The sequence below is a fragment of the Magnolia sinica genome, chromosome 18 (assembly GCF_029962835.1).
Source record: "Magnolia sinica isolate HGM2019 chromosome 18, MsV1, whole genome shotgun sequence".
Taxonomy (NCBI): Eukaryota; Viridiplantae; Streptophyta; class Magnoliopsida; order Magnoliales; family Magnoliaceae; genus Magnolia; species Magnolia sinica.
The window spans coordinates 31,894,753-32,038,931 of NC_080590.1; the positions used below are offsets into that span (position 1 = coordinate 31,894,753).

The following is a 144,179-nucleotide window of genomic DNA, read 5'->3' on the forward strand; positions in this document are numbered from 1 at the left end:
ATTCATGCTCTATCTTATCCTCTTCAGATGTGGCTACGGTGGATTCTTGATTGTGGGGTCCACTTTGACGTATGTACATTATATCCACATCATCCATTCATTTTGACAACAAATTTTAGCCCATAATCCAAAAATTAAAGCATATCTGAATCTCAGGTGGACCACACTACAAGAAATAGTGGTGATTGAATAGCCACTATTAAAAAACTTCTTGCAGGCCACAGGAATGTTTATTTTACATCTAACTTGTTTATAAAGTCATAAAGACCTAGATGAAGGGAGCACACAATTATATCAGCCTGATCCAAAACTTTTATGGCTCACAAGAAGTTTTGAATGGTCAATCACCATTGTTTCCTAAAGTGTAGTCTACTGAGATTTTCATATGCATTATGTTTAGGATCATGCATGTTAAAACAGATGGACGGCATGAATTTGGAACCCCTGGATTTGAAATCCTCTTATTGCGGTTGGCACCCTGAATTCAAAATCCCTTGAATCCGAAAGAAGCTATGCATAGTATATTTACATGTGTTTGAATTTAATTACTAAATCAACTTTAATACCTCTAACCAGTGCACGTATGTAATATTTGACACAGTGGTTGTAAAAAATGCACTAAAATATATACTTTGGCCGAAAATGATGAAATTCTAAGTCTCGGATGGGCAACAAGCACAAAATCATATCTAAGTGACTTACATGGACAATGTTAGGAGGACGCAGTTCATCATATTCAAGTAATTATAGTGATGTAATTGTTAATCTAATTGTTTTGGGATATCATCAATAGATCACATGTCAAATAGATTAATAATCTAGTGATACACCTTACACATATAACTCTTGGAAGGATTTTAAATGTTATTTAATTTTTCACTTTAAATTTTAAACCTCGTTTTGAAGGGATTTGAAACCATATATTTAAAACCTCTCGTTACTATATGGTACCGAATATGCAAACGACCCCCCCGTTACTCGAGCTCACTTCACCACGTGCAGGAGAATAAGAGGTGGAACGAGGCATATTTGTCATTTTCTGAAAGTGATGTCCAGTTTTGTAATTTCATTAGAAAAGACGGGTCGTTAATTTTCTGATTTTTCCGCTTACAAAATGGGAAAGGCTCGACCGTACTCCGCCTCCGACGGCGTCCGTTGAGGTCGCGACAACATCACTTTCAGCGGCCGATGCCAGTCTTTTCTGCTAGCCCTAGGGCTTACGTCATCACCCATGAAAGAGATTTAAAATAGGGAGGCAGCATCTACGGGCTCGGATTGCGTAGCGTTGCGTTCGTACTATGTATACGTAGCAAAACTATGCCGGCCCACTATGATCTGTTTTCTATCCAGGCCGTCCATTTAATTATCCAGATCATTTTAATGAATGTACCCAAAAATAAAGCAGATACAGAGCTCAAGTTGATTACACTTCAGAACCGGCGAGGATAATGACATCCACCATTGAAACTTTACTGGACCCACCATGATGCTTATTTTCTAATCCATCCTGTTCATAAGGTAACATAGACCTGGAATATATATATATATATATAAATTTCATGTTGATCTAGAACTTTTGTGGCCCCCAAGGGGAGCTTTTTGGTGGGCCTTCAAACTCCACTGGTTCTTTGATCTGATCTACTTGAACTTTAAATGTGCCTCATTTTTCGATCATGTTTTAAGATGACCTGAAAAAATGAATGGACGGCGTGTGGATAAAAGATATATGTCATGATGGGCCCACAGAGTTTTGCCACGTATACGACCTGGCTGCTGTGTTCTAAACTAGGCAATCCGAGTACAGCATCTAGGGGATTTATTTGATACTCTGAAGAGTTTTAAGATTGATACGCAGGCACTTCTAAGTTATACACGTGGTGCACATTAACCTAAATAAATCGATTATTTCATGTAACCCTTTACTAAGTTACTGTCCAAACGTGAGATTGATTGAACAATTATACACCGGGCTTCCTAAGCGTTTATTGAAATATGACCATCAGATTTTTATTTTTTTTTCTTTTTTTTTTTCAAAAAAGGTGGAACTGGGCCACCGAACTTGTATTAATCAAGAAAGGATGTACACTCATTCGGGTGGGCCCCAACAAAAAAGACTGGGCCTTGCATATCATATACCCAAACAAGCACAGATGAAAGAATAAGATCGCTACGGACACGAGCTAGGGATAGCCCCCAGAACTCAGCCGACGCCCCCACCCGCCGACCAAAAAACCCAAGGAAAATCAAGCCCGCAAATTACCTAACCCTGCCTGGTCAAGAACCATGGCACGCCTAATCCTTCTCGGCAACTCCGATTGGGATCTATAGAACCTGTTGGCACACCCTTCATTGGCCATCCTTGCTAGAGCATCAGCTACTGCATTGCCCTGACGGAATATATGACAAAAGAGATGTTGAGGGATCCGCTGAAAAGGTTGATGGCCCCCATCCTATATCAAATACTCCAGGGAAATATGCCCATTAGATATTTGTGTAGATGAACACCAATCCTACAGTCAAATAGTTTCTTGCATGTTGCATCCAAACTGGACCCATAATTTGGACGGTTTAATTTAAATTATTTATATGCTAGATATGCAATTTCCAGGTAATTTCAAAGTGCATGTGTATTATCTATCAACGTCTGCCAGAGTATCAAAAGTTTTTCTCAACGCTCCTTTTTATTTGACCGGACCTCATTTTCAATTTTGGGAATGGTACAGTGCGGTAGAGAAACACTTTGAACTGTACAATGAAAAGTAGGGTGTTGAGAAAGAAAGCTGGATGGGTTTAAAAATCAATTCCCTGGATAAGAAGTATGAGATACACCCTATTAACGTGTGGTGTAACGACTCTGTGGGGCCCACCGTGATGTATGTGTTTTATCCACGCCTTTCATCAGTTTTGCCAGCTCATTTTAGAGCATGATCCCAAAACCGAACAAGTCCAAAGCTCGAGTGGACCACACCACATGCAGGAAATAGTAGGGATAATGACGTCCACCGTTGAAACCTTCCTAGGGCCCACAGTGATGTTTATTTGTCACACAAGTTGTTCATAAGGTCACGCAGACATGGGATGAAAGGAAAACGCATACATAAGCTCGATCCAAAACTTCTATGGCACCCAAGAAGTTTTCAACGGTAGGAGTTCAATCCCCACTGTTTCCTGCCGTGTGGTCCACTTGAGCTTTGGATTTGCTTCGATTTTGACGTAATGCGCTAAAATGAGCCGGCAAAATGGATGGACAACGTGGATAAAAGCTAGGTCGTTTAAGGACTATGCGGGGCCCACAGGAAACAATTGACCTCAGTCCAGGTTTAGGAAACAAATGGACGGTTTAGGTAAATGGACCAATGGTCCAAATCTTATTTATGAAGGAGACATGCGTCTGCCCAGCAGGAATTGCCCAATGACAGGCCCCACTTCGCCATACGTGTGCCTCATTTCCACGTGCCATGGGAGTATCGAGTACGGCTTAATATTCCTCTTGCACCCATGGTATTAGAACTTGATTATTCGGCTCCGAGTTGAATCCAGTGACAACTCAGTTGAGTTTTACAACTCTTAAACACGGTTACTAATGGCAACATTGTGCTTAGAACCTATAAATGCAGACAGTCTGGTCGAGTTTATTGAGTTGAATAGACTGTCTCAACTGAGTACTGACCGAGTCTTGATCTAACCAGTTTTTTCATCATGAATGAGTCGACTCAGTCAAATCAAGTTGATTTTTTTCAAGTTTTCAAATGAATGGACCCAGGCAAATACGGACCAATTGAGTGGATTTGTTTTTTCAAGCTTTCAAATTAGTCATCTCAGCCAAATACGATCCCTTATATAGAATTTACATTCCCTGTATGTCCATAAATGGTCGGGTTAAAATCGCATAAGGTGGTTGGCGATGGGCCACGTGCGAAAGCTTAGCAGAATGATGGATATGCCTTCGACTGGATTATTAGGACCAACTAATTTTTCGTTAATAAATCTAATTATTTACTTTAACTAATATGTCATTCAAGCTGATTAAGGCAATTTAACACTAAGGCTTGCAAGTCATTAGTGGGTTCTATCACATAGACTACAAAAGATATTCTAATTGAAGTAAATGGTCCATAAGCATTGTTGATGCGGAAATCTGGTCGATCCTGCCTCACCTCTTACAAGCCGTTGAGTACCTGCAATTTATTGGATGTACAAGAGAATACATTAGGGGCGCTGATTAAGGCCGGGGACCCTCCGATGCTTAAGTCGGGCGTATGGACTCACAATAGGTATAGTAGAATTGGTGTATTTATGTGTATCTTGTTCCATGGCTGAGGGTGTATTTATAGTTTTTTTAAGCGGTCTCGTATCCAAGTCGATTTGTTAGATATGTCGAAGATGTCAGTATTGAACTCGGACTTTAATTTTAAGAATATCTTTGACTTTACTTCAATCAGCATGATTTTTTGCAGAGATCTCAGGAGGTAATCTCACCCGTATACGGAGAGGATTCTTCTTTATATTCTGAGGTCGATGTCGGTACCTGAGGCCGAGATCGGTATCGGGGCCAACCTCCGATGTCGAGGTCTATGGTCGAGTCTGGTCCTCGAAGCTGATGGTCGAGGTTGTCCCTCGAGGCCAAGTTTAGTACCTGTAAGCACCGTATCCTAAACCGTACCGTTCCATAGATTTCCGCGGTCTTTCCGGTCGAATTCCGGCAACCTTCGACCCTTAACCGGTATTTGCGCGAGACCCTAATTCACACGCCATCAACCCGAGTCGACTCAACCCAAGACTTGTACCATAGCGACCGCGCCGTCGCCGCGGTTCCGATGCCGTGACTAGCGTGCTAAAGCGATACCTTGGTTAGGAGATGTGGGCTAACGTTCGGTGCGATGAAAACGACACGCGTGCGAATTTTGAGAGAATCTCTACGATTTGTCACATCAATCCATTAATCCATCAATCTCAACATGTCAAGTACACATCACCTTTCACCCATTCCCAAGCAACCACAAAAGTCAAAAAGTTCTTACAAAGCCCATACTTTTCTTACACCATTTGCGACAAAAGTCAAAAAGTCCCTTACACCCATCACTCACCACATCCATCACTCCATCACCCATCACTCTCTCTCTCCCTTTACAATTCGCTCTCCCCTTCATTTTTCAATTCACCTCCCAAGCAACCCAAGAGCACCATCGGTCCAAGCCACTCCCATTCCTCCCAAGCTTCAAGTGTGGCCCATTTCCTACCCCTTCATCTCCCATCTCAACCATCCAAACTCCATCTCCTCCATTAAGATCAAAGCTAAGGAGCTAAGGAAGCCAAGGGAGTAAGAAGATCAAGCGGTGGGTGCTTTGATAGAGTAGTTTTAATGTTTTTAAGATGTGCCAAGTGAGGCCAACCAACCAATGGTTTGGATCTCACTTGGGATCCTAAGATGTGGCCGATGGCCCACTTTGATCATCATGATCATTCCATGATAGGGCCATTCTCCATGGACCCCATTATAATGTTTATTTTTCTTGTATACCTAGGGTCATCTAGACCATCTATTTTAGTGGAGAAGGGATCTCCACCGTTGGATTTTGATTTAATGGGTCCATGTGTAATGGGACCCACTTGATGTATGATTTAGTGCAAGGAAGGGCCCATAGTGTCGGGGTCCCTCCATCACGTGTGTCCCACTCTCTATCCCTCTCTCTCCCTCTCTAATTCTTTTTCTTTTATGAGATCATGATATGGTTGTGTGGCCCACTTGAATGGACCCCACCATGAGGCATGTATTCTATCCAAACCATCTACAAGTGGGGCCCACTTTGTGTGTGTTGTATCCACACCATCCTCCATGAGGTGGCCCACCTAAGCAGGGCCCACCTCTAATGTATTTGTTACGTGCAACGTCCAGCGTCCAGGGACACTGGACGTGATTTGGAAAACACAAATATCAGCTTGTTTCCAAGCTTATGGGTGGCCCACTCATATAGGCCCCACCTTGATGTATGTATTCAATCCACGTTGTCCATTCCCTTCTCAACCTCATTTCAGGCGTTGAACCGAAAAACAGAGTCAATCCAAGGTTCTGGCGGGCCATACCATAGCAAATGGTGGTTTTCACCGTTGAAATCTTCCCTGATATTTTTATACGCCGAAATATGCTCAATATTGGGCTTGTTTTGCTTGTCTTGAGCCATAGAGGGCCATTGGACGGAGTGGATTCTCAAGATGTAGACCCCACCTATGAAAAACCATAGGAAACTAGAAATTTAAAAAAAAAAAAGAACACAACAACCGACGCTGCTGTGTTAAAGGCGCAGGCAACGCCTGCTGCAGGCGGACGGGCGGATGGCAGCAACCCACGACTCCAGCCATGGTCCCCACCATGATGTATATTTTGCATCCACACCATTCATGAGGTGGGCCACTCCCAGCAGTGGGGCCCCTCCAAATTTCAACTCCATCCACAAATCAGGTGGCCCACACTACAGGAAACAGTGGGATTGAACCTCTGCAATTGAAACCCCCCTTTTATGGGCCACAGGAGTTTGGATCAAGATGAAATTTGTGTTTTTCCTTTCACTCAAGTTCACGTGACCTCATGAACAGTTTGGATGGGAAATAAACATTACAGTGGGCCACAGGCCCACCTCTAGGTCCACATGACCTTATAAACAAGTTGAATGGTAAACAAATATTACAGTGGGCCCCCAAGGTCCACGTGACCTTATAAATAGATTGGATTGCAAATAAATATTATAGTGGGCCCTAGGCCCATGTGACTTTATGAACAGTTTGGATGGAAAATAAGCATTATGTTAGGCCTAAGTCGGGTGGAAAACAAACATTTTGGTGGGTCCTACTTAGGACCCACTTATGTATGTATTGTATCCACACCTTTCATCAGTATGGACCTTCACCATGAAGTATGTGATTAATCTATGCCTTCCATCCCTATGGGACCTACCATGATGCATGAGTTTCATCTAAACCGTCCAACCATTTTGGAGATTTGTATAAGGCCATTAGTTGAGGCCATCTTAATGTATTTGTGGCCCGTGGTTGAGGCCCACTTTGATATATATATAAGGCCCATGGGTTATGGCCCATTGCAATGTACATAAGGCCCATTGGTGCGGCCCATTGATGTGGCCCACTTGATGAATATAAGGCCCATATGATATGGCCCATTTGATGCATTTAAGGCCCAATGGGATGTACCTAAGGTCCATTGCAATGTGTGATCCCAACATAATTTATGTGATGATGTTTACGACGGACTATGCATGGAAGCAATGATGGTTTGACGTCCACATTGCAAGTATAGTGTTGGTTAAATGTCCACATTACAACTCTCCCTAGGGCCCATTGATTGGCTCGTACTTGTTGTGTGTAGGCCGTCTAGTCCATCCGCGTTGTAAGGATAGTGCATTACTTTAAGCATGTTTAGTATAGTTCCATAATTCATGATCATACACATCATATGTATGCTTGATATGAGAAGTGACTGATCATAGCATATGCCTTTGGGCAGATTATTTAGGGGCTCCCGAATGAGTGGTGTTTCCCTACATGAGCGCACGATACGTGCAGATTTGCTACATGACTGGATAGTGTGATTCATGCATTCGCATTGTGTGATATGGTACTGTACGCCCTAGCGACATCAGGGTCGTAGCCTCTACAGGCATATCGTGGTTGGCAGGATTGGATATCAAAAATCTTGTTCTACATGGGGTGTTATAGATATCCCTAGGTGAAAGTACCCAAACCCTTATGGTACCAAGAGGTTGCTCCAACATCTAGACCGAGTGGGTGCATGAGCGCTGAGTGCCGATTACCAGACAGTTGCGCTTTCCACTATGTCGAGGTCGATTGGAAGGGGGTGCGGCCTTACCCGCCTGAGAGGAGGGGGCAAAGTTAGGCTGAGTTTGACCAGCTCGAGGAATGGGTCCACTATCGATGAGCTAAGCCCGATATTAGCAGGCGGATAGTGAGGTCTTTTCCACTCACCTTATTGTGCGCGATGGGGCGGCAATCTGGCTTGGAGTGTACTAGACCCCGGTGATATTCCAGAGTTGAGCTGTATTAATATGTGGACTTATATGAAGATTTACATGCTTGAGTTGCATTTCGCACCGCATGGCCTTGGTATGGCCGATATCATCCATGCCTCGCATCGCATAGCCTTGGTACGGCTAATAGCATTTATGGATTCATCAGCATATTCTGCATTACTCTGATACTGCATAACTACTACCTTGTGCACACACTTTTGCCGCCCTCTAAGCTTTCCATAAGCTTATGCACGACCGTTGCGTGCAGGTGACGTTGGAGCACAGCAGCGCTGAGGCAGGAGCGCTTTGCAAATCATCTCGAAACTTTTTGTTTATTATCATTGTATTTCCCTTTATGCTCATTGTACTTGTAAAGTTTTTGATCATAGTAGAAATGTGATGGAGTTTTTGGTTGTTGTTTGTGGGTTATGCCTTTGGTTATGCTTATTACGAATTAAACTGATGTTGAAAAAAATCCTCCTCGTAGCATCCCAGGATCGGAACCTGGCAAATGGGCGCTGGGAGCCGAGAATGGGATTCTACGGAGGCTGTAGGCGCCGGATTCGGCGATCAAAAATTTGTGAGCCCGATTTTCGAGTTTGGGGCGTGACAGTACCTGAGGTCGGTACCCGAGGTACCTAAGATCGAGGTCATCTTTTGAGGTCGACGAACAAGGCTGACCTCCAAAGTCATTGGTCGACACTTAAGGTCGGGTCGATATTCCGCGCTTCTCTAAGGTTTCCTATAATCCCTTTGTTTTATTCTTGGTCATCGACTCAATCCGATTTTACCTATAACAAATATAGTAGTGTACATATGTATATGGGATGTACTAACTATCAAATCCTAACATTCATCTAATCATGCATATATATAATTCATCAATTAATCACATAAGATTAATTAAACAAATGCTTAAAGACAATCTCAAACACAAGCATATATAGTGGTTCGATTTTTTCCTACTCTACTCCCGACAAATGCACTCAACTCATGAGTATACCGAATTTCACTATCGAATGTTTTAAATTAGGCTCACATCTAACCTTTACAATCATACACATGGATCGGCTCCCTCGGAGACTTGTGTGATTTTCTATAGGCTTGCCACGAACCTTGGTCCTACACAAGAACCTCCAATAGTAAACCACTATACATGGTTAGGTCCCAAAGATCTGAATGCAATATTTATAACAAAAAGGTTACAACGGATCTCCTATGGCTAGGCTCGAGCAATTGAGCCTAGCCTTCAATCGATCAAGCTTGGCCAAAAATGGTCAAGTGAGCTCGCCATGTTCGATCGATCAAGCTCGATCACTCAAGAGGAATCGAAGATTCTTCGATCAATCAAGCTCATGCCTTGAGTGCCTAAACTAAATCATATTTAAGTCAATTACTTGTTGAACATTTTTTGCCATGTTTTGTCAATCAACTTGATCAATTGAGCTTTGCTCGAGCACACCACTAAGAAAGTTAGTTTTGGCTAGTTTGATTTTAAGCAACTTAGGACCTCTATAACCTCTATTATCATGTTTCAATAAGGCTCCATGGCTAAGGGATGATCATACAAGGTTTTCTTAGTAAGGAAATGATCATATATGTTTAAGAGTTGTTTTTGGTCAAGACTAGGGTCACCAAGGTACCTCATTTACATGTTCTTCACTTCCTTGATGCTCTAGTCTTCATGTGTCTTCAGTCTTCAACTTCCAAAGACTCAACCAACTTATTGACACATAAACGAATGTGATCAACAAACAAGGTACATAAATAAGTGCATCAACACGGGTTTGGGACGAGTTTAGCCAAAACCTGACCCACCCATTCACTAAATGGGTTTAGGCCAAAAAATTTTATCCATACCCTTTTATTAAATAGGCAATTCTGGTTTGGGTCTGAGTCAACCCCATTAGATCCATTTATAAGTAGATTTGGGTTTGACAGATGGAGATCCACCCAAACCCCCTTATAAATGGGTATAATAGGTCTAGTTGGGTTTAACGAGTCTAGGTCACATTGATTTTATATTAAAATTAATTAATACAAATTACTAATAAAAATATTAATTAATAATAAAATTTTACCTCAATCATGTTGTAAACTGGGCTAACAAAATTGACGAATAGAGTAAATTTCTCACAAATATCAAGGTGGGCCCCACTTAGCATCCTAGCACAGGAACTTCCAATAAAATCTTTTCGCATGCAATCCATGCACATCCTAATTCACTAATCCCACCATCTTCGATAATTGAGTCACTCATGTGTAACATGGAGATTAGCTTCTCCCACAGTCCTATAGAGGCTAACTTCATGGCAGACGAACTAGCGCGCTAGGGGAGTACTGACAGCTAGACGCATAGGTATTTCCGATCATCAGCAGAGCTCCTCCCAGTTATCAGAGGTCTTTTATTCCTGGATATAGGGAGTTTGGGAAGTTCGAGGGAGTGCTAGATTTGTTGTCTTGGTTTTCATGATAGGTGGACATGTTCCCCTTTTTGTTGATGGGTCCACCCGAAATTTAGCATGTATAGATGTCTCCTATTAATGAAAAAAATCCTATAGGTAAAAAAAAAAATTTAAAAAAAGATAGGATTTAAGAGTCGTTAATCGGCTACCAGAGTAGAAAAAAGAAAAATCCAACACTGGAGCTTAGACTCAAATTATAACTAGAAATTACTTCCCCTCATCCGTAATAAGGGTGAATGTAATATTCAAGTCACCTCTGTATCTAACTAGCAATTTGTGATCTCTTGGTAGATTTTTTCTAAGAGGTGGTTATTCAATTACCTACTCATGTACCTCTGACTACGGCTCAGGTTCTGCCTTTGTATCTTTTTTTCGATCTCAACATCAATGACCATTAATTTCTCCAATTCCTTATGTTTGTCCTTGAGGAATAAGAAATCTTTATCAAACCTGACATCTTAGATAATTATGTTCTTCCATGTGACTTGGTCATACAGCATGTACCCTTTCACACCACCACCATAGCATACGAAAATACACTTCTTAGCCCTTTGGTCTAGCTTATCTCTCTCAATTGACGGTACATGAGAGTAAGTGTCACACCCAAATACACGCAACTATGAGTAGTCTACCTCATGATCATCTCACACTTCTTCAGGAATCTTATAGACTATCGGCGTAAACCGGGACCGATTCATCGGATAACAAGTCGTATTAATGGCTTCGTTTATAATTCTTTACACAATCCAACATTACTCAACATGCTTCATTCTCCCTCTAAGAGAGTCTGATTCATCCGTTCTACCACTCCATTACTCAAGAGTGTGAATCACTGTATTGTGCCTCATAATCCTATCATATTTGCAAAATTGGTTGAATTCCTTTAAAATGAATTTACCTTCGTTAATTGTCTTTAATACCTTCAACTTCTACCATGTTTATCTTTCAACCATCGCCTTCCATACTTTAAATATGGTAAAAATATTAGATTTATTTTTGAGAAAATAAACCCACATTTTCCTAAAGTAATTATCAATGAATGAAAAAAAATACAATGACCCCCAGTAAAAACAACAGGCGAAGGGGCCCATACATCTAAATGCACATACTAAAGTAAACCTTTACAAACATGCTTTCCAGTTTTAAAAGTTATCATTGGTTGTTTACCATAGATATAATGCTCGTATATACTAAGTTCAATACTTTTAAAAAAAGGAATCAACCAATGATGAGAAAGTACCTTTATGCCATGATCGCTCATGTGGCCCTAGGTGCATATGCCACAATCATATTGATGCAGATTCCATTACAGACGCTACAGCTCCACCCATTTCAGTGTTTCTGATAAACTTGTATAGATTACTACTCTATTGCAGTTTCATCACAATAAGTACCCCTTTTAAAACTTTAAGGACATGTCATAACCAGTGAACTTACAACCAACTGCCTCAAGAGCCCCTTGAGATGTTACATTCTTTCTGAGATCCGGAATGTGTCGAATGTCTATCAGAATACACTCCACCCCATTGAACATTTTAATGCATACTGAACAGATTTCAACAACTTTACAAGCAATGTCATTACCCATCAAAACTTATCCATCGTTGTACTCATTATATGTGCTGAACCAATTCATGTGCGAAGTCATGTGGTATGAGGCCCCCGAATTCAAAATTCAATCATTTTTTAGGTAACTAGATTTCATCACCCCCATCCACATCACATGATTACACTGTGTTGGCCTTTTTTAGTGCATTCTTTGATTTTTCTCCCTTTTGAGCCTTAGAATTCCTACAGTCCTTCATATGCCATGTCATCCCACAATACCAACACTTCAACTTGCTCTTTATTTTTTATTTGGATCACAATAAAAAAAAATTAATTCCTTCTCTCTTTCGATATTCTTTCCCTTAACAACCAACACATCCGTAGAGGTATTTCCATTACTATCTTTTCTTCCTCAATTGCCTCTCATAAAGGGCTAAGATGATAGTCTCCACATCGATGGTATGCCTACCATAGATAAGCATATTTACCAAATTCTCAAAAGATAGTGGAAGTGAATTTAAGAGAATTATTTTCGATCTTAACATCCTCATTCGTCAATTTATATAGCAACTCGCTAAAAGTGCTCATGTGTTTATTAATGTCAGACTCCTCTGTTATTTTAAAATTATAAAAATGCTTCTTAAGATACAGATGACTACTCAAGATTTTATTTTTTTTTTCATGTACAAACCATCCAATTTTGTCCATATCCCTTTGGAGGTCTTTCAATCCAGGACATTATATAGGACATTATCCACTAGATACAATTGTATCGAGATTACAACCCTCTCGTCTAGTTCATTCCAATCTTCATCAATCATAGATGCAGGATGCATTGCCTTGCCGAGAAGAGCATATTGCAATCCTTGCTAAACTAAGAAGCCTTTCATCTTAACTTTCCATAGTTCAAAGTTATTTCTCCTAGTGAACTTATCTGTTTAAAAGACATGTTTTCATATTCAAAAAACTCAAAACCCCAACATTATCTTTGATACCACTGGGCACGTAGAAGCAACCTCGAGTTAGAATCAAACAAAAGGAGATCAAACAAAACAAACACACAGAGGACACACAATTTTACTTGAAAAATCTACATGAGAAAAAATCATTGCACAAAGCGACAACGAATCCACTATATATGATAATCAACATTACAATAGATGGAAGAGCTTACCAATCCGATAATACACTCCGAAAACTACAAAAACCCTAACTTTGAACTCCATTTTCTCACTAAAAGCCCTAAGTGTACATTTCCTATACCTTAATCCCCTATTACAAACCCTTAAAAATGAATTAGGAAACAAAACTCATAATTTCACAAACTGTGCAAATTAGTGGATGGGAGCTTCGATCATATCGAGTGCCATCGACGACCCATTGATGGGATTGAAGCCACATTTGATCAGTTTGATTTTGACCCAAAAATTGTCCAGCAAACAAAGGCCAAAATACAAAATTTTCTCGATGGGATCGATAGTTCCTCGATGGAATCAAGTGGTTCGTTAATGTCAATGACAAACCCAATTACATATAAATTTAAGACATCTGGTAACAAGGCCCAGGGCCAAAAACTCAACCCAATATGTGATTTAGGGATGGACCACATGATTCAAGCCAAAAACTTACCCTTCAAACTCTTAACCTTGGTGTGGCCCACTTGAATCATAGATGGCTCTGATTTTTAGGCCCCAAGCATAAATTTTGGTGTTTCATCTAATGGTTGGAGAGGATTTTATATAATCATTAAGGTGGGCCATATAAAAATAAGGGTGGAAGTCTCGGTCCCAAGTATTTTCTTTGGTGTGGCCCACCTAAATCATAGGTCAGCCTAATTGTTTGACCGTGAGCCAAATGTGAAATTAGAGATCTAATAGTCAAAGTGAATTTCTCATACACGTGCAAGGTGGGCCATGTAAAAACCAAAGATAGAGCCTCCCTCTCCCAACAGTTAAAAACATAGATTCTCATATAATATATTAAGAAAAAAAATTAGAATTGACCCCTTAATTTTTATGGGGTCCATTGTGAAGTGTGTACGTATGAGATCTACTAGACCATTAGATGTATAACCCCACATATATATCTATATATATATATATATATATATATATATATATATAAACACCTTAACACCTTCCTGATATAGAATTTACAGGGTCTTTTTCAAGAAGGTTTTCAACAAGCTACCTCCCAATTCAAGCAATTCCCATTGTACTTCCTCTTATATTTTTTTAAACAGAAGTTTCTTGTGCCAGCAAAGATCAGCTCAGGTGGGCTCCATCATAATGTTCATATGAAATCCACCCTAACCACCAAATATGTCACCCCATGTTAGGCTCAAGGCCAAAAACTCAGCCCATCCCTGATCAGGGGTGGAGCACACAATTGGAAAAAAAAAAAAAAAAGTACACGGGGCAATGCTCACCCTTTCAACCTTTCCTTTGGTGTGACCCACCTAAATCACATATTAGTTCTTATTTTTAGGCCCCAAGCATAAATTTCGGTGTTCATCTAATGGTTGTAGTGGGTTTTATATAATCATCATGGTGGGCCTTGTAAAAATCAAGGGTGGACATCTATATCTCAATTGTTTCCTTTGATATGGCCCACCTAAATCATAGGTTAGCCCAATTACTTGTCCTTGAGCTTAATGTGAAATTAGGCATCTAATAGTCGAAGTGGATTTCACATACATCTTGGTGGGCCCCATAAAAAACCAAGGGTGGGCCTTCTTGTCCCAACTATTAAAAAACATAGTCTCCCATTGTGAGAGCCCCTTAATAGCACCCCTTTCAAAAACTTATGCTTTGCACCTAAAAGTGCCTCTTTGGTGCTATTTGTTTTTTCAAGATGAAAATGCCCCTTTATCTTCTTTTGGATATTCTTTTTCTTTTTTCTATTTTTAAAAATATCAACTTCTTCTTCTTCATCATCATCTTCTTCTTCTTCTTAACTATTATGTTGAAATGAGCTTGTTTTATAAGAATTGAGAAGAAATGAGATGAAAAAATATTATAAATTTCTTTATTATAGAAATTGGGTTCTTTGTATTTCTTCAAAATATTCTTCTTGGTTGGGTCTTTTATCAAGAAAGGATAGAAGTAAAGAAAAAAGAGCAAAAAGTCTACATTTAGAAGTTGGGTTCTTCTTTTTTCTGTAAACATTCTAATTAGATGAGTTTGCTTAAGAAGAAATTGAGAAAGGAGTAGAGAGATATCAAAAACCCTGCTTTTGGAAAATTAGTTTTGTTTTTTTTCTTTTTAGAATTTTTTTTTTTTACTTAAATAACTCAACTATTCCCAAGTTGGACTTTAGGGCTACTTTTAAAAGCTCAAATAGTCTCCAAATGAGATGATTCTCTTTTTTTTTTTTGAAAGGGCTCAAATATGATGGTTCCAGCCCTATTTGAAAGCTCGTCGATATATCTTTTCACCGAGTCTAAGATCACCCATAATTCGACATGTAACGAAGGAGTTAAGGAGTTATGAGTATTTTTGTAAGATCGTGCAGTGCTAGAACTACTATGATCGCTACTTTGTAAGAACTATGATGGTGCTTTGTAAGAACTGGCCGGGGTCGCTACTTTATGCAAACTGCAATATTACTTTATGGAGATCATGATTGCTAATTTATGTATACTGCGATCGCAGCTTTATGCAGACTATGATCACTGCTTTGTACAAACTGTGATTGTGGCTTTATGCGGATGATGACCGTGGCTTTGTGCGGACTAGGATCACACTTTGCGCAGATGATGACCACAAAAACATTCATAACTCCCTTGTTATATGTTGGATTTAGGTGATCTTAGGCTCGTTGAAATGGTTATTACATAAGCTTTCAACTAGGATTAGAATAATGTCATTTAGAGACCTTTTGACATTTTAAAAGTGGACTCAAATTCTAGCTTGGTGTAACCCACGTTGCTTACACGGACAGCACTGTGCAACTTGGGTAAAAGGACCAAATCTCCCTCATTACACCTCAGATCCTAGTGATCTAAGTGATCTTAGGGTTGTTGGAAAGGTAATTCAATAAGAATTTTAATGAACTATAAAACGTTTTGATCAAGAACCATTTGTCTGTCATCACCTAACTCAAATGTTATAGAGAAGTGGGTTACACCACCTGAGTGTTTAGACCACTTTTGAAGGTCAGATCATCTCTAAATGAGAAAATTCTAGTCCTAGTTGAAAGATCATGGTATTATCTTTCCAACGGGTCTAAAATCACCCCGATCTAACCTGTAAAAAGAGAGTTATGGGCATTTTATTGGGACCGCGCAATGTTAGAAAAACCACAGTCATGGCTTGGTTCAGATCATTGCTTTGTTGAGAACGTGAGCACGGATTTATGCAGACCGCGATTGCTCTTTTGTCTAGAGTGCGATGACACTTTTGTCGAGACCTTTTGACCTTTCATCTAAATATCAAGGTCAGGTTGATTATTTGGCCCTAAGCTTAATGTGAAATTATACATTTAGTAGTGAATTTCGTATACACATCAATGTAGGCCCGTAAAAATCAAGGTGGGCTTCCATCTCCCAACCGTTAAAAGATAGATTCCTAATTCATGCATTATAAAAATTAATTAAGATGGAGATCTTAATTTTTATTGGGCCCACCATGATGTGCATATGAGATCCACCCAACCTTTAGATGTGTAATCCCACGTTAGACTGAGGTCAAAAGTTCAGGCCAACCTGCGAATGTGATTTGTGTGGGTGACACCAAAGGAAAATTTTGAGCCTACCGTGATGATTAAATAAAATCCACTCCAACCATTGGATGCCACACCAAAAAATTTACGGCTAGGGTCCAAAAACAGGTCTACCCCTGATTCAGGTAGGCGACATACAGTATGGAGGATGAACATTGCCCTGGGCCAACCCGAGCCATAGGCCCCTTTGCTCTAATGGGGTCCCATCTTCCCTTAAGACATCTATTTGAATGTATAATTAATTAAATTACTGGGGTAGTTGATGAAAAGACTTTTGAAAAAGGTATGGAAATGTAAATTATATACTAAGTAGGTAGTTCTTTGTAAAATCACGAGGAAAAACTACTAACATTATGCAACCCAAGCTACAGTGCAACTGGTCGCATTGAGCCGCTTGAATGGCCCAACTATCACAACACATTTCATGGGGTAGACGTAAAAATATCACCATTTAGAAAATCTTAACCGTCCGATGCATAGCCTGTAAAATGGACGGTCAAGGTCAGTTATTGCCAACAGGCATAATGAACGTACGAGACATCTATCCGTTGGGGCCAATCGTGAATTGATTATGATACTAAGAATCACTTTTATTATAAAATCCTAATCATCCCATCCACAGCTTGGAAAACAGATGGAGATAGATAGAACTTCAACTTATCGATGTATCTGATCATCTGATCAGTAAGATTTTCACAATATAACCCACAAAGTAAATCTTAAACTTAGTAAATGGTCCAGATCATCCGATTGGACAGTCCAAGTGTCAAGAAGCAACTAGGAGCACTATAACTTATAAATGCTTTGAGAGCACTGGATCATTTCTCTATATGAGATGGTCCTATCGAATGGACGGTCAATAGAGAAGCAACATGGTTGATGGTTCAAATTTAGAATGCAAACATGTATGGAGGCCAGCTGTCGGGTGGGCAGGATTGGGCCAGAGATAAATGGCCCGGCCCACCTTTTCCATTGGCCCCTTCCAATCATCAAGTGGGCTACTGCTCTACAAATGTATGGACGGTTTAAAAACACCTGTGAGAGCGGTTTCTCTTCAATGTACAAGGGTATTTTAAAGGCACTCATCTAGGGTCATGTTTCAGAGATCAAAACCATTTAATCAATTGGGTTTGTTGTCGATGGAGGAGAGATCAAAACCATCTCGGGTCATGTTTCACCCTGCTCTGTGGGCCCCACCATCATGTATGTGTTCCAACCATGCCGTCCACCCATTCTTCCAGATCATTTTATGGTGTGAGCTCAAAAATGAGATTGATCCAAATCTCAAGTGGACCGCACGGTGTTGATTGAATGCCCACCATTAAAAACGTCTTGGGGGCCATAAAAGTTTTGGATCAAGCTGATATATATTTTTTCCCTTCATCCAAGTCTTTATGACCTAATCAACAGGTTAGATGTCAAATAACCATTACAGTGGGCCCTAGGAGGTTTTTAATGGTGGACGTTCAATCACAACTGTTTTCCCATGGTGTGGTCCACCTGAGATTTAGATCTACCTCATTTTTTGTGTCAAGATGTAAAATTATCTTTAAAAATGGATGAACGGCGTGGATAAAACATATACATCATAGTCCGGTCCACATAGCACCGACCACTAGCCACCTGGCTGGTGGCAGGGTCACTAGCCAAACCGCGTCCTGTTGTGGCCCACCTATATTTGGAGATGATTTGGGTACGTCAGTTCACCTGATGATTGTGTTGGATGGCATATATATAACACGGTGGACACCTCTCTCCCAAATGACCCTGATTGTTTCCTTCGGTATGGCCCACCTGAGTTATGGATCAAATAACTCGCCGTTACCTTATATTGTACGAGTGCTGGATACACCTGTGTTAGCTTTGCACAGCTTAATAGCACCGACTCGTCCTCCTCACATGTGCCATCAATGGAGAGCTCTCCTGACCATATATCTAAATTGTCACATCCATTGTAGATGGAGAATGTATTTAAAAAAGGACACAGATCAAGCAATCCTAGCCATTCAATCATGTCTAATAAATTGATGTTTAAAAGTAAAATAGTTAGTGGTCAAAAATAAAAATAATAATAATTCAAAAGGAAAATAAGATGCTTGCTATTATCTTCTCAACTCTGGACTAACACGGCGGCCGAGCTACGAGCAGTGCATGATGGTCTGCTTAGCGGTATTCGGAGGGGCTACCATCGTATCGTCATTGAGTCAGATTCGAGACTGGTTGTTGATCTGATTAATCGGCTGGCACTTCCAAGCTGGAAATGGAGGGCATGGCTATTTAGAATTAGTCAATTGAAGCGGCAAGGTACTGTAAATATGGTGCACGTCCAAAGGGAAGGGAACTTGCCGGCTGATTGTTTGGCTCATTTGGGTAGTGCTTCTCAGTCCCAGGTTTCTTTCAAGAATCTCTCAGATCTTTCTCATCAGGTGCGAGGTAACATTTTTCTCGACAAAGTGGGTTTGGGGGCGATTAAGATGGGCTGATTCCCACTGGGTGTTTTTTTTTTTTTTGTAATTATCTCCTCTGTTTATAGGTTGGGTCTCCTGTTTTATGAACAGGAGCTCCCTGGTGTATAGGTTTTTTTGGGTTGATCAATGATATACAATCTTACGTTGGCTAAAAAAAAAAGTGGAAAATAGATGGATAAAGTGGATTTGTTCCCAAAAAAATAATAATAATGATAATAATAAATAAATAAAATAAAATAAAACTTAAATATTAGGTTAGCTTCTTCTAAAGATGAATCCATGATTTAGAAAGTATGGAAAAGAGAGATAAGTGTTAAAATTGTGACACCAAAATCACTATAGGTTTATTCACTTTTATGAGCCCATGTTACCCATGTTTCACATGCTAACAAAACTCGAGTGTTAGTGGACCCTTAGAGGGGAGGGGGTATTTTTGGCATTTCCCTTTGGAAATGATATCTTCTAGGGTTAGTTATGTTAAGGTTAAGAGAGAGTTACGGTTTTGGAGGTTTTGTATTTTAAGAGCCTCCAAGGACAAAAATGTAGGGTTTTTTAGTTGTAAGTTCTCTTCATCCCTGTAATCTTCTCTGAATATTAAATAGATTGATTCTCGCTTTGTGCTCTAGTTTTTCCTGCAAGGGTTTTACACGTAAAAATCGTGTGTTCTCTGTGTGTGGTTGATTAGATTTTTCATTTTCTCTTATTTATTTCAATTCGGATTAAGGTGCTTCTATAGGGCTGGTTCTCCAACAATAAACCTTATATTTCAATTTTTCTCCTACTTTAATGAAGAAGAAAGTTTCTTATTGTTGTCTAAAGTACATAGGCATCTTGTTAAAGTGCCTATTGTGCATTTTTTTCTCATTCGCCTTTGAGTTTTTAGTTTGACTCTTTTCTTTTCTAGTTTTACATTGCTTGCATTGATGTATATGAGTGGATATCTACAACATAGGTATTGATCCTATCATTTCACCACTAGTATGGCCTCATGTTACCTTATATCAAGCTATTTTGAGCTAGTAGAGGTAGCATTTATGGGCAATATAAGTACATGTTAGGCAATATGCACAGGTTTCGGGATACATTAAACCTTGTCTGTTATTTAAAGCATGGTTTGAAATTGGTTTTAATGTATCCTGTGAGTAAATGGGTTACAAATTAATCTTCAGCCAATTCATTTCACAACTATACATTTGTTCAATTAATTATAGCCCACCTGACTAATGGACTATCATGGTTCTTATTTTAAGGAATCTACGTATTGGCATCCTTCCGAGGGATGGCTTGGATATTGCACTTGTATGCCACACTGGTAACTATTGCCAACATCTTTTAAATGATTAATTTTATTTGCATCCAACAAATCTTCTCCAATTAGGCATTAAATCATAAGGTTAGAGTCGACATTAATGACCCATTAACTACTTAATCTCTCACTATGTGAAAAAGCACTGAAAATAATAGAAAAATTCAACAACATTTGTTGTCAAATGAGGTTTTAGTTATTTGACAGAAAATGTCGTCAAATTTTTAAATTTGGGTATAAAAAGAAAAATTCATACATCATATAGAGGGTATTGAATGTATGCAAGTTTTACCTAATCTATATGTCAGTATGTGCATGTTTGGTTTTTTTACTTTTGATTTTGGACATGATGTTGGACATAGTTTATTTACTTTTGAAGTGAAGAATGTTCTTTCGTTTGGATGATACTCTTCCTTTCTCTGCTTTTCTGGCCTAATCTTTTTCTTTTTCTTTCTTTCTTTCTTTCTTTCTTTATTATTTTTTAAAATTTAGCTTAAAGTGTGTTTGGTACCAAATTTCATGAAAATCTGCACCAAATTAGACTGATTAGTCATGAAATTTCTTGGTATTTGCCACAACCATAACTATTTTTTTTCTATACAACTTCTTAACATCTTGGTTGCACTAAATATCATGTCTAATGTGGCACAAAATATCATGTCTAATGTGGCACTAAAAATCAGCACGTTGAATTGTAGGGTTCTGATGTATGGATGAAGTCCTGATCTATTGGGACTATGGTTTGTTATTTCTTTCAAATATACATTTGTATAGAAGTGCTAATATGTTTGTAAGTTACAGCAGTTTAACTGCTGTAAGTTAAATGGAAGGTTACAATCAACAACTCACGCTAAAAGAGAAAAACATGGGTCCAATTGATCTATTAGGAGTTAGAAACTTAGAATCATCCAACGTTGGAGATTTTCCAGCCCGTAATGACTAATGATTATTCTATGAATATGTTTACTGGATGTATGCTCATTAATATTGAAGAGCTCTTGCATGCATGCATATATACTATATTAGCTGCACACTCCGAAATAGGTCTAGCTCCCATATTTGAAACTTCAATTCTATGCATGAACGTTGTGCTTGATGCTATAACCTCGTGAAGAGGAAAACCTATTGGACAGGTTGGACAGGTTGGACAAGTTAGTGCATCGTCCATTTAAAAGCTCATATGAGAAAGTGAGGATGAGAGCACTAAGGTCTCTCACCTGACCTCATGGACCTTTTAGAGAGAGAGATGTGGAGAATGATGTATGAGGCCTCCAATTTTACCCTCTTTAATATGAATTGTCTTAATTTAAAAATGAAAAATGAAAACTAACAAAAACAAACGTTAGGCATTGGAAATACTAGAGCCACTTAAATTTGGTAGGAAAATTGCAGCTGATGTCAAGCTTTTGGAGTCCATAGTTCAAGAATCTGAACCACTCAAAACTTTAGTCTCCAACCATTTAAAGCGCTCATCCAAGTCATCCATCATATGGATCATCAAGCCGTCCATCTATTGTCATTTTAAGCGTACAAATCGCAATGCATCAAACATGTACTATGGCTTCAAGCAACAACGTGTAATGACATAAATAATAATGTACCAATGCCTGAGTTAAAGTACAACATTTAACTAATATTTTTTTTTTCCTTTCTTTCTTCCTTTCTTTCTTCTTTTCAAAAAGAATGGTGAATTTTAAATCATCCATTTCAAAACAATCCTCTTGACCAAGCCACAAATTAATTTAATCCATGTATTACCTAAATTGTCTAATCATAAACTAAATGGGCTTAGGTGGGATGGAATTGCATTTGATCACATTCAAATTCCATCTAGTGTTTGGGGAGGATAAGAAGGGTCGAGATTAGGTGGGATGGAATTGCATTTGGTCCCATACAGGATTTCTGATGAATTTTGAAATTCATTACACATGTAAACCCCACATTGACGCATGTATTTTATCCATGTTGTCCATCCATATCTCATTTACACGTGATATTCGGTCTAACACATGATGAATTTTGTAATTGATGAATTTGATGAATGTTGGAATATATAAATGTTTTTATGGATGGTTGTTATAATGGATGAATTTTTGTTATGGAAGAATGTTGAGATGGAATTATTTTGTAATAAATGAATGTTGTATGTTGGATCATTGATATTTACTATGGACGGCTCATATTCACTATGGATCATCAATATTTATATTGTGGATCATCGATATTCAATGTAGATCATTGATATTCATAGTGAATCACTGATATTTACTGTTGATCGTGGATATTCACTGTGGATCATCGTTCTCACTGTAAATCACAGACATTCTCACTATAGATCACATATATTCACTCTGGGGTACCAATCCTATGTAAATGGCCATAACTCTCTCTTTACATGTTCGATTTAGGTAATCTTATACTCGTTGGAAAGATAATATGATGAAATTTCGAATGAATTTTGAAATATCTCATTTGGACACTATTTGATTGCCCAAAAATGGGCCTGAAGTTCATCATTTACTATGAGCCACTAATCCGAGAAAAATAATCATAACTCTCTCATTATATGTTCGATTTGGATGATCTTATGCTCGTTGGAGAGATAATTTGATAAACTTTCAAATTGATTTAAAATTATCTCATTTCGACATCATTTAATTGGAAAAAATTTGTCCAAAATTCACCATTCACTATAGATTATTAATATTCACTGTAGTCCACTTTTAGTCAATCAAATGATATCCAAATGAGTTTATTCAAAAGAAATTTGAAACTTCATCAAATTATTTTTCCAACAAGTATAAGATTACCTAAACTAGACATGTAACAAAAGATTTATGGTTGTTTTCATTGGATCAGTGGCCCATAGTGAATGATGAACTTTGGGCTTACTTTTTGGCAATCAAATAATTTTTAAGGGATATAATTATAAATTCACTGGATCCTTACTCTTGCTCGGGTGGCAGACTCTCAGGAGTTTCAACACCCGGTCAAGGGTTCGAGTATCCATAGGTGGTGAAATTTCACTAGCATGAGTGTGTGAGTTGTGTGTGCATGTGTAAAATTTTTTTTTAAAAAAAAATAAATCTAAATTCATTTGAAAATTCATCAAATTATCTTTCCAATGAATATAAGATTAGTAAAACCAAACATGTAACAAGGGAGTTATGGCCATTTTCGTGAGATTGGTGCCTTATAGTAAATATTTGCGATTCACACTGAGAATGTGTGTGTGTGTGTGTGTGTGTGTGTGTGTGTGATCCACGATGAGAATATTAGTGATCCACAGTGAATATCAGTGATCCACACCAAATATCGATGATCCACAATAAATATCGATGATCTATACTGAATATCAACAATACATAAGTGTAAATATGGGCGATCTACAGTGAATACGGACAATCTACAATAAATATCAATGATCCACCCTACAATATTCATCCATTACAACATAATTCTATCTTTACATTCTTTTATTACAAAAATTCATCCATTACAACAGTCATCCATTATGATATTCATCCATTGCAACATTCATCATATTCATCCATTACAACATTCGTTCATTACAGCATTTTTCCATTGCGAAATTCATCAATTACAACATCATTTCATTATAAAAATTCATCTATTACAACATTCTTCCACACTCACCTCCATTTCACAAATTCTCACCATTTATGCCTAATAAAAAAATTCAAAAAATAACTATAAAGGAAACTATGGAAGAAATGAAGAAGAAGGAAGAAGGGAACCAAAAAACATCATTCTCCCCCCTGTAAATAAAATAAAATAAAATAAAATAAAATAAAAAGGAAACAATCAATCCACATCTTATAATGGGCCCATTAGGTTACTGTGAAACAAATCTAACGTGTTCACATGTAAGGTATTTTAATTTCATGTCATCGATCCAAGTTTAGGGACAAAACTCATCATAAATGAACCACACCAAAGGAAACAATTTAGAATTAACGTACAACAATAGTTTATCCATAGCCTTTGACCCTTTTTTTGGTAGTGACTCATGGGCTACAAACATTTTCAAACAAAAAATTAAAAATTTCTTTTGTAGGTTCATAACTGTTCGATTAAAATGAACGGATCAAATTGGCCAATGGGTGAGCCGAATTTCAATTTTTGGTGGGGGCCACATCTCTTTTTAAAAGAATATTTCTCTTTTCAACAAAAGAACCCCGTCGGAGTGGCAGCTAATGCATGGACATTTTCATCATCCGAAAAATGAAAAGATGATTTCAGAGCTATTAATTTAATCCATGCATTACCTAAATTGTCTAATCATAAACTAAAGATACAGAGTCAAATCTGACCAACTCGAGTACTGAATTTTAGGCATGACAATATGCTTATATATGTAACCAAGACGTGTGCCATTTAAAATGTCAAAATTGAGATAAAATATAATAAGGAAAATAATGTCACAGTTATGTTTTGGGCTGAAATAAAGAAAGCTACGTGGAAATAAGAAAAGTTGTATGTGATAATGCCAGCACATCCAACCTGTCCAATAGGTTTTCGTCTTCACGAGGATCTTTGGAAAACTTAACAACATCAACTGAGTGAGTGGACCACACTTGTGTTTTTCTATTAATCAGTGTCTGGACATTGTTTTATATGGTATGGCCCACTTGATGAAAATGTGATGGCCCAACTGATGTATCGGATGGATCTGATGCATATTTGTCCACACATGGTGACTATTTAGCTAGTGCAATCCATCCTTTCCATATACCTTGCAATTCAGGTCATTGTAGTCCTGATTTCTCTCTTCCTTCTTCTCTCCAAGTTATTACACGCACATCTCTTAGTTTACTTAAATAGTTTCAGGATAAAAATGATTTATTCAAACTCTTTGGGCTGGTAAGTTGTACAGCTGGTGCATCTTTTAATGTAGATTTAGTGGCTAAGGACCTGTTTCTTTCACCAGTTTCTGGTGTAATATAAAGGAAATGTTCAATGCTATAAATTACTTTATATATCTCCTAACAACAAATGCATGTTGCAGCTCTTCCTTTTGGCTATAAATAAGCTACCACCAAAAGCCTTACATGTTGCAGAAACGACCAATAGCACTCCCTGTTGTAGAAAAGGAGCCAGACAATGAGCGGAAGCAAATTTCTCTTGTCCACTGGAAGAAGGTAAGCATCCTGAACTCATGTCCATCAAGGTCTCTAGGATAACTTTTGGACATGAGCCTAGCCATAAGAAAGATCCAAAATTCAAGTGGGCCACACAATAGGAAAAGTCATGAGCTAGCAAAACTAATGAACAGTGTGAATGTCACAAGTACATCATGGCAGGCCCATATAGCTACCATCTTTTGGAACATCCAGCAGGCAGAGTGTGCTGGTAATTCACATTTATTCTTGTCCAAAATTTAGAGCAGCTTAAAAAGAAAGAAAATAAAAAAAAAAAAGTTGAATAGCGTGGTTGAAACTTTCTCGAGAGCACAGAAGTTTTGCAACAGGACCCTATTTGTTAAATTTCCTTGGAACATGTTAGATGGAATATAAGTATTAAGGTATGCTACAGGATGGTATTAACGATTTGTGTTTCCATCTCTACCATTTCATGTGATGTGGCCCACTTGAGTTTTGCATATCCCTTATGGATGTTTGGGTGACCCCATTCAATCCATGCCATCCTCTTTCCATTTGGGTCAACACGTGTAAAGACGTAGAAGTCATTGTCACTAACTAATACTTTTCGTTCTAAAAGTTACAGGATCCAAAAGAAAAGAGTTAATGGCAGCAAAATCAGTAGATAAACAAAGGTGCATTTGTTGTATAGAAACCGGTGTTACCCACTTACCCAGTTACCCTAACTGCGTGGGGCTCAAATTGATGTATTTGCTGCATATCAACACCGTCCATCTTTTTTTCCATATCATTTTAGGACAAGATACCAAAATTCAAGAAGATCCAAATATCAGGTGAACATTCTACTAAAAACAGTGATGAATGACCATTAAAAACCATTTGTATGCCACAGGAAAACTACCGATCCGAACCTTGCAAAATCCGATCCGACTCGATTTTCCTGACCAAGTCGGACTCGGATCGGTTCAGACCAGCACATGTTCGGGTCTTATCGAGTCAGCTGACTCAGACTCGGTCCCGGTTTTGTCCGAGTTCGGGTTGGGACATGTAAAATCCGGATCTGGTCGGGTTGGGCCAAATCCGAGTCGACTCGTTCCAATGCGTGACTCTACCCCCCCCCCCCCCCCCCCCCCCCCCCCCCCCCCCCCCCCCCCCCCCTTTTTTTTTTTTTTTTTTTTTTTTTTTTTTTTTTTTTTTTTTTTTTTTTTTTTTTTTTTTTTTTTTTGAAATTTAATTTTTTAGAAAATTGTTAAAATTTTTTTTTAAAAAAAAAATCTAAATTCATTTGAAAATTCATCAAATTATCTTTCCAATGAATATAAGATTAGTAAAATCAAACATGTAACAAGGGAGTTATGGCCATTTTCGTGAGATTGTTGCCTTATAGTGAATATTTGCGATTCACACTGAGAATGTGTGTGTGTGTGTGTGTGTGATCCACGATGAGAATATTAGTGATCCACAGTGAATATCAGTGATCCACACCAAATATCGATGATCCACAATAAATATCGATGATCCACAATAAATATCAACAATACATAAGTGTAAATATGGGCGATCTACAGTGAATACGGACAATCTACAGTAAATATCAATGATCTACCCTACAATATTCATCCATTACAACATAATTCTATCTTTACATTCTTTTATTACAAAAATTCATCCATTACAACAGTCATCCATTATGATATTCATCCATTGCAACATTCATCATATTCATCCATTACAACATTCGTTCATTACAGCATTTTTCCATTGCGAAATTCATCAATTACAACATCATTTCATTATAAAAATTCATCTATTACAACATTCTTCCACACTCACCTCCATTTCACAAATTCTCACCATTTATACCTAATAAAAAATTCAAAAAAATAACTATAAAGGAAACTATGGAAGAAATGAAGAAGAAGGAAGAAGGGAACCAAAAAACATCATTCTCCCCCCTGTAAATAATTTTTAAAAAAAAAAAGAAAAAGAAAAAAGGAAACAATCAATCCACATCTTATAATGGGCCCATTAGGTTATCGTGAAACAAATCTAACGTGTTCACATGTAAGGTATTTTAATTTCATGTCATCGGTCCAAGTTTGGGGACAAAACTCATCATAAATGAACCACACCAAAGGAAACAATTTAGAATTAACGTACAACAATAGTTTATCCATAGCCTTTGACCCTTTTTTTGGTAGTGACTCATGGGCTACAAACATCTTCAAACAAAAAATTAAAAATTTCTTTTGTAGGTTCATAACTGTTCGATTAAAATGAACGGATCAGATTGGCCAATGGGTGAGCCGAATTTCAATTTTTGGTGGGGGCCACATCTCTTTTTAAAAGAATATTTCTCTTTTCAACAAAAGAACCCCGTCGGAGTGGCAGCTAATGCATGGACATTTTCATCATCCGAAAAATGAAAAGATGATTTCAGAGCTACAAAAACCTTAAGTTTGGTCCTTACAGACTCCCGCGACGATTGCATCACAATATATGATCATTTGGACCAAAAACACTGGAATTGTAGTTGAGATCTTTTTGGAGCATGCATGCTCTACTCTGCATTACGTTGAGTGGTAAGCCCATTTCAAGATGAGTGCTCTCTTACTCAGACTTTGCCCATTTCAAGATGAGTGCTCTCTTACTCAGACTTTCCCAGAGCCTGAGGGGGGAGGCCCGAGAGAGACAGAAGTCTTGAAAATCCATCAGCAACGGTCCATATCATCCAACCATGGTCCTACACGTAGAAACTAAAAATGATATTACCTAGCACAATTTTGGTGGGTCATGTTCATGTAAATGGTACATACATAAAAGTGAGAAAAGAAATGCATATCGTTGAAACCTTCCTTACCTGGATCTTGATGTCTATATGCCGCCATCCTACCTGGAAAAAGAAAAAAAAAATACAAAACAAAAAACCTAAGCCCTGGTGCAAAACTTCCATGGATACATGAATGTTTCAACTGTGGTCGTTCAATCCCCACCATGTCCTCTCATGTGGCCCACTTGAGTTTTGGGTCTGTCTTATTTTTGGTCCTATGTCCTAAAATGAGATTACAAAATGGATGGACAAGGGGGATTTCACACAAATATCACCTAGGGCCTCACCTAGCTTTCCCGCACAAAAGCCTTTAGCAGGCAATCTGCGTCCCATCCGGAGCCACCAATGTTTCAAATAGGACTAATTTATGGAACACATGGTGAAATTGAAGCATATCCTATGGACGGATTTGATGTGGAACTACATCACGATGGCTTCTCACATTGTGGCGTGGAATAAGTTCTACAAACATGGTAGAAAGTGAAGGGTTTAATTGGAATAAATATAAATTTAATGTCCTTTGACGGCTTGATATGAACGGTTGGTAAAGTCAAATAGTAAATGTGAGGGTTAAGATGGCAGTGTGTGTAGGGAAATATTACTATGAGGTTCACCTCATGGAAACTTCCCATGAGGTCGCGCTGTGTGGGCTCCACCGTGATGTGTGTCAAAAATCAACACCGTCAGTCAGATGCACCATTCCATGGTGAGCCACGGGCTTAAAAGTCAAGTCAATCCATGACTTGGGTGGGCGCCACCACGTACAACAGTTGATAGGGGTTACCCTCCCATTAAAGATTGGTAATCATTTATTGGGCCCGCCAAGATATGGGTTCAAAAATCCAGCCCATCCATTGTGTGTGTAACACTTGAATGAGGGGTCAGATCAAGTTTTAGCCACATCAAAAATTCAAGTGGGTCTCAGCAAGTGCTTTTATATATTTTAGGCTTATATTCACATGGTTTTAGATGGTATGGCCCACTTGAGTTCTGTATACGGCTGATTTTTAGGATATCCAATAACCTAAAAGGGACCCATCAATTGGACGGTGTTGATGTTCAACACATATCACGGTGGGGCCCACATAGCTCAACCTAATGGGAAGTTCCCATGAGGTCGAGCTGTGTGGGCCCTACCGTGATGTGTGTTGAACATCAATACCGTGCATTTGATGGTCATAAAAATCATCCGTATACAGAACTCGGGTAGGCCATACCATCTAAACCCATGTGAAGACATACCTAAAATATATAAAAGCACTTGGTGAGGCCCACCTGAGTTTTGGATGCAGCTGAAACTTGGTCTGATCCCTCCGCCAAGTGGGAAACACACTATGGATGGGCTGGATTTGTGAACCACATCTCGGTGGGCCCAATAAATAATTATCAATGTTTTAATGGTAGGATAACCCCTCTCAATTGTTGTACGTGGTGTGGCCCACCCAAGTGATAGATTGACTTGAATTTTAAGCCCTTAAACCACCATGGAATGGTGCATCTGACTGATGGGGTAGATGTTTGACATACATCATGGTAGGGCCACATCGCTTGACCTCATGGGAAGTTCCCATGAGGTCGACATTTCCACTATACACACACACTGAGAGGGAGTTATTTGTCCAATAAACAAAGGGGAGGGCAGTTTGTCTTTACCTAAAAAGCAAAACAGCTTCTAACGGTGCATTTTCCCGCTATCTTTTCTACAGCGAGCAAGCTGAAGAAGTGTATGCATGTGGCTAAAATAAACGGATGGGTGATGGTGAAGGAATTAGACAAAATGACAACATTGCAATGACAATACAGCAAAAGAAGAAAAGGAGAGGCACCATCCTCACCTTTCTACACTTCCTTCTATGGGAAGCCAACCAAATACCTTTCTCTTCTGGAAAGCAATTCGACCAATAAAAAGCTATGATATTTGGAAGTCTTATTTCTCACAAATCACATCCTCCAACCACTCCAAACAGCCCAAAACCTTCTGTTTGGAAAATTTTCAGAAGAAAGGTTTTTATTAAATTAAAAGGAAATTACAAAGGAGGAGGGACCAAAAATCCTTTGGAAATAAAATTGCAAAGGTTTTAAGTTTGGGCGCTTGTAAAAGTTCCTATGCATGTACTTTCAATCTAAATTAGGAAAAATAAAAATAAAAAATTATAAAGCCCATTGGAGAGCATGTACCATACGAACTTCGCAAGGGAGTGGCTTAAATTGTAATGGTTTTGTCTGGAAATCCACTACTTTTAATGGCAGCTATATATAGGCAGCTAGTTTCTTTTAGATTTCTCTGGGATAGAAGTAGCTGCTATTTTCCTAGTGTCTACTGCGTTGGTCTTTTTTGAGTGCACTTGAACATGATTAGATGGTGATTTTGCTAATGGGTAGATGACTCATCCACTCTTTTTTTTAGGAGTACGATTTTTTATTTTTTTTAATTCCGAGAGGAGCAGCTGTACACCCTACAAAATTCGGGCAAGCCTACTACAAAAACTTCGGAGCCCACCTATTAAATACCCCACAAGCCACTCTAATGCACCTCCCCTCTCTCTCTCAAGTTGCCCACTTCAACTCTGTCCACCAAACAGATTTCCTCTAAGGAGAGGCGGCAAATCTGATAGCGAAAAAAGGATCGAGCCACTTAGCCTGAGACTCGCTGCCCCATCTAGCCAAGCTGTCCGCCACAAAGTTAGCTTCTCTCAACGCTACGGAGATTGTAATGTCAGCCCAACCTCTGAGCGAGTCAGCCTGACTCTACCAATACCACATCCTCCAGCTGGACACGGACCTATTGTTGAGCATATCAACGACAACCATAGAGTCGCTCTCCACTTTTACTTTCGAGAATCCTCGGAGCAACGTAAAGTGACAGCCCATCCACCAAAGCTTTGAATTCAGCACGGGAGTTTTTTTTTTTTTTTTTTTTTTTTAAAAAAATTAATAGCATTGCTTAATATGTTAGATGATGAATTCCCTCCCTTGCTAGGAAAAGGAACAAATCCACAACTCTTCTCCAACACATTTCCGCAACTCGAGATTAACAATGCAAAACTGGTGCAACATGCTTGACTTTCGAAAGCTTATAGCCATACATTTCATGATGCTTTTTACCAAAGAGGTGCATTCTGCGGACATATCATCTATGCATAACATCTAGGCCGCACAGCACAACCAATGCATAACTCCTTGAAATACTGTATGTGATTCGAAGGTGTGCTTGCAACTCGCACATCAGCATACGTGACATGCCCACTGAGGCGTCAGGGAATTTGCATGAATCATACTAAAAGGTTCGTCAATTTGCTTGCATTGGTTCTCACAGTCCACAGATTGTTGAAGATTTGACAATAGCGCTCCACATGCTCCCAACACCTGGGACCAGGTTCATTTCAGTTTACTTTGACACGCTGCTGTGCACTCATAATACTCCACCAAAGTGCTTCAAATGGCATCTCTAAATGGGCATAAGTTGGCTCATTGATTTCCAACAGACTGAAAGCATTTAATTCAGCACGGGAGTTGGAGATGATTCCATATCCTGAGGAGAAAACGAAGAGAAAGTTCCCATCTCAGTCCCTACATACTCCACCCCCTGGGAGACTTGGATTCCTCTGAGAAGACCTATCTACATTAACTTTGACCCAGCCATCACTCAGCCTTTTTCACTTGACCACCGGCGGGTGGATTTCTCTCCCTATGCTAATACCAAGGACCAGAAAGGCCAATTGTCTTGAATATTTGGTGGGTTTCGGGCATGGGAGGCAGAGGCCGATCAATTTCATCCACTTATAAATATGTGAGATGACGTTGACGACCTTAATTGTGCTCTCCTCAAACCGGTTTCCGTTTCTCTCCGCCCACACTTCCTATAATATCAAGCATGGGGTTAGGCCCCATAAAATACTAAAACAATCAGCGTTGGACGTAGCCAACTACTATTGGTTGGCCCTTCCCACCACAGATACATTCGTTAAGGGTCAAATATTGCATATTGGACCTAGTTATTGCCTGGATTTACGAAGATGGTATTGTTTAACGGCCCGATTTAATCGTGGTTGTTTATAAGGTGAATTTAGGAGCATAGATTGAAAAATAGTATCAAAAGCGTGGATTTGACACTCCAAGTCACTAAAGCAAGGAACGCACTCTAGAGAACTAAGACTAAAGAATTTACATGCCAGGATCCGAGAAAATCAAGCCATTCACGTTAAAGAGGCCCAAATTGGTGGTCAAACACGGGTTTAATCGTTAGTAAACTTTATATTTGTTGAGGAAATTTAACCGAATATGTTTTGTATTCCTTGGAAGGCCCAAAAATTAGTATAACTGATTTGGGGCCCCCAAGTTTATAACCAAGGTTTCTGACTAAGCAAGGGTTTATGAGAATAAATTTAAGCCATCGTAAGGGAAATTGTAGGTTCCCAAACAGGTGTAAACAACTTGCTTCAAATAAAATTTAGTTTAAGAAATAATTTAAAAATTATCAAAATTTAAGGAATTCGGGAAAGCAGGGATTGGAGGATCCATTGGGAACTGGGATTTACCCCATGGTTTGGAATTCAACCAATTAGTTTGATTTTAAGGAATAAAGGTAAGAAAGTGGATTCCAACCAAACCTGCCCGTGAACAAAGTAAAAATGAATTAAACTAATTCCAACCAATAAAATTAGAAATGGGAAATCTACCTAAGTAGAGAGGGAAAACAGGGGAAAAACTAAAAGAGAAAAGAAATATTCGCATTCAAAATTGAATTTCCCAAATGAATTAAAGAAAGAAAATATTATTTAATAATTAAACCAAACAAGAACAAATAAATAATTAAATAAATTGCCAACCAATCAAAAAAAAAATTTAAAAAGGTTAAAAACTGTTAAGCTAAAACCAAAGAAAAAAATAAACAAAAAGGGAAATAAAACTACAAAGGAAAAGAAAAAAAACCCACGACTGCCTCTTTCTTTTTTTTTAGTTTTTTCCTTTTTTTTTTCCCCCATCAAAAGCGACGTCTTCGATCTTCAACTTCTTCTTCCCTTTAGGCACAAAAAACCCAAAACCGACCCCGGTTTTTCCCTTTTTTTTATTAGGGAGGAACTTTTTTATTCCCTTCCCTTCCCCCCAAGAGAATTTGAAAAAATTCCTGCTTAGTTTTGGACCGACGCCAAAAATATCGACTTCGGGGGGGAAAGCTCATTAATCCGATCGTGATTGACATCACAAAAGGGGCCACGGAGAGCGGCAGCGTTCGGGCGCTGCGCAGGACTTGCGCTGAGCTACTAGTGGGGCCCACTTACCTTGCGTGAGAAATCTAAACCGTCCATTAGATTCGTGACAAAATTTTGTTAAGAGGGATGGATTTTGGATCAGATTCGGCGTGACCCATGGAAGAAATCAGCTGTGTAGGGCAGTCCATTTGTGACCATTGAAACCAACAAGTGTGCATGCATGAGTGCATAAAGTCAACATGGGTTTGGCTAAATTGAGCCCCTCATTGACGGCTCGGATTGAGCATTTGGACCATGATGATGGCCCACCGAGATCGTGCAGACAAAGTTAAAAAAGGGTTTAAAAAATTTCCCCCTTTTCCCCCTTTTTAAAAAAAAAAATTTTTTGTATAATGATTATGAGAAATCCACACCATTCATCTTGTTCTCCATTTCATTTAACCGTGGGGACCAAAGTTAAAGCGTATCTGGACAGGTGGGCCCCAAATCATTTTATGGATGTTGTTAGTTCAGCCACTTTCACGAGGATCCAATGGTGAAATTTGACGGTACGGTTATTTATGGTCCTCATGCCACGTATGAAGTTTCGAACTGATCGATGGTGTGAACCCTATGATCTTGCATTCGGGACACTTTCGGGCCACCTGAGCTTCAATTCCTTGATTTTCGGGTCCCCGATGTGTAATTCTGTTGATCTTGGGTCTCTAGTCCGTCCCACGCTTTGGTGTCATCGGAGCGTTAAGTCCACCTTTTCCCAGTCCAGGCTCGTACATACACACTGCATTATAAACACGATTAATCGGGCCATTAAGCAGTATCATGCGTTAAATCTATGCAATAAATGGGTCGATATGCAATATTTGACCCTCAACATAACCCCAACCAGCATTTTGCTAGTCCCAGCAAAGTATGCGAAAAATGAGTTGAGAATTACGAACAATTTATAAACTCGAGTGATTTTTAGAGTAATCCAGATACGAGAACTTTTAGATTCATGACTTGGATATTACTTTCTCCTGAAGCACATGGTAAACTTCATAATCAAGTTCAAAGTATTATTCCATTAATTAGAAAAATTCTAACCATTGAGATCCATGAATGTATAATCTAATCTCGACTTGTCAACATTAAGATTTACCTTGATATTTAAGGATATCATTGGTAACAACTAAGAGAATTCACGATAACTCTTCTTGGCTTACACATTATCTTTTTATTCTTTTAATTTTTTTGATTTTTGATTTTTTTCATTAGAAGTAACGCCAAGAAGAGGGATCATCCTCACCTATAGGAGCAAACCTAAGGTAAAGTCTAGTACACCCAACTTTTCACATATCATTCATGGGGAATTAAATCTACACCTATAGGAGCAAACCTAAGGTAAAGACCATTTGCCCAATCCTTTCGGTTTTCCAAGTTGGTTCCTTTAATATCGAACTGAAACCTTAATATGCAAGCGAGATGTGTGCCGCCAATTCATGACTCAACCAATGTTTACAAATTCTAATAATGGATTAATAATTCAAACTTATTGAAATTTAATAGATAACTGAATCCAAGAGTCATAAAGTACCAACATCACGCATCTTGAAATTCTAAGTGCCCTAAATGGCCGTCAAAATCACTTCGAATTCATCAGAAAGCCTGAAAAATTAAAATTTTCACTACTTTTGTTCAAGACCAAGAAAATGCTGATTAGGTGACCTAATCTCCCACCCCCAACCTAAAATCTACATTGTCCTCAATGTAAAAGAAATAGACATGCAATGCACATGAGACAACGGAAAAATAAGAGTGATGGAAAGATAGTACCTGAATGAAAGAATCAAGAGGCTTTTCAAAGATTTCTACGTAAGAGCGGTCAGCACAAGAGAGAAACCAACAAATAAAATAACAAAAATACAATCCTACCTATACCACTTTCGCAGGTGCTCTCGATTGCATTTAGCGTATGCAACAAGCCTTTAAACCCCTAGGTTACCCCTAGTGGACGAGTTGTAGTCTCGTGAGGGTTTGCAGCAATGTTACCCACAAACATTAAACTAACTAATGATAAAAATGAAATGAAATGAAGAGTTAGGTTGCCTCCCAGGAGCGCTAAGTTTACCGTCTTCAGCCAGACAAATAAAGCAACTATCCTAGTCCTAAGAAAACAGGAAACTTACCTATACCTCCATCAGACTAGGAGATTAATCCTGGTAAACAGGATCAGTCAGAGGCATGGACATGTCCTCTGAATCAAATTTCTCGACAAATGGTTTCAATCGATGTCCATTGACTTTAAACTCCTTGCCATTGTCGGGATCTCTTATCTCAACGGCCCCATGGGAAAAAACAATAACAATGTAAGGGCCGGTCCCACGAGATCGAGCTTACCTACAAAGAGATGTAATCGAGAATTGTACAAAAGGACCTTCCACCGCGTGAATGATTTTCGCAAAATGTGTTGGTCATGAAATGCTTTCATCTTGTCCTTGTAAATTCTCGAATTATCGTACGCATCATTCCGGATTTCTTCAAGTTCATTCAATTGAAGTTTGCGTAGTGAGCCAGCGTTGTCCAGATTGAAATTAAGATTTTTGATCGCCCAGTACGCTTTATGTTCCAGCTCCACAGGCAAGTGACAAGCCTTCCCATAGACAAGTCTAAAGGGAGACATTCCAATAGGAGTTTTAAATGCAGTACGGTATGCCCATAAGGCATCGGTCAATCGGATTGACCAATCCTTACGATCTGGGTTAACCATTTTCTCCAGAATGTGTTTGATCTCCCTATTGAAAATCTCAGCTTGTCCACTTGTCTGAGGATGGTATGGGGTGCTCACCTTATGAGAGATACCGTATTTCTTCATTAAGCTCTCAAATGGTTTATTACAAAAGTGTGAGCCCCCATCACTAATGATGGCTCGAGGCGTTCCGAATCGAGAAAGGATGTTTTCTTTTAGGAATTTAATGACCGTGCGATGGTCATTCTTTTGACACGGAATCGCTTCGACCCATTTAGTGACATAATCCACGACGAACAAAATATACAGATTTCCAAACGATTGGGGAATGGTCCCATGAAATCGATGCCCCAAAGAATCAAATGCTTCAATGATAAGAATGGGATTCAAAGGCATCATATTTCGACGACACAACGCTCCAATTTTCGACAACGCTCACAAGCTTTGCAAAACTCATGAGTGTCCCTAAACATAGTGGGCCAAGAAAAAGCCACATGCAGAATCTTGGCCGTGGTCTTTTTAGCGAAAAGTGACCACCACAGCCTGAGAGTGACAGAAGGTGACACTCTAATGCTCATCGTCTGGCATACATCTCCTTAAGATTTAATCTGGGCAATATTTAAATAAATATGGATCGTCCCAAAAAAAGTTGCACACCTTGGTAAAGAATTTCTTCTTATCTTGCGCAGTCCAATGTGTTAGTATAGAACCTGTGATAAGAAAATTAGCAATATTAGCGAACCAAGGTGAATGGAAAACTTTGAATAGTTGTTCATCAAGGAACATGTCATTGATACATTTCATCTCAGGAAAATTAGGGAGATCAAGGCGGGAAAGATGGTCAACCACTACGTTCTCTACTCCCTTTTTATCTTTTATTTTCAAATCAAATTCTTGGAGTAAGAGGATCCATCTAATCAGGCGGGGCTTAGCATCATTCTTAGAAAGAAGATACTTGAGTGCTGCATGATCTGTGTATATGATGATCTTTGATCCGATCAAGTAGGACCTAAATTTGTCCAAGGTGAACACTACGACTAAGAGTTCCTTTTCCATAGTCGAGTAGTTCACTTTGGCAGGATTTAGAGTTTCACTTACGTAATGAATAACATAGCGCTTCTTTTCTTTTCTCTGACCTAAAACCACCCCAAGATCATAGTCAGACGCATCGCACATAAGTTCAAAAGGAAGGCTCTAGTCGAGTGGTTGCATGATAGGTGCAAGTGGTTAAGTGCCTTTAAGCTTGGTGAAAGCTTCGTGGCATTGCTCAGTCCGTACGGAACATCCTTTTTAAGAAGATTACATAATGGACGAGAGAGGAGACTAAAGTCCTTTATGAATCGCGTAAAATCCTCGTGTCCTAAGAAGGATCGCACGTCTCTGATGTTCTTGGGTGGAGGTAGGTTAGAGATAAGATCGATTTTTCCTTATCTACCTCGATTCCTTTGGACGAGATGATATGTCCAAGGACAATTTCCTTGAACCATGAAATGGCACTTCTCCCAATTAAGTACCAAGTTCTTTTCTTCACATCTTTTCAACACACATTTAAGACTTTCCAAGCACTTGCTGAAAGATGGACCGTAAACAGAGAAATCATCCATGAAGACCTCTAGATATTGCCCTACCATATCAGAAAAGATACTAAGCATACATCGCCGAAAGGTGGCAGGGGCATTACATAGTCCGAATGGCATCCTTCGATAGCAAAGGTGTCGTAGGGACATGTAAATGTGGTCTTTTCCTGGTCTTCGGGGCTATCTCTATCTGGTTATAGCCCGAATACCCGTCAAGAAAATCAGTAATAGGAATGACCAGCTAACCTTTCAAGAATCTCTGATCAATGAATGGTAAAGGGAAAGTGGTCTTTCCTCGTGAGGGTATTCAATTTTTCGTAGTCAATGCACATTCTCCAACCAAGAGTGACTCTAGTTGGCACGAGTTCATTATTAGCATTGGCTACGATGGTGATTCCGGACTTCTTAGGGACCACTTGAGTTGGACTCACCCATTGACTATCAGATATAGGGTATATAATACCCACATCCAATAGTTTAAGAACCTCGGCCTTAACCACTTCCTTCATGTTTGGATTTAGTCTACGTTGTGGTTGCCGAGCGGTTTTTGCATTATCCTCAAGGTATATGTGATGAGTACAAATCGAGGGATCGATTCCTTTGAGGTCCGCTATCGTCCATCCCAGGGCTCCTTTATGCTCAATGAGAGTAGATATAAGCATACTCTCCTGTTCTTTCTCCAGGTGGGCAGAGATCACCACCGGGTATGTCTCATCTTGACCTAAATATGCATATTTCAAATCAGAGGGCAAAGGTTTTAGGTCAAGCTTCGGCGGCTTGAGGTTAGACGGTAGAGGCACTACATCGGTTTGTGGTAATTCTTCAAATTGTGGCCTCCACCGGTTAACTTCAAGTACCGGTGCACAGTATCAAGCAAGGCACATGTCTCCCTAATCATGTCATCATCAAAATCATGGGAGTGGGCCAGGCACGTCTCTAGATGGTCGGAGGATAAAGTCAGAGGTGTCATATCTTCCACGAAAGAGTCAATCATGTTAATGTCGTGGAAATCGTCATCATCCTCTGAGTTGCTGCCGTTATTGAAAAAAATGTTTGACTCAAATTTCAAATTTCAAAAAGACATAGTCATGATACCATTCCTGCAATTGATATTTGCATTTGACGTGGCAAGTAATGGGCGACCAAGAATGACGGGAATCTGAGTGCTCATGTTATTGATGGGTTCGGTGTCCAGGATGATATAATCTATGGGGTATTAAAATCTATCGACCTGGACTAACACATCGTTAATTATCCCTCTCGGTACAAGAACTGAGTGATCAGCAAGTTGTAGTGTGGTTAGGGTGGGTTTTAATTCACCCAAACCTAATCATTTGTAGACCGAGTGGAATCAGATTGACGCCCGCTCCTAAGTCAAGAAGTGCGTGATCAATTCGATGGTTCCCGATTACACATGATATGGTTGGGCACGGGATCGCACGGGATGTGCGGCGCGTCTTGCTTCAGGATGGCACTCACTTTCTCAGTCAAGAAGATTTTCTTTTGAATAATTTTCCGTCTTTTAGCCGTGCATAAGTCTTTCAGGAATTTAGCATATGAAGGTATCTGTTTAACGACATCAAGTAGAGGAATGTTGACTTTCACTGTTTCAACACCTCTAGGATATCCCGAGAGTTAGAGAGAGGTTTTGGTGAAACCAACCGTTGAGGGAATGGAGCAACCGGCTTCTCTAGAAGTTCCGGTTCTACTTTTTGTGGGGCATCACCGATCCATCATTGTTGTCCTCTTCGGTTCTTGAGGCTTTTCGGGCCTAACCGAAGAGTATTATCAATGATCTTTCCACTCCTAAGAATGGTGATGGATTTAGCATGCCCCATCTGATTCGAAGAGCTGGGATCATTAATCTCGTACTGCAATTTAGGATTGGGGAGAGGTTGTGCAGGAAGCATCCCCTTTTCTATAACCGTCATACGAGAATCTATCTTTGGCATAAAATCTGTAATTCCCGCATTGCCCCAGCTCTTGTATGGGATTTTGAACCAGCTTCCTCTTGAGGTTTCACTTGAGTTGGATTTTGATTGAAGAAACCTCGGAGGAGTCTCCGTTTGTCCATTCCTCCAACTAAAATTTGGATGATTTTTCCACCAGGATTGTATGTGTTGGAGTTGGGTCCAAGAAAAGGTCTTTGATAATTATTTACGATTGGCTTGTTCATTCAACACTCCTCGAAAGGCGGGTATTGTAGGACAATTTTCGTTGTGTGAATGTTGCAATCACGGATGCGAAAACAATTTCATTGACCTTATCCTTCTTTCCTTCCATGGCCTCAACTTTCCTTATGAGCGTAGTCACTTTACACTTGAGATCATCCTCTTCTTTCAAGAGATATAATCCACCTTTCTCCCTTAATTGAGTCGGCCTAGACGTGGTGTTCGCCATGGGTAATAGTCCCATGATTGTGTTTTTTCAGAGAGACTATCGAGGTAATCCCATACCTCGTCAACATCTTTGTTGATGAACTCTCCATTACACATTGTCTCGACCATTTGGCGCATAAAAGATGTTAGTCCATCATAGAAAAAATTTGTAATGCGCCACGTTTCAAATCCGTGTTGTGGGCATGAACTGACCAAATCTTTGAACCTTTCCCAACATTGGAAGAATGTTTCATCTTCCTTTTGGGCAAAGTTCATGATCGCTTTTCTGAGGGTAATCGTTTTATGATGTGGGAAGAATTTTTTATGAATTCCCTCTGCATGTCGTTCCATGTGCTAATGGATTTAGGACGCAGTGAATGTAACCACGTCTTAGCTTTCTCTTTTAAGGAAAAAGGAAAGAGTTTCAGCCTAATTGTATCCTTCGATACATTAGGAAAACATAATGTAGCTATAATCTCATCGAACTCTTTCAAATGTAAATATGGACTTTCTGATTCAAGTCCATGGAATTTGGGAAGGAGTTGGATGACTCCTAGCTTGATGTCCATTTGTCCGTGTTTTCAGGAAAAATCATGCATGAGGGCATACTCACTCCCGCCGGTTGTAGATAATCTCGTAAAGTACGAGGTGGGGGTGTCTGTTGCACCTCATTCTCATCTTAGTTATCCTCCACCCTAGGTGGAAGTAGAGGAGGTTGGTCTTCACCATAACTTCAATTAACTCCGGGGATTTCGAGTGGTGTCTAGTCCTCGCGATGGATAGTCAACCCCTCAACCAATCCTCATTCACCAAGAGACGCCGAGTGTTGTCACGGGCCCACTTGGGCATGAAAACACTCGAAGCCCTATTAAAGACTTAACCCTAAGAAAGGAAAAGAAAAGCTAGAAAGAAAAAGAGAGTTGGAAAGAAATTACCAAATTGAAGCCCCTAAGTTAAGGACCCGCAAAATAAAACAAAATAAGTTAGATTCTAAAAAGGGGAGGAATAATCCTTTAAAAGAAAAATAACAGTAATTTAATTTCTAAAAGAAGGTATTCTTAAAAGAAAGTGAAAGTTTCTAAAGTAAATTGGGGAAGATCTAAACTAGAAAGTAAATTATTAAAGGAGAACTAAAAAAAAATAGAAAGTAGGGAAGGAGCTTACCGAATTAGGAATTTCTATCTTAAAGGCCTACAAAATAGGAAGGTTAGTTTCTAAACAAAAATTCTAAAGATAAATTAGGAAACAAATTAGATTCTAAGATTAGAAAGTTAATTAAGAAATAACCTAGTTTCTAAGACTAAACTATTTCCTACAGATGAGAGGATACTAGAATTAGAAAATTTCTAAGATTTAAACCTTAATTCTAAAAACAGAAAAAGTAGAGAATTTAGGAAAGAATTACCAATTTAGGAGTTTATGTCAGGATCCTACAAAACAGGAAACAGGTTAAGTTCTAAACATAGAATAAAATAAAATAAAATAAAATAAAAACTTTTATCCTAAAGTAAATCTTAATCCTAACCTAATTCTAAAACTAATTAATCCCAGAAAACGTAACCGTCAGTCCCCGGCAACGGCGCCAAAAACTTGTTCACTCCCCAAGTATAGGGTTGTGATGTAGTAATAAACTCGGTAAGACCGAGGTCGAATCCACAGGGACTGAAACTTGTACGTGTCCTGAAACTAGGTAGAAATAGAACTAGACTAAGATGCTATCTAAATCAAATAGAATTTAAGAAATAATTGTGGAAGAATTATCTAAAACTTTAAGGAATTCAGAGGAAAGGAACTAGGGATTCAGAGGATCCACTTGTAGAGATCAGGGAGATCTTATGCCTGCATCAAGGATTATGGAATTCAACTGAACTTACTTGATTTGATTTTCAAGAGATGAAAGGTATATGAATTAGAATGGATTCCATCACCAAACCATGCCCAGGAGACAAAGTAAACAATAGAATTAAACTAATTACCAACCAATCAACAATGTATGAAGATCAGGAAGGTACTGTCATCCTACCATGCCCATGAGACGATGGTGAACAACAGGGCCTCCTGACGTCATAAACATCAAAAGAGAAAAGAAATATTCAAAGCCATTGCAAACCCATTGTAATTTCAGTCACAACAGACCATTAAAGACTAAGAAAAATATTCATTTAATAATTAAACCACAATCAAGTTTAATTCACAATGAAATAATTAAATAAAGTCTCCCATCTCAATACAAGCTTCACCTCTTAGCCCTAGCTAAGAGGTTCAGCCTAGCATGATTATGCTAGAACCAAAGAGAAAAAAAAAAAACATTAAAGGAAAGAAATAAAATAAAAGGAAAAGAAAAAGGAAACCTCTTTCTTCCTATCTCCTCAGCTTTTTCTCCTTTTCTTCTTAGCTTTTTTCTCCTTTTCTTCTGTTTTCTCCCCCTACGTGCAGCAGCACTATACACACTCCAGCCGTTCCAGCCTTCAAGTCTTCTTCCTCTGTTCCTCCCACCGAGCACAAAACCCAAAACCGAGCTCCCTGCTTCCCGTTTTTTTTTTTTCTCTTCCTCTCTTCCTTCCTTTTATCCCTTGCTAGGGACGGAGGAGTGAGGTTGTTGTATTCGAAACGGAAACAAATTCGTTTACGCAGACACAGCTGACGCAGCCGAGAATTTCGCAGAAAAGTACTTCTGTTTAGCTTGAGATTTTGGACGACTGATCGTCAAAAATCGGAATCGGACTTCTTGGTGGGGTTCAGGATCTCCTACTCTATCATTTGAACGGTCTGGATCATTGATCCGGTCGTGATTGACATCACAAAAGGGGCCACGGAGAGCGGCAGCGTCCGGGCGCTGTTTGGACTCTCTGCCTGCGCAGGACTTGCGCTGAGCTACTAGTGGGGCCCACTTACCTTGTCGCTTGAGAAATCCAAACCGTCCATTAGATTCGTGACAAAATTTTGGTAAAAAGGATGGATTTTGGATCAGATTCGGCATGACCCACGGAAGAAATCAGCTGCAATAGTTGTAGGGCAGTCCATTTGTGACCATTGAAACCAACAAGTGTGCATGCATGAGTGCATAAAGTCAACATGGGTTTGGCTAAATCGAGCCCCTCTGCATGATGGACGGCTCGGATTGAGCATTTGGACCATGATGATGGCCCACCGAGATCGTGCAGAGGTTCATGACAGAAACGGAGTTCACGTAAACAGAGTTCACGGCCTGTGTTGCCATGCACTCTTAATGCAAAAAGTATAGTATATACACTTGTATAATGATTATGAGAAATCCACACCATTCATCTTGTTCTCCATTTCATTTAACCGTGGGGACCAAAGTTAAAGCGTATCTGAGCGGGTGGGCCCCAAATCAGGATTTTATGGATGATCTGTTAGTTCATCCACTTTCACAAGGATCCAATGGCTGAAATTTGACGTGTACGATTAGTTTTTGGTCCCGAGGCCATGTATGAAGTTTCGAATCGATCGGATGGTGGGAACCCTATGATCTTGCATTCGGGACACTTTTCGTGCCACTTGAGCTTCAATTCCTTGATTTTCTTGGGTCCCTGATGTGTAATTCTTTGATCTTGGGTCTCTGGAGTCCGTCCCACGCTTTGGTGTCATCGGCGTTAAGTCCATGCTTTAAGCACCCATTTCGGTCCAGGCTCGTACATACACTCGCATTATAAACACGATTAATTAGGCCATTAAGCGGTATCATGCGTGTAAATCTATGCAATAAATGGGTCCGATATGCAATATTTGACCCTCAACATTCAACTCCTTAAATTGGATAGGAAACTGAATGGACGGTTTGGATTCCTTAGAAAACATCAAGGTGGACCCCACTCACAGTGCGTGTACCCCACGCTCGTGCACCGACAAACCACCAAAGCAGGGTCGAGCGGTCAGCAGGCGCTGACCCGTTTAAAACAATCCGGATTGAGAAATCCAGATTTTCCGCCGCACAGGGACTTGCGGACGGATCTTAGTGGGCCACCACCGTGCATCAATGGTCAGATCCGAACCGTCTATGAGACCCACGCGTCCCCTCTCACTCAGGCCTAGGTGGCGTAATTTCAAATTACAGCAGATGTCAGATCTCATCCATTTAAACGCAGGATGGATGGCTGGGTTACAATTCAATGGGCCACACCTAACTCGATCCAAAATCATCCTTCTCTGAACGATTTTTTCTCATAAATCGAATGGACTGAATGGATCTATCTTTTGAAGTCGATCATGGACCCCACCATCATCACAGCATCACCGGCGTACGCAGGCCCTGTTTCCGCGCCCGTTGCTGACCGATTTTGGGACTATTATATGCCCATGGTGATGATCGGACGGCCGATCTGGACCGTCCATCGTGTAGGCCACTCAAAAACATCCCAAGGGATGTTATTCGTTCGAACAGGATCACAGGAGCATGGGCGTTGGGAGGATCCGTTTTTGCTGCGTAAAGAGACTACTGCGCCGACTTAACTACGGAGGTTCCTGACCGCCTACGGCGGCAAGGAGTCTCCCTTTCGCTCACCGATACGGACGGACGCTTGGGCTGCCTATAAGAAAGGAAGAGAGAAGGGAAGGAGGGAATCGGTTGGGATTCAAGGAGCTTGGGCTGGACGTCAGGGAGAGAGGAAGAGAAACAGAAAAGTGTCTTTTTAGAAGTTTTTTTTTAATGTTTTTATTTTGTTATTATTTTTAAGAGAATAGCCTAATCATGTCTTTTCTAGGCTAACCCTCTTAGCTAGGGCTAAGAGGTGAAGCTTGTAGTCTGATGGGAGAGATGCTGCTTGTGCCTTTTATTTAGATTGAAGTGGTTTTTGATTTAATTTTATTATGGGAATATTTTTAGTTTTTAATGGCCTGTTGTGACTGAAATTACAATGGGTTTGCAATGGCTTTGAGTATTTCTTTTTCTTATTTTGATTATGACGTCAGGAAGCCCTGTTGTTCGCCATCGTCTCCTGGGCATGGTTGGATGTCGGTACCCTTCCTAACCTTCATAATTATCTGATGGAGGACGTTCGTTCGATTTCCATGATTCTTGATGCAGGCATAAGATCTCCCGGATCTCTACAAGTGGATCCTCTGAATCCCTAGTTTTCTTCTTCTGAATTGTTTAAGTTTTCGATAATTATTCCACAATTATTCCTTAAATTCTAATTGATTTAGATTACATCTTAGTCCAGTTCTAGTTTTACTTTGTTTCAGATAACGTACAGGGATCAGTCCCTTGGGATTCGACCTCGGTCTTACCGAGTTTATTACTACATCACAACCCTATACTTGGGGAGTGAACATTGACCCACCCCATAAGCCACTTCAAAAACACAACTGAAGTGGGACGATACCTGGGACCTCTGTCAAGAAAAGATGGTCTAATGTTTCTGTTAAGAGACCATGGAAGCACACAAAGATGAATCAAGCAAAGTATTTCAATCACGCAACCAAGCTCAATGACAAAAACTCCAAATTTAATGTGGAAAAATCCTTTCGAGAAAAAATCATGGCACAAAGAGACAAATATGGACTATGAAAGTAGAAACTTACAAAAGATAGAGATTACCCAATTCAAACAAGCCTTGAATCACCCAAGTTACACCCTTGAAACCGTAGGAACAAATTAGAAAGCTCTTAGATATTCCATATTCCCTATTATACCCCTATATATAGCCTTTAGTTGAATCACAATCAAAATAGGAAACAAATCCCGCACTTACGCAATTCTGCATAATTTTTGCGCGATCGTTCGATTCCACCAAACTGTCGGTGGCATGGAACAAAATTCCAAAACATTCCAGCGACTAAACATGGATTTTCTGGATTTTCTCAATGGCACTTCGATAGGACTTTAATGTTATCGCCAGCTCGTCGAGGGCATTGAACCTCCCTCAATGGCATCGAGCAGTTGTCGATGGCATCGGCAGATCTTGTTACTAAAAAGATTTGAGACATCAACAACAATCTCTACCATATCTTCAATCTTCATTTTTTGTAGTTTATTATCCTCTTCTCTAATTCTACCTTGCATCATAGCTCCAAAATTGCTTTTGTGCATCCTCTATCTTTTATTTATGTCTTCATCAAGCTTAGAAAAGTTACACAAAACTTGAACTTCTCTGAAGGAACTACCTTAGTGAGCATGTTCACCAGATTCACGCTCGTGTGAATCTTCTTCAGAGTCACTCTTCCTTCCTCACGCACCTATTAGATAAAATGGTGACAAACATCAATGTGTTTAATATATGAGTGATAAACAGAATTTTTAGCCAAATTAATAACATTTTCGTTGTCACAATTAACCGGCACGGCCTCCTTTAGGAGCCCCAACTGATTTATCATTCCCATAAAATAAACACCTTTCTTGAATGCATGAGTCACTGCCATATACCCAGCTTTGATCATAGAAAGAGCCACCACAGACTGAAGCTTCGACATCCAACTGAGCACTTCACCCACTAACACAAACAAGTAACCTAAAGTTGACATTCTACTATATATATGCTGCCTATGTAATCAAAATTCACATACCCAACTAACTTGGCCCCTGATTTCTTAAAAGATAAGACGTAGTCCTACATACCTCAAATGTATCGAAGTAGCTATTTCATTGTCTCTCAGTGTTGCTTTTCGTGGTTAAACATATATCTAGTAACAACACCCCACCACATGTGAAATATCCGGTTTTCAACAAACTATGGCATACATCAAACTACCAACCGCATTCCAATAAGGTACACGAGATATTTTTGACTTTTTTCATTTGTTTTAGGACACTGTTCCAAAGAAAGCTTGAACTGAGCTGTATAGGAAACGCTGACCGACTTTGCCTTGTCCATCCCATACTTGATTAATACCTTCTCAAGTTATTTTGCTTGAGATAACCACACCCTACTCCTTCATTTATATATATATATATATCAATGCTAAGAACCCTCTTTACAGCCCACAGATATTTCATCTTGAATGTCCCTGATAACTGAGTATTCGATAAGTCGATCTTAGACATGATATGACTGACGATCAACATGTCAACAACATACAACACTAGGATAATGAACTTCTCATCACTCAGTGTCTTCTAATAGACACAATAATCATATTCACTCCTTGTAAACCTCTGACTCACCATGAAAGAATCAAACTTTTTATACCACTGCCTAGGCGACTGTTTCAGGCCGTATAATAACCTATTCAACATGCAAACCTTGTTCTCTACCCATTTGATTTTGAAGCCTTCTGGTTGCTTCATGTAAATATGCTCTTTCAATTTTCCATGCAAGAAGGTAGTCTTCACATCCATTTTCTCCAACTCAAAATCGTATTGGGCAACCCGTGCCAATATGAATCTGATAGATACTTGCTTCACAACCTGTGCGAATATCTCAGTAAAGTCGACACCTTCTCTATAAGCATATCTATTCGCTATCAACCTTGTCTTGTACCTATCATGTTTCTTCTTAAAAATTCACTTACACCCGATCGCTTTTCGGCCAATGGGAACCTCCACCAGCTCACATGTCTCGTTCTTATCGAAGGAGTCCATTTCATCATCCATTACAGCTTTTCACTTCTCGGCATCCGGTCATCAAGAGCCTCTTGAAGAGTAGGCGAATTATCCTCATCTGTAATGAGGGCATATGTGATATTTGAGTCATCTCTATATCTCGTAGGTAACCTCCGATCTCACGGCAGATTCTTTCTCACAGGTGACTGCTCCACCCTGATACCTCTATCTACCTATGTGTGTCAACCTGAGTGTCATTTATGTCTACCTGAACGTCCACAACTAACTTTTTTTTATTCTTCATACTCATTCTTACGAAACAATGATCCTTCATTAAATTTGACGTCACGGCTAATGATGATTTTCTATTTGACTTGGTCATACAACTTATACCTCTTCACACCACCACTATAACCAGCAAAGATGTACTTTTTGGCTCTTTGATTTATCTTATCTTTCTCAATTAACGATACATGAGAGTAAGCTTCACAACCAAACACACGTAATCCCGAGTAGTATACCTTCTAATCGTACTCCATACTTTTTCTATAATTTTACAATCAATGGCCATAAAAGGGGATCGATTCACCAAGTAACAAGCTTTATTAATGGCTTCAGTCCATAAGTCCTTGCCCAACTTAAAATTATTAATCATGCATCGAGCTCTCTCCAAGAGAGTCTGATTCATCCGCCCAACCACACCGTTTTACTCTGATGTATAGCACACTGTGTTGTGATTCACAATCCATTTATTCTTATAGTATTGATTAAATTCACCTTAAATAAATTCTCCACCATTATCTGTCATTAAAACCTTCACCTATCGCCCCGACTATTTTTCAACCATTACCTTCCACTACTTGAAAAAGGTGAAAACATCAGATTAATTTTTCATGAAATAAACCCATGCCTTCCTGAAATATTCGTTAATAAACATGACGGCCTTCCACAAGAAACCACGGGAGATGGCCCCCATACATCAAAATGCACATAATCAAGAACACCCTTACATACATGTTTTTTAGATTGAAAAGATAACCTTTAATGTTTACCATATATACAATGCTCGCATATACTTAAATCAAACTTTTAAAAGCTGGAATTAAAAATAGTTAGAAAGTACCTTCATGCCCCGCTTGCTCATGTGACTCGAACGTGCATACCACGTACGTGCAGATATAGAATCTGCTATAAATGCTTTAGTTCCACCCAATGAAATGCTCCCAATCAACCTATAAAGATTTACATTCTTTTGTGCCTTCATGACTACGAGTGCATCCTTTGAAACTTTAAGGACACAATCAAAATTAGTGAATCTACACCCAAGTGTCTCGAGTGCTCTAAGAGATATCAAGCACTTCTTCATATTAGGAATGTGTTTCACCTCAATCAAGGTATGATTCATGCCATGAAATATTTTGATGCGCACTGATCCAACACCCACTACATTACATGCATTGTTATTGTCCATAAATACTTGGCCACCATCATACTCTCTATAACTAGTAAACCAACTCCGATGAGGAGTTATGTGATATGATGCCCTAGTATCCAAAATCCACTCATCCCTTTTTTTTCCATGAAATACTCTTTTGTTTCACAGGCCGGCCATTGTGATGGGACTTAGTAGCTGTGTATATATGGCCTGTTTGGATGCCTATAACTTTTCTAAAATGTAACAAAATTACAGGTGACTTTGTTACAGTTGGTGTTTTTTTTTTTTCAATGGGTCTCATGCCTTTTTCATTAATCACAAAATTTACAACCCTTCGGATGTGTCCCAACAAAAAGATTCGGGCCACACCTATCGTGAAAGAAAAAAACAAGAAAAACCTAACACCAAAAAACATCGAAACAGAGAGAGCTGCCCACCTCCTCCGGATTCTAAGCTATTCTGATCGCACCTAAGCCCAGCTTATCAAGGAAGATCTTTCCCCTGGTCTTAGGAGGGAGGATCTGATTATCCTCAAAGATCATGTAACATTGGTCCGCGCTTCCCATTCGGGCCAACGAGTCAGCGGGCGCATTTCCTTCTCTGAAGATGTGGGTTATCTCAACCTCTGCTGATGCCATAAGCGTTTTGATCCTGGAGATCCACGCTTTCCATTTCCATCTCGGGCTAGCCTCACCCGAAATGAGGATAATCACCAATTGAGAATCCAATTCAACTACCACCTTATTCATGCCTCTGGACAGACAAAAATAGAGGCCATCGTATAGAGCCCGAATTTTGGCATAAATATTGGATCCATGGCCATACCCAGCAGCAACAGCAAAGATAAAATTGGATCCACTCATCCCTACGATCATTGTATAAGTGTCCGACCATAGACACTGACAATACATTGGTTTCACTCATACCTTCATCGGACTCGGTAACGTTGACCTCACTGGAAGAAGCCTTTGAGTTCTCTCTTTTAGCCTTAGAATTTGTGCAATCATTTTTCATGTGTTCAGACATGCCACAATTCTAGCACTTCAACTTTCCTTTACCCTTACCCTTGGATTTAGATCTCGATCGAGAAGATTCATTATCTCGTTCAGAATTACGCCCCCTCGTAACTAAGTAGAGGCGTCCACATCACCGTTTTTCTTTCTCATCACATTTCCATGAAGGGCTGAGATAACAGTATTGATACTAAGGGTCAATGTACCAGTGTATAATAAGTCCTTGGATGACTCGTATGAAGTCAGAAGAGAATTCGACAGGATGCATGCCTAATACTCATCTTTAATCATTTCTTTCACATCCAATAATTTACAAATCATCTTATTAAAGTTATTAATGTGGACCTCAACATCATCTCCCTTTGTCATCTTCAGATTGAAAAACTAAAACTTCAAGTATAGGCGATTCTCAAGAGATTACTTTGCATAAATGTCCTCTAATTTCACTCATGTACTTGCTGCAGTTTTCTCTCTCATAACATTGTAGAGGACCTCATCCGTTAGGCATAATTAGATAGAGGTTCTCGCTTTCTTATCTATATTGTTTCTTTCTTCATCTGTCATGGAATCTAGCCACTTCTCAAAGATGGCATCATCCAATCCTTGTTAAATTAAGAGACCGGTCATCTTGACCTTCCATAATTTAAAGTTATTTTTCCCAGAGTATTTCTAAACATCGAACTTAGGATTAGAAGCTATTAATACTATGCTCTCAAATTCAATTTGTGCCCCAATGTTTGCTCTAATACCCCTTGTTGGGGGACCGTGGAAGCACACAGAGATGAATCAAGCAAAGTATTCCAATCACACAACTAAGCCCAATTATATGGTAAAAAACTATGGCATAAAGCAACAGATATGCACTATGAAAGCAGAAACTTACAAGAAATAAAGATTACCCGATTCGAACAAGCCTCGAATCACGCAAGCTACAACCTTATGTCTCTAGGGCACAATTTTCCACCCAAAGAGATTATAGGTTAAAATTCTTCCTTAGCAAAGAGCTTTTAGTAAGATAGAGCGAGAGTAATTTCTATCCAACCCAACTCAACCCTAATTGCATTAGAGTTAAGTTGTTAAGAACCTAATCAATATACCAAAGCCTTAAGACTAATGAAATACATCAAGCTAGGCTTTGTAAGCCATTAGAATTGTAACATTCCACTACACTCCGTGGTTGATGTCCACTCTGTAGTGGCACTCACTCTGGCCTCTTTTCCAAATAGCTTTTTCCAAGGTATAGCAGTTGTACTCAGGTTATCTAGGTCGCCTTTTCTAGGGCATGGCGGTTATACTCTGGATACCTAGGTAGTTCCTTTTCACAGTGGCTATACTCTGGTCGTTTAGATGGCCATTTTCATGTTGTGGAGACTTTTATGGCTCAGGTTGCCCTTTTCACAGGTCGCATCCTTCATGACTTGAACACAGGATATAGTGTTGACTTTAATATCAATTATTAAAAACCTAATCAATAAGTCTCATTAATGATGAAACGCGTCAAGCTCTTTTAAACCATTGGGATCCTAACATAAGTAGTCAATATCTCAGGTTCGTAGCTTGGGTTGGATCTTGGGTTGGATTAACCTCGGCTTGCTCTTCCTAAGGTTGGGTTGGGCTTGGATTGATCCCAATCCAACCCGACCTGGCCAGGTTGCACTTATATGCCGACCCACTTTAACTGTTCCTGGCTCCCAATACGATCTAAGTAGTGCATGTCTCGAAAATCTGACTGTTCTTCTGGTAGGTTATTTTTTTTTAATATGCCGGGTACCCCAAAAAAAAGTAATGTTGGTGAAATCCAATGATCCAAATTTTAACACGTGTTCCATCCTACGTGGGAACCAAGTCCAGGCCCACATGGGATCTGCCGTGCCATATGTGGCAATGATCTGATGGGCTCTTCTATGATGGAATATGCCCTAAATTGGGAGATGAATCCACTAAATCTTGATATCTTTGTTGAATATGGAACTTTATCTCTTTTAAATTTCTTCCTTAGCTATGTATTTGCTGGCCACCAACTGAAGGGTCTCCCTCTTGGAAGATTTACGGCCTGTGGGCCTTCCAGAGAGGCCATCCATCAACAGTTTGGATCAGTGGATCATGGGCCCCACTTATACAAACTGATAAACTGAGAATATTTTGTACATGTTCCAAAGCCATGTATAACATTAACATCTCTTCCTCTTAACCAATAATCTTCTATTGGCAGGCCAACGATCCAAAGGTTAGGAATCGTTCCAGTGAAGATAATTTTGATAGGGAATCCATGATGGACGGCTATCAGATCAATGATCTGCATCACCAAATCATGGCCCATGTACAAACTCTGTCCTGTATACTCAAGTTTCCTATTCATTAGCTCACGAAGCTGCGGTTCATTTGGGCTGTCGCCTGTCAGGTTGATCTTGGCTGGCTCGGGCCCACTAATTCATAGCCCTGATAGAAATTTATTATTGATGAACTTGCAGTGCTCTACTTGGTTGGATGGTACCTTCTTTGCTAATTCCTTGGTGAAAATATTTATGAATTGTTCACAAATTGAAATGGATGGTTGTGATGCCCGTGGGGATAAAGGGCTGGCAGATGGGCCCCAGATTCCATCAGGATTCTGGGCCTAGCCCCACATGAATTGCTCTTGCTTCTGAAAATTTTTAGGTGCAGGTCGAACCGGATGCAATTTGCCAGTAACCCAGGTTTATGGAATCCCTTGTATTCCTAAGCAGTATTATATATTTTGTACATCAATTTCACCAACACATGTTAATATGTTATCTCAAAAATCAAGCACATCCAATGAAAGAGTTTGTGAATGGTTCAAAGTAAAATAAATCAAATGGGATCTACTTCTAAGCATGGATTCGATTAACACAAACTTAAAATCGTAACTTTCATGGAGATCTAGATGGTGATCGGCGCTTGCTCATCTTCTCTTGTTCTTCTTTCGAATCGCGTGGCACCATAGAATTTCTATTCCGTGTGTCAATGAAACTTTCCTTAGGCGTGGAACTCTGCGGGCTTTGACCAATTCAAACCCATTTAGGATTAGACGTCCTTTGCAACAGCATGGATGTATGTGATGACCTTGTCTAGTGCTATTGTACACACGTTCTTCTACATATCACCTTAAGGCTCACTCTCCTAGGCCCACCATATCCCATGGCCATAATTCATTACCTAAAGCAAATCTAAATCATCAATTTTATAAAATAATGTCTATAATAATTTTAAAATTAATTTTTTAATTAAAATAATTTATAAAAACAAATTTGGCCAACCATTAATTTTTTTTGATTCTTGATATAATGTTAAACTTGCAACGTTTGTAGAATTTTCGTTGAGAAACCTAGTCTCCATGAGAACATGATTAATAACCCTAACTCACCATGATCCACTTAAAAAGTTCGCATATTTGTGAATCAAAGCAATTGGCTAAATCTTCATTAGACCATGAGTCCTCTTAAGTCTAATGATAAGCATAATAAGCATAGAAATGCAAGTTAATACTAGACTATTGAATCCAATTTTATTTTCTAGATGTTGGAAATATGTACACATGCATACGTTGTAGGGAAAATTTCTCGAGATAGAGATTCACTATACACACAACAACCATACCATATATAATAGCATACAGATTAAGTTAACAGCTTGATCATTCACTAACTATGACAATATTATAAGTTTACGAAGAAAATAATAAATTAGGCTTCACAATTTATTTCATATCGAATTTGTCATACTTTATTCATAAAGATAAAACAGACCTCAATGAAATTTCTCAATCAAATTTATTGCATTCATTCATTGCATGTGTACACAATAATATATCAATAAACAAAGTATTAATGAAGGAAATGCATATAATTTATTGGACTGAAATAGTACACATACAAACATTCAAGAGTCATGTGGTTAATACCATGAGAAACAATGGTTTTGAATGTCTGGGACATAGAAATTTTGGATTAGGCTTATATTTGTGTTCTTCTTCTTCCCAACGGTGAACAGGTTGGATATCACATAAATGAGCCCCAAAAAGTTTAATTGGTAGGTGCTTCCTTCCCCATTTTTTCCTATTGTTTTGCCCACTTCAATTTTGAATTTGTCATATTTTCATGCTTATATCCTAAAACATGAGGTAGTAAATGGATGAATGAAGATACAACACAAGCATCACCATGGGCCCATAAGCTCAAGGTTATAGTGGGTTCTTATAACCCCTGGTAAAAGGCAAGCAATGCTAGGTCCAACTATGGTTTTCTTTTCTTTTCTTTTTTTTTCAACCTGTAAGTTAAGTTGTGATTTATTTGAGTTTGATCAAAAGAGTGTCTAAAATATTAAGGAAGTAAACTCAAATTCAATTAAACAAGACGAAATCAAATGTAAACAAAATGCATAAAACGCATGAATTTTATTTGAAAAGATTGAGAAAAAATCATGGCACGAAGTTGCAAGTATTCTATTATGAAATGATATTATGAGAGAGAGAACTTACAACGATGAGAACCCCATTCAAATCTCCCAAAATCCTAGCTTATTCTTTCTAAAACCCTTAGGAACGACTTAACATTCACTTAGAATATCCTAATTCCGATTACACCCGATATATATACTGTCACAACTGAAATTAAAAACAAATCGTCCACTTATGCAATTCCACACGTGCTGACCCAATCAATCGACATCAATCGAGCAAGGATGCATGTTCGATCAATCAAACACGTTAAAAGATAGTCCAAAGAGTTTATATAGTATTTTTTGAATTAATGTTGATCAATTAACCCAATTGTTTGATTGATCGATTGATCATGGTCTAAAATGTCTATAGAGCATAGAAATTTGTCTAATCCCAAAGAAGTCCAATCAATCGAGCATAGTTGTTGATTGGTTGATGTCCCATGTTTATACATAGATTGAAGACATCTATTCCATAGAAAACATATACTTGGAGGGTGGTGAATCGGATTGGATTCGGCTAAGGTTATATCTAACTTGAGAACTAAAAGTCAGGCTCATTCCTGGCCCATGGGCCTAAAATTAGATTCGGCACCAAGGCCATAACCATTTGGAATATTGACTAGATATTATTTAACAAAAAACAAACAAATGCCAATCATTGTCAACGCCCGGGCTGGGCTAGGCTCCAAGATGCCAATCCCAGACAAAATCCTCTAGGCAAGCCCATAGCCGAGCTCATGTCCAATAAAAAATCCAAAGTGTTGCACATGCTCAAGTCCATATGACAGTTGATGTGTCCATGACTAGCTCCGCTCCACACTCCAAATATTTAAAACTAAAATGAAGACATTAACATGGTCAAATTATTTTAATGCAAGTCAAATGAAAAAATAAAAATAAAAAATACATCAAAGGGTGTATTTTTATTTTTTATTTTTTGAAGCATTGGGCATGAGCTCACATATAAGTCCCATCAAAGGGTGCACACATGATCTCATGGACGTGACTTGCCCAGTGACCCCAAATTCTGTGGGGCCCACCTTGATGTTTGTGTTATATCCTCTCCGTCCATCCATATCACCAGCCCATTTTAGGTTAAAACTTACAACCCAGTACGTTGGGCTGAACCTCTTCGAACCCAATACACGAGCTGTGGACCTTAGTCTCAGCCCAGCCCAGACGAACCCAGTGGCGAAGAGGCTGGGCTTGGGCTAACTAGCCGTAGGTCTGTCAATGGGCTCATAAGCTAAGAAAAATCAAATTTTTGAATAGGCCTGATCCAGCTGACCCCACCTAATATGTTAAAATCCAGGCCTGGGCCAGCCTCAGGCCGGGCCGTTGCTAGGCCCAAGTAGACTAACGCCAGGCCCAGAAATTCGTCGCCCAGTTACAATCCTGATAAAGGGGGCTGACATGGACCTGTCACCGTGCATATAGCATAGTTGTATGGGGATCCAGACCGTCTAAACAGCATAAATCAAGGACTGCGTAGGGATCTAGACCGTCCAAACCGCAGACCCGATTGCAGATGTACGAAATCAAGGGTTGTGGGAGCTTGACTTGTGCTAACTGATCCCTACATGGGAGAAACATGCATCAGATCCACCCCGTTCATTAGATGCACCATCACGTTTTCACCATTGATCCTAAATTTTGTCAAATCCGAGAATTAAGTGGTCCACACTTTAGGAATTCTGTAAAATAATGCCTAAACGCTTAAATTCGCGAGGCATGGCCCTCATGAATCTTGGAATGTACTGATTTTTAGACAATTATACGTCATTATGTGTCACTTCATGTGAGTAGGATTGAATGGCATATAAAAACCGACGGTTGTCCACAAATCGTAATTTGAAAGATTTTAACGGTGGAACTTCATTTTCAAGTATTTCCCATGGTGTAGCTCACCTAAGGGCATGATCTTTGGCCCCAGCTCAAACTGAGGGTGGCACCTGATGTACGGTTTGGATCTTCTCCACATGAAGCATTTCGGCCCACGTCAGTGAAAGTAACGTCCCCTGTCCGTCACGAGTGAGAAAATTATAACAGCCGTCAAATCTTAGCCCTTTCATTTTTAACCATCTTGATACCCACCAACTGGATGGTTAGGATTACTCTTTCAGTGTGATTTTAGATTCGAATGGGAATGGTCTGGATGCTGCGACCTCGGAACCAGCCATGTGGGTGGGACAGGGCTCACCTCAGTGTATTTATTGTATGCTCATGCTACGCATCTGTTTTTCCCGTTTATTTTAAAGCATGGGCCCAAAAAATTAAATAGATACAAATTTTATTTTTGGACCACATCACAAGAAATAGTGATTCTTGACCATTAAAAATCTTTAGTAGGCTACACAAGTTTTGGATCATTCAGGTATTTGTTTCTTTGCTTTCTTCCAAGTCTTTATGACCTTACCAACAAGTTTGATGGTTATGAAACATTTATAATAGGCTTTAAAAAGTTCTTAATAGTAAGCATTTAACAACCACTATTTCCTACGGTGCTTCATTTTTTGTATCATGTTCTAAAATAATATGTAAAGACAAATAAATTATAGATATATAATGCATTGGTCAGGTGAATTTTACAGCCAAGGCATGTTTGGCCGCGGATTAAGAGGGATTAGGGGGGATGGGATGATAAAATCTCGCGATATGCCAAACGAGCAAAACAGACCCCATGAACTTACTCCGGGATATAGCAAACCCATGGATCTTAAACCAATCCATTGACATCATCATCATTACCTTAAAATGGATCCCATCCCTCCTAATCCCGTTCAATCATGCTTGGGCGTGTTTAGTTAGATGGATTGGAAGGTAAAATCCTGGAATATGCTGGTCATGCTAAACAAACTCGATAAACTTGTCCCGGGATATATCAATCCCATGGATCTTAAACTAATCCACTGACACCACCATCATTACCTTAAAATCCTTCCCATCTCTCCTAATCCTATGGGATCCGTCTGGCCAAACAGGCCCTCAAGGTCTCACCCACACCGTTGGTTTCAGAGTTATAGCCAAGTCGTGCTCATATCTACACGTGTAAGGAAAGCATGGGTTAAATATGGTTGACTTGTGCATGCACATGTGCTAACCTGGGGCATTCGAAAACGTGAGAGATCTAAGCTTTCCTTTAGTTAACCTACACTGTTGGATGCGGGTTGGCTAGTGACCTTGCCACTAGCTAATGGCTAGTGCGCCCTACCATAATGTGTGTGTTTTATTTATGATGTTCATCTATTTTTTTTATTAGCTAGTGGGCCGTACCATAATGTGTGTGTTTTATTTATGATGTTCATCTATTTTTTTTATATTTATGTTGTGAGTCCAAAAATGAAATAGACCCAAACCTCAACAGACAACATCACATATTACTGTGTTGATTGAACACCCATAAGTAAAAGCTTTTTAGGGCTACACAAGTTTCTGATCAAGCTTGGTGGAGGTAGGCTCTAAAATGTTTTTTAACGATTGATGTCAAAACAATATTATTTTCTTATGGTGTGGTCCGTTTGAGATTTAGCTGTGGCTATTTTTTGAATCAAGCCTTGGAAATTTTGAATGGAGAGCATGAATAAAACAGATGCATCATGGTGGGGCCCATGGGACACAGGCCACTAGCAGGTGGCTAGTGGCAGCGTCACTAGCCAAACCGCGTCCTACACATTTCAGATATTCCTTCGAAAAAGTTGGACCATTTGATTCAACCGTCAGTCTACTGGGTAGATTGTAGCCCAAGTAAGGAGAGAAACAGGCTAAGTTTTAAGGCAGGATATCTAATCATTATTTACAAGAAGATTAGAAAGCTCAGATCTACTACACGTGTTGCATATTGGTACATGTGCCTGCGTGTTGATGGGAGAAGGTCAGCACACGTGTGGAATTAGCGAACCTCTGCATTCTTCTCCGTGAATATAAGCGTGTGGGAGAGCCGAGCTGTTGCTTGCAGAGAGAGAGAGAGAGAGAGAGAGAGATGGCGGGAGTTGCAGAGGCGCAGAACAGAGCGAGCGGAAGAGGTCCTCCACCTCAGATGAGAGGCGGCCCTCCTCCTCGTCCCCGCTTCGAGGCCGTCGATCGCGAGAAGGTTCTCTCTCTCTCTCTCTCTCTCTCTCTCTCTCTCTCTCTGTCGGTCTGTCTGTCTCTCTGTCTGTCTCTCTCTCTCTCGTAAGCTTGGTGTTTGTAGTCCTCTTAGCATGTAATGATGTGCATGTATGGGTCTGATTTTCTCGTGTTATGATTGTCCGACTCACTGAGGCATTTTATCAAACATGGGATATCCATATTCGACTACCCAAGACATCGAAAGATATTGGGTGTCGTCATCATCGTCTTCATCGTCTACTCGATTCCTTCGGTCGAGGGATTGAAGAGGTGATTCAAGGTACGCACGCGGACATTTGCTCAAATGCGCACGCGCCAGGCTGTTCTTATGGCGGGGTTGCCGTGAGCATGTCCTAACCTAAAAAACAGGCACGCCACATGTGTGTGAGTGAAACATGCAGTTAGAGAAAGCTACTTGTGGTCTGTATTCAAGTTGCACCTTTGGCCCTCTTGATGAGTGGACCGTCCTTATTTTTCAGCTGGCGCGTGTTCACATTGGCCCTCATCTGATTAGTGGCTCAGATCCTGCACAAATGTGCCATGTTGGCATGTGCGCTGTTAATCGCCTTCATGTCTCCTTACCCAAATGGAAAAAATTCCTGGGAAAGATAGCATAATCCACGGTTGTTTTATTGTAAAAGGTTTTATGCTGTATAGCTTACATTACTCACATAGGCCATTTACTGTTGGAATTGAAGTATCAAGTTTGTGCCCTATTATATTCTGAAGCCTATCAGACATCCTTGGTTATTTTATTTTAAGGCTGGATCCAATACAAAGCTTTGTACATTAAACTAAACCTACAAAAGTCTAAATGGGTTTGGAATGTCTAAGTGCATTTAAGTCCATCCAAATACAGGTTGGAAGGGCATCTAAGTTCATCAAAGTGCTATGTACTTAAATCCACTTAGATGTACTTAAACACACTTAATTGGACATAGACATGATTAGGCACACTTGGATGCATATTGTACATAAAGCATAACATACAAAGCATTGTATTGGATCCAGGATCTTTTGTTTTTCATTAGTGTTTACTTCTATTATGATCTTACCGTAGATCTTGTGATGATTGTTTCTCACATTATATTTATGGTGATGATCCTAATCATATTAGGGTGCATATGGAAGATTTTCTCTTCCCAAGCCAGCTTGACAAGATATCACAAAAATGTAAATGAGGTTTGTTCAGGAGTTTAGGGTGGGAAAAGTGGGAAATCATAAACCCGTTCAGTGCTGGTACCCTTTTCCATGCTTCCCATAACAGGAATTACTCTTTGTTGGCCAAGAAGTCCCCTGGGCTGCCATTTGGTGGTGTCCAAGTGCAACCTTCAACATGATAATGTTATTTGCGAACAACACGTTATGCCTTCATGCACATGTCTCACCACATTCTGATTAACATTTAGATAATGCAACTTTATCTTGTTGGTGGGTTAGTTTGTCGGAAATCAGAAGCCTGTTTAGTGCCGGTGCCCCCTTTTCAATGCTTCCCATGACACGAATTGCATTTTGTTGGCCAAAAAATCCTGTCAACCACACAATTTGGTGGTGCATCCAAACACAACCTTCAATACGATGATAATGTTCTTCGCACACAACACATTATGCCATCATGCTCATGCATCACCACAGTCTGATTAACATTTAGATATTGCAACTTTATCTAGTTGGTAGGGTAGTTTGCTGCTCAAATGGTGTTGACCACCCTTTGGGACGTAGAGGAATGAGGTGTAAGTTGTAACATGCCCCATGCAAGTCCTCTTTGTTTGCTTAGGTGATCAATATGTGATCACCATTATGGGATTGGCACAAACCATTTTGGGTGGGTCTACAATACCTATTCTATTATCAAGTGAGGATTTTTGGGGATGTTCGATTGATGTAATTTGGTTATCGATTCAATGAGATCTCAATACCCAAATAGCAAGAATGGACAAATAACACACCCACAAAAATATTGGAGTAGAGATGATGAAACAACTTTATTGAAATTGAAACTTCTGAACTTCTTATGAATGCTAAAGTAAACCTAACAAAGCTCATGAAAACATAGTACCTCTACCTCCTACAATAACCCCTTTTTATAGACCCTATAAGACACATCCAAAAATCCCTATGAATCGTTAATTAAATTTCCAACTATCAGTTAGATTGATTACAAATTAATCTAGTAGATACTAATAGCAACAGCTCTAATCTACAAATAAATGGCTATATTTTCATGGTGTAGGATAAGTAAATGTAGCAACTCATCCCAAAAATCTTTAGAGCATCTTGAAACTCAACAACCTTGTTTCAGAATCAGCACACCCATCTTTGAAAATAGTAAATGGTGGTCTCTAAAGATTTGTCCCCAAAAGAAGGAAAGAAAGAAAGAAAAATTCAGCGCACATCGGGCCCCGTGTTGGTGTGGGGCTTGACTTAGTTAAGTAGGAGTAGTTGAGTGACTCATGCTCGATGGTGTGAGTAGCAGCAGTTGAGTGACTCATGTTCAATGGTGTGTTTAATTGCATCTTGGATTGTCAACACAGTTGACCCTAACACCCAAAATATTATGCGTCTCATGCTAGCTGGAAAAAAAAGAAAAGAAAAAGAGTAGGTCTCTCATACCAACTTCCCAAATGAGAAAATTTTCTATAGGTGATGCAATCACTCAGATTCCCATCCATGTGCAAGAAGAGCTGATTAAGTAGGGGACTCCAGTGCTCATGTGAACCCTTGCAATATCGGAAGGATAAGATTTGGTGATGTTTCTTTGGTATGCGATATGTCATTAGGTTATTTTGAACAGACTGCGTTCACTAGAAAGCAGCAATTTGATGTCAGCCAGTGCTAGTGCAAGAACTATGTCACCTGGACATGTGCTATGGATTCCAACTATCAAAATGTCCTAAAGTGTGCTGAATGGAGAATCATTTTGGGAACCTCAGTGTTGTGTCAATTTAAATTTCTGGTATGTTTACCTGTTGTATTATGTTAAATGATAAACAGTTGTATGGTGTTAAGATTAATGACATTAGGTGCCAAGTGGGTGTTCCCACTTACTAATCTCTTTGGGAACAATGTCTCCATCAATCTTGCTTCCATTTTATGAGAAAGAAAAAAGGGAAAAAATAATTCTTTTACATCTATCCAAACCATGATTCATCGATTTTCTCCTGGGGTTTCTTTAAAAAACTTTGGTTCCTTATCATGGTTGAAAGTGGTCCACAAACCTATGCAAATATTGTCAACATTGGGGTTTCTTTAAAAAATCTTTGGTTCCTTATTATGGTTGAAAGTGGTCCACAAACCTATGTGAATATTGTCAACCTTGATGAGAATTTTGCACTTTAATAAATTACTGATGTCTGATTCGCATGTAGTATACTGAAGTTTTTTATTGTAGAAGGTTCAGAACCATTCACTGGATATTACATACCTGCAAATGCCTTTCATCATCCAAAGTGGGCAGTAGCCCATTATGCTTAAAAGATGTCAGAAGTTACATGTTATGGGATGTGGCTAGTAATTGGATTGGGTTCTATAACCATATTGATTCCCCATTTCAGATCTAACAATATTGATTCCCAATGCATTTCTATAGACTTGTTTTCTAGAGGTACATATCCTCCTGTTGAAATAAGTTGCTAGATCAGTTCATGTCCCTTGTAACAACAATTTTGTTGTGGAAGGTTTTAAATTGGTTTCTTATATGGCTCGTCATCTAGCAAATTGCACCTATGCATGATATTCATGGTTCTAATATCGGTATCAGGTGTGTATCTGCCAGCCGAAAACCGATACAATATATAGGTGTAGCGTATCTTTATCAACCCATACCCGTTAAAAAATAAAAAAATAAAAAAAATAAAAATAAAATAAATAAATTATGGAAAAAAAAAATATTGAGCAATTCAAGAATACTGACTTGGGGGTGCGTGTTCGGGGTGTCTTGGACATGTGTTAATGGTGTATCAAATCATTATTTGATAAGAATACTGAATGTCTTCTTTTTTCTTTTTTTTCTGAAAGATGAGAACACTACTTGTCAGTAACTTGTTGATTGTAATAAACCTATGTACTCGACTATTAGATAGCGCTTTATTGTAATCAACCTATGTAATAGTCTATTACATTTTGCCTATGGGAGTTTTGTGCTCTTGTTGCCAGTCCCATTCCAGATAAAGGAGGGTTGCCTAAGGTTGGCAGCTAGCATCAAACTCATGCCATTACTTCCATCACGAATCCAGACAATATTCTTCGTGTACCATTCAAACTGAAAAGGAAATTTCATAGGATAGTTATAAGACCAGCCATACTTTATGGGACAGAATGTTGAGCAGATAAAGAACAAAATGTTCATAGAATGAGTGTAGCTGAAATGTTGAGATGGATGAGTGGCAAGATGAGGAAGAACAAAATTTGAAATGAATGCATTAGTACCAATAGGTAACAAGATGAGGGAAAGTAGACTTAGATGGTTTGGTCATGTGCCACGGAGACTAACAACCGTGCAGGTTATGAGTAAGTTGGTACAAGTTGAAGGATCTAAAAGGACAAGGGAAGGGCCCAAAAGGATGTGGATGGAGGTAGTAAGAAAAGACTTGATGACCTAAGACCTAATTGAAGGTTTGGCCCTTGATAGAGTGGAATGGAAAAACAGGATTCATGTAGGCTGTAGCCGACCCCAATTAACTGGGATAAGGCTTAGATGGCGACAATGATGATAAAGAATACTATTTGTCGGTTTGACCTACTGAAAGTCAACCAAACTCAGTCCAAATAGAACACAGATCAAGTGTGGTTTGGTAGATTAGGGCGCATTACAGTGAAGTACAATAAAAAGAGGCTGGAAAAAAAGGTGATCATTTACCCTTTCCCTTATTTTTCCCCAAAATGCTCCATTTTGCTTTGATTTGTCTAATCCCACTCAAGTCTTATGTTTAATCCCCAAAATAGGGCTATATCTAGTCTAAATGAGTTTATAAGCTTCATAAATATTTAAATGAAAAAATAACAAGGAAGAAATGAGAGAGAAAAACGAAAAGTAAAAATAAAAGGAGCCTTTATGGCTGTATTGCCCCCCTACAAACAGGCCATTTTTCAGGGACAGGCTGACCCATATTGCACATCATATGAGAAAGGAACAGATATGATGCTGCCATATTGGCCAATATGATGCTGATATTAGGGTCCACGATGATATTATATCTCATTGTTATTTAAACACCCAGTGATTCATCTCTTCTTCTGTCCCATTTATTCATGTAGTTGGTTTAGGAGTTTTCCCTGAGTCTAAACCTGGTTTATCAAGTGTTGAAAGTGAAGGAAATCATATGACTCAGCTGTGGTTATCAATAATGATTCATTGGATTGATTGATTCGGCCTTGGATGGGTACCTGCAAGCTATCTGTATAATCTTATGTCTTGTGCGTTATTTGGAACTTAGTCTTATTCATCATGTTATTGTTGATCAGAAGAAAAGAAAAGAAGCGAAAAAAAAAAAACCCCTCGTCCACTAAATTTGAACTAACAAGGGTGTGAAAGCCATAACACATGACATGTTGTTTTCTCACTTTATCATGTCTATAGTGAACTGTTCCTTATCTAAGTCTCCATTTTCATTTTTCTTCCCAAGTTATTTTTTTTTACCGCCTCCAAAGTTACATTTATTTTTTACCACCTCCCAAGTTATACTGTGATTCATATTGATACTAATTTGTTTACAATGCTTGCAGACTTGCCCTTTATTGCTTCGAGTGTTCACTAAGGTATTTGCATCCTTTCAAACTTTTTTTTTTCCTCTCAATGAGCTTAAAATACTTCCATCTAAGTTTTGCACTTGCACATTTTGACTATTATATTTTAAATGTCCTTTACATTCTCAAGTTGCGTCACTACTATGATGTTTTTAGAAGGTTGGGGAGATCTTTTCTTTGAACGTTCTGAACTTGTAAGTTCAGGTTCCTTATTGTTCTATTTCGAAAGCCTGGCTTCTTTTATTGAATGCCTCTCTTTTATAGTTACTCTATAGAATTCATCCCAATTGATTTTGTGGATGTCTTGATTGGATGTGAGGGTTGGAAATTTGTTGTGTTTAGGTCAGTGTTTTAAATAGCGGTAGCGTGATGTGTAGCGCTCAGCCCTCTATATCGTGTAGCGTAAATACATAGCGTGCAACGTAAGCTACACGATGCTTCTATTTTTTAATTTAAAAATAGGACAAATATAATAAATAGTGAAAAAAAGGAAAAAAAAAAAAAAACATAAAAATGCCTAAAAGATGATTCATTTTATTAATTATAAGCATGTTCAAAAAAGTTATTAGTTATCATTTATCAAAAGAGTGAAAGACAATCCACATATATAAGCCAAATCAAATAATTATCACATCAACAACTTTCTAAGCAAACCACTTTAATTAATAATGTCTAATTGAAACCACAAGTCACAATTATGAAAAGAAATAAAAATCCCATAGGTTAAAAGTATCAAATACAATACAAGTGTCACATTTTTCAACATTAGAAACAAAGAAAACCTGAAAAATAATAAAAAACTAAAATAGTAAAAAAATACATTGTAGCTTATGCTACGGACGCTACGCGCTATATAGTTGTACTGTACACTACAGGGGATTTACGCTATTTAGGACGCTACGTAGCGCTACGGCCACGCTACCGCTATGACACGGGCACTATTTGAAACACTAGTTTAGGTATCGTACGACCATATACTATGTTGTTTCTCTAATCATGACTAGTATTGTGAGAGAGGCAACAACATACATCATTGCTTACTAACTTTGTTACTTCAATACCAAAAGGGGCATTGGGAATAGTCTTGGCAACAGGCAGGCCTAAGGCTGGTTCAGGCCCGGATTTTGAACTAGTCGGGCCAGCCTATTCAAAATAATGGTTTTGACAGGCCCAAGCCCAGGCCCAGAACACTGCTAACCCTAACTGGGAATCATATCACAAGTGGTTTTCAATAACTAAGATTTATTTATTTATTTACAAGTGAATATGGTTCAATTAGAAAAGAGAGAAGATAAAATTAGCAGGACTCGGAACTTTCATCATGCTTACTCTACAATGTTTGAAGAGACCCTTGAAATACCATCCTTTGCAAGAGAATCCCCTTCAACATTTGCATCCTAGTGGACATGTGAAAGAGAGATCGGAATAATGGAGCTCAAATCCTTGATGATGAAATTTGTAACCACCAGGATCTACGACCTGTCTTTGCCCATTTAATGGTATTTGCTGAGTCCCCTTCAATAATAAGTGGGCTGATTTGATGATTCACAACATGGGGTGAATTGAGCAAAGACTAAAGCATTAGATGAATGTTCACAAAATTAGTTTGGTTTCATGCTAGGGAGGTCTACCCATTGTTGTCAAAAGTGATCGCTTAATCGATTATATGATTGCATAATCGCATAATGCCATCCATATGGCATATGTGATGGTCGCATATGCCATGTGGATGGTATGCGATTGCATATCACATAAAGCGATCACATATGCAATTATGCAGACGCATAATGCCATATGTAGTTGCATACTTTCCATTATTTATTTATTTATTTTAAGTTGTGCGATCGCATAAGAGATCGCACAGGATCGCTTATGCCATTTGACAACATTGGGTCTACCATTAAAGCTATTTTCAGACGGTCTTTATTGGCTTAGAGAAGGCTTACGATAGGGTCCCTAGGGAGTTAATTGGGTAGGTGTTGTGAAAGAAAGGAGTTTCAAGAGGATATATTGGCATGATTAAGGACATGTATGAGGGAGCAGTAACAAATTTGAGGACCACTAGTGGAGAAACATGTTCCCAATTACTATAGGCTTGCACCAGGAGTCAGCATTTAGCCTATACCTTTTTTCGCATTGGTTATGGATGAGTTTAGGGGGCATTTGCAAAAGGAGATCCCATGGTGTATGTTATTTGCAGATGACATAGTTTTGCTTGACATGACAATGGAGGGCATATACAAATCTAGATTTATGGAGGGATGCTTTAGAATTTAAAAGATTTAAAATAATTTGGACTAAAACAAAGTATATGGAATGCAATTTTAGTAACAATAGGTGTGGTAATGAGAAATTAGTTAAGATTGTTGACCAATGAATTTACCAAATGACCACTTTTGATAGCTTGGGCCAACAATTCATGAGAGTGGAGAGATTGAGAAAGATGTTACCCATAGAATTGAAGTGGGGTGGAAGAAATGGAGATGTTCCTTTGGAGTTTTATGTGATTGTCGTGAACCACTAAAAGGGAAATTTTATAGGATGGCTATAAGACCAGCCACGCTCTATGGGACAGAATGTCGGGCAATTAGGAACACATGTTGATATGATGAACATAGTTGGAACAAGGATGTTGAGATTGATAGTGTTAAGACAAGGATAGAATTAGACATGAATGCGTTTGAGGGAATTTCGGACTGGCACCAATAGGTAATAAGATAAGGAAAAGTATACTTAGATGGTTTGGTCATGTGCAACAAAGGGCAAGAACTGCTCCCATTAGAAGTGAGTTGGTACAACTTGAAGGTTCTAAAATGATGAGGGGAAGGCCCAAATGGACGTGAGTGGAGGTAGTAAGAAAGACCTGATGACCTCCGGTCTCTAACTGAAGATGTGGCACTTGATAGAGTGGAATGATGGAAGAGGATTCATGTAGCCAATCCCATTTAGTTGGGATAAGACAGATCATGATGATGATGATTTGATGATTCACCGCAATTCCAACTCCCTGGAGAAGCATTGCAACTTTAGTGTAATGGTGTTCTACAAATGATCCCTAACAACTCTGCCAATCCCAACGGGACCTGATTGTCCAAGGAACAGCCTTCAAAGTTCATTTTGATCCAACCCGAAGGTGGTGTGGTCCATCTTTCTACTGATCTTCTGTCATCCAACCTGTGCATCTGATAACATTGGGACAGTTGGATCCAAGCATTTGTTTGGATATTCTATTCATAAATTTATTAGCTTTTCCCCAATCTGATATACAGTCCGATTCCTTCTCAATAACCGTGGTGTTGCAGTCTTTCCCCCAAAATTTTTTGTTCTCTCTTTCCAGCCATAAGCTTCATAAAACTGCATGAAGCCAAATTCTCTACAAAAAACTGACTAATGGATGAGTGATTGTTGATCTGCCATCCATTGATAGGAGCCTCCAGTGAACCTAGGCGCTACTCGCATTAGTTTGAACTTTGAACTGATCAAAGGCTAGTCCAAACTCTCCATGCAAACCTATAGTGAACTACAATCTCTTCCTGGATGCAGCACATGGAGCATCTGTTGGGGAAAGAGTGGCCCCTGTTTTTTTTTTTTTTTTTTTGTTAAGTAATCTTGCTTTAGAGTTTTATCCCTGGCAGCCATCCAACAAAATGCATTGACTATTAACAGGATAGCAACAAACCACGGTCTGTTTCCAACCAGAAACTATTCCCTTCAGTGAGGGAAGGATAAAATGATCTCACAGTGAAACCCCCTTTCTGATTCCAGCCCCATCTTATTCTGTCCCCAGCCGATTGTGAAATGTAAACCTCTTCAAGCTCTTTCAACATCTGCGTTGACTTCTGGATCTCGTTATCAAGAAGATTGCAGTGAAAAATAGGTCCAACTCCCTTGGAACACATATTGAACAGTTTCATCTTTTTGGTCTGTGATCAGGTAAAGCTCTTGCAATTTTTTACAGTGAGGCATCTCTCTGCATCACCAATCCTCTCAGAAGCGGTTCCTTTCCCCTATTCAAACACTGTATTTAATATGCCTATTAAAACAGACCGTCAATGTAGAAATAGCCCTCCAAAAAGACCTTCACTGTTGAAATAGCCCTCCATACACAGCAGATCCCCTCTAAAGCCAAGATGTTCCTCAAAGCCATGTGTGTCATTGCGAATGGAGTGGTACTGATGTCTTGTTTAGGGTAGGCTTGCAAGTCACTATAATGTTGGACCTCATCCTTGGAAGCATTTTTAGTGAATATTATCAGTAGTAGTTACTCATGAATGATGCTATCATCCATTATGGAAATGGGGACGGGAGTAGGGACGCGTGGTAGGGTCTGAGAGAGATTAGGTGGGCAGTGGGCCACGCATCTAGGGGAAGCAGGGTTGGAGCGCTCGCCACGTGTCTCCTAACTCAAGTGGGGTCTGACGCCGCATGCTAGAGACGTGAGGATGGGGTTATCGGCAAAATGGGAGCCATGTGTCGCACAATGAGGCGAACCGCGTGCTGCACGGACTGGCGCCTGCCTGGCAGTGCCATTAGGAGGGGCCGCTGACAGCCTTTCTCGATTATGTGCTCCCCGGAAGCACCCAAGTGATGGTGCCACACGGTCTTCTTCAATGGCGTCGGTGACAGTGGGAGAGGGGTCCGGTTCCCTCAATCTCCATAGGTCGCCTCACGTAGGATTCGGCTTGTTCATCATCTCTCTTTGAACCGACTGAGATAGATTTATGTTATTCGCAACAACTTCAATATGAGATGGCATGTGATCCCCTTTGCTTCTTCTGATGCAAGCTCTAATGATGCCCATTTCTTCTCTTATTTTTGTTTTGGCATCCAATTCAATGAAGGAACCCACCCCAGATGCCGCTGAGATTAAAAACTCGTGGAACCATAGTTCTAGAGGAATCGACCAGATGAGGATCCAAACCTCCTCCTTGCCAAAATAAGAAAAATCAACCCACCTCAGAACTTTCAGCATGGGGCCGTCATTTTGCAAAGCCCCCTCCATAACCAGGAGATCCGAGTTGGCTCCTAGGCCGAGTTTGATCCATAACTCGTTGTAGCCGATGGGTTTCATGATATAAGCAAATGCCTTGAGTGCCACAACACTCGTCAATCCATCTTCGCACTTGAGAGATGGAGGCGCCTTCTTTAGTTATGATGACGACAGAATCTTCCAGATCCTTACTGGTACGAGTGAAGTATTCGTTGTTCACCTGCAGAATATGCTCTGGGGCTGCGTTATGAGAGTTCGGCATCGAAAATTTCTTATGCCCATCTTTGTCTCTAGAAAGTATTACTCTTGACTGCTAAGAGTTTTGGGAAGATGAACTGAGCAACACATCTTTGAACGAACTGGCTCCTTTAGATTGTTTGTTGTTGGGTTGGTAGATAAGTCTTCTCGTATTCTTAGAGGCCGAAGACTTGCCATGATCGATGTTCTTGAGATTTCGTTTTGGGCCAAATCTTGCCCTTTGAACCAGTAATGGAAATCCCACAAAGCTTTCTCCGTGAAGCATATGTACTGCCCGGGCCAGCTCCTCCTCTAAGCCCATTCTAATCAGCACAAAACCTCTGAACTAGCCATTTTTCCTATCCCTGGGCATGACAACGTCCATAACCGCGCCAGCCCGACCAAATACCCTCGAAAAGTTAATGGGGTACCACTCGGCCGGGAATCCCCTAACAAACAAGGTTGGATAACTCGCGTATGATTTGAGTTTATGAGGCGAATCCTTACCTTTACCTTTCCTACCAACGACAAGATGCCATAGATCGAACAAGGCATTAGTGTCGTGAAGTGTCGAACTCTCAACGTTAGAGGGAATAGAGTCGTCGCCAGCATTCCCCGGAGACTTACGACCATTCATGGGAGTGGACATGCGTCCGAGCGAGGTGCTCGGTAACGACAATGGCATCTCTCCCGTTACGATTGAATTTATCAGATAGAGAAAAGCTCAATCATTATTACAATTGAATTTATCAGATAGAGAAGCATGCATTTCTGCATTTGCACTTCCATCCACTCGTCTGATCCAGCCACCTGTTGGGATGGATATCCATCTGCCGACAAATGGCATTGTCGATGGGTACCAATCGGGTCTAATATCCGGATCCAACTCCATATCGGCCCCTATAGCTGCATTTAGGTCGGATCCGCAAGACTTGTTGAACTGGATATTCAATCTCAATGTTTCCCCAAGCCCTGATCCCAATCTGGATCGTAGATTGATCTCCCCGCTTCCTTCTTCACTAGCTGTCAAGCCTATGGACCTGCCTGACAATTTCCCAAGCATTCGGCCCCATACTTCATTGGCGCAGTTCTCAGTGGGGCAAAATCCAGCTATTTCGAGGCCCATCACTACTACACATCAGATCTATTCATGTGACCTCAATCTTCACTTTCTCGATAACGCTGAATCAGGGGAGATTGAAGATCGGTCCAACAACTCGGAGAACCCGACCTCCCTTGACTCTCTTCCTCCTTTACCTACAACTTCATATGGGTTGATATCTGATCAGGCCTCAGGAGGACATAATCGATCGGATTATCGAGGCCAAACTTTTACAAATTTGTATTGATACATCTACAGAGCAAGGGATTCTAAAGGAAAAGAAGACAATTTGAAAACGAAAACAGGGCGGCTCTCATCAACACCATCCAGAAGAAAAAGTGGATCAAAGATGTGATTGGTCACGTTGGCAAGGCCGTTAGGTTATCTTTCGGGGACTGCCCTGAAGACTATATCGCTTTATTCCAATGTGTGGAAGCTTGTGGAAGACCCCTATCTGTTACGAGATCGCCCAAAATCCGGCTGTCCAAATCTTGCAGCAACAGAGAATTGCAGCGTTTGGCTTCTTCTGCGGGATCATCCTTTGATTCTTTTCTCGCTACAGAGCGTCAGGGTACTCGGGGCAGTATGGTTTCCCTATAAAGATCATCTCTTGGAATGTAAGAGGGGTGGGATCTAAGCAGAAGAAGCGTCTGATCAAAGACTTCTACGGTTCTAAACACCCCGATATCATCTGTTTCCAGGAAACTAAAATCCAATATTTTAACGACAAGATAATAGGTTCTCTGTGGCAGGATGCTGATGTAAAATGCGTCGTGCTAGACGCCATCAGAAGTGTAGGTGGCATTTTAATTGCTTGGAAGTCTTCCCAATGGAGGCTGGTAAACTCTTGGTTGGGGTTTTTTGCGGTCTCGGTTGTTCTATCAGACATTTCTTCTAATCAAGAATTTTTGATTTCTTCTATGGCCCTACCCTTGATGCCATAAGGGCTGAATTCTAGGAGGAGCTGTCTGATTCCAGGCTAAAATTCTTGGGTCCTTGCTGTTTTGTTGGAGATTTCAACATCACCCGTTATTTTGAAGAAAAGTCTCATGGCAGAATTGTATCTCCTGCAATGCGTCTTTTTCTACCTGGATTGACAACCAGGAACTTGTTGATCTGCCTCTTCTCGGCTCCAAATTCACTTGGACTAACGGTAGAACGAATCCATCCATCTCTAGATAGGACAAATTCCTCGTCTCTCCGAACTGGTTGCAAAGGTTTCCTTTTCTATCTCAAACCATTCTTCCCAGGACAACTTCAGATCACAGCCCCATTATGTTATCGTCTGACGATTATGATTGAGGCCCAAAACCGTTCAGATTTGAATCCTCCTGGTTAAATACTAATGGTTTTTTCCAATTAGTTTCGGATTGGTGGGCTGGTTTTCAAGTTGCAGGTTTCGCAGGCTACAAGCTTTCTACCAAGCTCAGAATGCTCAAGGACAAGCTAAGACAGTGGAAGCAGGAAGTTTTATTCAAAAGGGCCTCAGAAATGGACTCGATAAAGGTAGATTTATAGACGATCGATGTTGGAGCTGAAGATGGCCTTATGTTGACTGAAATTTTATCCAAGTGAATCCACCTCATCCAGTCTCTATCTGCCATGGTGCTGGAGGATGAAATTGCTTGGAAGCAAAGATCTCGGGCCAAGTGGCTCAAGGAGGGGGATAAAAACACTGAATACTTTCATAGTATAGCCAGCATGCATGCTAGGAAAAATAGAATCAGCAGCATTATCGTCAATGGCCGTTGCATCGAAGACAAAGATGTTATTGCTGAGGAAGCGTTAACTCACTTCAGCTCCTTAGTGAAGACAGCTGGGTCAGACTGCATCTAGATCACCTTCGGATGGACTTCCTTTCTCTTGAGGACGCTGATGCATTAGAAGCCCCCTTTTCTATTGAAGAAGTGAAGCTGGCCGCGGACTCTTTAGGTTGTGATAAGGCCCCAGGCCCTGATGGTTATCCCATATGCTTCTATAACTTCTTCTGGGAGGTGATCAAAGAAGATATCATGATCTTCCTCAACGAATTTCATGACAGAGGAAGATTATCCAAAGGTTTGGGGTCCTCATTCATTACGCTTATCCTTGAAGTCTCGGGTGCTAGCTCTTTTAAACACTTCAGGCCTATATGTCTGTTAAGGGGTCCCTATAAATTTTTGGCAAAAGTCATGGCCTGTCGTTTAAGGAAGGTCATTGGTAAGATAATATCTGGGCACCAGAGTGCATTCATTTCTGGGAGACAGATCATCGATAGTGCTCTTATTGCTAATGAATGTTTACATTCTTGTCACAAAGATGGTTCGAAGGCTATTTTCTGTAAATTGGACATTGAAAAGGCCTATGACCATGTGGATTGGAAGTTTCTCCAATACATGATGAGGTGAATGGGCTTTGGTGAGAAATGGCGAGGTTGGATTGGGGAGTGTTTAAGGTTGGCCCACTTCTCGATTATCATCAATAGGACCCTGAAAGGCTTTTTCAGGAGCTCCAGAGGCATCCGCCAGGGGGACTTGCTTTCCCCTTTCTTATTCCTTATTGTGGGAGAAGCTCTCTCCAAAATGATTCAGGCAGGCCAAGAGGCGTGCCTCCTTTGCACATCAGAATGACAGGTATGCCCTCTCCTATCTGTCATATCCAGTATGCAAACGATACGCTGATTTTCAGTGAGGCTGCTCCTAACAAGGTTGGCAACTTCTGCACCACAATCTGTTGTTTCAAAGCTATGTTGGGCCTAAGGATCAATTTGTCTAAGGCTAAGATGTTTGGTGTTAATTTGAAGGATGAGGTGGTTAGAGCGTTTGTTGATTCTTTCGTGTGCTCTTCGACGGCTCTTCCAGCCTCCTTTGTTGGCCTCCCTTTATGTCTAGGCTCGCCCCCTAAATCTCTTTGGGACAGGTTTGAAAGCTACCTGGCTAGATGAAAATGCAGATATCTCTCTTTGGGAGGTCACCTCACTCTCATTAAGGCCGCCCTTTCAAACCTGCTATAATAGTTCGTGTCCCTTTTCAGATGCCCAGCTTCAATTTTGACCAAGCTTGAAAGATAAGATGCTATTTCCTTTGGCACGGCAAGGAAGAAAAAAAGAAGTTTTACCTGGTTCAATGGCAACAAGTGTGCAAACACCTCAACGAAGGTGGAACAGGAATAAAAAGACCTCAAAAGAATGAATAGGGCCCTCCTAGGGAAATGGATTTGGAGACTTGGGACTGAAGACGACAGCCTTTGGAACAAGATTATCAAAGTAAAATACGGCAAGTCTATCGGTGGTTGGACCAAAGATTCTTCTCACTATAGGGCCTCATCCCTTTGGAAAGGGATTCTATCTTTGCATAAGGACATGCTCAAAGGTATCGGCTACATTCTGGGTAATGGAGTTAGTATTTGGTTCTAGGAAGATATTTGGGTAGGTGACATGTCTTTGAAAGATGACTTCCTAAATATTTTCAGTCTCGCCTCCAACCCCGCCATCAACGTTGCTAACCACTTCTCTATTACGGCTAACAAAACGGAATGGTCAGTGGCCTGTAGGAGAAACCTTCAGGATTGGGAGGTCGAAGAATATGTGAGTCTTCTTGAGCGTATCTACAAGGGTATTCTAGACATCCATAGTCCAAACAAGCTATTCTGGAAGGCAGATAAACACGGTATCTTCTCAGTTAAATCTTTTTATTCCTTGCTGGACCATGTTTCGGTCTCTAATGATGATCGTCCCCCATTCCAATTTTGGAAATATTTTGTCCCCCCTAAGCATGCAGCCTTTGCTTGGTTGGTGGGGATCAAAAAGATTCTCACGGTGGATAATCTGAGAAAACGGGGAATGCCCATCGTCAACATCTGTCTTTGCTGCATGAAGAATGAAGAATCTATTGATCACCTGCTGCTCTTTTGCCCTTTCATCTATCGAATTTGGACAGAATTCCTCAGCTGCTTCAACATTAACTGGTGTTTTCCTAGTTCCGTGTCCTCTCTCCTTAAAGCTTGGCACGGGGTCATTTTGAGCAAGCAAAAGACGCAGCTATGGAGAATGGCAATTATCGCAATTTGGTGGTCAGTTTGGGAAGAAAGAAATGATAAATATTTCAGGGATTTATCTAGTTCGGAAGCGGTTATTGCTAGTAAGGCTAAGCGCCTCATGATCGAATGGGCAGTTTCCGGTGTGGATCTTAAGAATTGTAATTTGGTTTTTCTTGGAGCTTAGAGTTGATTGCTTCGTCGGCGATCTCTTTTGGCACTCTGTTTTATTTCCCTCTTTTCGTCTCTAGTATATATTAAGTGACTTTTCAAAAAAAAGTAGTTACTCATGAACGATAGAACCAAACGTCCATCTAGCTCAACAAGTTCAATACAGCAACATAATGTGGACAGTTAACAGTTCAATCAAACCATACAGCAACTTAATGTGGACAGTTAACAGTTCAATCAAACCATACAACAACTTAATGCGGACAGTTAACAGTTCAATCAAACCTCCTGTAATACAGTTATTCATGAAATTGGCAAATACACAAACAAATGATTGACCAATCGCATGTATTTGATTTTTATACCCTCCTAGCCCTCGTTCTGAAGAAGGGGTTTGGTCTTACTATGTGATTTCTGACGCTAGTGTTTTCCAGTAATAAGAACCATGACTGTTGCCAGCATCTGTTTCTGGAAGCAAGTCCTTTAGTTATATATGAACCAGTTGACAGAGATGAATGCTGCAATGGAAATGATAAATATAGCTGCAAAGTATTGGCCTTTACGATGGTTAAATATCGATTCTTTCTGCGTGTTTAGATGGGACTCCTTCCCTCTTGTTCCCATAAATGATTCTATGGCAAAAACCCTTCCAGTAGTCCAGGACATGCCTGCTTACTGTCCATTTCTCTTAAAGCTTGCTGCTTGCCTGATTTTAACTTTGGAGATGGGCACTAGTGAGCTGTAATTGACAGGTGTCCCCATAGTAGGTCGTATATCTGGTTTAGTCCCAGCTCAGTGCTAATAGGGCAGGCGAGAGTTGTGGAGCAAGGTGCTTGTGGATTTTCTTGGTCAATGTGTGGAAATGACCACTGTTTGTTCGAAATATCGGTATCGTGTTATGTATCGCATCCTTGGGATACTTATACGTATCGGTTATTGCATGGGATATACCGTTTCTATTGGGTAATTTATCACACTTTTTGAGAAACATTGGGAAAATTGTTGCATCTTTCAATGAACTTTCAATGAAACTTCAAGGATTGTTAAAAAAAGACCTTAATACACACTTTCAAATCATAACATCTCAAAAAGAAGTGCACATAAAAGGTTTTCTTTGTATTGGGTCCTAAGCTATGTGTTGTATTACTGAACTAATGCAACTATATTCAAATTGAATGCATAACATTTAGAGTGTTTGCATAAAAGGTTTTCTTTGAATGCATAACCCCTTCTCTTAAGATTCAGCGTCAGCGGCGTTACGCCGGCATCCACATCCTCCCTTCTGTCCTATTGGCATGGTTTCAAATTGGGCAAGCATATCTCCAAGCTTTGGAAATTGGCTCTTTTGGCTATATGGTGGGCGGTTTGGCAGGAGCGTAATGACAGATGCTTTAACAATGTTCAGGCTTCGGCTAAAGCTGTCGGGTCAAGAGCAAAGCAATTGATTATCGAATGGGCTTCTGCTGTGCCCTCTCTAAAAAATTTTAATTTTCTCTTTTTAGGTTGCTAGTTCCCTTTCGTTCTTTTGCTTTGGCTTCTGCTACCTCAGCAGTCCCTTTTGTTTTTTCTCTTTTGCTTAATGAATTCTCGTTGCTTTAAAAAAAAAAAAAAAAAAACATTTAGAGTGTTATGTGATGATAATTTCATTAAACACTCATAAATACTTTGAAATTAGTCTCAATCGATAGCTGGTTGAAGAGAAATTTCAATATATATATATATATATATATATATATATATATATATATATATATATATATATATATATATATATATATATTAAAAAATGATTTTTATTTTTTGGAAATTGACAAGGACTAAACAAATGAGTAGATCAGCCATCATACTTGCTTGATTTCATGTTTGGAGTGCAACATCGCAAGCAATTTGGGAGAAATTGGGGAAATTTTGAAATTTTCCCAAATCAAACTTCCTACACTCAAATTTCAAAATTAGAGTGTATGTGATGATCATTTCATCAAATACTCCTAAATATCTCCATGATTTTTCATACAAAACATAAAGAACCAATGAATTTATAACCATTTGACATTGATTTAACATAATTTCAACAAAAAAAAAAGGGGATTGGAAATTGAAAATGCTCACTAGATCGAACATGTGGGATATATCGACACTACTTGCGCGTTTCGTATCGCACAAGTGAGATAAAAGATATATCGTGGGATATATCGGCTGATATCATCGATATTTAAAACATTAGAAATGACAACTAATGATCCCCTTCTGACATTTTATCTTAACATTAAAAAAGCATGCATTGATGAAATTTGAACTAGATGTTACTAAATTGATTATTTTCCCAATTTGATTATTTCTATAGAAATGACTACGATGGTTTGTTTTACCATGCTAAATTGTTTTTCAATTGCCATTTTATTTATTCACCTCATGACACCTTCCAACCTTTAATTCTTGGGCACAGAAGATAAATTGAACCCTCATCCCCATTTGTGTATTGGCCTTTATTTATTGATGATGCAGGATGGTTTTCTAACCTATATGATGATAGATGAACTCAGATTTTCAATTTAAAACATGAGCAACAAAAGTATGAAATTTCAGCAACCTAGTCATAAACCAAACAATTAATCAAATAAGCAATTACATGTGATCTTAGGCTGCCGAATGCTCGTAGAAGGAACTAGTAAGATGTTAATTCGGAATAGGCCAATGGAATTAAGAAATTCCATCCAAAACATGAGGGTAGAATTATTTTAAAGGGAATCAAAGTCCTAAAGGGATTCTAAAAGATTCTAGGTTTAGGGAAAATAGGGTTAGAGTTATGGTTTGGAAATTGGGGAAATCGAAAATTAGTGTTTATTTGGAAGGAGAATCTAGGGTTTTAGGTTAGGATTTGGTTGAAGAAAGAAGAATAAGGAATGATGTAAGAAAAATGGCTGAAGTGAAGTGTACAAAACAGTCAATACAGATTGTCCGTATAGTCATACGAATGTACAGATTCACATGTATGGCTGGACTTTTTATTCGGGTATAGGTTGGGATGGTTTGGGTTTAAGAAGAAAAGGATAAAAGATCATGGAGAAGAAGATTTGAGAGGAAAATAGAGAAGAGATGAGAGAAAATACCTTTAGAGCTTGAGAAGAGAAGAGATGGATGAACAAGGCTTCGCATCAAGGTGGTTTTTATTTGGATTCATACAGAATGGGGTTTCATACCACATTCTTCATAAACACAAAACAAAGAGGAGAACTTCAAGTTTTTTCATTAACATTACATTAAAAATAATAATAATAATAATAATAATAAAAAATAAATAACAACTAGGGTTGGACGTCAAAGCCTTTATAGTCTAAAAGGTGGTCTTTTATAAAAAGAACATGAATGAAAAACGTGTTTGCTTTTAACTCCTTTGTAAATTACAAATACCCCCTGTAAAAGCATAAAACCAATAAAACATGTAAATAAAATTTTAAAACGTAAACTAAGTGCTCAAAACAAAAATCACTATAATTCCAAGAAATTAAGACTATCCAATGAACTTTGAAGACATCCATGATCATGGCGGGCCACGATCAAGTCGCATCCAACGGTCCGACTGAAGTCATCGCGATCCAACAGTCCGAAAACATCCTCCATGCAACCCACATGCTATGTGGGGTCTTCGGCTCCTCCTTGGGACTCAAACGGGTACTTGCCTGGCCATAGGGACACTTGGGCTCGGACCCTCCTCTGATATGTGTGTAATGGCGTCCATAATGTGATGTCCCCATCAATTCACCTCATCCCCATTTGTGTATCTTGATAAGACAACCGAGGATCAAACCCCGGATCACTTGCACACACTATACTGTCTCTACCAGCTCAACTAACAAGCTGGAGGCTAACTATTTGTTTTCTTGCTGGGTCATATGTTGTTGTAGCTATTAAGCTCTTTTCTGTTGTACAGATTGGACGTCATCATACCAAGGAAGACTTCGCTGTAAGAGGCAAAGAACCCAAGGATGAGGTCCAAATCTATACATGGAAAGATGCCACTCTACGTGAGCTGACTGATCTGGTATGTTTGATATATATATATATATTTCAATGCTGTTTCAAGAAGTATCTTGTTCGATTAATTGATAATGAATCTCTTTAGGTTAAGGAGGTTGCTCCTGAAGCAAGGAGAAGGGATGCAAAACTGTCATTTGCGTTTGTGTATCCTGACAAGAATGGTCGTTATGTGGTGAGACCGGTAAGTGGAGCCTCTCTCATGTTGAAGATTACGTAACTATTTGTGTGCTTTGGTGAGCATTGTTGCCTTTACTACCTGCCTAAAGGTGTGTTTGGTGGCAAGCAACCAAATTTTGGTTGATGCCGCTTCCTTAAAGACTTAATTCACTTACTGTAGTTCCAGATGGCATGAAAATGTAACCTGCATTGAGCAGGCTTCTGTTTCTCTGCCTCCCCTGCCTCACTGGTGATGTGGTTCCTTTCAGCTCATCAAGTAATACAGCGGTAGAATATATGTATATTATGCTCATGGAAGTTAATGTTGATTATCAAGTATGCATACTGCATGTGGTGTAAGAGGAGTTTTGTCTGTGGAAGCCATCACAGAAAGATACCACACCTATTGAGCAATTAGCATAGACTGCACTCAGCATCAATAATTGCATTGCACATGGACATCATACACAGGCTTTAGATGAACCGAAGGCATGCACCTTTCACTTGGTGGGTTGTTTAAAATATGGATGTTGTTTTTGTGTTCTGAAGGTAGGGATGACTCATTCATACGGGATTGGGAGGCGACCGGATGATGGAAAAGCATTGGCAGAACTTAGCTTTCAGGTAAACCCACATGGATTTTCATGTTTCCACTGTCACTTTTTCCACTGAGATACCATACAATGCTTGGTGAAAGAAAGCTTCTTCTGTTTTTACCCAACAATTGTTGGGTGGCACCTTTTTTTTATTATTATTATTTTTTTTGACCAAACAATTGCAAGGGCGGCACGTGTTTTGATAACCTAAGCCATTGATCTGATGGCAAACTATCACGGGATGGCCCATACCCTGATCTCTCTATTAGAGGAGCATACCCATTTGATGAAATTTGTCTACTATAAAGATTGTGTACATTTAATCAGATGGCTATGCTAATCATTCAATGGGAGAGATTTTGGGGGCATCTACATCTTTGGTCTGACACGGGGCCCCCACCATATGAATGATTTGGATTAAAAGAAATGGCAGGTCCTACACATACAATTTGTAGAGCCAATCAAATGCACAATCGAACATTGTATATATGTCTAATTTAACTTAGTTGAATGTCCACTGTCTGTCTTATTGTTGCATAGATCGGAGATTACTTGGATGTGGCCATTCTATAGAGAGAGAGGACAGCAGATTGCCTTAAAAAGCGGTGTGGACATTTTGCTCAGGATGCTTATAATGACATTGTCTTGATGACAACAGAGACTGGTAGGATGTTGCCCTTTTGATATACAGTCACTTTGATTTGTTGATATCCTGTTATCCTGTAAGGTGGGCCCAGACTCTGTTTTAGTGTCATGTTATGAATTTGTGTTGCATGTTGAATGTGGAAAACCATAATTAAGCTGTAACTCCTATCAAAACTCGTTTTATTCTCTCTTTAATCAACCGTTGCATATCTCAATTTGTTGAGATGGCTGGTCTTGGATTTTGAATCTGACCGACCCACCAAGAGGTTTTGGTTCCCTTACTGGATGATGATCATGGTAAGAGCCTGTCTGGGTTCCCTCTCATGTGTGGAGGATCCAACACCTTGATTTTTTGGATGGTGCATTGTTTTGGAATTCAAAATGTGCGTATTCTGCTACAAATCATGAAGGCCGAAACATTTCTCGAAGAATCACATCAGGTTGTGATTGCTGGAAATGCTAGCCACTCATTGTTGTGTCCATCAACCAATCCATATTGTGTTGAGAATGGTGGTCGACTTGATTTTTAGCCTTGAATAGGAATGTGGACCGCACATGCAAATGAATGGTTAATGCCCAGTGGCTGAGCCACACACTGTTTACAGAAATGCTCATCGGAATTTTGGACCAGGCTAAGAAGTTAGAATTGGGGGTTTCATAAGGTGACTCATTTAGTTGACCATCCGGATTTTGTGCCCATGTCAGGTGCCAAAAGTTCTCGTCAAAGTTCCCATGAGATCCATCTCTCTCTCTCTCTCTCTCTCTCTCTCTCTCTCTCTCTCTCTCTCTCTCTCTCTCAGCATATGATTCCTCAAGAAGTAGCAACCCAACTGGAAAGCACAGATCCCAGCCTTATATGCCACGGTCAACCTGTCCATTAGGGCCTGTTTGGATGCCTGTAAGTTGAGTAAGTAGGAAGTGACTTACAGGTGGTGTTTGGGGAGAGAAAAATTACCTGTAAATTACTTGCAACTTATGAGTCACAGGCAAATCTACCAAAAAACTGCTGGGAGATGGGGGTGAGAAGTCACTTCCCTATAAGTTACAACTTAAAATAACTTACAGGCATCCAAATAAGCCCGTAGGTAGCCCTCATTTTGTGCTGAACAATGATCCAACCTGCCCATTAGGGAGTCCTTGATTGTTTAATGCACGTAGAGTTTTACATTAGCTGAACTGAGTTGAGCTTAGCACAACTCAGCTTGGCTCAGTCCTCGAGCATGATTAGCCGGCTCGGTTCAGTCAACAGCTCGGGCCAATTCAAGCTGAATTCAAACCAATGTGGCACACTCTCTCTCTCTCTCTCTCTCTCTCTCTCTCTCTCTCTCTCTCTCTCTATATATATATATATATAGTGATTTGTTTTGTATTCATTTCCTTCCTCACCATCAGCCGATCTTGCGGAGAATCTATGCACCCTGCAGAGAATGTATGTATCCGAAACAGTACTTCACTGAGTCATTTCATAAAGCACTCGCAAACGGCATCAATATCAAAATAACCGAGTTGATTTGAGTTGAGTTGAGCTCGGGCAAGCTCGAACTCCGCTCGAAAATTTTTTGAGCTCCAAAATCCAACTTGACGAGGTCCGAATCCAATTTTGAGCGAGTCGGGTAGTTCCAACTCGTGAACGGCTCTAGATGCATGTAATCCAACCCGTCCCTCAGGCAGCCCTCAGTGTGTGCTGCATGTGATCCAACCCATCCATTTGGCAGCCCGTGTGCTGATCGAATTGTAAGCGGAATGTGGATGGAGGTCTGCCTTATAAATCATCGATCATCTATTTCTACGTGGCATGGCCATGTGATGAGTTGATTTTGCTCGTGCACTTGTGCTGCATTGCCACAAGGCCAAGAACTACACAAAGCATGTAGAACCTACAGTCGTAGTCCTGCAATTAGGGCTCCGGACATGATCAGGCCCCCATTTTAAACAGATTGTGGTGGGCCTGTGATTAGCTCATGCCTCGCCAACTTGCCGTCCTACCTTCATAGTTCAATGGGAAAAAAAGAAACGTGATTCATGGATATATATTATCCACAACTTCAGGTCCATATGCATACGTGAAATTCTATCCATGTTCCTTTCGTGATGGTCCCACATTTTTAGACGGTTGGATTTACAAGCGGAGACTACGCACCCCAAAATCTAGGCCATCAATCACATAATTGAGTTGATACTGTAGGAGAGTCTATTGCAGTGCTTGCCATTGTTCACAAGGACGCATATACCTCATCCCAACCGTTCAAACCGTCGTTCTGAATATTTTGTATGGGTCATGCCTTACAACTAGATTGACTGAATGATCATAACATCATATTAATGGTCATCTGCTTAATGTGATTTAAATTAAAAAGTAGACCCATGATCTGGGCCGTCTAAGTTAACGCACAAAAGTGTGGTAAACTTTCACCGTCCAGTCGTTAGAAACCATGTATGAAGAACGTGCGGACAAAATGGCATATCCGTTAAATCTCTAAAAAGGCTGAGATATTTCTCATCTGATCATGTCCGAACAAGATCATACCTGCAGGCCAACGGAATGGTAGGATACTCGATCGCAGGCTCTGCACGGTAAACTCAGGTTTCATTTCTAACAAGTGGTGCCGTTTGCTTGGTAATCAAGACCGTTGATGTATTGCGTACTACCCACCGTGGATTGAATGTTCCAAAGATTTTCCGGATTGGAAGTTCCTAATAACCGATCTTGGTCCTTTTCTTTAGCTGAATGTATACTTTTGCTATGAGTCAAAACAGCTGCTGGTGTCCTGCGATAGATGAACGGTTTGGATTACTGAAACGTGAGCCCCACACTCGCATGAACTAGAGGGCGTAAATTCAGTAAGGTCGTGACCGTGGGTCCCACCTTGATGTATGTGCTGTATATCCACGCCTTCCATCCGTTTTTCCAGCTCTTTTTACGATGTGGGCCCAAAACATCAGGTAGACCACACTATAAGAATCAGTGGTGATTGAACAGTTACCATTAAAAACTTCCTACGGCCCACCTTAATTTTTATGTGCAATCCAACCTGTTGATAAGGTCAAAGAGGTCTGGTTGGAGAGATAATATAAATATCAGCTTGATCCAAAACTTTTTTGGCTTACAACAAGTTTTTAATGGTCAATCACTACTGTTTCATTTGGTGTGGTCCAATTGATATTTGGATTTGCTTCAGTTTTGGTATCACCTCCTAAAATAAGCTTAAAAAACGGATGGACGGCGTGGATATACAAATAATACATCAAGGTGGGCCCTATGGTTACGACCTGACCGAACTCGGTCAAGTCCTGACCTGAGTGAATCCGTACCCGGAGTTAAAACCCCAGTAAACTGTGCAAAAGCCGAGGACCCTTGTCCCATTTTGTATACAGGAGTCATTTGCTGCTCCTGCAGAGTGTGATGGTGATGCGCAGGCACTCAGAGATTCTACTTTGAGCCGTCCAAATTTCGGGACACGCTCTAGGTAGATCATCATCTCAAAAATAGTTTGATTTAACGATCCCAACCTCTGATCAATAAATTTCATTGTTAACCGTCCATTAGTATCCACCAATCGGAAATTCTTTAAATTGAATTAGTCTAAATTTATCCAAAAATGGAAAAAAGTTTTGGATAGTCCAAATATATTAGTTGTATGATAAGTATACACTTTTGTAGTGCCCGATTATCAATATCCACACTCCTCCAGAGTATCAAAGTTTCTCTATCTTTTCGTACCTATGTATATGCGCGCGCGAAGAGCTGCTCATTCCTTCGTCTTGGAATCTTCCCTTTTCCCTCTCTCTATCTGCGATTCTCTCTCTCTCTCTCTCAGGAGAGACAATGGATACGGACGAAGGAAGGAAGAAAAGGGAGGGGAAAGGCGTTTACAAGATCAAGGTCGTTCAGTTCTTCGACAGTGTCGTTCCCATCATCCTCCAGAATGCCAATGGCCCTTGCCCTCTCATAGCTCTCGGTGATCTCTCTCTCTCTCTCTCTCTCTCTCTCTCTCTCTCTCTCTCTCTCTTCCGATCTTTTTTATCCGACGGTCGTCTTTCACTAATCTGTTGACTGTTTATGGTTTCTTTACGAACAATTCATCTTTTTTCAATCTATTTTCTCGTTTTCATCTTTTCAATCCGACAGCTCTTTCTCGATGCTGACTATAACTGTTAATTACACCGATTTATGGATTCTTTACTTGCATTGCAAAATTCTCTCTGTTTTCTTTATTTGAATTGTTAGATTTTCGTTCTTGTTCGATCTTTTCAATCCGACTATTGCCTTTGAACACTGATGAATGGTGGAGATTACTGTTGTCTATGATCGATGTTTCACCTGCTAATAGCTTCTTTAGAAGCATTGCTGTTTTAGTTTTGTCTATCATTGTTTGTATTTGGATCTTGATCTTGTTGTCTTCCCTTTTTTTTTTTTTCCTTTTTTGTTTATTTCTTCTTAATGATTACAGCTGTATTTCAATCTCATTTCAATCCGATCGGTTGTCTTTTAACGCCGATGGATGACTGAGATCATTTTTACTGTAACTGATTTAATGACTATTTTACAGAGGTGGCATCTGGGCCGTGCCGGACGGGCCCAGCCCCTTAGGCCCGTCCCAGTCCAGCTAGCTTTCTTTGCCCTGGGTTTGTGCTGAGCATAAGTGCCTGCCGATAGGCCCACGACTCAGTTTTAGGACAGACGTAATTGGGCCGCAACTTGTAAATGCCCAATAACTAGGCCCAATTAGATCAGCCCAAGCTCATTTCCTTAGATTCTAGGCCTGGTCTCTGGCTCTTGGCTCATGGACTGGACCCAGGCCTGCTTGAGAGCAGCCTGGTTCCTGGCTAAAGCTACATATTGAATTATGGTGCAGAGTCCTTGGCAGAATACAGGGGAGCCCACCTTTGATGGAGAAAGATGCTTAGATAGGGGAGGGTAGGGTCATGTATCACACCAATCAGATGATTGGTCCAACCTTCAAGTTTGCAGGCTCTTGAATGGATGGCTGATCATCTGATCAGGGTGATTATGGGCTTCAGTACATGGTGGCACTCACGTCTTTATGGAATATGCAGCTTTCTTTGTATCTTTCTTTCCTTGGATTTGGGTCTTATCAATCCAATGGGCGTCTCTCAAGGTCAATGGATGATGGAGATTATCAATTTATTTTCTGATGAACGCTTCTTGCTAAACAATTTAGCAATGTGTCTATCTTCTTAGTATTTGGATTTTGATCTTCTTAATCCCATGGTTATCTTTCAATGACAGAGATTATTGCTACTGAAATCAAATGTGCCTGTTTGTAAATTATTTATGAACAATGCAGTCTAGGCATGGACATGGAGTTCTGGATGTGTGTGGTCTGAAACATATAGAAAAGAAGCAACCTTCTCCCTTGCTTCTTTGCCATCTTGAATATGTTAAATGCTAGCCCGCAGTCCCTAGATGGGGCTAGTGATGGGCTCTGAGGCCAGCTTCTTCAGGAGGCACCGGAGCCAGCTGAAAAAATGTGGGACACCCCACCTGCTTCAAAATGTCAGCACTCTAGCTTGCTTCAGTGGGGGTGGGGGATTGATTTCTGGGACCAATGGCTACCTTTTTCAGATGATCAGTATAACCATCCATTATGTAGACTCACTATCGGGTGGCTATGATCATCTGATCAGGGTGATTTTCTTCCTTAAGTATGTGATAATCAATGGCAGGCCCATTATCCAGTCCAAAGGTCTCTTGAGTTCACATTGTAATTTTGTGCAAAGTCTCACGCTGAATTATTCCTTTTCTTCTTGTGTTCTCTCTAAATACATGTTGCAATTTCTTGTGGTTCGATCTTTTCAGTCCGGTGGTCCTCTCTCATTGCCAATGGATGATAGATGTTATTGCCACTTGCTATCAGTTTCCTTCTTTTTTCTTTGTGGTTCTTGATGGAATGCAGGTTTTCATTTTTATTCTTTTTTTATCTCTTGATTATTGTTATTGCTATTTGGAAGTGGAAGATGATTTTATTGTATAATGCAGGTAATATCCTTTTGCTGAGGAAACAACTGCGTCTAGATTCAGACATGTCTGAAATCTCAGAGGAAATTTTGATTGAATGCATTGCCGACAGATTACTTGATTCATTCCAGGTTTCCTTGAGAAAATGATGATCGTCTTCTATTTGGATTTTGTATTGATTGAAATGTTTCTTGATATTACCTTTCTCGTGCAGAATAAGAGTGCCAGTAATGTTGGAAACGAGAAACAGAACATTATGGACATGCTTAATCTGCTCCCTAACTTTGCAACAGGGATTGATGTAAACCCTAAGTTCAGGAAGTAAGTGTCGAATTCTCATTTATAGCTTGCCTCAGTGATTGTATAGGTACCTTTCAGTATGTTCTGACTGTACAATTTTTATTATATAACTGAAGAATTGATGATTTTGAGCTCACGACGGAGCATGCCATATTTGATCTTGCGGGCATTAAACTGTACCACGGGTGGATTGTGGACCCCCAGGTATGGTTTTGATAACTGTAAACTGTAATGTTTCTCTGAAATTTATCTTTACTTATCAGCTCACAGATCCTCAACTAAGCTGAGGACTGACTGTCTTTATCCTCTCTGTCTCTCTCACTTGGAAATAAAAATTGTTTTCCTATCTCAACTTGTCTGACATTTGGATCCTTCATCAACATGGTATTCAACAACAGTTATGTAAATCTGAAAAGGAAAAAAAAGAGGCCCACAATGGCTCTATAACGGCCACAACGACCAATACGGGGCTGAGATAATTTTCTTCTTCTGATTTTTTTTTTCCCTTTATTGTTGCAGGGCCATAATGGCTGTAATGGTCATAACAGCCCGTGTCCTAACTGCCATAAGGCTGACCATTACGGCCACAGTTATTGTTATTGAATACCTTGTTCATGCATGTAGCTCGTAGCATATTCTTTTTCTTTCTTTCTTTGTTTTTTATTTTTTTCAAAATGGTTTGTACTTGCCATGAACTTTTGTTTTTAAAGAAAATGAATAAATTTATTGAAAGGAGAGAAGTAAATATACATTGTGCAACAATCTTCTCGAACAAACACAGCCAACCTTGAGGAACCTTAGCTTGACCTGTCAGCATCTGAGTTAAGACTATCCATGAATGTGCGGGAAATACCTTTTGTGCCTTTACACAGTCATACCCTTCTAATGGTGTCAAACGGATTTGCTTCCATCCCTGGGGGCCCAGAAGAGTGCGAATGGCCAAGTTTCATCCCTTTAAGCTATGCTTATTTTTCCGCTTTACTCAAATATTAATAATTCCCAATGAATCTAGAAAGGAGAGCTATGTTACCCCTCACAGACTTGCGACTACATTGGAGCTAGCATTGAAATTATGTTTTATAAAACTCTTGCTGGAAGGTTTCCATCCTAGTTGCTGGATCCTTCTAACTAGCTGCTGCTCCTGCTTCATAATCTTGCTCCCGCTTCCCACCAATTTGTGCTTGTTTACATTTTGAAAGAAGCATTTTCCCGCTCCCTCACTTGAATTTGTGTTGCCTCTTCACTTCACGCGCTGCTATAGTTTCCATCATTCCACCACCATTGAGTCATGAACCCAGCTCCAAATATTCTCCATCCAGCATCTTCTCAGATTCTATCCCTCAAAGCCATTAAACTCCTTCCTCACTAAGGTGCAAGAGAATCACATCATTACTGACCTCGTCCCTATACTTTCCCTGGTTACTCATCTTACGATTAAAATTGTTCACGTTGACGAAAGGATGTCAACCAAACCCAATCTCTACCATCAAGGCCAGTCCTGACTGCATTCACCAAGATACTCTTGCTCAATTCTGTTCTCTGCTAGGTAATTCAGTAAGGATCAGAGCCTCCATCAACACTCTAATTGAACCAGAGGAACTAACACCGAAGAGTAGTGTCATCATGTCTCCTAAGACCAATTCCTCCAGTTGTATAAATTACATAGCTGTTAGAAATTCTCTACTTACAACGCATAATGGTTGACAGTTGGGATTATCAGTATCCTCAGCAGGTAGCAATGTACATGTAATTATCTTTAACTGATTTAGATGAGATGTCAAACTAAACAAATCATGAACAACGGTTCGTTTCTAGTCATTTTATTCTGGCTGTCATTGATTATCTGATTGCGTTTGACTAACCTTAGGGTTAGTGGGTCAGAAGTCAAAATTGCTGGGTAGAAGATGCAGATAAGCAAACATTGATGCTGACTGATTGTTTGAATACCAGGCTGGCCAACCTGGGATTCACCTGAGTGGACCAGACCAGGTCATTCATTGGGTAACTGGGTCAGGAAAACCTGGCCCATCCTGGTTTCAGCATGGCTCAGCCTGGTTTCCCAGATCAAGTGGGGGCTTGCTTTATCTTGTTCCTCTTGTTGTTCACACTTCAATGGAGGCTATGATAAGCACTCATACACAATTGTATTTGTTTTCTTTCTTTTATTCTGTTTTTGTTACAGTCTCTTCTTATTTGACCTGAGCTCTGAAGGGTCAAATATGAACAGAATATAACAAAAAAGAGAATTTCACAACAAACTCACAACCACAAGGGCACTTTTTTAAGTAGTGGTCTGTTTTGTTCACATGCCAAGGTCGATTACTAGTACATTGGCAGCAATTGGAGCTAGATTGTATAAAGTCACATCCTTGAAAATGTGGCTGATGCAGCATATCTAGTTCCAATAACTGTTCAGCATGACCTTTGGTTACCCTGAGTGGATGTACTTTCCTTCTCTGTGGTTTGGCATATTAATCACTTCTCGTTAAGCTCACTGGGAAATTTGATATTGATGCAAATCAGGATTCTGATCTTTTAGCTGCGATTGGATCAAAGTGCTATAATACTCTTGTGGAGCATCTTGTTTCCCTTGAAACAGGGAATGCAGCTGAGGAAGGTTGGTAAGGGTGGTCTTGAAGAAGATTCCCTTGATTTTGCTTTGACAGAAACTGTAACTTTAGGAGTTTATTCTCTTTGCTTTTCAGGAGCTAAATTGTTTGATGATACTCCAATTTCAGTCACAAAAAGAGGAGACACAGAAGAAGAAGAGGAACTCAATAGAGTGCTGGAATTGTCAAGAGATTACTATAAACATCCTCATGCTCCATTATATGATTCTCTAGATTATGGATTTGATGAGTCATTTGATGACACTGAAATTTTGATATCTGGAGTTCTTGAAGATTCCTTGCAGGGGCACAGTGATGATGAGTATCAAGGATCCCTTGAGCCAGAATTTAATGGTTCACAAGACTGCAATGCATCCGGTAAATGTAACAACGATGTATTATCTACAGAAATCATTGTTAGGGGGCCTGATACTCCACTTTCCAAGATTTCCAGTGGAAGTTACCCTGATCAGTCAAACTGTGATGAATCTGGAGATTGTTCCAACTCTGTTGGTTTCATTGAGAAAACAAGAACTGGCGCAATGGACAGAGCTGGCTTTGATGCATGTGATTCTTTGAAAGAGGAACTTAAGAGACCCTTGCCATTGGATATGCTATCTCACACATGTAGTCCATCTACAAGTTCAGATGAAAACAATCTTCTCCTTGCAGGTCCTTTACCTCTCTCTGACAAAGATGATTCTTCTAAATGCTACACTTCCAAAGACCATGTGAATTTTTTAGAAGGAGATCAACTGATTCTGAAACCAGATCGAGATCCCATGCACCAAAGTGAAATGGCTCTTGTTGAGCAAGAAAATTTTGATGGGCTGCTTACTAACAGAACCAAAGAAGGTAATAAAAATAAAACATCTCTATATGGTTGGGCTTTCCAGTGTATCCTTTGCATTGTGTTTAAGCTATTGGAAAAACTCTTTTTCCACTGCTTTCAGAGGAGCTGCTTCAAAACTTTTTGAGAAATAGCCAGTTGACCACATATGGGTATGCACACCATTTTTGGCTTGTAACACCCCTTTTTCTTCCAATCATGAGCCTCCATTTGGAACTGCGTTACTTTACAAGGATCCTGTTTTTTCAGCCTGTCGTGCCTAAAAGGAGGTCTGAATGAACGCGAACTTTGTGTTGTTTTCCGTAACAATCACTTCAGTACTATGTTTAAGGTCAGTTATAGCCCTACCATACTATTTCAATTGATTCTTCTATTCATTTAGGAATCAAAGATACTATATGACACTTTTAAGAAACCAACTGCAAAAATTTTACTGTTCCCATTTACAGTTAGCATCATGTTGCAGGAAATTAAACTGTTTCCTACCCTGTTTTGCAGTTCAATGGTGAACTCTACATTTTAATTACTGACGAAGGTTATGCAAATCAGCCTGGTCTGGTGTGGGAAAAGTTAAATGAGGTAAAACTATGAATAGCTATGCTTCTGTCTTCCTCTTTCACTTGAAAATCTACTGGATTTACTTGGAATTTTTTCTCATGCTTCTTATTTTTGTTGCAGGAGTTCCTCATGAAATGAACATTTTATTTTATTTTTTGTACTGAGATTCTCTCTTTTAGTTTGATCTTTCAACTTTAATACTGCATACTTTTCAGGTCAATGGCAATTCAATGTTTATGACTGATAACTTCAAGGAATTTATGGCAAAAGGCCAAGTAAACGACTCAAATCCTGGGATTGCATTTATCTTTTCGTATCAAATGTGTTTATATGAAACTAATGCAATGTCTCTCATGTTCAGGAGGACTATCATGCTAGCATTCACAATGCAACATCAATGGAAGCAACTTATAGGTCTATCATCTTTACCGTTTCTCTTTTGTTTCAATTGTGATATGTTTCATTTAGATGTTTGTAGAAATATTGAGAATACAAAGTATCTCCTGGATTTGTATTTTAATTGATGGGACATAATTATGATGATCATTTGTTTAGTTTTCAGGGCAGATGATATTCTTTACATTACTTATTTCATTGGTGTAAGGCTTAGATGATGATGAGGATGACCTTATTTCAGTAGTTAGTTTTACTTAGATTCCTTCTTTGTAAAAGTTGAACGATCTTGGTAAGCTATGGCAGCTTCTGATCTTCCAGAAATGCTAGAGTGCCTTCTGTACGCTTCTAGGGAGGAGATCTATGCTATATGATGCTTGTACTTCCGTCCCATACCTGTTTAATCTTTATTCATTTTAAAGATGGGCTCTTTAATCTTTAACTTACAAGCCATGTCTTTCAACAGTCTGCAGTTCTTTTGTTAGAGAAGGTACTGTTATTACTCTTTGGTTGTGATTAATGACCCATTTATATATAATACATTGTCAGTGATGATGAGAAACTGGCGAGGGCCTTACAAGCATTGTTTTGTGAAGACGACACAGTTTTGAAATAGTCATTGCTCACTGGTTAGCAGGGGCTGGATAAAGCTCCACAGGTAAAAGCCAGATTTACTTCGATTATTGCATTCCTTTCTTTAGGGCGTATTTGGATTAATGATTCCAGTGGTAATGCTGTAATGTGTGGTAAAAAAAGTAATGATTATCATTACTACAGTAGTCCGTTTATCATTACTACAGTAGTCCGTAGGAAAAAAAAAAAAAGAAAAAGTAATGAGCATATGCAATACTAGTATCGCATGGTCACTTTTGACATGTAAAGTAATTTGCCGATTAGATACACATGGATGTAATTCCGTCAATATGTGTTATATCCACACCATCCATCTATTTTGCAAAATCATTTTAGGGTGTCCCCAAAACTGAGCTTGATCCAACACTTCTATGGACCCCAAGAAGGTTTCAATGGCGGGCATTCAATCCCTATGCTAGCTATGGTGTGGTCCATTTATTCTTTGGACCTGCCTCTTTTTTTGTCCCATTCCATTAAATGATCACTCAAGAGGGATTGACGGTGTGGATATAGTACATGCATTATGGTGGGGCCCACAAAAACTATGCCACCTCGACACACCCCTGCCAATCTGTGTAATGTGGTGATTCCAAAAGATTACCCTGATTTGACAGCAGGCAATATCCAATCAAAGGTAAAGATTACTGATGTGAGTTTTTACTTAACCACTGTGTTGTGTACTTTTATGTGGAAAGTATCGTTGGCCCTTGAAAATTCCTCACAATAATGTTCTTTAAAATCTTAGAAGAATGGTAACCATGTTAGAATGATAAGAATAACCATCATAAATCACAACCAAAGTGTTCGTAGTCTTACAACAAAAAGTGCCCATAGTCAATGCAACAACAGACAAGCCTTTCATCTGGATTTCCTATGTGGACCATACCTGGTCATGAATGACCTTCCAAAGCAATTCATGAGCTCCTTAGCTGCACTATTAAAATGTGAGGAGCTTGGACAGGTTTCAGTTGCCAGATGCCATTAAAGGGACAGAAAGGTACAGTTCCACCCGTCTTGGAAAACTCCAACAAACTGTGCTGCTAGAGTCTCAAGATGCCAATTTGTGTTCCAAACAACCATTTAATCCCTGTGCTATTTTGTGTGGGTGCGTGGGTGGATGGAATTGACTCATCAAGACAAAGATCGAATCCTTTTGATACTTCAAATATTTCAAAAAACTAGAGTATACCCAAGTTGGCAGTCGGATAAGCGATCTCCTTCCTGGACTTGAAATCCATATCTATCGTAACTCAAAAACTCCTTAGTTAATTTAAAATGTACCATGGACGGCACCCATAGTTACACATGGAATGAATCATGTATCATACAGAATTAAGTTTCTAAAGCCTAAAATATATTGGCTATTAAAGAAGAAAGCATTGTGTGCACAAAGTGTGCTCCAGGAATCAGTGGACACATCTTCCTTGTGTAAGTATGGTATGATCGAGCCTCCCAACATGTGATTCAAAAAGGAACTCTCAAAATTCCATTTTGAAATACATTTTAGACTACCACCCACTGCATTTGGACGGTTGAGATATCTAAACTACTTTTTAGTGGATAAATAATATAGTATCATCTAAACTATTTTTAGTGCAGAAATGTTGCATTATAGATTCTATTTGGTGAATACAATGGAAAATAAGAGGCAAATGATATTTCATCTATCAGAGAGGAAAATACTGACCCCTTGAAAGGAAATCAATTCGCATGTGCACGGTCCCTTCCCTTTATGCATATGGACAATTATTAGCTATTTCCGGTGCTCGATCCTCATTAGAGGCCTTTCCTTGTGATTTCTTTGATACGTACAATGCTTGCTTCAATATATTTACTGCTGAATTAATTTTCCAGCCTGTTGCCGAATCTGCATTCACTGGGATGTCATATTCCTTCAATTGCTGTTTCTTGTTTGCGTGTGTACCCATAAAAGGAACTCATGTGAAACTGGGTTTGCCAAAGGTTCTTTTGTAGGGTGGCAAACGTTGGAAATGAAGAGCAACAGAAATTTTAGTTTCCTTGCAAGCAGGATGCAGAGGCATAAAGGAGCAGGTAATGATAAGCTTCTGTACAAAGTGTTCGTGATGACTACTGTAATGATGCATCTCCCTTTGATCACCTTGAACAAAAACAACTTTCAGAATTCATGTGTTTCCTATTAACCTTGGCTGTAAATACAAACATTGAAAGCAGTATACGGTCATTTGACCAATTTTACAGGACTTAAATATCATGATAGCCTATCATCATACACTTTTTCAAGCTTAAATGTCAAGGCCTTGCCTGGGTAACATATATAGCGGGTGCAGATAAAAGAGAAGTGATCACCGTCTTCTTCTCAAGAATAGCCCTAGAATCCACAATGAGAGAAATCTCTGAAAAATGAGAACTAAAAGTGATATTATTGATGAACACGCGTATTTGATGTGCTTATTTGAGTAAAAGAGGCCTTATATTCCTAATTTGAATCAAAATAGGATGCCTTCCAAAATTAGTATGAATTTACCAAAAACGATAAGTGTCTAATCCTACTAAAACTCGTAAACAACCCTTAGTATGAATTTATATAGCATCTTTTAGCTGTTGCAAGGAGAGAAACGCATTCTTTTCTCAACTTTTGTGATACTTGTGTGGCCAGTTCTTGGGCCTTTTTTTTTTTTTTTTGGCTATTAACATGAGCACTTTGGAGGGTCGAAAATTGTCCTAAGTTATAGCCAGGATCTCTTCCTTAAGATACAGTTTTAGTCAAGCTTTGAAAAGTTCTGTTTAGTTGAGTGGGCCTCTTCTTCTTGTTTTTTAGCCTGAACTGGACCTGCTACCCACTTTGCATCACCTGAGCTGAAGCTCCGAAGCAGGCTAGGCCTGTTGACCCACAGGCCGACCTGACCTAGTGCTACCCCTAGTGTTGGATGTGGTCAAGAGAGCCACACTTTAACCACAATTGGGCCGATGAGCGGTCTAGATTGATGTACATGTATGCCAGTGGTACGCTGAATGACCTATTAACTCTGATGAAATAGTGAAGAAGGCATATCATTCTAGCCTCCAGCTCATAGAAAATGAAGTATGATTCAGACTATGGGAGCTATGCAAAGGAGTAGGGCCAGACCAAATGGACCCATATTCATTTTGTTTGTTGCAAGAGCGCCAGCACACAAGTGAGATGGACAAAGACAGAACGCTAGAAAGGACAAATGATACACTGGGACGCCGTAAATACGCCCCATGATTAGCAATGCATAATTGAAGCCACCCATGTGAAATTAAAACAGTTGCTATCACGCCGGTGGCCCACCTCAATTTAACCAATCACAAAGCGACATCTCACCGAGGCCAAAAGGAAGAAAAAATGTTGTGACCTTATGAAGTCTGATGATCAGAACCGTCCATTTTGTGGAAAATATACAATATAGGCTACTGCCGACACACTATGGATCCTAGGTGGCGACGGATGAAAAATGCCATGTGTAGATAACTCTGTGGGGCCCACTGTGATGTATATGTTTTATCCATTCCATCCATCCTTTTTTTTCGTCTCATTTTAGGTTGTAAGACTAAAGTTAAAGCATATCCAAAGCTTAAGTGGACCACACCACGGGAAACAGTGTGAATTGAACACCTATCATTGAAAAGTTCTTTGGGGCCACGGAAGCTTTGGATCAATCTGATATTTGTATTTTCCCTTCATCCATGTATGTGTGACGTTATGAAAAGGTTGGATAACAAATAAGCATCACCGTGGGCCATAAAAAGGTTACAATGGTGGATATTGCTATCCCCACTATTTCCTGTGGTGTGGTCCACTTGATCTGTTGATATGGTCCAATTTTAAGCTGCCCTAAAATGAGCTGATAAAAACGGATGAACGGCATGGATAAGACACATACATTACAGTGGGCCTCAAAGAACTGTTTCCCCGTGGGAGTTCTGTGCTCTGATTGCCAGTACCAAAGTCAGATATGAGAGGAGGGTCGTAAACTGGCAGCCCCTGACTTTTCATCATGAATCCTGAAAATATAACATTCCAAACTCACGCCAAGACATGTGTTATGGCCTCTGTCAGGGTTGAATAGCGTAACAAGAGCCGTTATATAACATTCCAAACTCATGCCAGACTAGCGCGTGTTCTGCAGGGGGGTCGGGGCTTTTGATGGAGTCGAATAGCCTAACAAGATTCGCGTAACGAACCCTAGCTGGTTAGGATAAGGCTTGAATGATAGGGTAGGAATGGTCCAGGCCCGATGATGTCCAGTTCCAGTACATATTTTTAGGACCTAAGTCCAGACCCAGCCTAGTTATTAAAAATAATAGTAGGAAGATAGAGAGTGTCCAGCATGCCTGACCCGATCCCATCCGATTTTGAAGTAAGCGTGACCCGAACTCGACCTGACTCGGTACCGAGTCCAGCATGGTTGAATGGGCTGCTAATATCCTCAAATTTAATTACGTCATATACCTTCATATTGGAAGTATATACTGTCATATACCCCCACATTGGAAGTATATGCATATTTTGTGGCTTAACTTAAAAGTTGATCGATATGGATCCCCTATTAATTCAGCATGCCCGTATACAATGCATCTGATAAAAAACAAACGAGTGCCAACACTTCTATGTAAAGGTGCACGTGCATGGTTTCTGTACGGATGTCACGTCGCAAGAGCTTTTCCTCTGAGTGGGATAGCGTTCTCAGTTTACATCAAACGACCAACGGGTTGAGACATTGCTCTCTCGTCCTAATTACCTTCATCTCAGCCGCACATGGCAATGTGTAGAAAATTAGGACCGTGGATCAGGTGGGTCCCTTGGACCTGCGACAAAGTTTTCGCTGGCCAAAACACTGGACGGGGCCCACACATGCATAGAAGCAATCGACCGTCGAACTGATGTGACTTGCAGAGCCAGCTTGCCTGTATAAGAGAGCCGCCATCCACACGTAGCCCACCCGTTGCGCGCGTGGCACGCGTGTTTGTGATCTACAACGTGGATTGTGTAGGTCCCGAGCTTGGCACAGGGTCTACGAGGGGCTCAACATGATGTATGGGTTTATCCACACCGTCCATCTATTATTATTATTATTTTTTTTTAAAAGATATAATCCCAAAAAATGAGATAGATCCATGGCTCAAGTGGACTACATGGTGGGGATTGAACGCTTACCATTAAAAACTTCTTTGGAGGCGCATAGGTTTTTTGTTTTATTAAGCTGATATTTGAGTTTTCCCTTCATCCATATCCTTGTGACCTTATGACCCGCTTAGATGGCAGACAAAACATCACGGTGGCCCGCCCTAGGGAGTTTTCAACGGTAGCATCATCATCACCACTGATTCTTATCTTGTGGTCCCCTTGAGTCTTGGATCTCCCTCATTTTTGGGATTATACCCTAGAATGATAAGGAAAAAATGGATGGATGGTGTAGATAAAACCAATACATCACGGTGGGCCCTTCCTGTGCCGAGCTCGGGCCAGACGGGGGTAGTACCCAATCCACGGTCCATCTTAAAAGGTGAGGCGCCAGTCAGGTTGGTTCATTAACTGGAACGCAGATTGCGTCCTGCCCCTGACGGTCTCCAGCTGGGAACGGGCAGAGCTTTGAGTGGCCACCGTGATGTATGGATCTTATCCACACCGTCCATCCATTTTTTTTCCGTATCATTTTTACATATAAGTTCAAAATTGAGGTAGATCCAAGACACATATAGCCTGCACAACGAGGATTAAACTCTTACCGCCAGGAAGTTTTGGATGGAGATGATATTTGTGTTTTCTCTTCATCCCGGTCCATGTAACTTTATGAATGAGTAAAACAAACGTCACGGTAGGCTTTAGAAAAATTTCAACGGTAAGAATCATTATCACCGCTGCTTCCTGTGGTGTGGTCCACTTGAGCTTTTATCTGCATCATTTTTGGGCTTTTACACTAAATTGATAAGAAAAAAATTAGATAAACGGTGTGGATAAGACCCATGCATCATGGTGGCCATTCAAAGCTCCTGCCCGTTTCCAGCTGGAGACGAGCGGGGGTAGGACGCAATCCGCGTCCTTAAATTGCCAATGTACGGACCTGATTTTTCGTCAAGAGCATCCGCATTGGTGGGACCCATTTGAAACACGCACATTCCATTCTCTCTCTCTCTCTCTTCTTTCCAGCGACGTGCAGTCGTATTCAGGACATCCTAGCCGTGCATCAGGCGTGCCCACCAAAAGGACGCTCTGCTCAACTGCACGTTGTTCAACCACCGGTCTCGTTTGGCCACACAAGTACCACCAACCCAACCACCCTCCGCTGCTCTCTTACATCACCCACCGACCCTAGTGTCACTCATCAAACATCCCTACCTTCAAATGGTCTACTCGGTGGGTCCCATCTGACACATAGCTACGGTGTGTTACACGTGTGCCACCTCCACGAGGTGGTCTTTTTTACACGTATCACTCCATACACGTGCCATACGCTTCTGACTGAACAACAGTACAGCTGTCAATTTGCAATGAGAAGTGTTTGTTTGTTTGTTCCTTCCTTGTTTCCCGCCATTGAGAAAATATTTTTTAAAAAATAAATAAATAAATAAATGGAAAGCTAGGAATAGCGTTGGTGCTTCCATTCCAACAGCATATGATGAAACGTGTCCCATCCGAACGTAATTCGGCGTGTCTTATGATGCACCTAAACAATGCATGTGGGACCCACAACCGACGGTACCAGACGCTCCTCTTATCTCTCTCTCTTACATCACTTACGTGGACCGCATTATTCCTAGCTCACCATACACGCCTTTAAATCTGACAACTGGGACCCATCTTTTTCTAATCCAGACAGTTGGTCTGTTGCGTACCAACTTGGATGGATTAGACACCAATGTCTCCCGAATCGGACACTCTTTATGAGAATGTGGATTTTTCTTTATTTCGTTTCTTAGCCGTCTATTCGCGTGCAAGAGTTTTATAAGGTTAAGATTGTCCGATGAGGTAGAAATTTCACTTATAGTTCATCCAAGGTGGGATTTAACAGACTAATGGTTTGGATCATTGAAATATGGGGTCCACTTGTCCGAACTTAAAACCATTTTCGTACTTGTGTGGAGATTGGAGTCTCGTGGATCGCATACATCCTCTGTTTGACGCAGTGCGTACAACGACCAAGATACCCGGGGCCATCATGTTTTAGGTTTAAAATCTACTCCGTTCATCAGGTGAGAACCATTATCCTAACCGTAAATAAAAAATATATTCCTGATAAGATATTAATATGAGCCACGCCAATGAGAACACTCTCGAATTTCTCCGAAAGCCTCTAATTTCTGGTGGTGTGGCCCTCCTGAAGCTAGTTATATTTTCCCTTCATCATGAAGATTCACACCTGATGAACGGTTTTGATGAAATATACGCTCCATAATGGGCCCCACATCCAAACATACATTTGTGCGTTCCATACCCATTGTTCCGTGTGGTGTGGACCATCTGAGTTGTGTATCAGGATGATTTTTCTCCCGGAAGTCTATATCAGATAGTCCCACCTGATGGATGGATTGGATATCGATCTCACAAACAACAGGGTAGACCATCAGGGCTTTATTGTTGTAAGCACTAAATAAAACAGGTGTTGCAAGGGATTCGGACCCTTTCCTCGCCACTAAATAATTGAGGAACCGAATAATAACATACCTGTCACTTTCTATGCGAGTTATGTCCACTTTTGAATTATTATAGGTGGGGTCCATCGTTGGCTAATCCTAATCCAGACCATTGGTTTGTTGCACCCAACTGGGTACGGACCACATACCGACTATCAGGACACTTTTCAGCTGAACGTGGACCGTTGTTATGTATATGCCAAAGATCATTAGGTTCAGATCCTAGTTTTAAGACCTGATTCGACTCGGACTCGGTCCGACCCGATCGGGTTTTATACCCTGAGTCACCCCATTCAGCCTTGACTCGGGACCGAACGGCTCAGATCAAGTGGCCCAGTCATTTGTCAAATTTCAAGATGATCTGATCATCATATAGACTATACTGCTAAAAATTAATATGGGTCATTTGTTAATTTTCTCACCGTTCATCTACTTGGTGGACTCGTGGCCCACCTAATGAAAGGTCTGGCTTAATTTGTAAGGAAGGAATCAAGTGCGTATATTGGATTAATAGGTGAGAAGTGATTGCTAAAAAGATGTACTGACTGATAGGAACCTTTCTCTTTGGATTGTATGGTGCATATGTTATATGAATTGGATCCATTCATTTATTGGGCCCTATTGAAGATTGCTTATGTTTCAAAAGTCATATTCATATTACTATTATTATTAATGGCTACTAATTGATGGATATGAGTCCATAATAAGAGCTATTTTTCATACATGTTACCTATGCATGGCTCAATAAATACGTGGACCTGATTGATACATAAAAATGCTAAATTTATTACTGAAGTCTCATAAAGAACGAAGAGACGAAAACTCATATTAAAGTACGAAAGTAAAGTGCCTATATACAGTTAGCTAGCATAAATCTATCCATAACTATATTACAAAGTATATGCAAGAAACAACGATATATATATAAAAGATAGTACCTCTTTACAGCTTGCATGTTTGAATAAAAGCATATTAAGTTAGGATAAAAGTAATGGTATCCGGTAATAGTATGAGTATTGATGAGGAGATCCTAAAGATCAGATAGTTGAAATACTATAAAATTGTTTGAAAAGAAAACCAATAACTACATCAGCTAAATAATTTGAGTTTGATAGAGCATCTAGAATGAAAGATTCAGCTACTAATGTTATTCTCGAGTGAGAAGTTGATGTAGAGCGGGCTATGGATGTATTCTTGACATAGTTGGATCGAAAGAATCCTAAGCGGAGGCGGAGATAGGGGACGGATTGCATACTGAGTAAACTCTGTGGGGTCCACCATGATTTATGTATTTTATCAACTCTATCCATCCATTTTACCAAATAATTTAGGGGTTGATCCAAAAAATGAAGCATATCCAAAGCTCAAGGGGACCACACCATAGGAAACAGTGTGAATTGAATGTCTACAATTTTAAAAAAAAAAATTAGGGGCCACATAAGTTTTGGGTTAATATTTTCCTTTCATCCATGTCTGTGTGATCTTATGAACAGGTTGAATAACAAATAAGCATTAGAGTGGACCCTAAGAAGGTTTCAATAGTGGAAATCATTATTCCCACGGTTTCCTCTTGTGGTATGGTCCACTCGAGCTTTGGATATTCTTTTATTTTGGGCTCAACCCCTGAAATAAAATGAAAAAATAAATGGACGGCGTGGACAAACTACGTACATACATTCATGGTGGTCCAACATAGTTTACTTAGTACAATAAAAGCGTACTGAGTAACTCAATACGCAATCTAATTTCACGAACATAGTTCGTTAGATCTTATCCTAGTCCTATGTAGGGCATGACGTAATTAGACTAGAGGCATGTCCGAATCAAAGAAACAATTCACTCCAAGTAGGGAAAAATCATTGTTTGAATTCTAGACCATACATCAAGCATAACTTTTAATTCGGGTATTATCAAGGAATACACAAACTATCGATCTTTATATAGCAGGCTATCTGGGGTCATCCGACCCCCATAGTTGGTCGCATCTATCTGTTTCGGAAGAAAACTCATCATTCTGATTCAAAATTACAATTTTAAAAAAATTTTACTATTTTTAGTCATTTCTATTTTTGTTATAACTCTTTATTTTTATAGTTCTAGGATTTTTGTGGTTTTTAGAAATTTTTCCCAATCATTCTAGGAATCATCCGAAAAGGTAAACTTAGGCATTTTTATTTTTGGCAAAATTAACTATTTCAGATAATATTTGTTTTAGTTGAATTAGGACTTCTATTAGGGTTTGAATATTTTATATAAGTGGTATAATTGCATATTCCAAATTAATTATTTAATAATATAATTTCTAAAATTTTCTTTTTAACTTGTAAATTTAAGATTTTGCCTACTTTAGGAAGAGAATAATCTTCATCTTCATTACTTCATGATCTTCCATGCGTCACAAGTAAATCATATATAGTACCTGAGTCTCAACTAGATGTTGATATGTAAACCTAATATTACCTGTGTGTTATGTATTAATATAGCATAAAAAAGAGTACGAAAACTAAATAATATGCCTGAACGAAGAACTATCATGGGTTCAAAACCTCTTTTCTTTTCCTCAAGATCCCTGAAGCCTCTTTACAATGTCTGCTCATAGGACAAGTGTATGTGCCATGTCCCGAAATTCTACTACTAAATGTGTACCCTCAGACCCAAGTTAGGGATTACAAGTCACACACCAAGTGTACTTAACCCAATCAATTGTACAGTTTATTCATAGGCGAGGGTTATATTCATTCTAGGTTCCATTTATTGTAATTCACATATAATAATTAAACACCAACATTCACTTATTTTTTAACATTTATAAACTACTCAACTTCATTCACTAGATACTATCCATTAGTTAACGTGACCCACTCATTTGGCGTATTATTTATATGTCTAACTCAACTTGAATAAATATAATTATACCATGCGCTTAGAAAAAAATGAAATCAATACCAACATGCGACATGTATCAATCAAATTAAATTTAACAAATGAGATCGAAATAAATAGTTAAGAATTGTCCAAAGCGGTCAATTCCTTTTTCGTCAAATAGGGACATGTCTCAAGTGGATCGTTCTCGGGCTCAACGACACCCTCCTATTCTTCAGCCAACTCGTCAGTTATTACTTCATCTGTATAGTTTTTGTATCAATAAAACAAAAGGTTGAGCAAGCTTACTGAGAAAACCCAATATAGTTCATGCACATTAAAATTAAAATAGTACAATAAAATAGAATGCTCAGTGATATGAATGCATATGATGTAAGAATGCATTAGATGAGATGATTGTCCATCTGTTTAGGTTAGATAATCGTCAACCCGCATCAATTCCTTAAGTAAGCTTCTACCTTTTAGTAAGCATGGTCGTTGCCCGCATCTGATAATGATTCCACCATGATCGACATTCTTAAAAGGAGGTCCCACAAAATTGACTATTCAATGTGTTGTGAGATGAATTGGGTTTCACTACTTCTTACTTAATTATTTATAGTTACACATCTTTTTAGCATATACACATTTGAAGTGAATATATAAGATCACAATGATTGAAGCATTTAAACATAAAAACACATGTGAACATATATTAATATACTTTAACATGATTTAATCAACAACATTGAGTAGCACATTAAAACAATACATTAACTAATTAAACAAATATAAATAATTCTATCTTAATCTCAAATGGATGGGAAATACGTTGGGATCACTCACCTATATCTAGTGGAAATAATTCCATAAAATAGTTGAATTTGTTTGAATTAAAATTTCTTGATAATCATATAAACAAAATTATTAACTACTCCCATTATTTCACATGGTGGGGCGCACATTTGGTTGATCAAGTTCCCATAGTGGGGTCTACCAAAAGAGTCATATGTTGATTAATCGAATATCATCAGACCTAACCCTTAACATGAGTTTATAGGTATTAATGTGGGGCTCACTTGATCGTATCAAAGTGGCTAACCACTTCCAACGACATATAAATGGTCTATTAAAAGTGAAATTACATGTATTGTAAGTTCAAATATTAAAGTTATGAAATAAATAAAAATATGTCTAGTGATTTATTGATCGAATCGACAACATTATCGTTCAAAGTCTATCAAATTGATCGCACTGTCAATTGATTGACTCCGATCGATGGTCTATTGATCGAATCGAGGTTTGATCGAAGGTCCTTCAATTGGATCGAAAAGCTTCTAAATTACAATTTTAAATCTATAGATACTTTTTATATCTTCGATCGAATCGACAACAATCGTCGATCGATCGAAAATGTTCCAGACTTAATAAAATTTTGACAAACTAAATTAGAAAATTGAAAATATTTCTTAATTTGTGGTTTATGATCCAATGCACCCATTGGTCATATCCAAATCATCCATTAATTGTCACGTAATCGATTTAAAGAATAGTCAATAAGTCAATTAGATTTAAATTGTCCACAGTATATACTCTTCTCATATCACAACTTGAGAACAATTTATCATTTGATTAGTATGCCCACCAGATGATTAGATCAATTTCATATTATAGACATTACTATAGTTTGATTCCGAGACTAATATTAATAATGTAGATTTGATCTTATATGTCCGATTATTCAATACGAGTTTTTGAATGTTTTAACTATAAAAATTAGATGAACAGTTGGATATAACCACACACATCCCAGTGGGCCCATCCCGATCATTTACACCACGTAACAAATAACTTACATAGAAATCTAGGTTTCCCTCATTAGATATTTCAGATCTCACAATACAATGAGTATACGGCCAATCTAGTCCATTCATTGTATTACTCGAATAGTCGTAACTTAAATTATTAGAATTAAATAATTAGATTGATCTAATCCTAAATATTTATATCGAATCAATAATAGTCCATTATGGTAAGATTCAAATCCCTGTATAGAAAGCCCAAGGTTATTGTGCAGAGAGTTAAATCTCTCAAATTAAATAGTGTTCAATGGACGGATGATTAATCTGAACCATTTATAATGATGATCCATGATTAAGCAACTATTAACACAATGATATTTAAAAAATAAAATAAGTATTAACCCATAACGAATAACGAATCAATTTTAAGGCTTTTCCCTCTCTTACGTTCTTTCTTTCTAAATATATAAGATATTTTTTCTCTTCTGTTTCTTCAAGTCATAAAAAATATAATTGACAACTCGTAGTTGCACATTATCTCTTTCCTTAGATCTTGGGGTCATGATATCAGTCAATTTCATTCTTTTAACTAGCCGAGGAAAAATTTACAAATTGATTAAATTGGAACTTTCACTCTTCAACACTTTCTTCTTTAAATAAAATGATTTGTTGCAAGGTTGAAAGATACGAGGGAGAGATTGGATAAGAGGGAGATAAGAGATTCGAAACCTCTCTCTTTCTCTCTCAAATTCAAATTTGAAATATATTATTTCTTTTTTAAATATTACGAACGTTACACTAAACTAGTGCATAATCAAGTTGATCTAATATATACATGAATAATATTTTTAGTTAAAAGACTTAATGTGATCCATCCAATATGGATATCAAATCAAGCCTAGAACTAGGTTCTGATTATCAAATAAACACATATACTCCCTTTTATGAAGGGTATTGGCAACTGGATGCTTAATTGTGGACATTAATCTATCTCAACTCGTCTTTAGTTCATATCACATAAGATGACCACAAAGATATCATGAATTAACCAAACCCTACTAAGGTAGTTATGGCATTTTCGGAAAAAACTACTAACTCTCCAATAGACAATCTGATCATTATGGCCCCTTAATTTCTTTTCTCAAGTATTTTAAAATTCTATTATGGACCCCTACAATCCATTAATATATCCATGTTTCAAATCAGAACTAATAATGCAATCACATAGGTGATGAATCACTAATGACCCATTTCTATTCATCCATAGAGGGAATTAATGACCAAGTTTCAATTTAAAAAAAATAATAGACCAAATTTAACTGACTTTCTAGGGCACACATAAAATCAATAGTAATTTTTCAGTAACACCTGCAGTAAGGATATGAAATGGAGAAGTACACCATGGTATTAGAAAATGCTGGCGTGCATAATGTATTTCATGTATTGATATTGAGAAAATACGAAAGAGACGCCACTCACGTCATCGACTAGCAATACCTCGAACTTCAGGAAGATACGACTTACATCAACAAGCCAATTCGCATCTTGAATCGGAATGATCAGATTCTTCATACTAACACAATACCATTGGTTAAAGTATTGTGGACAAATCATGGAGCTAACAAAGTATCTTAGAAGCAAAAAAGTAAAAATTTGAGAGAAATATCATCGGTTGTTTGGTAATTAGATCAGGAAAATTTCGAGGATAATTTTTTTTTCTTTTAAAGGAGTATAATGTAAAAATTCTATTTTTTATGACCCAAATGAGACCATGACTAAATAAATTAATAATTTAATTTTTTTAATTTATTAATAAATCCAAACACTTACCCCAGTTAGTAAGAGCACTCTTAGTTGAGAGATGGGTCAGTGGATCAATTCCCCACACCACAGGAATTATATTTTCGCCAAAAACAACCATTCTTGGTGAAATTTTATTGAATTAAAACTTTATTTATTTAAAGGAAAAAGTTGCAGGAAATTTCTGAAGAAAATCATAAATTAAATACCAGAGAGAGAAGCCCTGCGAAAAAATAGCCTCCACTGGCAAGTTTTCATCTTATTAGATACCAAAGAGAAGCCCTATGAGAAATCCAATTGTTTCAATATGAATTTTAAAGCCAAATTATGTTGGAAACTCCAAACTTAGATAAGATTAATGAATAGATTTTCCCACAACGATTTGTAAAATTTTATAGTTAATGGTAGTTTTGTCAAAAATAGATTCAACTATTAAGTTATAAATGCCAAATGTCCGAATCTAAGCGATCCTTTAGTTTTTTCAAATTCGACTATGAGGAAAATCATTTGATGGATTGGATTTAATTCCATAATCAATGGAATCTATCAAAACTATAAAAGAAGTAGAAAATCCTATAATTTTTGAAAAAGTGGTTTGTATAACAAAACCCATTCAACTTCGATCAATTGAAGATGGTCTAATTTTGTCTAACGAACAAATTTCAAAATTCATTACCTGGTTCGACTAATCGAACTCATACAATCAATGACAATCAAAATTGTCCAATAAGCAAACTAATTTAATTCGAGCACGCTCAATCAATTGACGAATATGATTTGATCGATATAAGGTGGCCAAAAGTGTCTAAAGGCTTAAAGAACTAAATTCAAATTTTCATCGATCCATGGTCGATCGATCGAGGACCCTCAAGCTGACTCAATTGATCGACTGCATTGATCAATAGTCCTTGTTGTTTTTAAAATTTAAAATTAAGAATGGATATTGAGTTATCTTGCTTGGATCAAAGGTGGACCCCACTTGTTAGAATAATATGATTGAATTGTAATATGTTAAACCATCTTCATATGGATTTGGAGTATAGTTTACAATGTGTTTAATTATTCAAAAGATTCGACTTTACCAGAAATAAGTTAGTAAATTCTAACATGTCTCATATTTACATGATTAATATAAATTATTTGATGGTTGAGATTGTTCTAATTGATATGGTTGTTGTGTGATTGTTGAAATATTATATAATTATAATTCTTGTTTTATGATATATGCCTTGATAGGTTCTGATGAATGCTAAACATGCACACATGATAATCATTAATATTATGAATTCATGTTTCCTCTCAGAGAAAGATGTATTTAGTTGATTGTACATATCAATGCATAGACATTGAGCATATATTACATGCATCCATTGAGAATGCATACACAACTTGTGCCTTGAGTTCCTAGGGGATCTCTCTGGATGGTTACTGAAAAGGCTGAGCTTAAAGTCTTAGAGGGAGGTGAATAGAATTATGCCAAATAAAAAATAAATGCGAAATACAAAGATAGATAACACAATCAAATAATAAAATAGCACAAGTAAATAGTAACCTCAAATGTACTAGTCTTGAGAAGTTTATACAAACTGAGTTCTAAGGACAACCTAACACTAAAAACCAAAGACTTATGGCAAGACAACCTTACTAGAACGTTTGTAAGTATCAAAAACTCAAACTAATAAAGAGGCAAAAGAAATAAACTAAATTATCACAACATTCACCACAAGTGCATAAAGTAAATTACATCATTCAACATAAAGTAAATTACAACATTCACACACATAAACAAATCCAATCATTCACCACAAGTGCATAAAGTAAATTACAACATTCACACACATAAACAAATCCAATCATTCACCACAACTCCAGGAATTATAATGGTTAGTTTGTGTGTACACCAACTGGTAAAAAATATTCACACAACTACTCGACTCCCAATATCCACACCCATGGGATATTAGCTTTCACTATGAAAAAGGTTTTCGAAGGTTCACCTTAAAACCTTCACAATTGTGTCTTTAGATGGGCTTACACAATTACAAAAACCCCACACTTTGAGATTTTCTGGATTACCTTAGACAAAACAAAAAATGAGATTTTCCCGGCACAACCTCATAACCACAAAAGATACACAAAGATTAAATTATACTTATCTGAAAATTCTCCTTCTGAAGAAGCTCGGTAGCACCAATCCAATGTAGACAAAGATGTTCAATGTCCAGTCTCACAAATGAAATGTTTTAAATTTAAATGATTTTGAGATTAATTTAGCCTGGGCTAACTTGATTTGATTTTGATCTCAAAGAGGGTAAAATCACAATTCTCTTCTTTAAAGAAATAAAGTTAAATGGAGATCACAAAATCAAATACAAAAAGCTACTTAAGAGAATTTAAAATGAACACAATATAGTTTAAGAAATGCAGGAACTTATCTCTCAGAGTGATGACTTGATATAGCTTGGAATGAATGAAGAACTCTGAAATTCTTCCTCTATTTATAGGTGAAAATATTGTTCACTCGACTGGTCTAAAGGTCGGTTCGACTAGTTGAAGGACCAACCAAATTTCAAAATTTCTGGCGCGATAAGATAAGATCGTTACTCGACTGGTCAAGTGGGACAAAAAAAACCTTACTGAACTTTGAGTCAAGCCTGCACGACTAGTCAAGCACTGTTCACTCGATTGGTCGAGGGTCCAATAGAAAATTTTGAAAATTCACAACAAATCTTGGATTGATCGAAAAACTCTAGGACTGGTCAAGCCAGAGCTTGGACTAGTTGAACAAAGACTAGGACTAGTCGACGAAATGACCTATAAACTTATAAAATGACCCACATAGCATATATAATGAATATGACCTAACCTATGGTCAATCTAGGGTCATCCATACCTTGTTTGTGAGTTTGAAAAATTGAAACATCGTTCGCTCTGCTAACTCATACACTTGAGGGGGCGTTTGGTGCATGGTATTAGATGGGATTAGGTGAGATTGAATTGCATTTGGTCTCATGCCAATTCCACTCCATGTTTGGGAAGAATGGAAAAGCTTGGAATTAGATTAGATGGAATTGCATTGGGTCCTGTGCCAATTTCACTCAATGTTAGCAAGTTGTGTAGGTGCCACCATGATGTGTGGGCAATATCCACGCCATCCACCCATTTTTCGAGATCATTTTAGAGCATGGGCCAAAAAATCAAGTAGATCTAAAGCTCAAGTGGACCCCCACCATAGAAAGCAATGGGAATTGAATACCTACCATTGAAAACTTCTTTGGGGCCACATAAGTTTTGGATCTGCCTCATTTTTAGGCCCATGCCATAAAATGAGGTTACAAAACAAATGAACGATTTAGATATAATATATATGTGTTATTCTCAATAGTTTCAAATGATGGTGGGTATATCCATTCAATGTACCACCGTGTTACAAACATAGCATGAAATTAAGCTTATCCTATGCTAACAGGGGACAATCCCTGCCATGTGTAATAATTATTTTTTTTTGAATCCCATCCCACCTGATCCTTCCCAATGCCATGTGCCAAACACCCCCTGAAATACTTGAAGCTTGTCTTCAAAACTTGAACTTGAGCTTGAGTAAAGACTTGAGTTTCTGAGATTGTTTAAGGTATTGATCTTGAAGATTAAACTCGAACTTGAGACTTGAACTTGTACTTGTACTTGAGCTTGAAATCTTAATCTTTGACAATGCTTCTTCAACTTCAATACATAGAGAAGTTCGATGAAGACTTGGACAACTTTAAAGTGCACGAAGTCGATCAATTCATCTCATTAAAACATGATATAGATTCTAAATGATTTAGCACAACAAAATTTAACAACTCTGGATGCTAGACTTACAATATAGCATTTACAGTTACACCTAATAGATTCGTTACCAGATGCCCATGATAGTGGAAGCCTACTCACAGAGTAGATATATGATTACCCATGTCTGCCTAGGTGGAAGTCTGATAGGTACAAGTTACTCATGCTTACCTACAGTGGATGTTTGAATGGTACAATTTTCATATTGTTGGATATTCAACCCAAGTAAGTGGACAATCATCCCACTTTGTATACATCTCATGATATCCTTGCATTCATGCTCATGCTACATATATATAATATAGTTTGGTGTACTATCTTATATATGGTATATTTGAACCATGCTGCGTTTACTCACTAGCCTAGCCAGCTAACATTGTGGATTAACAATCGTATAGAGATGAATGATGTCGAACAATCTAATCAAATACCGAAAAATGAAGTCGGGTTGGTGGACGAACTCTAAACCAACGGTCGTATTTGGTGGAAAACGAGCTCGCTACATCCAACGGCTAAATTGATTTTGAGATATATTTTAGGAGTTTTAGTTTTCATTTATTCTAACTGTCGTTAGCTTGATTAAATTTGAAAATGTGTATAGTTATAACTTTATTAGACAACGATTGATTATTTCAATTGAATAAAGTTCCAAATGGATGAACTTAGACTGGTATTTATAATTTATTTTGTGAATAAAAATGTCATGGATAAAGTATTATTAAATGAAGTGAACATGGTTGGCTGTATGAGTATTAATGTAATGACAATTTAAGATACATTTAATTGTGGCTCTTAATAATAGTCAGATAGGTGGATTTGTGTACATTTAGGTTACGAGTCATGGACCGTAACTCGAGTCTAAAGGTGTACACTTTATATCCAAAGTGCGGAGCATTACAACATGTGCCTCTATCTTACTTCATCTAGAATAAATTAGGAAAAACTATCTGACTTGAAAGATCAATATTGACATTCTTTACCTATCAACATTAATTAAGGTAATCCTATATATAAATTTTAAGTTTTTTCTTCTTCTTTTTTTTTTTTTTTTAAATATCTAAATAGGGATTCTTGGGTTAAATAAGATTTACTTTGGACTTTTAAAACTTCTATTTTTCATTGTGTTTTGAAATTTTTAACATTGTAGGAATATAAAATATCATATGAGTTATCCATGTGCAATACTTAAAAATATATATATATTAAAATTAAAATTAATGACATGGGTAGAGGGCTAACTTTGAGAATTTTGAGTCAATATCAGATGACATTAAAGCCTGAATTAAACCTTTATAACCTTGAACATATACAATCGCTTTTGGGTGTTGCCAGTTATGAGGGGTGTGTGGCAGAGAGACTGAGAAAACACATTAGGACAGTTCATGAAAAATTGGAAATTATTTCCATTGAAAAGACCATTTGATTGTCTGGATCTTAAAGTCCCATTGTAATAATTGCTTCAATCCCTTGTAAGAATTCAGTACAAAAAATAAAGTGGTAGTTATTTAAGAAGCTTACTTGCTATCCAAGCAAGTACGTCATTTTTCAAATCATCTTTCCATAATGACCGTAAAGACTATCATTTGATAACCGTTACATTATTATATTTAATTAGTGAAAATGATTTAATGCAAATGATTAGTGAATTTTTTTTTTAATCATTTGTGGGTCCCACCTTGATGCCTTGATGAGATCCAATCCAACCACAGATGCATCACTCCTCGATTAGGCGTGAGCCAAAATTCATGTTGATACATGACTTGGTGGGCCACAAGACAGGAACAATGAAAAAAAGGAGACTACCACAGTATTGCCAATGGGGCCCACCATAGTTTTGAATGGCTTGATCTCTACCGAATCCCTTTATCAATGGGCCCACCAAGAAACCAAAGGTGAGCTTTGCTTCTCAACGTTTTCCTTATGGTGTAGCTCACCTGAGTCACAGATTCAGCGTATTTTTTTGGGCCCACAACAAATGAGTGAGGGCACATCTGATGGACGGAGTAGATGCCATCAAGGCATCACGGTGGGACCCACAATTTGATCATTCCATTTACGGATATCCATCCGTTTAAATCATCAGGGTGGCCACAATGATAAGTCGAAAATAGGCCGTTGGTGATTGACCGTTAACTTTCGTATCATGATCGTTACCCAAATGAATGTATATTTACCTGAAAAATGTATTAGAGGATGATTAGTTCCTAATAAGGCTAAATATCGGTACCGATCATGTTACACGTGTACAAAATCGACACATGTGCCATGATTAACTTTTTTAACTTCTACCCGCGCGAATCGCCGAAGATTCTGTCAATGAACCCCGACTCTGCTCCGCTCCGGGTTACAAGGATCCCCTGTAAGCCAAAGCTGTGTGGGGCCCACAAAAATGTTTTCTTTTTATATCCACTCCGTCCATCCGTTTTTTCAGATCATTTTAGCATATGATCCTGAACATGAGGAACATCAAAAGCTTAAGTGGGCCATACCACATGAAACAGTGAGGATGAAGGCATCCACCGTTGAAACCTTTCTGTGGCCCACCGTGATGTTTAGATTACATCCAAGCCATTCATTAGTTTATTTCCACATGGATTAATGAAAAACACAAATACAACCATGATCCAAAAGTTCTATGATCCACACTAAGTTTTCAACTCTGACCGTTCAATCCTCACTCGTCTGGCCCACTGGAGTCTTGAATCTCCCTCGTATGTGGGATCATGTCCTGAGAGGATCTGAAGAAATGGATAGACGGAATTCCAATACATAAACATGGTGGTGGGACCCACAGAGGGCATTGGGGGAACAGGGGAACAGGGGAACAGTGTTACGGCTAGCAGCGTCCTCCCTCTTCTGCGGAGTAGCTAAGCTACTCTCTGCTAGTTTTGTCGCCATGTGTAACTAATAAATTACTAAAAGACCATCGAGAGTACATGCATCATGACATGCCTCTGATAGACATGATGCATGCAACACAATGCCCATTCTGGTATCGTTTGTTATCTCTCATGCGGTGGCAGCATTCAATCTTTGAATTTTAAATCGTACGGTCCAGGGCGGTGGTTACAACTTAAAAGCTTAGTTGTCGCCACATGTGCCAACGTCTCACACCTGCATGAGATCTGGACCATTCATTAGATAAAGCAAGAGTGTGAGCTTGAACTGACCCACAAATCAGAGGATTCGGATTCGGTATTGACCTCTTCAGTACTCATGTCGGTGCTGGAAAAGATCTGTGGGCCACACCATGATGTATTTTATTTATCCATGCGGTCCATCCATTTTTACCAGCTCATCTCAGGGTATTCTGACAAAAATTAGGTAAATTTAAATCTCAGGTGGACCACACACATGAAACAGTGTTGATTGAACACCCACCATTAAAACTTTATGTGGGCACCAAAAGTTTTGGATCGAGCTGATATTTGTGTTTTCCAATCATCCAGGTCTGTGTGACCTAATTAACAGGTTGGATGGCAGATAAAAATTACAGTGGGCCTAGTAAGTTTTTAATGGTGGTTGTTCAATCAACACTGTTTCTTGTTGTGTGGTCCACCTGAGATTTAGATCAGTCTCATTTTTGGGTTAATACCCTAAAATGAGCTGAAAAGATGTATGGACGGAGTGGATAAAATAGATACATCATGGTGGAGCCCACAGCACCGACTATTACCAAGATCTCTGTACTGGAGGGGTCACTACCGAGTCGGAGTCCGAAATCAGAATGTACTTATGTGGCCTAGCTGATGAGTGGACCGGCCTGACTTTTGAGCCATACACGGTCAAACTTCAAAGTGCACGGTACCGGATGAATGGACTGAATTTCGCACACTTATGAGAAGTTGGTACGTGTACCCTGATCAATATGACCATGTGAACCTCCTGATTTGGTACGAACAAAAACGGTATGAAGGGATATTTATGTCATTTCGTACCTATTCAAATGGTGAGCGAATCAGGTGTTACCCACATAACACCTTAGTGGGTATTACCCTTACTGTGGGCCCCACCTTAATGATGTGTTGTATATCCACGCCGTCCATCCGTTTCTCCAGATTATTTTAGGACATGTTTACAAAATTGAAGCAGATCCAAATCTCATGTGGACTACACCACAGGAAAAAAGTGCTGATTGAGTGCCTCACCATTAAAACTTCCAAAAGGCCCGTTGTAAGGTTTTAATTATTTTTATTTTCCATCCAACCTGTTGATAATGACAAGAAGGCCCGGATGAACTGAAAATAAAAAATCAGCTCAATCCAAAAACAGTTTGGCCCACAAAAAGATTTCAATGGTAATTCATCACTGTTTCTAGTGGTGTGGACAACCTAAAATTTTTATCTTCTTAATGTTATGGATTTCATACTAAAATGACATGGAAAAACATATGAACGGCGTGGATATAAAAAAATACATCAACGAAGCCCCTAACGCCGATTAAGGTGTTACCTGGTAACAGCTAATCCGCTCCCATTCAAATGAAATGTGTTAGGTTGGTTTTCTTGCTTTTCCTGGCCTGCGGCCCATTACTGAAGGGCCCACCGCCACCTGTACGGAGAGGACTTGTAGTCAAGTAACCGTTTCAATGCCATATATGGTTCACCGTCGAATGAATTACTCCTGGTTCATCGCCAGTGCACTGTCCACGTATGTATCCTGTTGGTTAATCTGGATCATCCATTTGGTAGGTCCAGCTGTAGATGGCACATAGAGTGGAAAAGCACATAGAGATCAAGCAACCTTTTCCAGCTGTCCAGAGCTTTATTTGGACGGTTAAGAAAAAAACATATATAAATATTCAATCAGAATCTAGGATCAACTAACGGTTTCAGTCCATTGCCAATGCAATGTAAAGCACAGAAGATTGACCGTATAGATTGACTGTGCCTACAATCACTATCCGTCAAAGTGGACCACACATCGTCGAGTGGTAGATCTGATCCGTCTATATAGGTAGTGTTGTCTGTAAGAAGTGCTTCGTTGAAATCAAAATCTAAGAGATGATCCCATCCACTAATGACTACTACTCAATCCATTTTAAGATTGAACGTCCATTTGAGGCCCATTGTCGATTCAGTTTGAATTTCAGCGGCTGGCCATTCATTACAATGTCATTACGTGGACGGTCTAGATCCACCACATACTCCGCGAAAGACGGTGTTTCCTGATCCAGAAGATCTTAGCTACATTAAATTACGTGACGCCACATGTCAGCTACCTACAGGGTTAGGCTTAAATACGAGAAAAAACGGATAAACTATTGTCAGTTCGTTTACTACGTTGCGACATGGGAATATCAGCATGTGTCATTCCACTGGGAGCCACATGATAAGATGATCTGTCAATCTGAACCGTCCAAGCTCTTAACTCTATCAAACGCCAATCACCATTTGAATATTACACTGAAATAACGATTCTGATAATCATCATATATAGATGAACGTAAAAGATTGAAACGAAAATTGTCATTGGCTGACACTGAAATCGAAAATAAGAGATAAATACAATCGTTGAATTTTTTACGGTAGTATCTAGAGTATAGATGTTCCCGATAAAACCAAACCATCCATGAAAGTGGGCGAAATGGGGCAGGTACACATGCTGGAAATCCTTAATCGCGATGCTTGAAAAACGAATTCAATTATGCGGATTCCCGCCAACCTGGCACGCATGTATAACATCTGAACCGTTGATCAAGTTTGAACCATTGAGTAGACTAGCCAGGCAAAAAGAGAAGCCGTTCAGCATGGAACTTCAAGTTCACCAATCAAATTCTTATAGAGTGTCCCTTATTTTGGGTCCATAAGATAATTGACAATGAACGGTGGGGCCCAATAAATAAACGGCTAGGATGACATAGAAAGCAAGAAGAGAGATAGAGACAGAGAGTGGATATTGGCGTTGGGGAGCGAGTAGAGGGGGGGCACAAGAGCGTGGTCATATCGTCATCACCTGCTCTCTGCTCGCTTCGATTTCAATTCCCGATGAGACCAGCTCGAGGGGCGAGAGATGTTTATGTATATAATCGTTGGATTTTTTTAAAAATTAAATTTTAAAATACCATATTTTTTTCTCTTTCAAATCTCTCTCTCTCTCTCTCTCTGATCCGCTTTTTATGCTCGTAATCTCCTGCTTATATCAGCTTTTCCTCATCACCCTTCCTTTTTCTCCTGACCAGAGCTGAGACCTTGTCTAAGTCTCTCTCTCTCTCTCTCTCTCTCTCTCTCTGTCTCTCTCGTTTTGAGATGGGAAGAGAGTGGTACTGGAGCAGATCTTTTAGAAAGGGTGAGAAAGAGAGCCCAGGGTGCATGAGTGGCGTTCTTCACCTCTTTGATTTTCATCAGTTTCAGTACACTCCACAGCAACAGCAGCAACAGAATCAGGCTTTCAAGACAGACCCACTTCACATTGATCAACCCTTTTCGAAAGGTATCTCTCTCTCTCTCTCTCTCTCTCTCTCTCTCTCTCTCTCTCTCTCTCTCTCTATTGTGGAAAAGATATGTAGCAGATTTTCAATGATGGGTGTTTGATAATTCAGGTGTAGAAGCACCAAGAAACAGTTTGGAGTTAGAAGGAGATCTATTTCCTCGAAATCCATTACCGCCACCCATTGAAGAAGATGACATACCTGTAAGAAAAACAAAAAAAAACACAATTTCTTGTATTGGTTGGATAATCTTTCTTCTTTTTTCATACGTACTAAGCTATTACAACAGCCATGAAATGGAACTATCTGAAACTCTATCTTTCCACCCTGAAAATACTTTTATTTTTGTTCCAGATCGGGATCCGTCTTGTTACTAGTCATCCAAACAGTATGGAAAAAGACCCATCATCAGACACCACTAGCTCCCAAGGATCCAGAACACCAAATCTCGTGGCCCGCCTCATGGGTCTTGATCTATTACCTGATCATGTCTGTTCACCAAAGATCCAATCTCAACCGTCCCCATCACGCCCGAAATCCAATCCATCTCGTAGACATCTCCAAACCAAAGACACCAACTTCACTATAACGGATTCTACACGATACGATACGGGCTCACGTTCATTACCAGACACTCCAAGAATATCATCTGCCAGACGGTCAGATGTCGATCCACGTCTTTCTCTTCAACTAAATAAAGAGAATATAGATGTCAACGATTTCAATTACTCACCATTCTCTTCAAGAAAGATAGGAAAGAAAGAAGGGAAATTCCAGTATGAAGAAAACAAGAGTCCAAGAAAATACGCTCGTGAGATCGTGAAGCAAGTGAAAGAAAGTGTAAGTAGGAGAGTTGGGATTGATATCACAAACATCTCTACTAACAACAGATGCAGGAACAAAGATAATGAAGCTCTAACATTCAATATCAGAAAAACGAAGAGGCCCACCAAATCAAGTGACGATACTAGTCCAAGCAAGACATCATGTTCTCCTCGACTTAGATTCTTAGAGCCGAAGACCAAACCACCTACAGAAAGCAAAGATCAATTCAAGAGTTTTACGAAGCCGCGGCTATCTCCATCACCATTATCGTCTTCGATCTCATCCTCACCATTGGAATGTACAAAGAACAAATCACAGACGTTGCCGCGATCGACAGTCAAATGCAAGAAGGCTAGCTGCGAACGATTCACGCAGCGACCCAAGAAGGCTGCTGCTAATATAGAGAAGAAATGCAAGGCTATACGAATCCATGCACCTCCATCATCTCAAGCACGGGTAATTACTGTCTTTTAATCTTCTTCTTCTTCTTCTTCTTCTTCTTTTTTTTTTCGTTTGGAAAATGATTTTTGGAATTTCAAAGTTTTTATTTTAACCCCACATAGTGTAAGTTGGTCTTTGATGCTTTCTTCACCGTTTATCTCAAATCAGGATTATCCATTCATTGGGTGGGCCACAGTAGTATGTACTACTATCAGCTGTAGATTGGTTTTAGCATTGTGTCCTGATAGATGAATGGATGGGCTTGATTTTAGGACTATGTGATTATCATGGTGTGGCCCACCTTCTGCACAGGCCGGATATTCTTCTGCATATGTGACACGTTGGCGGGAAAGAAACAGATTTTCCCGAAATTAGCCCTGCAGGGCTGTTAACTGCCTCATTGAGGTGATGGTTCCTTCACAACTCCCAGTAGAATGAGTTTATTCTACAAGTGATGTGGGCCCACCTGCGTGTGTGTTATGTCATCCACAGGTTCGGCCCCACAAAAATTAGGCCAATCCAACCGTAAGTGGATTGCCTGGTGTACATCACAACACCGACCACACGGCGAGTCGACATCACCAAGTTATGTGGGTTCCACCAGGAGGTATGTGTTATATCCATATTGTCCACCCATTTTGCGACATCATTTTGAAGTGTGGCCAAAATATGAGGTAGATCCAAAGCTCAAGTGGACTTAGACTACATATCCAGAGCTCAAGTGGACTAGACTACGGGAAATAGTGGGGATTGAATGCTTACCATTGAAAACTTCTTCAGGTAACAAAAGTTTTGTATCCAGCTGAAATTTATTGTTCCCTTTATCTAGCTCTAGTTATGTGTGACATATTCGGATGGCAAATAAACATCACGGTGGACCTTAGGAAGGTTTCAATGGTGGGCTTCTTTTTTTATTTTATTTTATTTTATTTTTTAAACAAACGCACGCAGACACACACTCACACCGTAGTGGAATTTCACCATGTATGGGTACTTGAACCCTTGACCTGGTGTTGAAACTCCTGAGAGTACCACCGCAGCAAGAGTAAGGACCCATGGTGGGCTTCTTTATTCCTACTGCTTACCCTGGTTTAGTCCACTAGAGCTTTGGATTTATCTCATTTTTCAGCCCAAGTATTAGAATATCTCGAAAAAATTGATGAACGGTGTGGATACGACACATAAATTATCGTAGAGCCTACGGAACTTGGTGATGTCAACATATCAAAGATGTCAATCCACCTCCAATCCAACCATCAAGTGGCCCACTTAAATCGATATATATCTTTTTTCACATCAACAAAGTTACAAGTGGTTAGCCACCTTTATGAAAGGAAATTAAAAAAAAAAAAAAAAAAATTGGGCCCATCAAGTGAATCTCAAGGTTTCTCTTGTTGTCCATTATTTTTTATGGTGAGCCCATTTAACAAAAAGCTGACTAATCCAACCATCACGTGGCCCACCGCATGAATCCCGAGGTTTTATTTTATTATACGTTGTTTTCTATGGTAGGCCCACCTAAAGATTGTAAAGGCCTGAATTTTCGAGCATGCCATCAACATACTAGAACTCACGTGATACACTAGTTATATATATACACAACATGGTGGATCCCACTCGCCAACATGTCCATCACATTGCCCAATTCAGGCCTCTCATGGATGATCAGAACTGTCCATATTCTTGATGCCACCCACAGCAGTTACATGAAGAAACTAACACTGATTTGATGATCCTGACCATCGATATATGGAGCTGAACGTGGATCATGTAAACAACCTTTTCAGGTCTCTCACCAAGCTACAAACTAATGGTTGGAATCATCTGATTATTGGACCATAGCCAATTCAAACAAACTCCCAGATAATAGATGGTTCTGATTACTAGATCATCTCCACATGTGGGCCCTGATGGGTGGTCCACACCAGTAGATTATTTACGGTCCTTGTGACGTTGTTTTGTAATGATGCACAGGCACAAGCAGCCGTTCCACTACAGTTATCTTGTTCGTCGAGCCCATTGTACGAACTCCAACCTCAGCCGTTGTTCGACGACCGAGACGACAGCAGGACCACCGTTACCGTTGGTGGTGCTGCCGACTTCCGGTACGTTAGTGAAATCCTCCAATGTACGGGCGTGCACGGAGCCACGCCAGTTTCTTTCACGAGGTGGTTCTCTCCTGCGCACCCCGTTAATCCTAGCCTCTTTCTACACCTGGAGCACTCCTTCCAGCCCGACACGTGTGGGCCGCTCAAGCACAGGTCCAACCGACGGCTGCTATTCGATCTCGTCGACGAGATCCTACGCGACACACTCAGGCCGTACCTCAACATGAGGCCGTGGGCACGTGCAGCAGAGAAGACCGAGCCACCGAGGCACGTGACAGGCGAGCAGCTCCTACATCAGCTATCTTCGCGAGTGCGGGGCTTCCCTCTAGCCAATTGCCAGACTCTCCAGGACATTGACGCGCTCGTGGAGAAGGATCTGTCCGGGTCTAACGTGCGCCGGTGGGCGTTATACTCGGCGGAGGAAGAGAACGAGTCGATCGTGTTCGAGATCGAGCGGGAGATCGTGGACTCACTCGTGCATGAGTCGCTGCTGTTGTTTCTGATGGAAGGAGCGCAGTAGGGCAGACTGCGGGGATTGACGTCATCACGGCCGTTCCGTACTGAAACGGCGCAATGATGAGAGCGGGATCTGTCAGATGTCACATGGGGCTTCACGTGACGAGATGCTATTCGCTGGCCAGATTCCTCGGGGGACGGAGTCGTGACCGCCACGTGTCGGTTGCGGTCACCACAATCTGATGACCTTTTTACGGGAGTTGAACGGCGAAACGGTCGCTTTATGACTGTAACCCGGGCCACCCGGTTCTCCTGGGATACACCAGCATCCATCCGTCGCTGTCTGCCTCCGTACACGTGGCTGTGATTGGGTGAATCTGAACCGTTAATCTTGTTGTATTTCTCTTCTTATTTGCACTTCTATTGTCTGGTAGCTCAGATAGCTAGTGTCTTCTGAAACTGGGCCATTAAATGTAGGTCCCACTGATCGGACGGTACTCGGTCAACACTGTACAGAACTTTTTGATATAACGTAGCATTAGCAACGAACCCAAGAGAAGTTGTTATTTGATACTCTGGATGCGTACGATACTTCCTAGGCAGACACACAGACACACTCCAAGCGGATTGCGTTGGGTTACACACCACACACCTCTATGTTGTGGTGACGTCACCAAGTCATGTGGGCCCACCCAAGTGCATGTGTTATATCCAAAATGTGATAAATCATTTTAGGTCATGAGCATAAAAATGAGACAGATTCAATGCTAAAGTGGACCACTAAACATAAAGTTATGAGGATTATAATTCCAACAGTTGAAGCCTTTGTGATTTTGACTAGATGGTTATTAAGTCAGAATCCAAATCATAATTACTATGAAATCATGTGAAATCATCATTGTATTGGGTGGCCTTTAATTAAAATTAATCGAAATTCAAAAATTATGTTTGCAAGCTTATAATAAGAATGCATGCAGATTTTGTAGTATATTCACATAAATTTAAGTTTACTAAGGTAAATTAGCATTAGTTCATGAATTTAATATACATATATATGGGAGATTCGAAAAAATGACTGGAATAGACCCATTGAAATATATAACTTGGTCATAAATGAGGATAATCCGAGTCTCAAGTAGGCGGCAGATGTAAGTATCTCAAACAATGCAACTCATCAATTTTTCAATAGTTTAAATCATTTACATCAAATATAGCAAAAGGCACTTTTTCGAAATCATAATAAAACTATATAAATTCATTTCACATATATTCTGATTACCACTTATTTACAAGCCTTAGTTCTCTCTTTCTGTACCCATGCATTCCAAATGCAAACTGTTGATGTCAAAATCTGGTCGATCCTGCCTCACCTCCTGCTAGGTAGAGTATATGTAATTTACTAAAGAATAAGAGAAGACACAGGAGGTGCCGGTTAAGGCCGGGAACCCTTCGATGCCTAAGTCATGATATGGACTTACAATAAGTATAATAGAATCAGAATATTTGTCCTATCTTTTTTCTATAGATGAGACCTTTATTTATAACATTTGGTCTTAGACGCGTATATGGCAATGCCTCTTGCATGGTGATTGCGTATTACAGAAGAGATCTTCCTCTAGACATGTTATGGGTGACTTCCTGAAATCCTCGACGAATATCTCGAACAATAGTTCTATCTTAATATATTGTAAGTGTATTTGTATTCCGAGGTGGTGGTCGATATCTAAGGCTGACATCTGAGGTTAAAGTCAGTGTCCGAGGTTGAGGTCTTTGGTTATGGCCAACCTCCGATGTCGAAGATGGTACTAAGGCTAAGGTCATTTTTCGGCCCTCAAACAATCCATAATCTTCGGGTCCGTATATATGGTCAGTCTATTTTTACCCATAACAGTAGCCCCCCTATTTCCAAGCATTTTTCAGGCACTCGGGAAGTAAATTAATGTGGATTAACATTGTGTGATACATTACGCCGAAGAGATTGGGAGTTCGAGAGGTCGGACGAAGTAGAGCTAGTGGGCCGAGCAATCGTGAGATCGTTAAGTCATTGTTCAGTCGTAAATTACACACGATACAATTAATAGGAAGGACTTTTTTTCCCTTCAACTAAGGGAAGTCTCAATCATCGGTCGATGTAGAACTAATAGGAGAGACTTTTCTTCCCTTCAACTGAGGGAAGCCCTCGTAGTCAATCGTGTAGTTTGAATAGTCGAGAAAATCATTTAAAAGAATTTTCTTCCCCTAACCTAGAAAAATTCTTTTATTGCAAAACTCATAAAGTAGTAGAAAGCATAATAGTATAATCATGAGTACATTTTTCCCTTTTAAAAAGGGAGGTTAATCTTAGTCGAGTAGGTCGGAGTTGGCCAATGAGTCTTATTACCGAACTCAGTCAATTGGTTCAGCTCAGTCGTTAGGTTTTCTTGCTTGACCTAGCTTCCTCAAGTACCTGCTCTAGCTTGGTGTTCAAGGGATTGTACTGATGGAAGTAACTTTTCAGATGTCGATTGGTACAATGATCTTAGTCTTAGTCGTCCCTTTTCCTTCTTTTGACGTTAACGGCAAAGGGCTCCTCTCTTCCCTTCACTTCATATCCTTAGCCAAGTTGTTTCCTTCTCGAACAAATCTTCGTGGACTAAAGAACTACTCGACATTGGAATATTTTTGAGCTCGGTTAAGTAGGTCGGCGAGGGTAGTCGGGGGGGTAAAGGGGTTCTTACCAGTATAAAAGATGAAATTTTCTCATTTAAGGCCGGCTACCATGGCGGCCAGAGCTATCTAGTCGGAATAATCGTCAACCTAAACAGCTTCAGCGTTAAAACGGATGACGTAGTCTTTTACTAGCTCGTCCTTCCTTTGAGTTATAATGGGGAGGTGGGTTGTTGGCTTCCATTTGTCTCTCTCTAATGAATTTAGTGATGAAGACCTTGTTGACCTACGCTAATGAACTGATGGATTTCAGTTTTAATTGCCAAAATCATTTTTGTGCAGTCCCCGACAAAGTCAGGGAGAATTCTCGACACATAACCGAGCACGACGCATTGTAGAGCTCCATCCATGCCCTGAACGATTTCAAATGATTGGACAAATCGCCAAACCTAAAGTAGGGGGTGATTTGCAGCATCCAAAATTTAGGCGGGAGTCGCGCTCTCATAATGTCGTCGGTAAACGGTGGCTCGATCTCCTTCAACATAACCTTGATGGATGTTAGTATTTGGACGCGTTAGGCTTAGCGGATATTACGGATCTGATCTCACAGTTCCTTGAGTTATGCTTTTCAAGGGCCCTCGTTCTTAATTACCACATCGGGAGCCTTTTCACGCCTCTCCTTCTCCAACATGTGATGCAAGTTGGAGTCGACGGAGCGTGGTAGTTCCCTAGGCATGGGAGGGCGCATGGCTCAGCTGCCCTGGATGTTTCTTAGTTCTCTATGAGTTGACCGGTGCTTGAAGCAGTGTAGAGACCTTAGTGGCTACTCGTGCATCTATCCTTAGGTCGGGAGGTGAGTTTTATCTCTCCAAGATCTGCATTATTCAGGTAATATTACCAGTCAAGGCTTTGACTTGGTGTTCCAGAAGACGAGGTAACTTCTCCAGTTACGTGACCTCTGCACAAGGCTTGCGCGGGCAGAATCAGCCTAAAGTTGGGAAGGCGGATCTCCTTGGTTTGCGAACTATTCTATTGGCGTAGGAGCAATTGTAGCAATGGCGACTAGAGCTCTCTTTCACTCTTTTGTCATTGTAAAACCTCCGATACCTAAGTCATGTGACCTGCTAATCAGAATATCTTTAATTTATCGAAGAAAAAGAGAAGACACAGGGGGCGCCATTTAAAGCCGGGAACCCTTCGATACCTAAGTCATGATATAGACTTACAATAAGCATAATATAATTAGAATATTTGTCATGATTTTTATTATAGAGGCGGCCTTTATTTATAGCATTTGGTCTCAGTGATGTATATGGCAATGCATGTTAGATGGTGATTGCGTATTACAGAAGAGATTTTCCTCCGAACATGTCATAGTTGACTTCCTGATATCCTTAGTGAATATCTCAGAAGATAATCCTATCTTAATATATTGTGAGTGTATTTGTATTCCGAGATGGTGGTCGATATCTGAGGTAGACATTCGAAGTTATGGTCATTTTTTGACACTCAAGCAATCCATTTTCTTCAAGTCTGTACATCTGGTCAATCCATTTTTACCTATAACACAAACTATCAAAAACATTCACATAAATTCCAATGAATTATAATTACATGTTATTAAAAATAATTAAGTATTCTATTTCGCTTGGATTCCACAATAATTGTAAATGCTTATCAAATACATGCTCCCAACCAACCCTAGTACCAATTATGTAACTAATAATTAAATTATTTCAGTACCCAGTGTACAATAGATTAGCAGCCTAAGTAACGACTTTCTTATCTGTTGCAGCAAAATGAGCGGATTTCAAAACACATTAAAAAATAACTTCTTATTTGCCATTTATCATATACTATTTGAAAACTCATCAAAAAATAATTTTTCATTTGCCACTCATAGCAAACCACACCTAAGCCTCTTCCCAACTTGAAATGGCCCATGTGGCAAAGATCTGGGACAATCACCCCACTGTGTGAAGATGCTATATAGCAAAAATCATACAAGTTTGATCAGCTTGATCATGGAACAACTCCATTTCTAATCCACGATATATTGATAATGTACACTATTGGGGAAAAATATGACAAGTCTGGAGATCCGGTTATGGAATGGACCAATTCTACTGACACTACCCGGGATTCCAAGGCATCAAGCCCGACTGAGGCAGAGAAGCTATCAAAAAGCCTAAAGGAAAGACTTAACTCGGATCGCGAGGTATAGACCCCATCTGAAGCTTATAGAGTCGTAAGTCAAAGGCAAAGAACATAAGATGCATGAAGTTGACTCGGAAGATGAGGCAGCAACATCTAAAAGGCCGATTAAGGCCTAAAGCTTAGAAGCTACCTGACCGACCATAAAACCGACCCAATAAGGTCAGTTATAAGCTCAGCTATCGAAGTAAGAGAGGATGTTGATAACGGATCAACTCCATCTCGCCCGACAGATGGCGAGCAACTTGATCTATAAAGTCGGCACAGGCTAACTCGTTATTAGAGTCGGTCAAAACTGGACCAAGTAAGGAAGAGCCAGCGTAAACAGAAACGCTGTCCCAAAAATCTCGTAAAAGAATCCCCGATCCCGAGGATCTCAGGATCGGGTAGAGACTAAAAACGGATGAAATCAAATCTCCAAGATATCAGGGGAAGAATCCCTACACGACAAAACTCTCCCATTCCTATAAATACAAGAGAACTCCAAGATAAAGAGGTACGCAAAAAATCCTTTACAAAACCCTTCCTACGTATTCCTATCACTGACTTAAGCATCAGAGGGTCCCAGCTATAGCCAGGGTCTCATTTGTGCAGGGATTCCCCAGGTTTTTTGCGGGTGGTAGGTCAAGGAAGGTTCCCCAGTTTTTTGCCTCAACGTACACTATCTGATAAATGGTCAAGACTTAACACGTGTGTCCCCTATAGTGGGAACCAGGCGCCGCACGTAGCAGTCATGCGGTAAACCCAATGTGATGGACCCCCCACAACCTGTAAAACAAAGGAACCTGAACCATGCAATACGTATATCGGTATTGTACCCAGACAACCACCAGAGTCAAGTGGTTTTATCCGGTAAATTAGAGGTCCGTCGGACTACCGAATGACGGAGCGAAGGCCGTTGATTTCACCGGAATGGAGGGACGACTGGTGGATGGCACGAAATTTCGAAACAGATCGCTCAAGTGAATGACAAAAATGCCCTTCAAAATATACGCCGCTTAACAAATCCAGGCAGGACTTGGAGGAGTATATCGTCATTTTCCACAACGAAAGAAAGCAGTCGGAAGTTTCACATTCACTCTGAGAAGACAGATGTCAGTGAGAGCGCAGCGGGGAATATTATTGTGCGCGTGTATGCGTGCTGCTTCTTATCTTCTCCTGTCTGTATCCCGAGGAAGAAGGAATCCACGTCTGAATTTATGTCCACTCGCTCGCTTCAGATAGATCTGTGCGCTTCGCAGTACATATGCTAAATACAAACACGTGTGTGAGATCAGGTCCATTCATGATCAATAAAGAACATTTAGAGTTTTTTATCAGCCAAAATAAAGGCCATTATTAAACGCATGGGAAGTACAGCCTGATGAATGGTTGGAATACTATTGTTGGTTGATGAGTGGCTCAACCTGTTGGATTAACGGGTTCTGACTTCACACGTGTTTATACTGTTATATCTGATGTACGGCCTAGATATTGGAAGGGATAGATTTTCCATAGTGCAGCATTAATAAACTGTGGTCCAGTGTTTTTTTTTAGACCTTTTGCATGTGTGGACCACTTGCAAAGTCGGTGGATAGCCGTTCTTCCGGTGAAAGGACTATGATCTAATCTGGGAAAAAAAGGATCCTGGCCATAAATGTATTGATTTAAATGCGAGTCAGGGAAACTTTCTTTTAATTGGTCCACATTTATATGCAAACATCAACAGTCAAAACTCATCTTTTCAGAGTAAACTTCTTACCATGTCCCATCTGGGATGACACCCAAGACATCAACGGTTCCGATTGTCCGACCATTTTTACACGTGCCCATAGTGTGGCTACACATGTGGGTGATCCTGAGTCGCGGGACGCGGATGCCGTACTCAGTAACTCAGCAAGCTGTAGCATGCTGAGTGAAGTCTGTGGGGCCCACCGTGATGTATATGTATTATCTACGCCGTCCATCCGTTTTTCCAGCTAATTTCAAGGTACGATCTTAAAATTTAAGAATATCCATAGCTTAAGTTGACCACACTAAAGGAAACAGTGGGGATAATGATGTCCACTGTTAAAATATTCTTAAGGCCCACAGTGATATTTATTCGTCATCCAACCTGTTCATAAGGTCACACTGCCATGGATGAAGGGATTTCACAAATCTCAGCTTGATCTAAAATTACTGTGGCTCCCAGGAAGTTTTCAACAGTAAGTGTTCAATCCCCACTGTTTCCTGTAGTGTGGTCCACTTGAGGTTTAGATATATTTAAATTTTGAGCTCATATCCTAAAATTATCTGGGAAAATGGATGGATGGCGTGGATAAGAGATATACATCCCAGTGGGCGCCACAGAGAGTAGCCACCACACAAAAAAAAAATTCTGATTTTTGCACTGAGGCATTCCTACGGTGCTCCCTACTTAATGAACAGCCCATATCTCTCACACATGTTGCCTACTAGCACACGAGTGGAGAATCCCACTCGTGAATTTCAAGCGAGCAAGCGCACCGACAAACAATACTCAACTGGTGGTGACCAACCTCACAGTAACTGCTGGGAAATCATTCAATGGTCCAATTATTTAAAGAAGGGAAGGGCCTGAAATGGAGGGCAGCAATTAAAATGGACAGAGCCGTTATGATTCTATCTCTTTCACTTTCTAAGATTTCCTACTTCCAGCGTGCTGCCAAACGCATTTCAATTCTTTTACGGGAAAAGCTTCGGTACTCTGGCAGAGTGGGATGGATGATACGTGGGCAGTCAGAAATTGCATGCTTGGCATACAAGAAATTCAAACCTGAACTGTCCAAACTGTGGGTTCCAGTTTAGATGTATCATGGACTAAAAATTACACTTATTTGAATATATGACTATCAGATTGGTGGGCATTTATTGGACGGTCAATATCCGGTGGCCAAATTTTAACAAGGGCGCAGATTTCCTACCGAAAGCCTTCCGCAGGAAATTCCTACGGTGGAATGCTAGGTGGAGCCACGGTGATGTTTGTGAGAAATCCATACCGTCCATCTATTGTGGGAGCTCATTTCATGAAATGCTACAAAATATGAGGGGATTCAAAACTCTAGTGGGCCCGACGAGAGGAAATCCAGGGAAAGAGATTTCTACCATTGAAACCTTACTGGGATTTACCTTTATATTTATATGCCATCCAAAATGTTATTTCCACTCGGATGAAGTGAAAACACCAGGAACTTTGCCTGATATGAAACTTTGTAGCCGTACAACTGTTTTAAACGGTGGCCACTGAATCTATATTGTTTCCTTTTCTACAGTCTACTTGGGTGTTGGATACACTTCATCTTTGACCGCATGTCTTAAAATGATCTCCCAAAACGGTTTTATGGTGGGACCCACCTAGGTGTAGGAACTTCCTGCTAATGGCGTTTGCAGGAAATCCACATCCTGGTGGGTTTCATAATTTAGATGGTCTAATTTGAGTTAACATGTGCCACGTGCACCATTTTAAGTGCTACTCCCCTCTCCAATGAATCTTGAAACTTCAATACTTGGGGCTAGATCCCCATGATAGTTCATCATTATTTTAGAGACGGTGGTGTAATTCTCCTATTTTGGCACTCATGTATAGCTATCCACACCATTGAGGCACATTGCGGATAGAGAATGTTGTTACCTGATTATAGTCAATAGATAAGATCAATATAGATCTGTGCTCTTCAATGAACCTGCAAAAGCTAGGGAATATGTGAGCAGGTGGACCCTCTAATACTCAAGTCAGGCTTGTAATCTAGATTACGATCTCAAATGTTTAGATTAGGGTTTAGATGTCACATGTTCTTCTTCTTCTGGTTTAGGGTGGTCATATATATTAATGGTCTTCCGTGAACCATCCCGCAGAATACCTTGGTACGGTCCAATTCCCACCGCAAGAGACCCTTATACAGGCGTCGATTGGCTAGCTGCTGTTGAATTTGTGGCCCCACTATGATATATGTTTTGTATCCACGCCGTCCATCCGTATGGAGAGATCATTTTAGTGTGAAATCTAAAGAATGAGTGACATCCAAAGCTCCAGTGGACCCCACTACAGAAAATAGTGGGGAGAGTGACGCCGCCGTTAAAAACTTCTAAAGGCCATAAAAACTTTTTGATCAAGATTATATTTATATTTTCCATTTTTAAAAAATGGATGAGCGGAGTGGATGAAACACAAACATCATGGTGGGGCCTGTAGAGCACCAACTACCAGCCACGCCAATCTGTACAGGAAATCAGATTGCTTACTGAGTTACTCAGGACGCTCTTATCATACCGAGTAAACAAAGTTGAGCCACGTTGAATGTATGTGGTCTATCTAGACCATCTATCCATTTTTCCATCTAATTTAACGGGTTAAGCCCAAAATTGATGCATATCCAAAGATCAAGTGGATCATAGCACTGGAAACAGTGGGGATAATGATTTCCACCATTGAAACCTTTCTAGGCCCCACAGTGATGTTTATTTTTCATCCAACCTGTTCATAAAATCATATAGACATGGATGAAGGGAAAAACCAAATATAATCTTGATCCAAAAATCCTGTGGCCCTCCAAGTATTTTTCAATAGTAGACATTTAATTCAACTGTTTCCTATGGTGTGGTCCATTTGAACATTGGATATACCTCATTTTTTTTATTCAAGTATTAAAATTATCTGTTAAAATGTATGAACGGAGTGGATAAAATAAATAAACCATGGTAGACCTCACAGAGTTTACTCAGTACACTAAACGTAGTGAGTGAGTTACCACGCAATCCGCTTCCTAACACTGGACCTCACTTTAAGGAAGTGACGTCACCAAGCTCTGTGGACCCCACTATGATGTATGTGTTGTATCCATGACGTCCATCCATTTGGAGATATTATTTTAAGCCATGACCCAGAGAATGAGGTAGATCCAAAGCTTCAGTGGACCCACCACAAAAAACAACGGGAAGATTGATGCCCACCGTTGAAACCTAAAGCTCACCATGATGTTTTTTTCAAAATCTAACCTATTCAAAAGTTAACAATGACATTAAAGAAGGGAAAATATAAATATAGGCTTGATCAAAAACTTTTTGTGGCCTTTAGAAGCTTTTAACAGTGACGTCACTCTCCCCATTGTTTTCTGTAGTGGGGTCCACTGGAGCTTTGGATGCCACTCATTCTTTGGATTTCACCCTAAAATGATCTCTCCATATGGATGGACGGCGTAGATACAAAACATATCATAGTGGGGCCACAAATTTAGCAGCAGCTAGCCAATCGGCGCTTATATAAGGGTCTCTTGCGGTGGGAATTGGACTGCACAAAGGTATCCTGGGGGATGGTTCTATATATATATATATATATATATATATATATATATATATATATATATATATATATATATATATATATATATATATAAAAGGTCCTGGAGGATATTCTATACCTCCGTCTCTTAATGTGCTACACTGGAGGGTCCCATTATGACAAGATTCATGCCGGCTTTCCCTGCGGGTTCCTTAACAATGTTATAGACATTCCTTGTGGAGTGAGTCCTCTCTCACCGAGCTCCGTCCTCTGACGGCTCAGCTCAACAACTCCTCTTAGCTAAAGGAACTGCTCGTACCATACTAATAGTTATTCAGCTTAAACCTCGGTCACCTCAGCTTGAAGAGATGTCACTTATAAATAATTGCTATTCTTCTCATTTGAGAGACTAGTTCAATTTTCCCCACAACAAAGTATATATCTAAATTCAAACTAAGTGATCATAATCGTTCAATTGATAGCTACCAAATCATGGTAAAAAATAAAATAAAATAATGAGTGGTCCATAGGTGAAATCATACTTATTAATTTAAATTGGGGTTATGGTCCACAATTGGGTCAGAAATTTGGACACCTAGACTACCATAAAACTATGCCATGTAGGGTGAAAAAAGGTAACATTGGGTGGGCCAAGAGAGGACCGTACAAACTTATTTGAGAATGGGATGGGAGGACCCAGACCCAACCCATTAAACTTCAAGTGTTTATGTATTGGGTCTAAATGTAAAAATAGTATATTCATTAAATGGGTTCAGCCAGGTTCCTCCTATACACTAGTCTTACCAGTTTATCACATGATTCGGGTTTGAGTTGGGGTTGGGTCAAATATAAATATAATGTATGATGATTTTTTTGCACATATAATATTTCAACCATCCAATTAGTGGTAGCTATCAAAATTAGTAAAAATAAAACATAACCAATGGCTAAATTTAATAAATAAAATTAAATGGTTAAGATAGTTTCAACTAATGCAATCTTTGTACATTCTCCATTCATCAATGGGGTCCACGATTTGCCGGTCTAGGTTATCACAAGTGGTGAATGGGCAAACCATGTTTTAGAAAATGGTAGCAATCTATTGCTATAGTCTAGTTGCGAAAAAAAAAGATGTTAAATCGTTTTTCTTGAGCCTTGGTTGGGTTTGGATTTTAGTCTGGTCCATTTAATATTAGCCGAAATCAGAACCATTTAAAAACTGTGTCTAAGAAAAACTAGGTCTAAGTTAGGTTGAATCTGAAAAGATCCAAACCTAACCCATTTAATAACATGGGCTAAACTTTTGGACCCAAACCTACCCTATGGGTTTAGAGTAGAACCATAATCACTAGCTGCAGGGTCAGGTCTAGTTAGCTATGGGGTCAACCCAACCCATTTTCACCCTTAATGTTTTAAGGTTGAAGAGTAGCTACCATTTTTTTAAACGGTGCAAATTATCAGGAGTCTAGTCTAAATGAGACAAAATACAAGTTGGAATGAATTACTATACTTCTTAGGCCTGTGTATTTGCATATCCTACGCTTGTAAGCAAATCAAAGTAGGGAATTTGAGCGGGAAATTCAAATGTGTGGAGAGGCTTCTACTAGCTAATCACCTACACCAGCTGTATGCTAACTTAGCATTAGTGTGCCTCTGTAGTCATCCGAGCCGTACAAACGGTTGTATCTAACATGAAGATCATATAGTACAAAGATCAGACTTGTCGACTGATTAGGCATGCCACCTCACTAAAATTAATTGACAGACAAGGGTCTGAGTTAACCAAAGGGCGTGGCCCACCTAATGAGTTGATCGGTCTGATTTTCAAACCAGGTGATCTTTGTGGATAGGAAATATAAGGGCTTGGAATTGGTACTGACCCTCCAGTACCGAGGCCAGTGCTTGTGGGCCCACCATGATGCATGTGTTTTATCCACCCCGTCCATCCATTTTTTCAGATCATTTTAGTCATGAATGGAAAAAAATGAGGGAGATCCAAATCTTAGGTGGACCACACAATGGAAAATATGATAGATTGAAATCCTACCATTAAAAGCTTCATAGGGTCCACTGTAATGTTTATTTGCAATCAATCTGTTGATTAGGTTACACTGACCAGGATGAAGGGAAAACACAAATATCAGCTTGATCTAAAACTTTTGCGGCCCAAGAAGTTTTTAATGGTGGCGGTTCAATCATCATTTTTTTCATGTGGTGTGGTCCACTTGATGTTTGGATATGCTTCATATTTCGGATACTACACTAAATTAAGCTAAAAAAATGGATGGACGGCGTGGATTTTACATATATACATCATGGTGAGGCCTACGGAGCACTGAACCGTGCCGACCAGCAGCAACCACGGTACCGGAACGTCACCACCGAATCCCAGTCCGAAATACAATGCTGCGTGCTAAGATAGCATGCATCCGGCTGTAGGCGATCAGTTGTCAGTTCTAGACGCACCATCTTCAAGTGCACGCGTATGTGAGAGATCCGGGACGTTCATCCGGTGGTCCTCACGGCAGATGTTCGTTTAGATGGAAAATCTGGCTGGTTCATTTATTAGGTGGGCCACACATATATGAAAGATTGGATGTTTCGAGAAAATGATAATCAACGGTTTCATTTGCTCCCCATCTCAATGGAGTGATCCATCTTGATTTTTAGGACTAGGAAATGGCCATAGCGCACTGCACAACGAACATCTTGGATCCTTCACACATGTGCCAAGTTGGCACGTGTGGTTTGTGTGTGTCAGGAACTTAAAGTTAAAGGTGGTGGGCATGTGTCAATAAGCATCCTTCGTACGGAGATGCCTGACTTTTCTGGTATTTCCCACTCACACACTCCAACATGGCATTCTTGTGTAAGATCCAAGTCATTCACCACGTGGACCCCACTATGTAGATTCCCTGGATAAAAAATCAACGGAAATGTCACTTGTGAGGTCGGCATCAGTAACACAAGTACATTAAAATGTACAATAATGGCCCATTTATTCGACTGGACCACTAAACGAGCAGACCAGCCTCAAGATTGGCCCAATGAACGGCTTAGATCTATGACACGTGTCGAAGTTTGAGGAACGAATGCTCAAACTTTCAATCCTGCCGGGCACTTATAGCGAGGGTTTTGGAAGTTTCTGTTCATGATTCCAATGGCTCACGTTGATGGGACCCGACTGGTTTGAATCATTAACCATGTGGAATGTTTATGTGCTTTGGGACTTGGGGTGCGTCCTCAGTTCGGGTTTACTCTTTGTTGGTTGTCGGGTCGTTTGGATAGCCGATTGTAGATGGGCCCGTTAGCCAAATGGGCCTTTTGGCCTAAGCCCATGTTGATTCCATTCGGGTCTCTGAGCTGGCAGCCCATTATCTGTTGCTCTGTGGGCCCCACCATGAAGTATGTGTTCCATCCATGCGGTTCATCCATTTTTACAGATTATTTTAGGTCTAGATACCAAAAATTAGAGGGATATAAATCTCAGGTGGACCACACCACAGGAAAACAATAGTGATTGGATATCCACCATTAAAATCCTCATAAGGCCCACTGTACCGTTTGTTTGACATCCAATCTGTTGATTAGGTCATACAGACCTAGATGAAGGGACAAAACAAAGATCAGCTTGATCCAAAATTTATGGGTCCCAAAAAGTTTTAAATGGTCAGTGTTCATTCAACACTGTTTCCTGTAATGTGGTCCACTTGAGATTGGAATATCTCATTTTTGGTCTCATATCCTAAAATTATGTATAAAAATAGATGGACGGAATGGATGAAACACATACATCATGTTGGGACCCACAGAGCACCGACAACCAGCCATTTGCTGGTGGCAGGGGGAGTAGCCAATCCGTTTTCAGTTTTGAGGCAGCCACCGTCGGTTGTGTATTTGTCAGATCAACGGTTAGGATCACAGGAAATAGACCCTGGATCCAACGGCTATAGTCCGACGTATCATATAACAATACATGGGACCTACTGTAGCAAACCTCTACTTCTATATCTTAAATATGACAGAATCCAAACTACAGCACATGCACGGATGGTTAAGATTGGACCGTTCATTAGTTAAGATCGTTTGTCCTTACCTAAAACGCGCAGAAATTGAACAATCCTAACCGTCGGATTACATGATTTTTGCCCATTGAACGTGTGCTGTCTTGTTTTATTCTACAATATCTCTATTTGTAGGCCACTGATTAGACTGTTATGATCGTCTGATCAACATGTATGGATCTCATCCACGTGCTCCATGTGTATGGCTTTGGATTAAGGACATTTTTCTGCGACTGTACTCGATCCAATATTCGAAGCTTGCTAATTTCGCACGCGTGTACATCTCGTTTTATTTTATCCGTCCATTTGTTTGGCATATTATGGCTCCTTAATGAGTGGACCAGAATGACTTTTACGTAGGCATCCAAACAGTGGGGTCCACCTGATGGACGCACTTTCAAGCTTGGCAGATGTAGCAGCATATTTAAAGTTAGATTGTACACGCGTGCGGAATTAGCAGTTTACACGTGGGGTAAAATACTTGTAAACGGTCAAACGCAACGAAGCGGATTGTCCTAATATGTGTCTAATCCACACCGTTCATCCGTTTTACCAGATCATTTTAATGCATGAACCCAAAATCGAACCATATCCAACGCTCAAATAGGCCACACCATGGGAAACCGTGTGAATTAAATGCTCACCGTTGAAAACTTCTTAAGGCCACAGAAGTTTTGGATCAAGCTGATATTTATGTTTTTCCTTTATCGAGTTGTGTGTGACCTTATGAACCGGTTGGATGGCAAATAAACGGGCCCTAGGAAGGCCTCAATGGTGAACGTCATTATCCTCACTGTTTCCTTGTGGTGTGGTACACTTGAGTTTTGGATATACTTCAATGTAGGCATGACTCCCTAAAATGATATGGAAAAACGGATGGACGGCGTGGATATGACACATATATCCACGGTGGGGCCCACAGAGTTTACTGAGTACTCTAGAGCGTACTTACTCCGTACGCAATGCCTAAAAACAACCAACTCCGTGGGGCCCACCATTTACATGTACATATCTAAAATCCACTCCGTCTATCTGGTGAAACCAAAAACCAGCAAGATCTACAATTCAGATGGGCCACACCCCATGGTAGATGATGACCACAGGCTTGTGTGTAGGGATTCCGTGGTGTGTATTGTTCATCGAACCAGTTAAATCAGGTGTTACCTCATCATGATAAAAAAGAAAGAAAGAAAGGGGAAAAAAAAAAAAAACCTCAAGTGGCCCATGTCGTGTGAACTTAGCAGCTTTTGGAGCAATTATACATTATTCAAATTGGTGTGGTCCGCACTAGTCTTTAAACATCCTTATTATCTGTATGTACTATCCAAATAATGGTCCTCACCTGAAGGACGGTATGGATTTACATATACAACATGATGGACCCCACAGAGCTCGGGTGTTTTACGTGCTGTGTAAACCGGTGTTGTAGATATTTCCGGTCCATTTACACACCCCTGTACAAGAGCGGGTTAGGTGAGACCACGGTCCGGCCCTTACCGTGGGGTTGGTTACCATGAGGCTTACCTTGTTGTATGTATTATGTGTCAACACCGTCCATCCGTTTTTTTCCTGGATCAGTTTAGGTCATTATTCCAAGAATGAAGAAGATCCAATCATCGAGTGGATCATATCATTTGAAACAGTGGTGATTGGATCCTTGCTCTTGCTCGGGTCGTAGACTCCCAGGAGTTTCAACACCCGGTCAAGGGTTCGATTATCCATAGGTGGTGGAAGCCCACTACGGCGTGAGTGTGTGGGGGGGGGGGCGTGTATGCATGTGTAAAAAATAAAAATAAATAAATAAAATCATAAATCATAAATAAATAAAAGTAACAGTGGTGATTGACTGCCTTACCATTAAAAACTTCTTAGGGGAACCTTAATGTATCTGTAGTGTTTATTTACCATCCAATCTGTTGATAAGGTCACGCAAGCCTGGATGAAAGGAAACAACATATATCAGCTTGATACAAAACTTTTGTGACCCATTAATAGTCAATCACAACTGTTTTTTATGGCATGGTCTACCTAATAATTGGAACTCTTCATTTTTGTGATCATGCTGTAAAATGATATGTAAAAATGGATGAATGGCATTTATACATAATACATACATCAAGGTGGGCCCCACAATAACCCCATGGTAAAGGCTGCAGTGTCTTGGGTGAGGCCTGGTCTCACCTAATCCGCTCTCTACCCATACAAGATGTACAGGTAGGGTTGTGCATTGAGCTCCGTAGAGTCGAGGTGGGGCCAAGCTTGGCTTGACTCGTTTGTGCTATTCTCGAACTCAAATTCAAGCTCGCCCTTGAGCTTACCATTGAAGCTTGGTTTGATTCGTTGCCCTTGAGCTTACCATTTGATTTCCCATTCTCAACCTAGTCTCAACTCAACTTTCAAACTATTCAATTTGTAAATCATAAATTCAAGACTCCAAATCTCAATTATAAAATTTGGAGTTTTTCTATATTTAAATAATTAGATAAAAAAGATTTGAAAAAATAGATTTAGAGGTACTTTACTGTTCAGAGAGAGAGAGAGAGAGAGAGAGAGAGAGAGAGACCGGTGAGTGCGGGTCATGCAGCTGAGACGCTAAGTCAAGCTTGACCAAGTGGTCAAGTGAGGAGAAAAATGGGAGAGAGAGAGAGAGAGAGAGAGAGAGAGAGAGAGAGAGAGAGTGTGTGTGTGTGTGTCTGGTGGGTGCCGGTCGTGTGGCTGAGACGCTAAGTCGAGCTTGAGCGAGTGGTCAAGTGAGAAGAAAAATGGGTGAGAGAGAGAGAGAGAGAGAGAGAGAGAGAGAGGAGCTCGGCGAGCTCAACGAATTGGGTTTGTAAAGGAAAATGTAAAGAAATGGACAATACAATAGGGCCTTTAGGTTATATATATATATAGGGAAAGGTACTATGCGCTTGACCTCACGATAAGCTCCCATGAGGTCGAGCTGTGTGGCCCCACCGTGATGCGTGTCGACCATCAACACCATGCATTTGATGGGTCCCATCTAAATTATGGGATATCCCAAAAATCAGCCGTATACGGAACTCAGGTGGGCCATACCATCTAAAATCATGTGAAGACATGCCAAAAACATATAAAAGCACTTGGTGGGGCCCACCTGAGTTTTGAATGCTGCTGAAACTTGGTATGAACCCTCATCCAAGTGGGACACACATAATGGATGGGCTGGATTTGCAAACCACATCTCGTTGGGCCCAAAAAATGATTATGAATGCTTTAATGGTGGACTACCCCTCCCCACTTCTGTATGTGGTGTGGCTCACACAAGTCACAGAATGACTTGATTTTTGAGACCTAGGCCCACGATGGAATGTGCATTTGACTGATGGGGTAGATGTTCAAAATGCATCACAGTAGGGCCCACACAACTCAACCTCATGGGACGATCTTGTGAGGTCGAGCGCATTGTAGCTTTTCCCATATATATATATATATATATATATATATGGGAAATGGTTCTATGCGTTCGAGCTCTGGGGAACTTCCCATGAGGTTGAGCTGTGTGGGCCCCACCATGAGGCGTGTCGAACATCTACCCTATTAGTCAGATGCATCATTCCATGGTGGGCGCCTCGAGCTTAAAAATCGAGTCAATTGATGACTTTTGTGGGCCACACCATGTACAAAAGTTGAGAGGGGTTACCCTCTCATTAAAACTTTCATAATCATTTGTTGGGCCCACCGAGGTGTGATTCACAAATTCAGCCCATCCATTATGTGTGTCCCACTTTGGATGAGGGGTCAGATAAAGTTTCAAATGCATTCAAATTTTAGGTGGGCCCCACCAAGTGCTTTTATGTGTTTTAGGCATGTCTTCACGTGATTTTAGATGGTATGGCCCACCTGAGTTGTTTATACAGCTGATTTTTGGGATATCCCATAATTTAAAGGGGACCCATCAAATGCACGGTGTTGACGTTCGACAAGTATCACAGCGAGGCCCACACACACACACACACACACACACACACACACACACACATATATATATATATATATATATATATATATATATATATATGCTAAGCCGAGTCAAGTAAAGCTTCAATCTGCTTGACCTCGATCTACTCGTTTTCAAATAAGTTAAGTCATATAAAGCATTGCTTACCTTGAATTGTCGTTCAAGTTGAGTCAAACCGAGCTAGACCAAATCATGCTCAGCAATCTTTTTCAAGCTAACTTGGCTTGCGTACAACTCTATATAAAACACGGCTGTGCATGCATCTCAAACTAGGGTATAATTGCATGCATCTCAGGTGTGTATAACATCCACCACATGCAGGTTGACTCACGAAGAAGATCACATAATGGAGAAATGAGATTAATCCCTTATCAGGTGGTCCACACATGTACTTTAGACCATGTCGTGGCCCACTTGATGAGTGAATAGATTTGAGTTTTACGTCATGTGTCCTTTATGTAGGACCCAATTCATTTGGACGAGTTGGATATTCTCATTCATGTGCAAGTTGGACGAGAGCTTATAGTCCTAAAATTGTGTGGGAGACTTATTTTGCATGTACAAAGTGCAATTTAGAGACATGCACCAATGCTCTGATAGTGTTCCTCGTTGAATCGGTTCACTTGGATAGTCCAATTGACTGATCTGGACCGTCCATTAATTTCAGGACACATTTCATGTACACTTTGTAATAAAACTGCACCGATAGGAGAATCCAATTCATCCTTGATTTAACCTTTTTCTTATAACCATCCATTTTTCAAGCCACCGCATAAGTGATTCTTTAAAATCATAGGTACTGCATGGTCGTCTCTTAAAAATAGATGAATCAAATAGTTGATTGGACCTACTTTTGTGTATACTATCTAGACCGTCCATATTAAAGGCCATTGGTTGAATGGTTAATATTTGTTAAATCAGTATGATTTTTGCATGGCAGTCCATTTCTACTAGACCTAATGAATAATCTAGATCAATGGATTGTGTTAATGCAAAAGTTCGGTCCACTATTTTTAAATATTCGAGTACCTACATAAGAAGTAGACAAATGAGACCTTAGCTAGAGCAGGGGACCCTCCGATGCCAAAGTTAAGCTATAAATCTGGGTATGCTAGTATTGATGGATTTTTGGTGAGAGATTTTGCGTACCTTTCACCATTAGAGATGTTCTAATTTATAGTTGACGAGATGCGGTGACATAAAGGAGATCTCCTTATTTAGTAGGGACGTACTATCGAGGGAATCGAGTCCTGAATATGTTGGGATGAATTCCCGAGATCCTCGGCGAAGATTTGGAGAGATCCGTGCTCTGAACATGTCAGTGTTGTTCTCGAGATCTTCGGTAAAGATTTCGAGCTGGTCTTTCGGATAAGACCTGATTAGTAGGAATTGGGGGCAACTCGCAGTAGGAGGTCAAGGCCGACCTAACTAGGGGATGGTATGCCTGTAACATCCTAGATTTTCACTGTTTTGGATTTTCAAAAATCCTTTAAATTTTTATTATTAATTAATTAACTTATAATATCACTTAATGACCATTAGCACTCAATGATAGTTTAAACACGGGTGGAGCCAGTAAAGAACCGCGCAAGTCCATTTAATCAATCGTATGAAGCCAACGAATCCGCCCGATCACCTGAACATCAAGTTTAACCTCATGACTCACTCATAGGGGGCTCAAATCTAACTGACCCATCACTAATAAATCAAGACAATCATAACTAAATTAAATATCCAACCGAAGCCGAGTCAGATAAGGCCCGGATCTTGGCTAATAGACCAAATGAACCCCATTACTCTTTTAGCTCTAAACCAACTGTTTAGAGTGATCATGACCAAATCTCCACTTCCAGTAGTTATAAATAGGTCACCCTATAAATATAGTTAATCCAAACCCCGATTATTGCCCACGAGAAATCTCAATACCTAATTCATTCCAAAAACGCTCTGATTTTCCAAACAAGCTCTAAACCGCTCGTTGGTGGGCCATTAGTTCCAAAATTATAGAGTAATATTTATCTTTCTGGGCTCGACGTCCATCGTGGGAGTTAGACCTGGGTAGTGTCCAGAACCACTCAACTTGAGCCGAAAGACGAGTGCATGAGAAGCGCAAATACCCTAAAGAAATGAGCTGGAACTTAAGTGAATCGAGTCATCCACTCTTATGCAAAGTTGAGGGTTTCGGACCGTTGGTTTGCGACCAAACTTCACACGTGGAATAAGGATATTTCTCCGCTCATATCCGTATAGTCGTGGCCCCGATCGACCATCGGTGACCGTTGAACAGACTTCTAATCGTATCTGTCGATCGGCACATTCAAATGGCAGGCCAATCATGTTCATACATAGATCATCATTAGGGCTAACTATCCTACGGTGTATATCAATATGTACACCCCATAGTGGGCCTTAGAGCTTAGAAAGACCCTCTTATAAGTCTAGTATAGTAAAAACCCAACACTTGGGGCCATTTCCACCAAATCTGACATTATAAAAGGGCCTCATTTAGGCACCCCCTCTCCCCATACGATTTTACCCTAGAAGAGAGAGAAGAGAGAAAGGGGAGAAGAGAAGGAGGAGAATGAGAGAGGAAGAAGAGAGTGAAGGAGGGTGTTATTGATGGTGGGGCCCAAGGAAGCTCAACCTTGCAACTCTCTACCCCTTCTCCAAGAAAATCCCTACACCATAACCACAAGAATCGTCCATTGGTCGTCTAGGTAAAACCCCTCACCCATTTTTCTTGAAATCCATATATTGAGAAGAGATTGGCATGGATTCTAACATACAAATGCTTGCTTTAGGGATTCCGGCTGTTCAACCCCAAAAATCTATCTTCCAAGCCTTCAACAATCCAGAGGTGTGGACTATTATCCTTAGGTGGCCTAGCACCAATTCTATTACAAGTTTAATGATTTTGATTGCTTGGATGCTATATTTGGAGAATCTAGAGGAACCCTAGGATTTGGATGTTTGCTTGAGGATTGTATGGGATTGTTTGCTTGTTTAGTTCTCATGTAATATTGTTTGTGCTTCTCACATGATTCGGCTACCATGGATGACTATATGTTTTTGTCTTGCTTGATCTCTCATATGATGTGTCTTATAGCATGTAAGATTCTTTAATTCTTGTGCATTTTAGTTCTAAGAGATATAGGAAGTGCTTAACTTCCTCACCAACCCACACAACACATACACACCTTGTTCATGATATTGTTAGCTTTGTTTGCTAGGAGAATCTGAATTATATGTTGAGAAGTATGAGAACATGATGTTGTGTATGCTAGATGATTTATTGATAGTTGGCATGGTATGAGTTACCACCCCACCCTTAGGTTAGTCAGGAATACGAGGAGAGCGAAGGCGGTCCCGTTGGTAGGACCATCTCGAGGCTAAACTCATGGATTTGGGCGAGTGTGTGTGGGCGACAGTAGTTAGGCTACATGGGTCGCTTGCACCCGATGCCGTTCCGCCACGTACTTGTCTAGACTTGTGTTTTCTAGTCTACTGGTTGAACAACCTTATTTGTTAACCTTGTTTGCTTACATATGTATGAAACCTGGAGCACCATACAACTGTTGTAGCCCATTGATAACCAAATTGAAATCGATCCACTGTCTCGTGAGCCGGGCATGATGGAATGGGACACTGTGTCCAAGCTATCGGCCTACGCTGGGGTGATGCGCCTCCCCGTAGTGACTGCGAGTGATCCCTTTCTCTCGGTACTCCCCATATGCTTGAAGTCGGGGATGGGGAACCCGACAGTATCAAGGATTGCAGGGTCTCAGCCTCATACATTGGGGGGCATTGGCCTCGCAACCAGTTCAGGGCATTGATACGTGGGGTGTATCAGTTTCCCTAACCCGCTGGATGAATGAAATTAATTAAGAACTTGGCTAACATTATCATCGCATCGCACTAGCTAGGTTGGCGACTCGGCAGTCGAGGTCGCTCTAAGGGAGTGTTGATCATACGCAATCATTAGACGGAGTCCCTTGAGGGAGTGTTGTGGCGAGAGCATGCATCATATCATCTATCATGCATATGCATTAACAAGATTAGTTAGGTATTCTTAAATGATTGTCTTTCATTAAATTCATAATATAATTGATGTTTGTTACGACATAAGACTAATATCACCCACTAAGTTGATTACTCACTCCCACTCTGGGACGGTGTTTTAAAACACCAACCAGACCCTTTTCTAGATGCAGGTGAGGTGGAGCTCAATGAGCAGAGCGAGGTGAGCAAGGATAGGGAAGAGGAACTTCTCTGCTTCCGGACTTTCGACGGATCTGTTTAGTTGAGTTCGGGCTACCGCAGGGTATGGACCAAGGCCCTAGTCGCTTTGGGTCGTGTATGGGTGGGACTAATTCCCTATTTAGATGACTTTGGAATCATTGTCTGGATATTTTTATAATTAGTAGCAATTAATAGTTCTTATGACGTACTTCTGCTTCATGCCTTGTTAAATCCTTCATTGTTTATAAGATCATTCAAATGTAATTAAAATATGAAGCCCATTAGGGTACCCATGACACCTAGGAATTTGGGAGCCGAGTTCTTATACGGCCCCTGCAAAACCCGGGGTGTTACAATGCCGACCTGGACTCTCTGGCAAGCCCTGACCCTTTTCTCTGTGCCGTGTAGATTGCTAACCTGCACTCATACTTCATGTTAGGGCAGTGAGGTTGAGCCCATTTCCTTAGTAAAATTCAGATGAAATATTTTGTGGAGGGTTGAGCTCAAGAGTCCAAGGTGGTCTTGGCCGACCTGGATACTTGGATGAGCTTTGAGCCTCCTCTTATCATTGGGTACATGGCCGACTTGCCTTCATACGTAGTAAGTGATCGACATCTCTTCAACGGAGGAGATCTTCCTTGGCCATTGAGGAGATCATTGGTCATGACGGGCACTGGCCTATCTCGTATCCCGCAAAGATGTCCGAGCTAACCTCTTCTCTTTAGCTAGTTCATTTTTACTCATAACAGATTGTATTGTTGAATTATTCCAATGCAATGGGACTAGGAGCACCATAGGGAGCTGAAACCCCTATTCGCATGCCTGAAGCCTTTCCATTGGTTTGCTTTGTAGCATAAGGTAGCCCCCACATTGAATATGATCATGCACAAAAGTTAGGATGTCAGCTTATCCGGTGGTCCAACTGCATCTAAAAGGAGACTCTATTCGCCCCACATTTGCAACCTGTCACACATGTGAGATCGCCACCACTCATTAAGTGGGTCCCATTGTGAAAAGACCTAGCCCAAAAGTCATGTTGGGCCACTCATCATTTGGGTTGAATGTGTGCGTTGAACAAAGACACTGGGCCATTTCTTTTCTAACTGTTGGGAAAAAATCTACAAGTTTATAAGTCGGCTTATGGAATGGACCAACTCTACTGAACCAACATAAGGCCTCTACGTCCAGAAACAAAGCAATCTCTAAGGAGAGCGATGCAATTGTAAGGACACACAAAGAGCTTGAAAGCTCACACAAGTGGTTGAAACACTGACCTAATTTATGGGTCGGCTAAAGGGCTGTTAAGGATCACCTATAAATCAGCCACATGTCAATTATGGCTCAATTATAGCTCGGTCATAAATCGATCACAGATCGATCATAGATCGACCATAGCTCGGCTATAGATCGATTACAGGCCGGCCATACACCGGTCATAGCTCAGTCATAGGTTGGCCATAGATCGACAATACCCCTGGTGGGGTCTAAAGGTCTCAAACGCCTACATGAAGGAAACATGAACCTTCTGGCTCATCTGGCGATCGAGAATAGTGAATGCTGATCTATTAAAGCATGACAATATCAGTCGTTTCTGACTCAGCACCTAGCTTAAGAGTCGACCTAAAGCCGAACTAT

The 144,179-nt window shown here is 39.7% G+C and overlaps 3 protein-coding genes and 1 non-coding gene across 19 annotated transcripts; all 4 read left to right on the forward strand.

Annotated features, from left to right (window-relative positions):
• Positions 1-40,584: 40,584 nt before the first annotated feature.
• LOC131234230 (small nucleolar RNA R71) lies at positions 40,585-40,691 on the forward strand. The gene has a single exon (XR_009165635.1). It is a non-coding gene; the product is annotated as a small nucleolar RNA R71 (small nucleolar RNA).
• A 17,918-nt stretch (positions 40,692-58,609) lies between these two features.
• Positions 58,610-80,717, forward strand: LOC131232969 (histone deacetylase complex subunit SAP18). 2 transcript variants are annotated; one of them, XM_058229510.1, is made up of 6 exons: positions 58,667-58,897; positions 64,639-64,671; positions 79,105-79,215; positions 79,297-79,392; positions 79,917-79,991; positions 80,504-80,717. In XM_058229510.1, the coding sequence occupies exons 1-6, from the start codon at positions 58,787-58,789 to the stop codon at positions 80,534-80,536; spliced, it is 459 nt and encodes a 152-aa protein (XP_058085493.1). In that variant the 5' UTR covers positions 58,667-58,786; the 3' UTR covers positions 80,537-80,717. The 2 variants fall into 2 exon arrangements, with proteins under 2 accessions (XP_058085494.1, XP_058085493.1); XM_058229511.1 differs by lacking the exon at positions 64,639-64,671 and having other exon boundaries at positions 58,610-58,897.
• A 3,683-nt stretch (positions 80,718-84,400) lies between these two features.
• On the forward strand, positions 84,401-94,164 carry LOC131233064 (uncharacterized). 15 transcript variants are annotated; one of them, XM_058229645.1, is made up of 14 exons: positions 84,401-84,567; positions 86,610-86,719; positions 86,803-86,909; positions 87,005-87,092; positions 89,412-89,505; positions 89,594-90,169; positions 90,269-90,352; positions 90,451-90,499; positions 90,597-90,678; positions 90,846-90,926; positions 91,121-91,180; positions 91,267-91,319; positions 91,848-91,956; positions 93,894-94,164. In XM_058229645.1, the coding sequence occupies exons 1-13, from the start codon at positions 84,435-84,437 to the stop codon at positions 91,912-91,914; spliced, it is 1,584 nt and encodes a 527-aa protein (XP_058085628.1). In that variant the 5' UTR covers positions 84,401-84,434; the 3' UTR covers positions 91,915-91,956; positions 93,894-94,164. The 15 variants fall into 15 exon arrangements, 9 of the variants coding, with proteins under 9 accessions (XP_058085628.1, XP_058085623.1, XP_058085624.1 ...); XM_058229640.1 differs by having other exon boundaries at positions 89,594-90,352; XM_058229641.1 differs by having other exon boundaries at positions 89,594-90,352; positions 93,906-94,164.
• Positions 94,165-115,805: 21,641 nt separating this feature from the next.
• LOC131233514 (uncharacterized) lies at positions 115,806-120,344 on the forward strand. The gene is made up of 4 exons (XM_058230253.1): positions 115,806-116,296; positions 116,406-116,497; positions 116,649-117,575; positions 119,535-120,344. The coding sequence occupies exons 1-4, from the start codon at positions 116,113-116,115 to the stop codon at positions 120,186-120,188; spliced, it is 1,857 nt and encodes a 618-aa protein (XP_058086236.1). The 5' UTR covers positions 115,806-116,112; the 3' UTR covers positions 120,189-120,344.
• Positions 120,345-144,179: the final 23,835 nt, after the last annotated feature.

Coding starts and splice junctions, on each gene's coding strand:
- LOC131233514 (XM_058230253.1), top strand. CDS start 116,113: ATGGGAAGAGAGTGGTACTGGAGCAGATCTTTTAGAAAGGGTGAGAAA. Junction 116,297..116,405: donor TGATCAACCCTTTTCGAAAG/GTATCTCTCTCT, acceptor TTGATAATTCAG/GTGTAGAAGCACCAAGAAAC. Junction 117,576..119,534: donor CTCCATCATCTCAAGCACGG/GTAATTACTGTC, acceptor AATGATGCACAG/GCACAAGCAGCCGTTCCACT.
- LOC131233064 (XM_058229640.1), top strand. CDS start 84,435: ATGGATACGGACGAAGGAAGGAAGAAAAGGGAGGGGAAAGGCGTTTAC. Junction 86,720..86,802: donor GATTACTTGATTCATTCCAG/GTTTCCTTGAGA, acceptor TTTCTCGTGCAG/AATAAGAGTGCCAGTAATGT. Junction 90,679..90,845: donor ACTTCAGTACTATGTTTAAG/GTCAGTTATAGC, acceptor CCTGTTTTGCAG/TTCAATGGTGAACTCTACAT.
- LOC131232969 (XM_058229510.1), top strand. CDS start 58,787: ATGGCGGGAGTTGCAGAGGCGCAGAACAGAGCGAGCGGAAGAGGTCCT. Junction 58,898..64,638: donor AGGCCGTCGATCGCGAGAAG/GTTCTCTCTCTC, acceptor CAATGCTTGCAG/ACTTGCCCTTTATTGCTTCG. Junction 64,672..79,104: donor TGCTTCGAGTGTTCACTAAG/GTATTTGCATCC, acceptor TCTGTTGTACAG/ATTGGACGTCATCATACCAA.